Source organism: Mobula hypostoma, chromosome 14, assembly GCF_963921235.1.
Source record: "Mobula hypostoma chromosome 14, sMobHyp1.1, whole genome shotgun sequence".
NCBI classification, from domain to species: domain Eukaryota; kingdom Metazoa; phylum Chordata; class Chondrichthyes; order Myliobatiformes; family Myliobatidae; genus Mobula; species Mobula hypostoma.
In genome coordinates this window covers 13,732,245-13,876,423 of record NC_086110.1, presented here as the reverse complement: position 1 = coordinate 13,876,423, position 144,179 = coordinate 13,732,245, and the positions used below count along the sequence as shown (strand labels likewise).

Sequence of the window (144,179 nt, the reverse complement as noted above, 5' to 3'; positions counted from 1 at the left end):
GCTATGGAAGTATGCAAAAACACGGCGATATAGGGGAAGGTATGGGAGGTGCGTGAAAACACGGCGATATATGGGAGGGTATGAGATGTGCACGAAAGCACGGCGATATAGGGGAAGGTACGAGAGGTGCGCGAAAACACAGTGATACAGGGGAAGGTACGGGAGGTACACGAATACACAGCGATATAGGGTAGGCTATGGGAGGTGCGCGAAAGCACAGCTATATAGGGGAAGTTATAAGAGGTGCGTAAAAACACAACGATACGGTGGAAGCTATGGGAGGTGCAAGAAAACATAGTGATGTATGGGAAGGTATGCATGGTGCATGAAACGACGGAGATATAGGGGACGTTATGGGAGCTGCACGAAAACACAGCAATATAGCAGAACGTATGAGATGTGCGTGAAAACAAGCAATGTAGGGGATGCTAAGAGAGGTGTGCGAAAACCCAGCGATATAGGGGAAATTATAGGAGGTGTGAGGAAACACAGCGATATAGGGGAAGCTATGGGAGGTGCACGAAACCACAGCGATGTAGGGGAAGGTATCAGAATTGCGCGAAAACAGAGCGATATAGGGGAAGGTATGAGAGATGCGTGAAAACACAGCGATACAGGGGAAGATATGGGAGGTGCGCAAAAAGACAGCGATGTAGGGGAATGTATGCGTGGTGCGTGAAAAGATGGAGATATAGGGGAAAGAATGAGAGGTGCGCGAAAATACAGCAATATAGGGGAATATATCAGAAGTGCGCGAAAACACAGCGATATATGGGAAGCGATGGGAGGTGCACGAGAAAACAGCGATATAGGGGAAACTATGAGAGGTGCATAAAAACACAACGCTATATAGGGGATGTTATGGGAGCTGCGTGAAAACACAGCAATATAGCAGAAGATATGAGAGGTGCGCAAAAATACAGCAATGAACGGGAAGCTAAGAGAGGTGCATGAAAATGCAGCGATATTGAGGAAGCTATGTGAGGGGCACGAAAACACAGCAATATAGGGGAAGCTATGGGAGGTGTGCGAAAACAGAGCTATATAGGGGAAGGTATGAGAGGTGCGTGAAAGCAGGGCGATGTAGGGGAAGCTATGAGAGGCGTGCGAAAACACAGTGATATAGGGGAAAGTATGGGAGGTGTGTGAAAACACGGCAATGTAGGGGAAGGTTTGGGAGGTGTGCGAAAAGACGGACATACGGGGGAAGGAATGAGAGGTGCGCGAAAACACAGCGATATAGGGGACGTTATGGGAGCTGCGCGAAAACACAGCAATATAGTGGAAGGTATGAGAGGTGCGCGAAAACACAGCGATGAAGGGGAGCTAAGAGAGGTGTGCGAAAACATACCGAAGTAGGGGAAGCTGTCGGAGGTGTGCGAAAACATGGCGATATTGTGGAAGCTAGGAGAGGTGTGCGAAAATGCATTGATATAGGGGAAGGTATGAGAGGTGAGCGAAAACACGGCGATGTAGGGGAAGCTATGAGAGGTGCGCAAAAACGGCGATAGAGGAGTAGGTATAGGAGGTACACAAAAACACAGCGATATTGGGGAAGCTGTGGGAGGTGTGCGAAAAGAGAGCTATGTATGGGAATGTATGAGACGTGCAGAAAAACGCGGCGATATAGTAGAAGCTAAGGGAGTTGCGCGAAAACAGGGCGATATAGGGAAAGCTATGAGACGTGTTTGAAAACACAGCGATATAGTGGAAAGTATGGGAGGTTTGTGAAAACATGGCGATGTAGGGGAAACTATGAGAGGTGTGTGAAAAGACTGCGATATAGGGGAAGCTATGAGAGGTGCACGAAAACATGGCGATATAGGGGAAGCTAGTGGATGTGCGCGAAAACTCAGCCATGTAGGGGAAGCTTTGAGAGGTGCGCAAAAACACTGTGATATAGGAAAAGCTATGAGAGGTGTTCAAAAACACAGCGATATAGGGGAGGGTATGAGAGTTGCGCAAAAACACAGCGATGAAGCCGAAGGTATGTGAGGTGTGTGAAAACAAAGCGATATAGGGGAAGGTATGAGATGTGTGCAAAAGCAGAGCGATGTAGGGGAAGCAATGGGAGGTGTGCGAAAACACGGTGATATTGGGAAAACTATGAGAGGTGTGTGAATATACATTGATATAGGGGAAGGTATGAGATGTGTGCAAAAGCAGAGCGATGTAGGGGAAGCAATGGGAGGTGTGCGAAAACACGGTGATATTGGGAAAACTATGAGAGGTGTGCGAATATACATTGATATAGGGGAAGGTATGAGAGTTGCGCAAAAACACAGCGATATAGGGGAAGGTATGGTAGGTCTGCGAAAACACAGCAACATAGGGCAAGTTATGAAAGGTGTGCGAAAACACGGCGATGTAGGGGAAGCTATGAGAGGTGCGCATAAACATGGTGTTATAGGGTATGTATGAGAGTTGTCCGTAAAGACGGCGATATAGGGGGAGGTACGAGAGGTGCGCCAAAACACAGTGTTATAGGGGAAGGAATGAGAGGTGCGCGGAAACACAGCAATATAGGGGAAGCTATGGGAAGTGAGTGAAACACTGCGATATTGGGGAAGCTATGAGAGGTGCGCAAACAGACATCGATATAGGGGAAGGTATGAGAGGTGCGCGAAAACACGGCAATGTAACGGAAGTTATGAGAGGTGCGCGAAAGCAGCAATATTGGGGAAGCTATGAGAGATCCGCGAAAACACGGTGATATAGGGGATGGTATGAAAGGTGCCCGAAAAGACAGCGATATAGGGGAAGTGATGGGAGATGCGCGAAAACACAGCGTTATAGGGGAAGATATGAGATGTGCACGAAAACATGGCAATGTAGGGGAAGGTATTAGAGGTGTGCGAAAACATGGCGATATCGGGGAAGCTATGGGAGGTGCACGAATACACAACGATATATCGGACGGCATGAGAGGTGCCCGAAAACACAGCGATATAGGGGAAGTTATGGGAGGTGCGCGAAAACACAGCGATACAGGGGAAGCTATGAGAGGTGCACGAAAACACGGGGATATAAGGGAAGCTACTGGATGTGCGCGAAAATGCAGCGATGTAGGAGAAGCTATGAGGGGTACGCGAAAACACTATGATGTAGGGGAAGATATGAGAGATGCGCAAAAACACAGCGATGCAGGAGAATCTATGAGAGGTGCGCAAAAACATGGCGATATAGGGGAAGCTATCGGATGTGCGCAAAAACACAGCAATGTAGGGGAAGCTTTGAGAGGTGCGCAAAAAGACTGTGATATAGGGGAAGCTATGAGAGGTGCATGAAAACATGGCGATATAGGTAGCTATCGGATGTGTGCAAAAATTCAGCGATGGGGGAAGCTTTGAGAGGTGCGCGAAAACACTGCGATATAGGGGAAGCTATGAGAGGTACGTGAAAAGACAGCGATATAGGGGAAGCTATGAGAGGTACGTGAAAACACAGCGGTATAGTAAACTTTTAACGTCAACACATTGTATGCTTTGTGAAGTCAACTTTTTTTTCTGTAAGAGCACAAGATTAAAACTAGTTGCAGACAACTCAGGATCATATAGGAAGTTAGGTTAAAAGGTTTCCATCAAGTTTGAAGTCAGTACCTTTGAGTAAAATTGATACGTATAATTCTTTTACTGTCAACGCATTGTGTGCACTCTGAAATCAACTTTTTTACCTTAAGGTGCACAAGCTTAAAACTAGTTGCAGAGAACTCGACATCATGTGCAAAGTTATGTTAAGAGGATTCCATGAAGTTTGCAGTCAGAACATTAGAGTAAAACCGAAATGTATACTTCTTTTAATGTCAACGCATTTTGTGCACTGTGAAATCAAGTTTTTTATCTGAAAGAGCACAGCTTAAATCTAATTGCAGAATCTAACTCAGAATCTGGGAAGTTATGTTAGGAGATTTCCATCAAGTTTGAAGTCAGTACCTTTGAGTAAAATTGAAATGCATTCTTCTTTTAATGTGAATGCATTATGGGAAATGTGAAATCAACTTTTTTGTATCTGAAAGAGCACAAGCTTAAAACTAGTTGCAGAAAAATCTGAATCATATGTGAAGTTAATGTAACAGGTTTCCATCAAGTTTGCAGTCAGTATCTTTGTGTAAAATTGAAATGTACACTTATTTTAATGTCAAAGCATTGTGCGCACTGTGAAATTACCTTTTTTACCTGAAAGAGCACAAGCTTAAAACTCAGTGCAGACAAATCTGAGTCACATCCGAAGTTAAGTTAAGACGTTTCCATCAAGTTTGAAGTCAGTACTTTTGAGTAAAATTGAAATGTCTATTTATTTTAATGTCAACGCATTGTGTGCTCTGTGAAATCAACATCTTTATCTTAAAGAGCATAAGCTTAAAACTAGTTGCAGACAACTCAGAATCATATGTGAAGTGAAGTTAAGTTAAGAGGTTTCCATCAAGTCTGAAGTCAGTACCTTTGGGTAAAACAGAAATGTATACTTCTTTGAACGTCAACGCATTGTGTGTACTGGAAAATCAACTTTTTTTTTATCTTAAAGAGCACAAGCTTAAAAATAGCTGCAGACCAATCTGAATCATATGGGAATTTAAGTTAAGAGGTTTCCATCAAGTTGTAAGTCAGTACCTTTGAGTAAAATTGAAATGTATACTTCTGTTAATATCAATGCATTATGTTTACTGTGAAATCAACTTTTTTATCTGAAAGGGTACATGCTTAAAACTAGTTGCAGACAAATCTGAGTCATATCTGAAGTTAAGTTAAGACATTTCCATCAAGTTTGAAGTCAGTACTTTTGAGTAAAATTGAAATATATATGCATATTTTATTGTCAACGCATTGTGTGCTCTGTGAAATCAACATTTTTATCTTAAAGAGCATAAGCTTTAAACTAGTGGCAGACAACTCAGAATCATAGGAGGAGTTACGTTAAGAGGTTTCCAACAAGTTTGAAGCCGGTACCTTTGAGTGTAATTGAAACGTTTACTTCTTTTAATGTCAACGCATTGTGTGCACTATGAAATCAACTTCTCTTATCTTAAAGAGCACAAGCTTAAAACTAGTTGCAGACAACTCAGAATCATATGTGAAGTTAAGTTAAGAGGTTTCCATCAAGTTTGAAGTCAGTTCCTTTGAGTAAAATTCAAATGTATACTGCTTTTAATGTCAACGCATTTTGTGCACTGTGAAATCAACTTTTTTACCTGAAAGAGCAGCAGCTTAAATCTAGTTGCAGACAACTCAGAATGTGGGGTGTTATGTTAGGAGATTTCCATCAAGTTTGAAGTCAGTACCTTTGAGCAAAATTGAAATGCATTCTTCTTTTAATGTGAATGCATTATGGGAAATGTGAAATCAACTTTTTTGTATCTGAAAGAGCACAAGTTTAAAACTAGTTGCAGACAAATCTGAATCATATGTGAAGTTAACGAAACAGGTTTCCATCAAGTTTGCAGTCAGTATCTTTGTGTAAAATTGAAATGTATACTTCTTTTAATGTCAAGGCATTGTGTGCACTGAAAAATCACCTTTTTTATCTGAAAGAGCACAAGCTTAAAACTAGGTGCAGACAAATCTGAGTCATATAGAAAGTTAAGTTAAGAGGTTTCCATTAGGTTTGAAGTCAGTACTTTTGAGTAAAATTGATATGTATAGTTCTTTTAATGTCAATGCATTGTGTGCTCTGTGAAATCAAATTTTTTCTCTTAAAGTGCACAAGCTTAAAACTAGTTGCAGAGAACTCAGAATCATGTGGAAAGTTAGGTTAAGAAGATTCCATGAAATTTGCAGTTAGTACATGTCAGTAAATCCGAAATGTATACTACTTTTAATGTCAACGTATTCTGTGCACAGTGAAATAAACTTTATTTTTATCTTAAAGATCACAAGCTCAAAACTAGTTGCAGACAACTCAGAATCATATGGGAAGTTACGTTAAGAGGTTTCCATCAAGTTTCAAGTCAGTACCTTTAAGTAAAATTGATATGTCTACTTATTCTAATGTGAATGCTTTGTGTGAACTGTGAAATCAACTTTTTATCTGAAAGAGCACAAGTTTAAAACTAGTTGCAGACAAATCTAAGTCATATCGGAAGTTAAGTTAAGAGGTTTCCATCAAGTTTGAAGTCAGTACCATTGAGTAAAATTGAAATGTATACTTCTTTTAATGTCAGCACATTGTGTGCACTGTGAAATGAACTTTTATATCTGAAAGAGCACAAGCTTAAAACTAGTTGCAGACAAATCTGAATCATATGGGAAGTTAAGACGTTTCCATCAAGTTTGAAGTGATTACTTTTGAGCAGAATTGAAATGTATACTTCTTTTAATGTCAACACATTATGTGAACTGTGAAATCAACTTTTTCATCTGAAGAAGCGGAAGCTTAAAACTAGTTGCAGACAAATCTGAGTGATATTGGAAGTTAAGTTACGAGGTTTTCATCAAGTTTGAAGTCAGTACCTTTGAGTAAAACTGAAATGTATCCTTTTAATGTGAACGCATTGTGTGCACCGCGAAATCAACTTTTTTATCTTAAGGTGCACAAGCTTAAAAATAGTTGCAGACAAATCAGAATCATGTGGAAAGTTAATTAAGAGGATCCCATGAAGTTTGCACCAGTTCAATTGTGTAAAACTGAAATGTATGCTTCTTTTAATGTGAACGCATTGTGTGCACTGTGAAATCAACTTTTTTAGTTTCCCCCCGCCGTTATAAACCCACGATTCTTCCACAGTTGGCCGAAATCATGCACCACTCCAAAGCCGTACCTGGAATCGCTATATAGTAGCAGATTTGTCCGTGGCGTGCACACATGCACGGAGGAGGGCAAAGAGCTCGGCCTCTTGTGCTGTCGTACCATGAGGAAGGGCGTAAGCTTCTAATACAGCCTGGAGGGGGTGACAGCTTATCCGGCCAATAGCACTCCGTCAGCCGGGCGACTGGAGGATCCGTCAGTGAAGAGGACCAGATCGGCGCCCTGCAGGCGTTTGTGACTTAGATCTGGTCGGGGAGATGCATCGGCCTGTACTTCCAAAATACAGTCGTGAGCAAACGTCTCTGGGTGGGCGGCTGAAGTTCCCTAGGAAGGTGACAGGAAGGAGGCGGGGTTGAGAGAGGCTGAGCGACGAAAAGACAGATTGGGGCGGGACAGCAGGATGACCTCATAGCCAGTTCGCCGGGCTGCTGAGAAATGTTTGGTGGCACGTGGATGATCCATAAGAATCGTGGAAGCCTTCTCTACCAGTTCTGCAGTGGCTGCCACTGCCCTTAGACAAGAGGGCATCCCCAAGACCACAGGTGGCAGTAAAATGGAAGCTACTGGTCGCTGATCGGAGCCGTGCTCCTGAGTCAATACGGCTGTCCCCAAACCGTCCTTTTCATTCACGTAAAACGGAACGGCCTATCGTACCGTGGTAAACCCAAAGCGGGTGCAGTCGAGATGGCACGTTTGAGATGTTCGAAAGCGGCTCGTCGCTCAGCAGTGTCAATGGTTCCTCCGGCAGTATCCGGCTTGGCAGCTTTACGCAGTTTGGCATCATGCACTCTGTAATCTGGTATCCACTGACGGCAGTAGCCGACCATCTCTAAGAAGGCGAGGATCTCCCGTCGCGTTCTCGGGAGAGGCACACTGCCGACAAGGAGGGAAGGATCTGGTTAACATCAGGTATGATGGGCGAAATAGGTATCACGATGTCATTTATGGCTCGTAGATCTTGGACAAATGGCCACTCGTCGGGCCGATTGGGTTTCGGGATGGGGAGCATCGGTGCGTTGCAGGGGCTCTGAGTTTTCGTAAGCACCCCTTGTTCCAATAGCGACTTGATAACGGGCGCTATGCCCTGCTGGGCAGCTGCGGAGAGGGGATATTGTCGAACACAGGCAAAGCGTATTCCATCACGTAGGTACACTTGATGTGGTTGGGCAGCGATCGCTCGTCCCACTTAGATTTTGTGCTGGGCCCAGAGGGAGTTGGGCACCTCCTTTAATAGCAGCAGGTCTTGCTCTCGGGGATCTTCTGGGGGTTGCTTCCTTTGGAAGGTAGTTGGAGTGTGTATCGTGTTAAAGCAAATGAGACCCTCTTTTTGCTCCTTTGACACCCGCACAACCACCTCCTCCTGCATCATTGCGATATGATAGGTTTCAAAGTGCTCCTAGTCAATTTCCCCCACTCGGCTCACCAAATTGGTCATGCATTTTGCCCCGTACGGCGGCTTGACAGCCAGCGTCACATGTGGCACAGACTCCCGGAATAAGTTCTCCTGACGCCTGGAAAGTTGAGCTCGTACTCCCAGTCCTTCCGGTCCAAAACACACATGAGAACTCAAAAACCAAAGTGTCTGATTCGTTTAGACGTCCATGCACAGGAGCCGAATAGTCCGATTGCTCTACTGAGTCCGGCTTTAGGTACCGAGCGGTGCAATGAAGTCGGTCAAGTCGTCTACTAGTTCCCAACACCCAGCGCAAAGTGTCTAGTGCGGGGGTTCGGTCTGTTTCAAGCGCGTTCCACAGGCGGGGGTGAAAATCACGGTAGGGTTGATGGTGGAGAGACCAGCAATACAGAATTGGTCTCCGACCATCAATAGTGGTTTCGGAGGCCAGGATACGTGACAGCTGGTGAATCTGTGGGGTGGAAGTAGTGGCTCCTAGTTTACAAAGTGCTTGTCTGCCTAGCAGGGGGACCGGCGCTTTGGGGGAGATGATTAAAGTGTCTACTATTTCTCGGTCTCCTACTCTAACAGGCGTGGGAATAGACAGAGGTTCTCGAAGGGGAATCCCTGCGACTCCGATTGTCAACATTTGCGCTCCACTGGGTTGAATCCCCAGGGAGGGAGGGATTGAGGACATAGCCGGTCCCATGTCAATTAAGGCCGCCACTTTCACTCCCCCCAATTGGAGTGTGATCATGGGTGCCTCATCTCCTTTACAGGAGGCTCGAATTCGAGCGGCCTGCCACTCCTCCCTCCCGGGGCACCCCTAGTCCCTGTCCGGGGTGGGGCCGAAAGGCTGTGAGTAAGTGAAGGCAGAGGGACCGGGGTTATATGCTGCCGAAGTTTGCGCTGGGCTTCCGGCCACTCTACAGTCTCGGGCCCAATGTCTCTTTCTGCCGCATTTTCGGCACACAGCATTGGAGCGATCCCGCTGAATCCTAAAATTGGGGCCTCCCTTGGTTCTGTAGTCGGGATTCCGGCGAGGTTGGTCCCGATACAGTTGCTTCACCTTTGGGGCAGGAAAAAGGTCAGCCCTGTCCATATTGACTAGGGTTGTTATCACGTTAGTCCACTGTTTATTTTGCCAATCCAATACTTTCACTTTATAAGTCTGCGCGCACGCGGACTCTAGACAATTTAGCAGGGTCTGCACCGCTAATTGGTGGTTAGTATCTAGTGGGATCCCTGCCCACTCGTCCCAAGTCTCCCTTTTTTCTGGAGACACCTAGTGACTTCGGAAAAGTCCCCGTGTTGCTGAGCACTTTGCATTACCGCCTCTTTACCCCTCCCGCGTAACCAAGTGTTCCGGCTCTCGTTTCCCTCCCGGGTATCATCGGTCCTCCACATACCTCCCTCGCCCAGGGGGATAGCAAACCGATCTTTCACCGTCGCCCACGATGTTCCGTAGGCAGCTTGTGAAAGGAGTCTTACATCAGCAGGCAAAGGGTCGTAAATAATACAGGTTTGTTCAAGCCAATTTAGAAAGGCAGCCGGTTTAGAAACATAGAAACATAGAAAATAGGTGCAGGAGTAGGCCATTCGGCCCTTCGAGCCTGCACCGCCATTTATTATGATCATGGCTGATCATCCAACTCAGAACCCAGCCTTCCCTCCATACCCGATGACCCCTGTAGCCACAAGGGCCATATCTAACTCCCTCTTAAATATAGCCAATGAACTGGCCTCAACAGTTTGCCGTGGCAGAGAATTCCACAGATTCACCACTCTCTGTGTGAAGAAGTTTTTCCTAATCTCGGTCCTAAAAGGCTTCCCCTCTATCCTCAAACTGTGACCCCTCGTTCTGGACCTCCCCAACATCGGGAACAATCTTCCCGCATCTAGCCTGTCCAATCCCTTTAGGATCTTATACGTTTCAATCAGATCCCCCCTCAATCTTCTAAATTCCAACGAGTACAAGCCCAGTTCATCCAGTCTTTCTTCATATGAAAGACCTGCCATCCCAGGAATCAATCTGGTGAACCTTCTTTGTACTCCCTCTATGGCAAAGATGTCTTTCCTCAGATTAGGGGACCAAAACTGCACACAATACTCCAGGTGTGGTCTCACCAAGGCCTTGTACAACTGCAGTAGTACCTCCCTGCTCCTGTACTCGAATCCTCTCGCTATAAATGCCAGCATACTGTTTGCTCTTTTCACCGCCTGCTGTACCTGCATGCCCACTTTCAATGACTGGTGTATAATGACACCCAGGTCTCGTTGCACCTCCCCTTTTCCTAATCAGCCACCATTCAGATAATAATCTGTTTTCCTATTTTTGCCACCAAAGTGGATAACTTCACATTTATCCACATTAAATTGCATCTGCCATGAGTTTGCCCACTCACCCAACCTATCCAAGTGACCCTGCATCCTCTTAGCATCCTCCTCACTGCTAACACTGCCACCCAGCTTCCTGTCATCCGCAAACTTGGAGATGCTGCATTTAATTCCCTCATCCAAGTCATTAATATATATTGTAAACAACTGGGGTCCCAGCACTGAGCCTTGCGGTACCCCACTAGTTACCGCCTGCCATTCTGAAAAGGTCCCGTTTATTCCCACTCTTTGCTTCCTGTCTGCTAACCAATTCTCCACCCACACCAATACCTTACCCCCAATACCGTGTGCTTTAAGTTTGCACACTAATCTCCTGTGTGGGACCTTGTCAAAAGCCTTTTGAAAATCCAAATATACCACATCCACTGGTTCTCCCCTATCCACTCTACTAGTTACATCCTCAAAAAATTCTATGAGATTCGTCAGACATGATTTTCCTTTCACAAATCCATGCTGACTTTGTCCGATCATTTCACCGCTTTCCAAATGTGCTGTTATCACATCCTTGATAACTGACTCCAGCAGTTTCCCCACCACCGATGTTAGGCTAACCGGCCTATAATTCCCCGGTTTCTCTCTCCCTCCTTTTTTAAAAAGTGGGGTTACATTAGCCACCCTCCAATCCTCAGGAACTAGTCCAGAATCTAACGAGTTTTGAAAAATTATCACTAATGCATCCACTATTTCTTGGGCTACTTCCTTAAGCACTCTAGGATGCAGACCATCTGGCCCTGGGGATTTATCTGCCTTCAATCCCTTCAATTTACCTAACACCACTTCCCTACTAACATGTATTTCACTCAGTTCCTCCATCTCACTGGACCCTCTGTCCCTTACTATTTCTGGAAGATTATTTATGTCCTCCTTAGTGAAGACAGAACCAAAGTAATTATTCAATTGGTCTGCCATGTCCTTGCTCCCCATAATCAATTCACCTGTTTCTGTCTGCAGGGGACCTACATTTGTCTTTACCAGTCTTTTCCTTTTTACATATCTATAAAAGCGTTTGGCGTTAGAAAGCATGTCCCAAGCCTCTCCTGGGGGCCAAGGACGCAGAATTGGAGCGTTTCCGACCATGATGTGCGGAAATTGAGAGGCATTAGACTCCCATTATAGGGCCAGTTCCCTTCTTCTAGAGATTGATACCGGTACCACCCATACAGATTTGGACAGAAAGGGATCACGTAACTACCTACTTCAGTTTCTCGGAAAACTATGTCCGCTGGTGATCTAGGCTTTGGGTAGGGATCATTAGCTGCCAACATCCCCACTGACCTTGGATCACTAGCTCCTACCTCAATTGGGATCCCAAGAGTCCTGCGTGTTTCTCCTTTTCATCTACTGGGAGTGCCAATGTTTGGAACTCTACCAGTACTATTTTTCTGTTCCACGATTAATACCTGCTTTGGATAGAACTTATACGATTACCAACATCACAATAAGTCACACATAGCACTGGACACAAACAGACAGAGCGCTCACCAAGGTCTCGCTTTGATGTGAGCCCGTAGTCTCAATTAAAAATTTGCAAACATTTGTCTTCTTGTACCGTCTCCTGCCGTGCTCACCCGGACTCCACTGGAGCTGGATCCCGGGACACCGGGAATCCTTACCAACCCTGCAGACGTTACTCTGCCTAAATGTCCGAATCCCGTCAATGGGATCCTGCCGACTACGCCAAAACTGTTGCAGCAGAGTTAGTAATTTATTCCAAATAAAAGAGACGGAGACTCTTTGAGCTCACTTCATAGCAAAGTCCTTTTATTGTCGTGATGATCACGGACAGCCAACCCTCGCAATGGAGCGGCGGGCTCTAACTAGACGCATAAGCAAGTTGACCTTTTATACAGATAGATGTATATATATAGCTCTACGTGTAGAGAGATGATCACTTCTTAGAATATGTCTAGTCTGCGGTTGATGATGAAGCAGATAGCGCTACAATTCTTGTAAGAACATTGCTTTGACAGAAATAAATTGTTAACACCTTTGCAAACTCAAATGCATCAAAGGGAGCTTTTAGCAGCGAGCAAAGAAGAGCTTTTAATGCAGAATTTTCCACTACCACAGCAGTCAGTACTCCTGAGCAAAGTTGAAATGTATACATCTTTTAATTTCAATGCATTGTGTGCACTGTGAAATCAACTTTTTTGGTCTTAAAGAGAAGATGCTTAAAATTGGCTGCAGGCAACTCAGATTCATATGGGAAGTTACGTTAAGAGGTTTCCATGAAGTTTGCAGTCGGTACTTTTGAGTATAATTAAAATGTTTACTTCTTTTAACGTCAATGCTTTGTGTGAACTGTGATATCAACTGTTTTTTTTATCTTAAAGAGCACAAGATTAAAAGTAGATGCAGAGAACTCAAAATCATATGGGAAGTTAAGTCAAGAGGTTTCCATTGAGTCTGCAGTCAGAACTTTTGAGTAAAATTGGAATATATACTTCTTTTTATGTCAATGCTTTGTGTGAACTGTGAAATCAACTTTTTTTTATCAGAAAGAGCAGAAGCTTAAAACTGGTTGCTAACAACTCAGAATCATGTGGGAAGTTAAGTTAAGAGGATTCTATGAAGTTTGCAGTCAGTACTTTTGAGCAAAATTGAAATGTATACATCTCTTAATGTCAATGCATTGTGTGCACTGTGAAATCAACTTTTTTTTGCCCTTAAAGAGGACAAGCTTAAAACTGATTGCAGACAACTCAGAATCATATGGGGAGTTGCGTTAAGAGGTTTCCATCAAGTTTGAAGTCAGTACCTTTGAGTAAAATTGAAACGTATACTTCTTTTAATGTGAATGCATTGTGTGAATTGTGAAATAAACTTCTTTATCTTAAAGAGCACAAACTTAAAACTGGTTGCAGTCAACTCAGAACCATATGTGAAGTAAACTTTTAAGAGGTTTACGTCAAGTTTGAACTGAGTACTTTTGAGTAAAATTGAAATGTATACTTTTTATGTCAATTCTTTACGCTGTGAAATCAACTTTTTTATCTTAAAGAGCACAAGCTTAGAACTGGTTGCTAACAACTTAGAATCATATGCGAAGTTAAGTTAAGAGGATTCCATGAAGTTTGCCGTCAGTACTTTTGAGCAAAATTGAAATGAATACTTTTACTGTCAATGCATTGTGTGCACTGTGAAATCAACTTTTTTGGTCTTAAAGAGTACAAATTTAAAACGGATTTCAGATAACTCAGAATCATATGGGAAGTTAAGTTAAGAGGTTCCATGCAATTTGCAGTCAGTACTTTGGAGTAAAATTAAAATGTATACTTCTTTTAAAGTCAATGCTTTGTGTGCACTGTGAAATCAACTTTTTGATCTTTAAGAGCACAAGCTTAAAACTAGTTGCAGACAACTCAGAATCATATGGGATTAAGTTAAGTGGTTTTCATCAAGTCTGCGGTCAGTACTTTTGAGTAAAATTAAAATGTATACTTTTTATGTCAAAGCATTTTGCACCCTGTGAAATCACTTTTCTTATCTTAAAGAGCACAAGCTTAGATCTGGTTGCTAACAACTCAGAAACATATGGGAAGTTAAGTTAAGAGGATTCCATGAAGTTTGGAGTCAGAACTTTTGAGCGAAATGGAAGTGAATACTTCTTTTAATGTGAATGCATTGTGTACACTGTGATATCAACTTTTTTTTTAACTTAAAGAGCACAAGCTGAAATCTAGTTGCAGACAACTCTGAATCATATGGGAAGTTAAGGTAACAGGTTTCCATGAAGTACTTTTGTTTAAAATTGAAGTGTATACTTTTAATGTGAATGCTTTGTGTGCATTGTGAAATCAACTTTTTGATCTTTAAGAGCACAAGATTAAAACTAGTTGCAGACAACTCAGAATCATATGTGAAGTTACGTTAAGAGGATTCCATGAAGTTTGCAGTCAGTACTTTTGAGCAAAATTGAAATGTATACACTTTTAATTTCAAAGCATTTTGCGCACTGTGAAATCAACTTTTTTTTATCTTAAAGAGCACAAGCTTAAAATAGTTGCAAAGAACTCAGAATCATATGGGAAGTTAAGTTATGAGGTTACAATGGAATTTGCAGTCAGCACTTCCGAGTTAAATTCAAATGTATACTTCTTTTAAAGTCAATGCTTTGTGTACACTGTGAAATCATCTTTTTTTTTTAATCTTAAAGAGCACAAGCTTAAAACTGATTGCAGATAACTCAGAATCATATGGGAAGTTAAGTTAATAGGATTCCATGAAGTTTGTAGTCAGTACTTTTGAGCAAAATTGAAATGTATACTTCTTTTAATGTCAATGCATTTTGTGCACTGTGAAATCAACGTTTTTGGTCTTAAAGAGCAGACGCTTAAAATTAGTTGCAGACAACTCAGATTCATGTGGGAAGTTACGTTAAGAGGATTCCATGAAATTTGCAGTCAGTACTTTTGAGTATAATTAAAATGTTTACTTCTTTTAAAGTCAATGCTTTGTGTGAACTGTGATATCAACTGTTTTTTTTTATCTTAAAGAGCACAAGATTAAAAGTAGTTGCAGAGAACTCAGAATCATATGGGAAGTTAAGTCAAGAGGTTTCCATCGAGTCTGCAGTCAGTACTTTTGAGTAAAATTGGAATGTATACTTCTTTTTATGTCAATGCTTTGTGTGAACTGTGAAATCAACTCTTTTTAATCAGAAAGAGAAGAAGCTTAAAACTGGTTGCTAACAACTCAGAATCATGTGGGAAGTTAAGTTAAGAGGATTCTATGAAGTTTGCAGTCAGCACTTTTGAGCAAAATTGAAATGTATACATCTTCTAATGTCAATGCATTGTGTGCACTGTGAAATCAACTTTTTTTTATCTTAAAGAGCACAAGCTTAAAATAGTTGCAAAGAACTCAGAATCATATGCGAAGTTAAGTTATGAGGTTACAATGGAATTTGCAGTCAGCACTTCTGAGTTGAATTCAAATGTATACTTCTTTTAAAGTCAATGCTTTGTGTACACTGTGAAATCATCTTTTTTTTTTAATCTTAAAGAGCACAAGCTTAAAACTGATTGCAGATAACTCAGAATCATATTGGAAGTTACTTTAAGAGGTTTCGATCAAGTTTGCAGTCAGTATCTTTGAGTAAACTGAAATGTGTATATCTTTTAATGTGAAGGCTTTGTTTACACTGTGAAATCAATTTTTTTTTATATCCTATAGAGCACAAGGTTAAAACTGATTTCAGACAGCTCAGAATCATATGGGAAGTTAAGTTAAGAGGTTTCTTCAGGAGGACCAATTTTATCCTTTACTATCCTTTTTCTCTTAATATACCAAACGAAATGGGAGAGATCTTAAATGCTTTTTATGGCGTCTGTATTTACGAAGGAAACTGGTATGGAGTCAATGGAAATAACGCAACCAAGTAGCGAGGTCATGGAATCTATACAGTTTGAAGAGGAGGTGCTTGCTACCTTGAGGCAAATCAGAGTAGATAAATGCCCAGGAGCTGACAGGAGACTGGTGCTGAAATTGCAGGGGCCCTGGCAGATACATTTAAAATGTTTGTATGTACAGGTGATTGGAGGATTGGAGGATAGCTCATGTTGTTCCGTTATTTTAAAAAAAAGGCTCTAAAAGTAATCTGGGAAATCATAGGCTGGTAAGTTTGACATCGGTAGTAGGTAGTAGGTAACTGGAAGGAGTGATAAGAGATAGGATCTACAAGTAAATTGAATAGACAGGGAGAGTCAACATGGCTTTGTGCGTGGTAGGTCATCTTTAACCAATCCATTAGACTTTTTCGTGGAGGTTACCAGGAAAGTGGATGAAGGGATGTTGTCTACATGTAAGGTCTTTGACAAAGTCCCACATTGGATCTTCGTTAGAAAGATTCAGTCGCTAAGTATGCATGGAGAGGTAGTAAAGTAGATTAGACATTGGCTCAATGGAAGAAGCCAGAGAGTGGTAGCGGAGGATTCCTTCTCTGACTGGAGGCCTGTGACTACTGATGTGCCAGAGGAATCAGTGCTGGGTCCATTGTTATTTGTCATCTATATTAATGATCTGGATGATAATGTGGTAAATTAGATCAGCAAATTTGCTTATGATACAAAGATTGGAGGTGTTGTGGACAGTGAGGAAGGTTTTCAAAGCTTGCTGAGGGATTTGGATCAGCTGGAAAAATGAGCTGAAAAATGGCAGATGGAGTTCAATACAGACAAGTGTGAGATATTGCATTTTGGAAGATCAAACCAAGGTGGAATATACAAGGTAAATGGTAGGGCACTGATGAGTGCAGTAGAACAGAGGGATCTGGGAATACAGATACAAAATTCCCTAAAAGTGGAGTCACGGGTAGATAGGGTCATAAAGAGAGCTTTTGGTACATTGCCCTTTATAAATCAAGGTACTGAGTTTAAAAGTTGGAATGTTATGGTGAGGCTGTATAAGTCATTGGTGTGGTCGAATTTGGAGTATTGTGTTCAGGTTTGGTCACCAAATTACAGGAAGGATATAAATAAGGTTGAAGGAGTGCAGAGAAGGTTTACAAGGATGTTGCCAGGACTTGAGAAACTGAGTTACAGAGAAAGGTTGAATAGGTTAGGACTTTATTCCCTCGAGTATACAAGAATGAGGGGAAAAGTGGAGGTGCAACGAGACCTGGGTGTCATTATACACCAGTCATTGAAAGTGGGCATGCAGGTACAGCAGGCGGTGAAAAAGGCGAATGGTATGCTGGCATTTGTAGCGAGAGGATTCGAGTACAGGAGCAGGGAGGTACTACTGCAGTTGTACAAGGCCTTGGTGAGACCACATCTGGAGTACTGTGTGCAGTTTTGGTCCCCTAATCTGAGGAAAGACATCCTTGCCATAGAGGGAGTACAAAGAAGGTTCACCAGATTGATTCCTGGGATGGCAGGACTTTCATATGAAGAAAGACTGGATGAACTGGGCTTGTACTCGTTGGAATTTAGAAGATTGAGGGGGGATCTGATTGAAACGTATAAAATCCTAAAGGGATTGGACAGGCTAGATGCAGGAAGATTGTTCCCGATGTTGGGGAAGTCCAGAACAAGGGGTCACAGTTTGAGGACAAAGGGGAAGCGTTTTAGGACCAAGATTAGGAAAAACTTCTTCACACAGAGAGTGGTGAGTCTGTGGAATTCTCTGCCACAGGAAACAGTTGAGGCCAGTTCATTGGCTATATTTAAGAGAGAGTTAGATATGGCCCTTGTGGCTACGGGGATCAGTGGGCATGGAGGGAAGGCTGGGGCGGGGTTCTGAGTTGGATGATCAGCCATGATCATAATAAATGGCGGTGCAGGCTCGAAGGGCCGAATGGCCTACTCCTGCACCTATTTTCTATGTTTCTATGTATGTTTCTATGAGTGAATGCAAGCACGCGTTTTCCACTGAGGCTAGGAGAGAATAAAAGACAGAGGGCATGGGTTAAGGGTGAAGGGGGAAAAGTTTAAATGGAACATTGGTGGGGGGCTTCTTCATACAGAGAGTGGTAGGAGTGTGGAATGCGCTGCCAGATGAAGTGGTAAATGCGGGCTCAGTCTTAACATTGAAGATAAACTTGGACCGGTACATGGATGAGAGGTGATGGAGGGATATGGTCCAGGTGCAGTCAGTGGGACTAGGCAGAAAAATGGTTCGGCACAGCCAAGAAGGGCCAAAAGGCCTGTTTTTGTGTTGTAATTTTCTATGGGTCCATGGTTCAATGGCTTTCTGAAAACTGTATGTAGCAGACAGCTCGAGTTTTCACATTTGACGTTTAAGAGTAGGTCAATAAGTTTAATTTTGGTGACTTATTTGATATCCTGCTTCTGTCAGCTAGATGTTTCTCAGTTTGTGCTGCAACGTCTATATTTCCTGTTTCTGTGTTATGTTTATTATGGAAATAAATATAAAAAAACAGTTGTTAAAAACAGCTCAATAGCTAATATCTATGTGTGAGTCATTATCTGAGAGCATTGAATCTGGAACCAATTACTTTACAGATTAAACCGATTTCGTGGGAACGCATTTTCCTTTCTGATTAATTAAATGAGGGACCGCAGCTAGTTGACATTTAGTTCAATTTGACATCGTGTTCACGACAGACAGCTTCGCCGAAGGTGCTATTCCTGTGCTGCACTGGTCGGTTGTTATATTAAAAGCAGTGTTAAAGGACAGGTAACAGGCAGACAACGTTATATGAAGTAGAGATGTCGAGAGTTGTCTCTTGATCTAAAGGTTTCCACAATAATTTTGAAGACTTAAATGAATGGAGAAGTTAGGTCTTGTCGCTATGTGTCGGGCTCATATCAAGTTACATCATTAATTGGAGAGCAGGGTAATTAATGGCAAAGTGCATTGCAGTTGTTTGCAATCCAAAATTAACCAGAAAAAAATCGGGAACCTTCTATGAAAAGGGGAAAATACACGTAATTTCTCTTCATGACCTAGTAAAAAAATTATCAGCTGAAGGTCTTCACACTATTTCTCTCTGAAGACTCTGCCTGGCTGCTGAGTGTTTCCTATGACTTCCACACAGTAGTATCAAACGGTAGCTTTAATTTTGCAGTCAACTAACTCCAATTCAGCTCCCTATTATCTATTAAAGAATAATGAACATTCAGTTGAACATAATGAACATCCTAATGAATAATGAACATCCTAAAAGAATTGTTGAAAACGTTTCGCAATATGTTAGTATTGAAGACAGAAACATTTAAAGGCGCGATATTGTAAAGGATTACCTCGTCCAGTCGACAAAATTGTCTCACAAATTAGAAATCTAGATTTACAGTCAATCATTTGGCCTAACCAGAACTGTGCTTGACATTTAAAAAATGTCTTGATTTTTCTGAGATTGTCATGTATTCAGATATTTGAAATAAAAAAAAGCCAGTAAATTAAATACATAAAAAGAACAAAATGTCTTATACATTCCTATTGTTCCCCGCCCCAGCTAACGCTGAACAAATATATGCTGGTGAAAATAAAGAGATGTAGGGTTTATCTCTAAAGCATTTAAAACTAAAATTGTATCGGCAGTCTTGTTAAATTGTCACCCGAGAGCTACCCCGACAATTCCAACCGGGCTCAAACGAGGCAATTTTTATCAGCCAGCTTGTATTTAAGTGCTTATTAATCGGTCCAAGTTACTGCTCCATTCTTACACACCATGAAGAATGCACGAATGGAGAACAGAGAGTGGTTCACTGCGAACTAATCACAGTACTCTCATCTTTGGTATATCTGAAGGTCAAGGCAGAAATCTCAACAGAAAACTTACCTTCTGGAAATAGTGTTTTCTGGCGCAGACACATTTTTGTATTCGGCATCACAAATTACCTGTAACGTAAAACTAAGCTGTCTCTCATCAGAATTGTCTCTTTCTATTCATCCAGATCCACAGCAGGATAAGGTTCACAATGTCAAAATCCTCTCCTGGCTAAACAAACAGACCCCAATTACATCTCATGGGATCCAATAGACACAATGTGTGTTACCTATGACCAACTTTGCGCCCGAAGCAGCTACATAATTTCAGATCTGAGAGGACAGGAAATACAATTTAATCATGGTGACAAAGCTTCTATGAAAAAAGGCATAACATCCCCACCGCTTCGTGGAAATTCGGAAACATAACTACTCAAAATGTCGAGGCGTTTAACATGGTAATCAGAATCTTAACTCCGTTCGTAGGAAGCACATGGAAGCTCAGTATTGTTTCATTGCCAACCAAGATGGGCGTGAATATTCAGTGTTGTCATCTTATAAATGGATAACAATTTATGGCCTGCCAGGTTAGACACATGGGTGCATGTTAACCCTTTTCTTCTGTATCGAGTTAAAATTTTTGCTCGAAAGTCTGTCCTATTGTCTCCTGTTCACTTTGTGGAACTGTAGGAGATATTTGAAAGAGCAGCATTTCCGTTAATGGAACTGCTCGTGTTTATTGAATTTAAAATTCAGCTTCGGTATTGCCATCAATAATTTGGGGATTCCTCGATGCGCCCTTTACAGATTTTATCGCAGTACCTCTTGAATCTCCGTCATCATTAAAGTGAATAACTTGCTGTTTAAACTCTAAGCTCCCTCTTTATGTAATCAGCATCCTATACCCGGAATATATTTTTATCACAGACAGCCTTTGTTGTTGCTTTTCGCTGAGTTTTTCGCGCGAGCTGGTTACGGCAGCGAGTAAGGATCTTTGGGGCTACTTTGAAAGAAAAACACAACAGACTGAAATCTGTCACTGGAATAAATTTATGAAGGTTTCACATTACATGCTTTTGTTTCATGAAACGTAAGCATTTAAATTATATGGAAATTGCTGAAGTAATAGGTCGAATACGCAACCATATGTTGTTCTATTTGTCATCAATACTCAGAATCCAAAATCACACATTGTACCGGAGACACATGCATGACGACGTCCGAGGGAACGTACTTGTCGTTCAAACCAGTCTTGTTCATCATTTTACTTTCTGTTTTGAAATCCAGACATTAGGCAGTAGTTTATTAGTCAAACTTTTATAACCAAACCCTGAAGGAAATTATCAAGAGAAACAAATTTTTCATTGTAACACTGTCCGTACCCGACGCGGCATAAAACCCTTCCTGTCTTCCCCTATCATTTCGGATCACCCCTCCCCTTCCCACTTTCAAATCTCTTACTATCTATTCTTTCAATTAGTCCTGACGAAGAGTCCAGGCCCGGAACGTCGACTGTACCTCTGCCGATAGATGCTGCCTGGCCTCCTGCGTTCACCAGAATATTCTGTGTGTGTTGATGTAATGGTGAGACATTATAAAGCACTGGTGATGAGTCACGGGGTATTGTGAGCAATTTTAGGCCCCTTATCTTGGAAAGAACGTGTTGAATCTGGAAAGCGTTCAAAGGAGGTTCACGACAATGATTCCAGAATTCAATAACTAGTCATATGAAGAGCGTTTTACGGCTCTGGGCCTGTTTTCACTATAATTCAGAAAAAAAAATAGGGGCGACCATATTAAACCCTATTGAAAGTTGAAAGTACTTGATAGTGTGGATGTGGAGAGAATGTTTCCAATGGTGGGAGAGTCTAAGACCAGAGGACGCAGCCTCAGAATAGAGGGGAATCCTTTTAAAAAGGAGATGAAAAGGAATGCCTATAGCCGGAGAGTGTAGAACCAGTGGATTTTTTTTTGCCACAGGCATCTATGGAGAGCGAGTGCTTATGGATATTTAAAGAAGAGGTTAATAGATGTTTGATTGGTTAAAGCATGAAGAGCTACGGGGAGAAGGCAGGAGATTGGAGCTGAGCAGAAAGTATTATCTAGGATGAAATGGCAGAGCAGACTTGGTGGGTCATATGGCTTAATTCGGCTCCGATATCCCATTGTCATATGGTCATAAAACATTAGTTATACTCTTGTCCTCCGACACTTCACCCATGGGTAAGGACATTTTGAATTGCTCTATCGGAGCCCTTTCATTTTCTGCATTAGCTTCCAACAAGGTCCGATGGGACACCTTGCCATGTTCTGGGAACTTCTGCACCCTAATTTGTCTCAGGGCTGTAAACCGTATATGGGCCATGGCATTGCTTCTGTGTTGCCTTAATTGTATAGTTTCCGTGTACGTCTCCCGAACAAATACGAATGGAAATATATAAGATATGCCCCCCTCCCGTCTCTTTCCGCTCCGTGCATTGTTAAACCCGCTGATCTTGAAATGGATCAGTTTTGTCTGTCTCTGTCTCGTTATGCTTAGTGTATCTGCAGAAGTCCTTAGATTTTTTAACCCTAGAATTGTCCGTCACCTAGAATTTGAGAGGGCCAAGAACGTTGACGTCGGTATAGGCGTGGGACGTGGCGTCGGGCAGCTGTGAGTTCCGGATGATTACAGTAAGCAGAGCGAAATCCTAATTGCTGTGATAAACAGATAAAGCAATCTAACTATTGAATCAGCCCTGTTAGACACCGACCATTGCTGTAGTGGAAGCGGTCCACGTTCACAAATCCTTAAAACTGGGCTCACGTTTTAGTAAACTCTGTGCATGGTGAAATTGAGGTTGTTCAGTTTCTGTTTGACCCTCTGCAAGGCATCATTTCCACAAGCGATCCTATAGCAGTGCCAAGTCACTGTTAACCATTTTGCTGCAGGATTTCAGACTTTAGAAAGAATAGAACGAGAGAATCAATGCGATTAGTATCAATTTGCATTTGCGTTCCTGGCTGTTTCACGGAGAAAATGATTTGTCACATTCAGTATGGGGGAACTGTTCCAGGAATGGTTCAAATTCCGGGGAAAGTTCTATTACTGAACGTTTATGACTAGAAAACTGAACCCCAAGACCTGATACACTCCCTAAGCATTGAGCTGCCAGAATATTCAATTCCATGTGCATTCGTACTATAGAAATCTGTGATATTTTGGGTTTTGTAGCTCAGTCTTGATACGAAATGAAAAATCCATAAGTAGCCAGGTTTCCAAAGCCAACGCCCACCGCAAACCCAACTGTGCAATAATGCTGAACTACCATTCAAATGAGAATATCTTCCTCACTTCGGACCTCTTAGCTTCGCCGTCGAGGTGTATTCTCTGAACTCTTCTTATTATCATTCTCCCAAACGGACTGCATTTTATTTTGCTTATTTTGTGATTGTCAGTGCTGGATGGTAATTACAGGTGCTGTGTGTGACTATATATACTCTACTTTGCAACCTGGTCCGAGAAGAACAATGTTTCGCTTGGAGGTGTGTGTGTGACTGTTTAGCAACAATAAACAAAACATGAAATTGAAAGAATTTATTAAATATTGGTCAATACTGGCGGGTAACTAATTTTATTGTTAGCGTGTCATGCTAGATGGTCGGGAGTTAAAAGAATCCACCTGCACTGAAATGGATCTGAAATACCCAATATAATTTTGTTTTTACTCAAGCTCCTCCAACTCCTTTGGAAATTGTTCCTGATGGAGGATTTTCGTCTCCTCGAAACCTCCTTTGCAAAACGACTGCTTTCTACCCGGAGAAATTAGAAATCGTTTGGCAAAGAAATAACAAGCAAATTCTCACTGGAATAGAAAGTGTGACAAACCGAAGCGTGGATGGCTTGTACGAAACTTTTAGTTTATTGCGAACCACGCAGTCTACTTGGAGAAAACACCTGTTTGGTGTCACATGTCTCCCTCTCGGTGCCTGCCAGTTTCAGCTACATACAGGAGCAAGGTAAGATGGTGTTTTCATGAAGTCATGATGTTGGATCTCGGCCTTAAACGGCGACACTTTAGATCTGCCTGATCGACTGAGCTTTTCCAGGATTTTCTGTGTTTCTCTCGATTTCTGCACGTTCAGAATCTTTTGTGGTCAATATAAGGTGGAGGCGCTTATAAGTCATAGTGGTGGGGTCAATGTGACCTTGTTAAGGACAGTAACTGAACAGCTACCCAAACACGGAAGAATGACTAACTTTGAAGCATTGAAGCACACAGTCACGTGTTTTTCCGTTAGTTTAAATCGTGTAGGACGAATTCAGAAGTTAAATTCGTGCAGTATTTGTAAGGTAGCAAATTTCTGAACATTTGCCAATATTATAACAAAGCAAAACTTAACTCTATATCTCATCGTGATATAACAAAGGTGGGAATTTGCATTTCCTGTCTTATTATACATTTTCCGATATTGTGTAGTGAGATTTGAAAGGACCCTATAAAATATTTCACACTGTTGATTCTTAAGTGAGCATTTGTTGCTATATGTACAAGTGTTTCACAGTTTCTTGTTTTCCCCCTGTTGATCCAAAGGGCGTTAATACTAAATTGATTCCGGCATGTGCAGTGGGCGGATCGGCAATTTTAGCTCTGATAATAGCTTTGGTGAAAGTCAAGTTTAAAAGATTGCACGGTGAGGACCCTGATCGCTGAGAAATATCACCTCTATTCGCGCACAATAGACGCGCTAAAGAAATTTAACTTCAAAAAGAATAAATGTCATTACAGCATGATTAGACAGGGCTTGAGATGTTCGAACCGGATTACATAAATAATCATCAGGCACAATGGAAGCAATAATTTCACCAGTCCACTAGCTGTATTTACATGCTGTATCTTGTTCAGAAATGCCGTTATATCCCTTTGGAATACTTCAAATGTCGTTTTCAATAGAATGGCAGATCCAGATTTTGAAGCGTAAGCATCTTGGCATAGGTCTATGTTTACTGTGACTGTGTAAAGAACACTGACGAACTCGTGCATGTCTCATTGATGTTAATTTGCACTTTAGTAGCAGTATTTAAATGTAGTACAGCCACTCGTATGCTATTATCACTTTACGGTTTCTTTAGAAGTCGAAGACTGTTGAGCGTTATGCAATGATTTTGATGCACTGTATTAAGACAACTGATACCACAAAATGCTTTCTGAAAGATTCTTACATTCAGCAGTTCCTCTTACGCAATTAATTCGATTGGTATCAAACGAATAATGTCCAGTGTTTACAATGCAAATAATTTATTTTACTTTTCTTCAGGGATAACACAATTTCTTTGGACAGATGTCAGACTAAAGAGCCGATAGGTGATGTGGCTTGTCTTCTTTCAGAGAGGACTAAACATACAGCAGCGAAAATATAAATTTATTTTCTTCTAACATTTGGAACGCAGTAGGGAAGAATGAAACTTCCTGACAACTTTTTATTTTGAAGTATATATCCAATATGTATTTGAATATTCTTGTAGAATCTGCTTCCTATATTCTTCCAGGATTCCACACTCGTTCGTAACCGGTTGCATCAAGATGAACGGTAATACAGTGGCAAGCAAAAGCCTGGGCACCCCTGGTAAAAATTTTTGTTACTGTGAATAGCTAAGCGAGTAATAGCTAAGCTGTCGCTGTCTGCAGGCGAGGTGCCGGAGGATTGAAGAGTGGCTCATGTTGTTCCGCTGTTTAAAAAAGGATCGAAAAGTAATCCGGGAAATTATAGGCCTGTAAATTTAACGTCGGTAGTAGGTAAGTTATTGGAGGAAGTACTAAGAGACAAAATCTACAAGCATTTGGATAGACGGGGACTTATTAGGGAGAGTCAACATGACTTTGTGCGTGGTAGGTCATGTTTGACCAATCTATTGGAGTTTTTCCAGGAGGTTACCAGGAAAGTGGATGAAGGGAAGGCAGTGGATATTGTCTACATGGACTTCAGTAAGGTCTTTGACAAGGTCCCGCATGAGAGGATAGTTAGGAAAATTCAGTCGCAAGGTATACATGGAGAGGTAGTAAATTGGATTAGATATTGGCTCACTGGAAAAAGCCAAAGAGTGGCAGTAGAGAATTGCTTCTCCGAGTGGAGGCCTGTAACTAGTGGTGTGCCATGGGGATCAGTTCTGGGTCCATTGTTATTTGTCATCCATATCAATGATCTGGATGATAATGTAGTAAACCGGATCAGCAAATTTGCTCATGATACAAAGATTGGAGGTGTAGTAGACAGTGAGGAAGGTTTTCAGAGCCTTCAGAGGGACTTGGACCAGCTGGAAAAATGGGCTGAAAAATGGCAGATGGAGTTTAATAAGGTAAATGTGAGGTATTGCATGTTGGAAGGACAAACCAACGTAGAACATACAGGATCAATGGTAAGGCACTGAGGAGTGCAGTAGAACAGAGGGATCTGGGAATACAGATACAAAATTCCCTAAAAGTGTCGTCACAGGTAGATAGGGTCGTAAAGAGAGCTTTTAGTACATTGGCCTTTATTAATCAAAGTATTGAGTATAAGAGCTGGAATGTTATGATGAGGTTGTATAAGGCATTGGTGAGGCCGAATCTGGAGTATTGTGTTCAGTTTTGGTCACCAAATTACAGGAAGGATATAAATAAGGTTGAAATAGTGCAGAGAAGGTTTACAAGGATGCTGCCGGGACTTGAGAAACTGAGTTACAGAGAAAGGTTGAATAGGTTAGGACTTTATTCCCTGGAGCGTAGAAGAATGAGGGGAGATTTGATTGAGGTATATAAAATTATGATGGGTATAGATAGAGTGAATGCAAGCATGCTTTTTCCACTGAGGCAAGGGGAGAAAAAAACCAGAGGACATGGGTTAAGGGTGAGGGGGGAAAAGTTTAAAGGGAACATTGGGGGGCGGGGCTTCTTCACACAGAGAGTGGTGGAAGTATGGAATGAGCTGCCAGAGGAGGTGGTAAATGCGGGTTCTTTTGTAACATTTAAGAATAAATTGGACAGATACATGGATGGGAGGTGTATGGAGGGATATGGTCCGTGTGCAGGTCAGTGGGACTAGGCAGAAAATGGTTTGGCACAGCCAAGAAGGGTCAAAAGGCCTGTTTCTGTGCTGTAGTTTCTATGGTAGAAGATGACCTGACTTCCAAAAGACATAGAGATAAAGTTGACACATTTCTTTAATATTTTAAGCAAGATTACTTTTTTATTGCCATTTTTTACAGTTTCAAAATAACAAAAAAAAAAGAAAAAGGGCCCGAAGCAAACGTCTGGGCACCCTGCATGGTCGGTACTTAGTAACATCCAGTTTGGCAAGTATCACAGCTTGTAAACACTTTCTGTAGCTAGCAAGGAGCCTTTGAATTCTTGTTTGGTGGATTTTCGCCTATTCTTCCTTGCTAAAGGGTTCTAGTTCTGTGAGATTCTTGGGCCGTCTTGCATGCACTGCTCTTTTGAGTTCTATCCACAGATTTTCGATGATGTTTAGGTCCGGGGACTGTGAGGGCCATAGCAAAACCTTCAGCTTGCTGTGGATTTTGAGGTGTGTTTAGGATCATTATCCTGTTGTAGAAGCCATCCTCTCTTCATCTTCAGCTTTTTTTTTCTATAGACGGTGTGATATTTCCTTCCAGAATTTTGCTATCTTCGTATAACCTTGTCTTGCTTTGTGGGCATCATTTATTCTAATTTTCAGAGTGCGAGGCAGCTGCTTAGAGGAGCCTATGGCTGCTGATTGTTGGGACAAGGTTTGAGGAGTCAGGGTTTTTATAAAGCTTTGAAATTTGAATCACCTGGCTTTTCCTAACGATAAGTGTGAACAATCCATATCCCTAACAAGCTAATTAAGATCTGAGAACTTGGGAAAATTTATCAGAGAGCTCAAACCTCCTGTGATGCGCAAACTTTTGCATGGTGCTCCTTTTCTTTTTCTCCACTCTAAAATTGTACAAAACAATTATAATACACTAATCTTGATTAAAATGTTGAAAATAATGTTTCATCTTTAACTTAATGACTTCTGGAAATAGTTCAGTTTCTACTCACTTAACTATTCACAGTAACAGAAATTTTGACCGTGGTGCCCAAACTTTTGCATGCCTCTGTATATACCAATGTAAGTTAGGCTGTTAAGCATTTTTCGTGTGACGAATAATTAATTATAAATCTAAGACTGAGATGTTTTGGATGTCAAATATCGGCTTACGAGAATCACAGTGTTGTGGTCAATGGCGAAATACAGTACACGCACGAATCATTTCGCAATATATGTTACATTTTGATTTGAACGCACAGTAAGCAAAATTGAAAGTGCAACGAAATCTTGTTTTGGAAATTCATATGCAGTTTTTAATCCAGATTCCCAACAAAGATCCACACAGCAGTGCACAACCTGGAATGGAATCGAATATGCGTCCAATAAACCGTGTAGTATTTGGTGCATAATGATACCCACATGTTAACGAAACTCCGCAAGGCGCCCTCTACACCAAGCGGCTACGCTGAATGATTATCATCCTCAATTTTGAAAGAAATGCCTGAAACTTATAAATGTATTGTCGTGTCCCATTTTGGATTTAATCTAGAAATTAAAAATCTCTAACGACATCTTGGGAAAGAGAAATCTTTGTCCTTTCTGATTGAACACCCCTCCCCAGATAGTTACGTAAACGTTAACTGTTTCTCTTTGTTCTCGCGTTTCCTGACCTACTGTGTGTTTAATTTGTTTATTTCACTTCAGAGTTACAGCAATTCAGTGTTATTAAATTTGTCCCATCCGGATTCTGCTGATAGCATATATTAAACATTTATCGGTTGTATCCCGAGCAACACACGTAAAAGTTGCTGGTGAACGCAGCAGGCCAGGTAGCATCTCTAGGAAGAGGTACAGTCGACGTTTCGTATACGTCTTCTTGTGTTCCATTAATCACCTTCCCAATTTTAACGCATATTTCTACTTTTACGTAACGATATTTGCTGCAGCAACTTTTCACATCACCAAAACAAGGTTGTCATTTATCACTGTCTTCAATATAGTAGAACTCCGTTGAAACTTCGATCAGCGTTTTGTATCACGTCCCGAAATGAAGGATCGCTTCTGAGAGTAATATCTAGGATGAAGCTGGAACGTTGAAGATAAATAATTTACCGTTGGTTTATTGCTCTCGAATTCTCTGTGATTGTTTCAGCGAAAACAAATGCTATTTTAACGATATATTGTAACAGGCATTTCCAACAGCTCTACTTATTTCGATTTTATTTCAATTGATTCACCAGCAGAACCAATTAGCTCAACAGCGGGCAAGACACCCCGCTCATATTTGCTACCTCAGTTCAGCCAGGCTGGAACGGGGCTTGCCATTTGACCCAATATCCTTAACCTAGATGAGTTTGAACAATCACAGATACTAATTGCACCGTGGGTCCAAAATCTGATCATGCCAATAATTATAATAATTATTAATAAGAGAAACGCATCGGATAAGCCTATGCACCAAACTTGGAAGGGCGGGAGGGATATAACATAAGAGATGGCCAGACCTGAGAAACACATCTGATTGATAGCAGGGTTATAAGTGGTTGTTTGGAAATCCAAAGTAAACATAATGACTTCCATTTGAAGTGGGCTTGGTTTCCCACCTCCGGTATGACTGACTGTCTGACTGACTGACTGACTGACTGACTGACTGAATCCCGAGGGAAATTGTGGCTCGTTACAGCTGCACCAACCAAGAAGAGAGTACAAACACAGCAATACAAAACCACAAACAATCAAATAGTAACATGTAAACCATGCCAGACGAAAATAAGTGCAGGACCAACCCATTGGCCCAGGGTGTCCGACCCTCCAAGGGAGGAGCTGCAAAGTTTGATGGCCAGTGGCAGGAATGACTTCCCATGACGCTCAGTGCTGCACCCCGGTGGAATGAGTCTCTGGCTGAATGTACTCTTGTGTGCAACGATATAAATGATGTTACACGCCGACGTCGGTTTGGCAGAGGGAGGGATGTACACAACAACCACCATTGCATGTGAGATTTCCCTTGGCAAATAATATGGCCGGAGTCTAACAGCAAAAATTTTAATATCCAGGCTACAAACACGTTCCTTGATCGTAATTTGACCAGGATTGCACCATCTGTTGTTAATCATATACGCTTACTGATCTCAATGCACTTCCTGTCAGCCCGAACGGTCTGGAAACCCTTTATGGAAACGTTTTTGTCGGGTATGTCCTCGTGCAGCCACGTTTCAGTAAAACACCTAACACTACACTCCCGAAATGTTCTCTGACTCCTGGCTAGCGCCGTCAACTCGTCCACTTTATTAGCCAGCGATCTCACATTGCCCATTGATTCGAAGAAGGAGTCTGAGAGTCTAAGTGGGAGTGCCGAGAAAGATATTTTTGAAATTTTCGTTATTTTGTTTTCTCCATCGGCGTTCTGAGAGGCGGGACTGCGCAGGCGTGTGACGTCGGGCAGTGCAGCGCGGCAGATTTAAAAGGAACAGAGACTCATAGAGCGGGCAGCGTAGTTTGCGGGCTGCGGAGTGAGCCGGGAGCAGAGTGAAGGCTTAAGGGCTTCGGCTCAACGGGCTTAGGCGGAAACGGGCGAGGCGAGGAAGGTTTGGCATTCATTTTCTGTTGTTATTTGAGGAGAGGGGCAGTATGAGTGTGAGGGCAGTTTACTGTTCTCGGTGTCGGATGTGGGAGGCCCTGGAGTCTCCAAGCCTTCCGGACGTCTACATCTGCGCCAAGTGCATCGAGATGCAGCTCCTAAGGGACCGCATTACGGAACTGGAGCTGCAGCTCGATGACCTTCGTCTGGTCAGGGAGAGTGAGGAGTTGATAGAGAGGAGTTGCAGGCAGGTGGTCACGCCGGGGCCACGGTTAGGAGGGGGAAGGGGAAGAGTCAGGTAATAGGGAGTACCCCGGTGGCTGTGCCCCTTAACAATAGGTACTCCTGTTTGAGTAATGTTGGGGGGGACAGCTTACCCGGGGGAAGCGACAGTGGCCGTGCCTCCGGCACAGAGTCTGGCCCTGTAGCTCAGAAGGGTAGGGCAAGGAAGAGGAGGGCAGTTGTGATAGGGGACTCGATAGTAAGGGGGTCAAATAGGCGATTCTGTGGACGCAGTCCAGAGACCCGGATGGTAGTTTGCCTCCCTGGTGCCAGGGTCCGGGATATTTCTGATCGTGTCCAAGATATCCTGAAGTGGGAGGGTGAGGAGCCGGAGGTCGTGGTACATATAGGTACCAATGACATAGGTAGGAAAAGGGATGAGGTCCTGAAAAGAGAATATAGGGAGCTAGGAAAGGAGTTGAGAAAAAGGACCGCAAAGGTAGTAATCTCGAGATTACTGCCTGTGCCACGCGACAGTGAGAGTAGGAATGCGATGAGGTGGAGGATAAATGCGTGGCTGAGGGATTGGAGCAGGGGGCAGGGATTCAAGTTTTTGGATCATTGGGACCTCTTTTGGCGCAGGCGTGACCTGTACAAAAAGGACGGGTTACACTTGAATCCTAGGGGGACCAATATCCTGGCAGGGAGATTAGCGAGGGCTACTGAGGTGACTTTAAACTAGAATGGTTGGGGGGTGGGAATCAAATTAAGGAGGCTAGGCGTGAGGAAGTTAGTTCACAACAGGGGGATGGGAACCAGTGCAGAGAGACAGAGGGGTGTAAAGTGAGGGTAGAAGCAAAAAGTACTAAGGAGAAGAGTAAAAGTGGCAGGCCGAAAAATCCAGGGCAAGCATTAAAAAGGGCCACTTTTCAACATAATTGTATAAGGGCTAAGAGAGTTGTAAAAGAGTGCCTGAAGGCTTTGTGTGTCAATGCAAGGAGCATTCGTAATAAGGTGGATGAATTGAAAGTGCAGATTGTTATTAATGATTATGATATAGTTGGGATCACAGAGGCATGGCTCCAGGGTGACCAAGGATGGGAGCTCAACGTTCAGGGATATTCAATATTCAGGAGGGATAGACATGAAGGAAGGGGAGGTGGGGTGGCGTTGCTGGTTAAAGAAGAGATTAACGCAATAGAAAGGAAGGACATAAGCCGGGAAGATGTGGAATCGATATGGGTAGAGCTGCGTAACACTAGGGGGCAGAAGACGCTGGTGGGAGTTGTGTACAGGCCACCTAACAATAGTAGTGAGGTCGGAGATGGTATTAAACAGGAAATTAGAAATGTGTGCAATAAAGGAACAGCAGTTATAATGGGTGACTTCAATCTACATGTAGATTGGGTGAACCAAATTGGTAAAGGTGCTGAGGAAGAGGATTTCTTGGAATGCAGACGGGATGGTTTTTTGAACCAACATGTCGAGGAACCAACTAGAGAGCAGGCTATTCTGTACTGGGTTTTGAGCAATGAGGAAGGGTTAATTAGCAATCTTGTCGTGAGAGGCCCCTTGGGTAAGAGTGACCATAATATGGTGCAATTCTTTATTAAGATGGAGAGTGACATAGTTAATTCAGAAACAAAGGTTCTGAACTTAAAGAGGGGTAACTTTGAAGGTATGAGACGTGAATTAGCTAAGATAGACTGGCAAATGACACTTAAAGGATTGACGGTGGATATGCAATGGCAAGCATTTAAAGGTTGCATGGATGAACTACAACAATTGTTCATCCCAGTTTGGCAAAAGAATAAATCAAGGAAGGTAGTGCACCCGTGGCTGACAAGAGAATTTGGGATAGTATCAATTCCAAAGAAGAAGCATACAAATTAACCAGAGAAAGTGGCTCACCTGAGGACTGGGAGAAATTCAGAGTTCAGCAGAGGAGGACAAAGGGCTTAATTAGGAAAGGGAAAAAAGATTATGAGAGAAAACTGGCAGGGAACATAAAAACTGACTGTAAAAGCTTTTATAGATATGTAAAAAGGAAAAGACTGGTAAAGACAAATGTAGGTCCCCTACAGACAGAAACAGGTGAATTGATTATGGGGAGCAAGGACATGGCAGACCAATTGAATAATTACTTTGGTTCTGTCTTCACTAAGGAGGACATAAATAATCTTCCAGAAATAGTAGGGGACAGAGGGTCCAGTGAGATGGAGGAACTGAGCGAAATGCATGTTAGTAGGGAAGTGGTGTTAGGTAAATTGAAGGGATTGAAGGCAGATAAATCCCCAGGGCCAGATGGTCTGCATACTAGAGTGCTTAAGGAAGTAGCCCAAGAAATAGTGGATGCATTAGTGATAACTTTTCAAAACTCGTTAGATTCTGGACTAGTTCCTGAGGATTGGAGGGTGGCTAATGTAACCCCACTTTTTAAAAAAGGAGGGAGAGAGAAACCGGGGAATTATAGACCGGTTAGCCTAACATCGGTGGTGGGGAAACTGCTGGAGTCAGTGATCAAAGATGTGAAAACAGCACATTTGGAAAGCGGTGAAATCATCGGACAAAGTCAGCATGGATTTGTGAAAGGAAAATCATGTCTGACGAATCTCGTAGAATTTTTTGAGGATGTAACTAGTAGAATGGATAGGGGAGAACCAGTGGATGTGGTATATTTGGATTTTCAAAAGGCTTTTGACAAGGTCCCACACAGGAGATTAGTGTGCAAACTTAAAGCACACGGTATTGGGGGTAAGGTATTGATGTGGATGGAGAATTGGTTAGCAGACAGAAAGCAAAGAATGGGAATAAACGGGACCTTTTCAGAATGGCAGGCGGTGACTAGTGGGGTACCGCAAGGCTCAGTGCTGGGATCCCAGTTGTTTACAATCTATATTAATGACTTGGATGAGGGAATTAAATGCAGCATCTCCAAGTTTGCGGATGACACGAAGCTGGGTGGCAGTGTTAGCTGTGAGGAGGATGCTAAGAGGATGCAGAGTGACTTGGATAGGTTGGGTGTGTGGGCAAATTCATGGCAGTTGCAATTTAATGTGGATAAATGTGAAGTTATCCACTTTGGTGGCAAAAATAGGAAAACAGATTATTATCTGAATGCTGGCCGATTAGGGAAAGGGGAGTTGCAACGAGACCTGGGTGTCATTATACACCAGTCATTGAAAGTGGGCATGCAGGTACAGCAGGAGGTGAAAAAGGCGAATGGTATGCTGGCATTTGTAGCGAGGGGATTCGAGTACAGGAGCAGGGAGGTACTACTTCAGTTGTACAAGGCCTTGGTGAGACCACACCTGGAGTATTGTGTGCAGTTTTGGTCCCCTAATCTGAGGAAAGACATCTTTGCCATAGAGGGAGTACAAAGAAGGTTCACTAGATTGATTCCTGGGATGGCAGGACTTTCATATGAAGAAAGACTGGATGAACTGGGCTTGTACTCGTTGGAATTTAGAAGATTGAGGGGGGATCTGATTGAAACGTATAAAATCCTAAAGGGATTGGACAGGCAAGATGCAGGAAGATTGTTCCCGATGTTGGGGAAGTCCAGAACAAGGGGTCACAGTTTTAGGATAAAGGGGAAGCCTTTTAGGACCGAGATTAGGAAAAACTTCTTCACACAGAGAGTGGTGAATCTGTGGAATTCTCTGCCACAGGAAACAGTTGAGGCCAGTTCATTGGCTTAATTTAAGAGGGAGTTAGATATGGCCCTTGTGGCTACGGGGAGCAGGGGGTATGGAGGAGAGGCTGGGGCGGGGTTCTGAGTTGGATGATCAGCCATGATCATAATAAATGGCGGTGCAGGCTCGAAGGGCCGAATGGCCTACTCCTGCACCTATTTTCTACGTTTCTATGTTTCTATAATGAGAGAGGGGTGACACGGCTTATAGCTCCTCCTCTCCATAAGTCTCTGTTGTTTCGTTCCGGTCCTCTTCCCTCGTCTTTTGATCCCCCTTTGCATCCTCTGTGTGTTTTCCTCCAGATTTCAGCAGGGGTGTCCGCCGCTCTGTTCGCTAAACCGGCCGACATAAGCATAATCAGCTGGTCTCTGGAATAAACAATGCACCCATACTGCTGCCCCGCTAATGAGACGTGTCCAAATGTAACTATTCCCAGCGATAAAAACCCAAATAAAACTCTCTCCACCAGCATGTTAGAGAGGGTGCAGCTTCAACGTGCTATCGTGAAAAAATACAACAAATAACGTAAGTTGAAAAATATGATATACGGACAATATTATTATACGCGGACAAAACGATCTTCCAACCATTTTTTAAAATCCTTTTCTGTTATTCGCGAAGTTCGACAACAAGGAGAATGTATTATCTATTCCCAGGTAAAGCAGAGAGATTGCCATGAATGACATAAGAATTTGCTTTAGAGATATACCACTGTAACAGAGCCGTCCGCCCAACCAGTTCGTGCAGCTAAATTATACACGTGATTTATTAGCCGACTACACCCGTTCGTCTTTGAAATGTGGGAGAAAACCCGAGCGCCGAAAGAAAGTCATACAGTCATGGGAAAAATTAGAAACACACCATTTAGTCGGGCACGGGAATGAAACCTGGATCACTGCTGCTTTACTAGTGCTACGCTAGCCGATACGCCACCGAGCGACGCAAAACATAACTGTATGTATAAGACCATAAGGTATAGGAGCAGAAGTAGGCCATTCGGCCCATCGAGTGCGCTCCACCATTCAATCATGGGCTAATTCAATTCTTCCAGTGATCCCCACTCTCCTGCCTTCTCCTCATACTCTTTGACGCCCTGGCTAATCAAGAACCCATCTATTTCTGCCTTAAATGTACCCAATGACTTGACCTCCACAGCCCCTCATGGCAACAAATTCCACATATTTACCACTCTTTAACTAAAGTAATTTTTTCGCATCTCTGTCTAAATGGACGTTCTTCAATCCTGAAGTCGTGCCCTCTTGTCCTAGACTCCCCTGCCATGGGAAATAACTTTGTCATATCTAATCTGTTCAGGCCTTTTAACATTCGGAATGTTCCTAAGGGATTCCCCCCTCATTCTCCTGAACTCCAGGGAATACAGACGAAGACCTGCTAGACGTTCCTCAAAAGGTAACCCTTTCATTCCGGGAATCATTCTCGTGAATCTTCACTGAACGCCTTCCAATGTCAGTATATCCTTTCTAAATGAAGGAGTTCAAAACTACAAACCATGCTCCGTGTGGTCTCACAACTGTCTTACAGAGCCTCAAAATCACAACCCTGTTTTTATATTCTATACCTCTAGAAATAAATACCAACTTTGCATTTGTCTTCTTTATCACCGACTCAACCTGGAGGTTAACCTTTCGGGTATCCTGCACACGGTCTCCCAATTCCCATTGCATCACTGCATTTTGAATTCTTTTTCCGTCTAAATAATAGTCTGCACGTTTATTTCTCCCACCAAAGTGCATGAACATACACTTTCCAAAATTGTATTTAATTTTCTAATTTGTTGACCATTCCCCTAAACCAACTACGCTTGTCTGCAGGCTCTCTGTTTTCTTAACACTACCCGCCCCTCCACCAAACTTTGTATCATCGGCAAATTTAGCCAAAAACCATGAATCCCATGGGCCAAATCATTGACGCACATCAGAAAAAGCAGTGGTCCCAAAACCAACCCCTGTGGAATTCCACTGGTAACCGGCGGCAAGCCAGAATAGGATCCCTTTAATCCACTAACACACACAAAAATTGTTGGTGAACGCAGAAGGCCAGACAGCATCTATAAGAAGAGGCACAGTCGGCGTTTCGGGCAGACACCCTTCGTCAGGACTAACTGAAAGAAGAGATAGTAAGAGATTTGAAAGTGGGAGGGGGAGGGGCAGATCCGAAATGATAGTAGAAGACAGGAGGGGGAGGGTTGGAGCCAAGAGCTGGACAGTTGATCAGCAAAAGGGATGCCAGGCTGGAGAAAGGAGAGGATCATGGGACGGGAGGCCTGGGGAGAAAGAAGGAAAAGGGGAGGGGAGCCCATAGGATGGGCAAGGAGTTATAGTGGGGGGGGGGGAGGGAGAGAGAGAGAGAGAGAGAGAGAATATAAAAACAATAATAAAGAAAGATACGAAGGGGAAGTGGGACATTAATGGAAGTTAGAGAAGTCAATGTTCATGCCATCAGGTTGGAGGCTACCCAGACGGAATATAAGGTGTTGTTCCTCCAACCTGAGTGTGACACTAGAGGAGGGTGTGGATAGACATATCAGAACGGGAATGGGACATGGAATTAAAATGTGTGGCCACTGGGTGATCCTGCTCTCTCTGGCGGACAGAGCGTAGGTGTTCAGAGAAACAGTCTGCCAGCCTGCGTCGGGTGTCGACAATATATAGAAGGCTGCACCGGGAGCACCGGACGCAGTATATTACCCCAACCGACTCACAGGTGAAGTGTTGTCTCATCTGAAAGGACTGTCTGGGGCCCTGAATGGTGGTGAGGGAGGAAGTGTAAGGGCATGTACAAGGATACTCCTTACCGGCACTTATGCTTGTAAGTGGAACAAGTACTACACATGCCCTTCCAGGTGTAAAACGGTAGAAATCTTAAATTGATGACTTATGAATGCATCGCTAATTTCTTTTACAATTTTTGAATGGATTTTTTTTCAACTCAATGGATTATCGATTAAACGCTGATTTTGAAATATTTTCACTGACTTAAGGGAATGGAGCTGACAAACTGACATACGCTGCTGTGCAGCTTTCCGATTCCCAGAACATCTCAGCATCCGAACATCAAAACCAACAAACATTGTACGCAGATGTAATCCATCAAAGGAACTGTGAAGCTGAGAATTCAACTGCAGTTCGAAGCTGTTGACGATTAATGAGTGCAGGCCCGAGGCATTGCTTCTTTTCAATTCTTGCATCCAGGCAAAGATTATTAATCGATATCACATGTAGAAGTTAGGAAGATAAGGGATCAATTTCGTCTTCGATTCATTAGAGGCGATTGTCACTGTAAAAAAGATGAAAGTAAGAAATTTAAGAATAGGATTGGGAATAAGCCATTCCGCCTCCCTCTACAGCCATGTCGTTCAAGAGGGTAATGTCTGATATGCTCAAACATATTCTCCTCTGCTATATCATTGAACAGTCGACAGTCATTCTATCAAATAAACCTACTTTGCCTTAAGTACCGCCGAACCACCCCCCCCAAGATATTCTCTTCACAGTCTTCAGAGGATGAAAAAAAAATCAGAGATTCGTCATCACCAGCGACAGAAACTTTGTTTGCAGGGTAAAAAAACGCCAACTGTACATTTATCCTTGACCACTTATGTCAACGTTCAACCGAGAGAAATACAGATTTGGAGATGTGAAAAAAATCGCAACATGTTCTCGCGATAATATCTCCGTGTCTGAATATTGATCAGAAAATGTCGTATGATAAAATATTCAGTTTTCTTCTGTTTCATATACATGTTCAAAATGATCTGTAAAATATAACTGCACTATCACATGGTAGTAACAGAAATCCCAGGGCACCCAGAATGCAAGAGAAATGCATCGCAACCTGTGTACCTGTCCCAGCCCACATTAAAGCAAGGGAGATGCGCACATGGTCATATTAAAGGAAATCAGATTTAGCCTAATCAGAACATTTGCCTGAAAAACGTGGACGCTGGAAAGTAGATTTATATTGGAATCACGTGTCTAGATGTGTACCCTCGAAGAATATGGTGCTTTGGACAGAGCTCCTCGGCGATTAGTAACTGCCCAATTGCCCAATGGAACAAAATAAATCTGAATTATGCCCAGCATTTATTTGGCCAATGGTCGTAAATTGACTCATTAATTCCGGTCCAGGTAGATGTATGTGTGACAGAACAGGGTGAGCATCCTGGTAGAATAATACATTATTGTTGCTCATCAGGTCAGCCTGGTTGGTGGATAAGATACGGGACTAAGAATGGTGGGGAGTTGGTACAGAGAACATCGGCAGTGAAATAAATCACCTGTTTGATAATGCAATCAACCATCATTCCTGAAAGAGTTTCGGCAATCCAGAGAATTTCGCGAAAATAATAGAGAAACAAGAGTGGGCCGCTCAGACCTGTTCTGCTGGATATGCTGGCTGGGATAGATTTCCCTTTGATAATCATTTATTCTCTTTCTTTTCCTAGATCACATCATATCTCAAATATCGTCGATTTCTCCACCGTTAAATATTGTTTTTATATTTACTTTCAAGTAAAGACGCACAATTATATCGTCTTCGTAGTTGACAGGAACTTTGTACTCTTACATTTCCTTTTCATTTCTTCATCTACTCATTTAAAACACAAGTAGCCATTTGCCATTCCTCTGAAGAGCGAGGTCACAAGAGTGGACTACTTTCTCAAGCAAATATGAAGTGCTGGCAAATTGTGTCTCATGCGTTTTGGGCCCATCTCGGCGGTCAACAAATAGTCCCTCCAGATCCATATTTACCAGCGTGGTGACTATTTGCGCCCAAGGCATAACCTGCCAATTCAAAGTCCTCATTTAAAAAACCCGCACTTGCTGAGGCAGCATGCAATTGAGCAAAGTTTGAACTGCCAATGGTCCGTTTTCCTCTAATGGCCCGTTATGCCCACGTTTTCCGAAATAAGGCAATAAAATCAGGGGCGTACTCATCCTTCTTCTGCAAACATCTGGTCAACTCCCCTAAATCCCCATGTCTTTGTGCTGCCCTCATGATGGCGTTCTTACCCCTATTCTGCAACCAATGCTCTAGTGATTCATATCCCTGGGATACCTGCAAAGCATCTGCCCGCCAATCCCCATTCTCTCCAGGTAGGACCTGTAAGGTATCTTTTAGGGCCACTCAAGAGCTGCCATAAGCACATCTCAACAGAGTTCGTAAGTCTCCTGGTAGGGGTTTGTAGATCTCACACATTTGTTCCAGCCAACTGAGGAATGCAGCCGTCCTTTTTAATGGATTAGGGGCTTCTGCCACCATAGCCAGACCTCAGAGAGAGTCCAGGCTTTGAGTATGGGTACGTCTCTAATCATGATTTTTGGCGCCTGCTTTATCTGAGGGGTGGTAGAGTCCCGCACAGACTGATGTTCCTTGCCATGGCGCGTGCTTAATTTAGATCGAATAGCCCCATCCCTTCCATCCCCTGTCTCAACCTCTAACTCCCATCCCCCTACGGCTCCTCCTCCTTTTTCGGTTTGCGGATTTGGTGCTTCTTGGCCACCTCCATCAATTTTTCAAAACATCACGTCACGTACTCAAAATTCCAATTAGGGTCCCCATTCCCGTTCGCCACTTCTTCCTCCCAAGTCTGAATCAGGGGGATCTTAAACCTAACCCCTAGGGCCAGTCTCCTTGAGACCACCCATAGAGATCAATGCTAAAGTTTATAGTGTACCAGTCATCCCTGGTTTCTCTTACTACTGTGTCCGCTGGCGACCCTGGGAGCACCAGATGGTCCTCTGCCTTCTGCTAGGTCTTTTTTTTTTACAGTTTTCATTCGTTTTTTGTCTTCTTATTTACTTGCAAGTTCTTTCCTTGCGTTCCCGGCCGCCGAGGTTTCGCCGCAGGAGCAGCAGAAGCCGCTCGACTGCTGGCACTTCCCATTTTCTGCAAAAGAGAGTAACTATACCGCGCGCTCGTTATTATTTCACACAGAATCTTATCTATAGCGCTCACCGGTGTGTTTCTTCCGTCCTTCCACAGTTCTCTGAGTTCGGTTACGCAATAGATCGGTAGCTACCTTGGTACCCCTACGAGCACCCCCTGCTGTGCCCCTTTCAGCTAGGACGCAAGGCACCAGTCTTCCCCTTTCAGCGAGGAGACTGATTTTCCTTCCCAACTTGGAAGGTTCCTTTCTGTCTTGCCTCTCCTTTTCGGCCTAGGGTTCTTTTTGCTGGATCCTGCTCTTATAGCCTCCCCCTTTCAGCTCGGAGACTAAATTGAGGATCCCATCCTAGTGGCCAATCTGTTGCGGATAAACCTCAGGAGCAGCAGACAGAAGAAATCAGGCCGACTCGGAGAATTATTTCGGACAAAAGGACTTTAATTATACATGATATCACGGAGAGCTGTGTTGAGGGGCTCTGCTTAGCTTTCAGACACGGTTCATTATATAGACACAGCGTACGTAACTAAAAGCACTTAACAAGAATATTGCTTGACTTTGAACTTATAACTAGATTGCAACAAACAAGAACGTTACGTGACTTTAAAACTTGAACTAAATCACAACGTTTTGGTCGCAATCCAGCCAGCGCTGCAACCTTTAGTTGAATCTCAGCTAAATCTCAGGAACATTCACAAGCCATTAGGTTAACACGCTACATATCCAAAGAGTCTGAAATTCTTCTACAGAGAGGTAGTGGTCCCATGCTGGAAGCAGGTATAAAAACGGCTACGTAAATACTTCGCTCTGAATGGATGGAACGGTTGGAAGAGTCCTTTTCCGTGACGCACTCCAGGATTCAATGTTTTCTTTTAGCTAAAGATCTACAACAAACTCCACGTGCAGGTCAACAGGAAATTACAAATCGGAGAGAATAGAAATGCACTAACGAGCCCGCTGATGATACCATGGAAAGACTTCGTGGTTAAAATTTACGTGTCTCAAAAATCGATTTGCGGACTGTTGGCTTTTTTTTTGAAGCTCGACCTTTAGGTTACAGACAATGGATTTTTTTTTAAAAGGTGTCTTCAAAGCCTCTTCCTCGCAACTAAATGTTTCTAATTTTTTTTTCTGCAAAATCCGTGTTTCGATTCTACGACGTGTGCATTCTGGAAAGAGAAAAATGAGAGGCTTCATCACAATATGAAATAAAACAGAGTTTTAAGTTTTAATTTTTAACCATATCGATTACTGACAACCTTCCAAGCGTGAAAGGTTACATCACGAGCGACTATTGGAGAATGATGGCGGTTTATTTTCATTTAAGGCAGAGAATAATGAAATGTCGTCGGATATAGACGTCAGATCGCACACTGAAATAAAGAAGTGGCCGTTCTATGAATAAAAGGATTTTTATTTGTGTAATTAATTTCACAACCGAGCTAGATTGTAGAATGACATAAATGACTTTTAAGTGTCGTCAAAGTTGTATTAAAATGGATGAAGACATCAGTTTGTTTCGAATCAAAATATGTAAATCGAAATGGAATGAAAAATTGCCTGAGAGGCGAAGACAACTTGAAAATTATAGCTTCATCATCTCCATTCAGGGCCACGAACAGTGAGGCAACAAATCACTTGCGTGTCGGTTAGGTTCGTCTACTGCAGCCACAGCTACCGATGCGGCCTCATCTACTTTGTTGAGACTCAACGTAAACTAGGGGATCAACTTTTCGATCACCTTCAGTCCATCCCGAAATGTAGAATTTGCTAGTAGCCAATCGTTTTTATTCCTATCCATTCACGTTCCGACATGGCGATTCCTGTCCTCTTCTTACGCCTTCATGAGGCTACTCTCAGGGTGGGCGAGCAACACCTCGGATTCGGTTTCGGTAGCCTCCAACCTGACGACATGAACATCGACTTCTCCTTCAGGTATTTTTCCCTCCCACGTCTCTCTTCTGTTCCCACCTCTGCCCTCTTATCTTCTCAGCTCTGCTGCCTATAACCTCCACTTCTGACCCACTTCTTTCCCTTTCTCTCGTAGTCTACTCTCCTCTCCTATTAGATTCCTTATTTTTCAGCTCTTTGCATTTTCAACCTCTTACCTCCTATTTTCTTACTTCATCCCACCGCCGAACCGTACACGCTTCCCTCCACCCACCAAAGCACACTCAACTTGGCTTCAGCTATCACAATCTAACTTGTCCTCCTCCTCACCAACTTTTTATTCTGGCATCTTCCCTCCTGCTTTCCAGTCCTAATGAAGGGTCTTGGACAGAAATGTTGACCGTTCATTCATTTCCATAAATGCTGCCTGATCTGCTAGTGTGTTGCTCTAGATTTCCAGTATCTGCTGAATCTCTTGCACAAATGAACACTGTGAGCTAGAGACAATGTGGTGTGTCTCACGAGGAATTGCTTATATAGCTGCCGCTGAGAGAAGGGAAGAAGGAGCACACAGCATGCTGAAGTCCCTTTGGACTTGGACCCAATTTTCTCACCATGTTTTCAAAGACTAGACTGAAGTAATGCAGGACCATGGGGATTAACATTAGGTTGTATAGCGCAGTAATTTCTGGACAACAACCGCAAAATATTCCAAAGAAAAGCGCTGTTCGCAAAATTGGAGGAAACATGGAGATTAACAGCTGATCATAGAACGTCAGTGGAGAACGAAACAGATCTAAGATTTCTGTGTGATCGCCCGATGAACGGTGGCAAAGAAGGCATTGATTTTGTTTCTCACTCTTTTATTCTTCCACGTCTACCGAGAACCTTTCACGTTAAAGTGCAAGTGCAGTGGAATTTGTAATCCTTGCAAGATACCTGCAAGTATTTGTTTTTAACAATGACAACGTTCCAGACGGCTGGATGAGATTTTATGTGATAAACCCATGCACATGGTAATAGTCAGATAATGCACAATTCGTGGGGTTTCCCGAATAGTGTGACACGTCTCTTGAGAAAAATATTCCAGTAGTCTTCAGAGTTAACTGGGACTGTCAAATCGAAAACGCTTTAAACAACTGATTTTTTTTTTGGGGGCGGGGGGTAAATTTCAAAACTTCACAAATCCTCCAAAACGAAAACAAAAGTTAAACATTTAAAAATCTTTAATCTCCAAATAAATGTTTTTCTTGGTTAACAATACTTTCAAACAGATTAAACACCGTTTATAGCAGTGAATACATTTCAATTAACAGACATTTGACGATTTCAGTGGAGTCTGGCTAGTATTTGTAAGGTGTATTTTAAATTGTTAAGATATCGCTACATTGTTTTACCCTCGACTGTGATTCTTATTATTGCCTTCTATAAACCAGTCGGAGAATATTGCTCTCACCTCTAAAAGTCAGGTAGGTATATTTTTCACACAAATTAATTTCATATGAGTGGGACAATTGCATCCTATCCTTCTTTCTTCTATTGACCTTAACATGAGGCCGCAATTGGAGAATACACTGCTGGTTTACGGGAATAAGTTATACGTGCACGGAACACATTTTCGTGATTACGTCCATGTCTATAATCAAGGATCAATTAGATAAATCACGCATTAACCCTATGTTATTATCACATCGCCCTTCTATCCCCGGCATTCGAAGGAACACCCCCCCCCCCCCCCCCCGCTAGCCTAGAGGAATACATGAGATCATACAATTTCAACCCATTTGAAATCCTGGATCACCAGGATTTCAACCCATTTCGTCCAGGTAGACCCAGAAAACTATCCCAGCTAGACTGATTTTCTTGCGTTTGGACCTTATCACAATAAACCTTTTCTATCTGTGTACCAATCCAAATGTTCCCAGCACATTATAATCGTACCCGATTCTACAAATTGATCCTGTACTCTATTCCAGTTACCAAGTCCCTTCGCTTTGGAAAGCTTGCCTCACATCTATTTAAATGTATTGTTTCTCAACTTGAATCGATGCATTCTCATTTTCGATTAATCTGTTCTGGGTAAAAGACTGTAACCATACCACTGCTTACACCCCTCATGCTTTTATATACCTATATAAGCTCACCACTCAACCTCCTGTGCTCTAGGGAAGAATAACCCCTGACTCTGCCTACAACTAAAACATGCTGTCCCGCAAGTGTATTTGTGAATATTTTCTGCACTATTCCAAGCTTCATCGCGCATTTTCTATGGTCGGATGATTTGAAATGCACAGAATACTCTTATTATGCTTCAGCAACGACTTGTACAGTTGAATATTACGGCCCAGGTGCTGTACTCATTGCGACAACTGTTGAATAAATGTGTCGATTACCTTCCTCACCAGTCTATCCATCTTTTTTGTCAGCTTCAATGATCAATCTACGTCTACCCCTCAGTCACGTTGTTTTACTTCAACGCCCTGGACAATCTACTGTGCAATACCGGCCCTAGTTTAATTGACCAAAATACAATTTGTGCAAATGTCTGAGTTATATTCTATCTGCACTTGCTTGACCTGCTTTCGCAGTTTATCGTCGTAGTTATCTTTCACGGTCACCACCAATGTCGTTGCATCCCGAAAGATATCAACTAAGTTAAAATATTTTCATCTAAATATTTCGGAGATGACAAACAATACTAGAACTGGAACCTACCTGTTCAGTACACCACTAGTTGCAGGCGGTCATTCTTGATATCAAATTTCCACTGTCACCTTCTGAGTCCCTCTACCAAACCAACGTTGTGTTGCTGTGCTCAGGTGGCTGGTTCACCCTGGCTCCCATGTCACCTGGCTTTCCATGCAAGCTTGCCATACGGGACCTTGCAAATGTCTTTGAAGGTATAGTCCAATTACTGCCCTCAGCAATTTTCTTCATCACCTCTTCAAAACAACTCAATCAAATTTGTGAGATGAGATTCCAAATGACAAATCCATACTACGGTCACTATTTCAACTTTTGCCTTTCCAAATTGTGATAGATTCTCTCCCTCCGATACACTTTCTACGCACCGATGTTCGTCTCGCCACCTTCAAATCTCCACTTGTCCTTGCAGATCTTCTTAAATAAATGCACATTTGTTACTCTCCAATGCTGCGGTAACACTCATCCTTGTTATAAACGATGCTGATATCATTTCAATAGGCCTGACAATTTCTCCTCCAGCTTCTCAAAATATCAAAAGATACATTTGATCAGGTGCCGTATGTTCATCAAACGGACTGTGTTAATTAAACCGTGAGCACCCCATTCCCCCGACGCCTCTATTTTTCTCACGTGAATCTTTTAAAAAATAATGTTAATTCCCCTTAATCCCTTGGCTTCCCTGATTTTCACCACAGTGATGGGAAATAATAATTTACAGCTCAGGCATCACGATTTCTCGGTCTCAATTTCCTTATTTCCTCTTCCTTGTATACTGAAGTTTGTATCATGCTACATTTGTGCTCTTATGACTTCCCTCAGGTGTACTACAATATAGCTTAAATTTCGGTTGTGAATTGCTTGAACTCGTTTCCTATAGACGATGCAGGTCTCCTTTCTCCGAAACAGTGTCTAAATATCGTCGAGAACCGGGATTCTATAATCCTGTTGGCCGAGCCATTCTCTTCACTAGTATCACTCATGAACATTCGCGGCAGTTAATAGAGGGCATCGCCTTGAAGTAAGAGAGAAAAAAAAATGAGGATGGTGAAGCAGGTATGTTACGCAAAGAGTGTTAGGCGACTTGGCAGTGCCTAGGGGAGTACTGATATTATCACAACAGTTAAAAGACATTTAAACATGCCCATGAACATGCAAAAAAAAAGAGCGAGCAGATAGAATTCAATTTGCATTTTGACCGATACAGGCATCATTGGTCGAAAGACATTTTCCTGTGCTGTGCTAGAATTACTTAACGATAGGAATCAATAAAGGGCTGCAGCTTATATCACTTAGACGCAGTGAATCGGGAAGGACTAGAACATAGGAAACGCCTTGTGTGAATTCGGAATGCCCCGAAGGCTATATGTGGAAGTAGGAAAGAGCTGAATGAGAAGGAATCTGATAGGAGAGGTCATTGGGCTATTGGCGAAAGTAATGGAGGAGCAGCAGAAAAGCGAGATGAGGAGGAAAAAGAACGCAGAATGGAAAATGGAAAACGGTGAAGTGTGTACGGGAGAAATTACTGAAAGTTAGAGAAACCAATGTTCATATCAGCAGATTGGAGGCTACCGAGACGGAATATAAATCCACTTATCAAGTTCCATCTCTTTACGTCCCCTCCCTCCACTTATCACCTGCCAGCTTATACGCCTTTCCCTCCCCTATCTCCTTATTGTGGCTTCTTCCCCCTTCCTTTCCAGTACTGAAGAAGGACCTTACCCCGAAACATCGACTATTTCTCTTTCATCATTAATGCTGAGATCCGCTCGCGCGTTGTGTGTATTCCTCGCGATTTCCTGTATCTGCAGCATTTCTTCTACCCAAGGCAACATGGAACCTTGACCACATGACTTCATATATTACGAGCACTTGATTATTACATCCGATGAATTTCTATCTTTCAGGTGGACCACTCTCATTTGCAATGTCGGTGGATGCAAACGTTTGGCGCTTGGCGCTTCTCGCCGCGTTTTGGCCAGGTACGCTTAAATTTTTGTTCCCAATCTACGAAGCAGATATTTTATAATACTATACATTAATTACCCCCAGCAAATTTAGTCATAGTAAATATTCAATTCGCACACCATTGTTCTGCCTATTTTGTCAGTTGATTCTTCGTCCAATGAATAAAACTCTTTTCATCATTCTCCCTTATGCTTTGTCAGCCGCAAAAGCAACTTCGACCAATGTGGAACAATTCCCTCCAATCTTAAGAGTCCCAATCGGTGAAACTGATTCCATGTTCTGCAAATATCCAATATTACAAGATACTGCTGAAGTTTCGTGGTGGAAGGAGGGTCAGAAGGCATTTATAGAACCAAACAGCAGAAATAAGTTCAATGTAAAGAAAGGCAGGGGCACATTTACTCTCCTGAATGTGAGCTACTCAGACGTCGGTGTGTATTACTGTCAAGTGAAAAGTCAACAACAAATATTTGGAAATGGAAGTGGATCTCAGCTTATTGTGCTAAGTAAGTGGAACATTTTCATCTTTTTGCATTTTAGGAAAACCCGAGATTGCGGAAATGTTTTGAAATGGTATTGCTGTTTGAAAATTTGTGCCACTAATTCGCTTTACACCTGTTTTTTTGAAAAAAAGAAAATATCATTTTGGAGTTTTTCGGATTATTCTGTTTATTATTTCAATGTGAACCTGGCGATTGGCTTTTGCTCCACTTATTATTTGAACCGTTGATATTTCCAACCATGTATTTGTTATATTCCTACACAATGCTCCCCACCCTCTCCGTGCATTTACCTATTCTTCAACCAGCCCCAACAACTTCAAACAATCAAAAACATTAAACAGCGAATGAACAGAACCACCTCATTTTTAGTCAAAGGATTTGATTCAGGTTAGCTAAGTAGAGATTGGGAGCAGTAGACAAATTGTGTTGAGGGGCAAATCAGAAGCCATCTAATTCCAAGCGAAGCGTTGTTGAGGTAAAACGACGTCCGCCCGTTCCTCAGCCTGCTTTTATACTACCACATCTCGACGTATTTTACCGATTTCTATCCTGCATTTGTTTAAACGTATAGCCACAAATATTTATAAGTAATTAATTTACATCGTCCATACTGCCAAACTCTCGAAGAGCTTTTGGAACGGGGAACATCGAAACACTGTAATCAACAGTTCAGTAAATTCACAGAGGAATATTTTCAATTCCATCTAAAGCCCAAAGGCAAACAAAGCCACTTCATTAATGACAATTATGGGATATATGTGTAAAACCCCTACAGTGAGAAACACAGCTTGATCCGTGTGCTGCTCCACAACGCCGATCTCATTGAACCCAGCATAGTTTTGCAGATTCACTGACACTCACTTTGCGTTAATACAAAACTGACCTAGAAGTGCAGAGGCAGGAACGAAAATGGCCAGATTGGATAAGAATTAAAGTCAATCTTTATTTTTGGAGCGTAGAAGGTTGAGAGGGGACTGGATAGAGGTGTTTAAAATTATGAGTGGGATAAATAGAGTTGACGTGGATAGGCTTTTTCCATTGAGAGTGGAGGAGATTCAAACAAGAGGACATGAGTTCAGAGCTAAAGGGAAATAGTTTAGGGGTAACATGAGGGGGAACTTCTTTACTCAGAGAGTGATGGCTGTGTGCAACGAGCTTCCAGCAGGAATGGTTGAGGCAGGTTCGATGTTGTTGTTTAAAGTTAAATTGGACAGCTATATGGACAGGAAAGGAATGGAGGGTTATGGGCTGAGCGCAGGTCGGTGGGACTAGGTGAGAGTAAGAGTGCGGCACGGACTAGAAGGGCCGAGATGGCCTGTTTCCTTGCTGTAATTGTTATATGGTTATATGCTTAATCCTAACACCCACTAAATCTGCTACGTTTATTCCAAACAGGCGTGCGTTCCCCATCTGTCACCGACACACCTGGTTTGTCATGTTTATCCGCCCCCTGAAACAATTAATAAATGACAAATTCAGGCGATTTCAAACTACAGCAATGATAACAATAGAGAGTGGTAGCATGAGACGGAGAACGTATACGATCAGATAATAGCTAAAAAATCTACGTCGCGTTTTATTCCGTTGTAGCTCCCCCAACTCCGCTGAAAATCATTCGTGTTGAAGAAACTTCACCGAAAACCCGGAAGCTCATGTGTAAAACTGCAGCATTTTATCCGAAGAAATTAGACATCTTTTGGCGCAGAAATAATATGGAAATTCTACCCAAAATGGAACCGTCAATAACTGAGACTTCAGAAGGATTGTATGAGGCTTCCAGTACTTTGGAAGATGTGCAGCCTGCTCAGGGTAAAGTGGTTTACACCTGTCTGGTATCTCACGAAACGCTCAAAATTCCTACCAGTTTCAGCTATATTATCGAACAAGGTAAGACTGGAAGCATTTAAAGCAAGCTCCAACTTGAATGAGAATATGCCTAGAAAGCTATATAAACACAAGAAAGAAAATGTGAAATCTATTTCTTTTTTTTAAAAGGGAAAAGTTAACGTGTGTGCGGTTTTTACATTATTTACAGCCTTATACCTGCAAGGAAATGTGGGTGTCAACGACAAAGGTAGAAAGAGGAAAGAGGTCCTACAGAGGGAATTTGAGCATGCTAGGGACTAACTTAAAAAGCAGAACCAAAAAGTGGTAATTTCTGGATTACTACCTGAGCCAAGCGCAAATCGGCACAGGGTTAATAAGATTAGAGAGTTAAATGCTTAGCTCAACATTAGGTGTGGGAATCCTGGGGAACCGGCACCAGTACTGGGGAAGGAGTGAGCTGTTCCTTTGGGACAGGCTCCACCTGAACCGTGATGGAACCTGGATCCTGGTGAATCGCATAACTAGGTTTGTGGATAGGGCTTTTAAACCAAGTAGCATGGGGAAATTGGAGCAGATTGGAGGAATATGGATAAAGTAAAAGAGAAAAGTGTGGATCAAGATAAAGAAAAGCAAAGGTTACAAAAAAGTGAAAGTTAAGGGTGGAATGCAGAAAAGTCAAGTACATAAGAGACAAAGGTCACAAAACTTTAAAGGCACTTTTAAGGACAGTTTGCCTCAATATCCACAGTATCTGTAGCAAGGTCTGTGAACTTGTGGCACAAATCAGTATAAAGGCGTATGATTTAGTGGCCCATACAGAAACTTGGTTTCAGAATGGAGAGGATTGAAAAATAAATATCCAAGGATATCAGGTAATACGGAAGGATAGGCAGGAAGGTAAGGGAGGCGGGGAAGTGCTCTTAAATAAGGATGAGGTCAGGACGATAGTGAGAGATGATATAAGATCTGAGGTTCGGAATGTTGATTCCATCTGAGTAGAGATTAGGAATAGTAAAGGGGAAAATCCATGGTGGGAGTTGTCTTTATGCCACCGAATAATAACATTACAGTGGCACAGGCATTAAACCGAGAAATAACTGAAGCATTAAGTATGGAACAGCAGGTATCGTGGACTTTAACTTGCACATAGATTACGTCAATCAAGTTGGTCGAGGCAGTCTTGAGGAGGACTTCAAAGAATCTATACGTGATAGCTTTCTTCAACAGCATGCTACTGAACCTACAAAGGAAAATGTAATCTTGGATATGGCCCTGCGGAATGAGAGAAGTAAAATGACCAATCTTGTAGTGAGGGATCCTCTTAGAAAGACTGTTTTACTTCTACAAATGGAGGGCACAATATTTCGAACTAAAAACAGTGCCTTATGCCTGATCAAGGGAGAATACAAAACGATGAGGGAAGAGCTGGCTAGGGTAGACTGGGAGCACAGGCTACTTGGTGGGACGTTTGAAGAAGAGTAGAATACTTCAAGGAGTTTGTTCACGATGCTCAATAGCAGTATATTCCAGTTAAAAGCAAGGAGAGTACAGGTGGGGAGAGCCAGCGTCGGATAACTAAGGAAATAAAAAAAGATATCAAACTGAAAGCTCATACGTACAAAGTCACCACGAGTAGTGGGAATCTGGAAGATTGGGAAAACTTAAAAAAAACAACAAAGAATCACTAAGAGAACAATAAGGAAAGGAAGATAGCTTATGAAAATAAAGTAGTTTAAAATGTTAAAACGGATAGTAAAGTTTTTTGTAATTATATAAAGCGGTGTTCTTTGGGTGAAAGGATTTGAAAAATATGTTTTACTTTGATAGATTTTGTGTAAAGAACATAAAGTATGCTTGCACCAAATAAAATCTCAAGCGAGAAATAGAATATGTAATAAGAAGATCAGGAAGGATGTGAATGTTACCTTCTGTACGGTAATATCACCGTGACAATAAAAAAAACAAACAATTTTATGTAAGGTTATTCAAAAGGCTCTGTGAGTTGAGAGTACGATCTAATACGTAGATAAGATTCCGGTAGAGGATATGAATTGACAATTTCCTTCAGCCGGAGGTAGATTCCTTGTCCTGATAAGAGTCAGTACTGAGAGGTTTCCTCATTGAGAAGTTGGTAAATCTTTGTAATTTCTACCTTTCTAATATTGTGCATGTGTATTCATTGGAAATATCCGAGACTCATATATTTATATTTCATACCAGTTGAGAAACGAAGCATCTGAACCGTGCAGGAAAGTGAGACAGGATCGAGCACTAATTTGGAAGTTAGTCACGTTTATAAATAGTCAAATCATATTTATGTTTCAAATATTTATAAATAATATATAAATTCGTCTATTGTTCCGTATTCTGTTATTTTTTTTTAACTATGTGCGCATTTCTACGCCTTTGGCTACCTCCGCACATAAAGCTGGAAATCTCTCTGCCAGTGTATTTGTCTTATTACTTACTCTAAACCTTTTCGTTTTTCTCTCCAATTTTCACCAATTACCTAGACTCTTCTCCTCATATATCTTTCGGATTGTGCTTTTTAATATTCTATTAATGCATCTTGTGATGTTTTATGAAAGTAAAATGTCATTTTCTCTTGTTTTTTCAATGGAATCTATTGAGAAAATTTTCGAGTGACAGTTCAGAAATAGAAACGATGTAAGTTCAAATCTGCGATCAAACTATCTGCAAAGGCATCTTTATAAGAAAAAAATATCTTAACCCAAATAAAAAGTACTCACTGTGAAGAACCAAAACTCAAACGAGAGAATATCTGTAGATGCTGTAACTCCAAGCAACCCACACTAAATGCTGGAGGATCTCAACAGGCCAGGCAGCACCAGTCCTGCCAAAGGTTCTCGACCGAAAAGTTGCCCACTTTTCTTTACAGATGCTGCCTTGCCTGCTGAATTCCTGTAACATTTTTTTGTGTGTTGCGCTGTAAAGAACCATGATGTAAGATGATCTGTTCGCTCCATAAGTCCTATCATTACCTTAAAACTCGTGTCATATTGTGCCTCTTGCAATCTTTATTTGTTCAGGCCTGAATTACCAATTAGAATGTTCTACTTCCTTGTCTCACGGTCTCTATATATTTATGTATGTTTCACAGTTTCTTCTTTTATTACCAGATCTAGACAACATCAATAAGCCCCTGATTCTCGGAGGTGCGTTGGGCGGACTGGCAATTGTAATTCTGATTATAATTTTGATAAGAATCGGAGTAAAGGCAAAACGTGGTAAGAACATGAATGATTTGGCAAGCATTTCCATTTATTACCTCTACAGATTGAAAACAGAAATGTTAATGAGAGAATCAAGATTTCCAAGGCATTATCCGAGTCACATTCGACAATACTTATTATAAATTACAAAATACTTTTACATTCCCATTCAAGTTATCCAATCATTCCCTGTACCTATGTTTCTCAGACGCTTGGGGTTTTCAGTCTGACTTCGTGCGGCGATTTTACACAAGTACCGCCACTCTACTCTTTCAATCAAAATCTATATCCACCACATTCATGAAAGGTCATGCACAACACATTTCATGGCCACAGTGTGCACCATAGTATTTTGAATAGCTGTCAGGAGTTGCACCTTTAGGCAAGAAATTTGATTGCAATCCAACGCACAACTTCAACTTTTATAACACTAATAAAGGCATCCGATAGTCTTGCGAGATCATGGATCTGCGCCTGGAAAGTCTTCACTCTCCAGGGCGCAGGCCTGGGCAAGGTTGTACGGAAGACCGACAGTTGCCCATGCTGCAAGTCTCCCCTCTCCACGACACCGATGCTGTCCAAGGGAAGGCCATTAGGACCCATATAGCTTGGCACCAGTGTCGTCGCAGAGCACTGTGTGATTAAGTGCCTTGCTCAAGGACACAACACACTGACTCGGCTGGGGCTCGAACTGACGACCTTCAGATCGCTAGTCGAACGCCTTAACCACTTAGCCACGTGCCCGAACACTACAGCTATTATTTAAAGTGTTGTACTTTTGATTCCATTAGGTATTCAAAGAACCTCTGAGGAAGCAAGTCCGTGCGGAGAACCGGTAGGTGATACAGCTTTTCTTTTTGCTTCTGAGAGGGATATTTTGATAGAGGAATATTATGATAAGTTACGATCACAGAATGGACATGTCTGTCAGTGTATGAGAACCCAAGACAGCCACTGACCCGCACAACGCTGCTTCAATACTCCGTAGGGCCTGAAGAATACAAAGGTGACAGTTGTCCCTGCGTAAACTGTTAGGGAAAGGAGGAAAAGGGAAATAAATGCGGAAGGAAAAAGATGACGATAGATGAGAAACTCATCCTACTCGTAGAATAGACTGAAAATGGTGCTTGAAAATTAATTTCAATCTTGAAAGATCATAGAGAAGTTCAGCACTAGGGAAAACACATTTCGTACCGTTTCTGAAACAACAAACCTCGCAATATCATTTACTGATCCTGGAATGTTATTATTTCGCATTTAACTTATTTAAGTTTACGCTTTCATACTCATTTTTCTTAATGGAATTGGAACTGCATTAGACTTGCCACTAACAATGTTAACCACCTCTTTGTAACAGACCGGAATAGCGCCAGTTGAACATAACCTTGCCTATGCTACACTAAACCTGAGAGAAAACAAAAAAAAATCACCAGGTTAGACGCCAGGACGAACATGTTGTCTATGCCAAGGTAAAGCCAAGGGATTGGGGGCGGGGAGATACAAAAGAAACATTGTTTTTGGAAAGAATATTAAAATATAAAACTATAGTCTTAAACTATCTAGTTTTAAACTATAAAAACAGAAGGGTCTAATGTTGACTTTATGGTGGTTGGTGGTGGTCATCTCTTTGTCTCGAAGGACAATGGCCCTGATGGCTGTTGATGAATATCATCACAAGCCATGACAGAAGGTATGGCGATCCTAAGATTTCCATTCTTCAGAATCTCCCTCTTGGCCTCACCAGTGTCCTCCAAAGAAAAGCTTATGAAGCAGCACGCTTGGCAACAGTTTGGCTGCAGGAGCTTCCGGACGGATGCTCAATAACTTCCAGCCACATTCGGGGCTGCACTCCGGATTTGCTGCCCAGGTTTACTCCCGTAGCTTTCGACTCCCTCGAGGCTGCCCCCAAAGCAGTGTAGGTACTTACCCATAGCTGGGGATCTCGTAAAATAATACCTTATACAATAATGTAAAACATGGCAAAATGGCAGTGAAGAACAAAGAAACAGCGGTTTCTGTTTTCTCCCTTTCAGTAAAATGGCAGTATTCCGAAAATGAAAATGTTTAAATACATTACAATTGTATCTTAAAATCGATCGCTACGCTTTTTTGCTGGACAATTGACAAAGACTGGATATTGAATTATTTCCACAGACTCGACGTGGCAGTGATGAAAAGTTGACATATGCCGCCCTGCAGGTTCCAAACAAAGAAATATCGGCATTTAAGCACGGCAGCAAACATTCAGTGTACGCAGATGTGAAGCTTTCACAGGAAGCGAGAAGCTCAAAATCGAAATAGGCTTCGGTTCTGTGGACTGTGAACGAATGCATTCCCAACTGATTGTTTCCCTTTATCTTCTGTAGGGAGACTAAATAACGACGGCTGAAATAATACTGAAAGTTAAGAATAAGAGAAGTGGACATTGTGACAAATGGGCGAAATTTCTCTCTGAACCAATCAATAAACATGTTTTCAATTACAAAAGAAGAACAGCAATGTCAGTTTAAAGAGAATGAAAAATCTGCTCTAGTTCATATACGTCAGCTTGCAGAACAATTATATCGTTGGCGATATATCATCACAATTTCGTAATGTCCTTTCGCAATAAGGTCCAGTTCAAGTTAAACTTTTACTGTAGTGAAGCAACCACCTGTGAGCTCAGTAGATAAATCAGGCCGCGGAAATCAGACAGAAATAACACGAAAATGAGCTTGCATTGTGAGTTAGACAAGCATTTAGTAACATAGCTATCTCTACAACGTTTTCTCTACTCTCCCAATTAGATTTTGCTAAAATTCATTCTAAGTAAGGAAAAAAAAACGTTCATTCTTCTGTGGGACAAGACAAGCTTTTGCCGTTGAAATTCCATGTAAATTAAAAAGGGAGATCTTGAACGAACATTGACATAAACCTTGTGTATAGCGGTAGCAATCTAAAATTGATAACTGATGAGTACATCACTAATATATTTTGCAATCGTTTGATTCAATTAGTCACTGAATGCTAGATTTTGAATTATTTTCACAGAGTAAAGCAATTTTGCCGACAAACTGACTTGCGCAGCTCTGCAGCTTCACAGTTCAATGAGCACACCAGCATGCAAACTTCAACACAAACATTCTTTGAACGCAGATATACAGTAAACACATCAAAGAGACTTCGACATTTTTTCTGATTCATTGGAGCCAATTGCCACTGAAAAAAAAAATAGAAGTAGGGAACTGAAGGATAGGATCGGGAATAAGGCAGACTCCACCATTCCGTCTCTCTCTTCTGCGCGACCGGCCATTCAACGTGAGAATGGCTGATATCATCAGTCACAATCTCCTCTTCTGGTCCCCAATCATTTCAAGAAAAAGGAACAACTTCTACTAAATACATCCCAATGATTTTACCTCAACGTTCCTCAGACGGTAAAAAAAACGACATCCAGAGAGTCGTCGCCATTTGGCGAGACAAAGTTTGTGTAATTTCAGGTAGAATCCGCCAATTATATAAAAAAAAACTATTCTCGCTCCGCTTGCAACCACTCCACTACTCCAGCCCACAGTTTGGTTCCACCTATTACCTGACAGCTTCGGTCGCGCACCTCCTTCTTACGGTTATTATATTGAGTATCTTACCTCTACCCTCTAATCCCGAGTTGCGATCGGAGAACGTTGACCATTCTCTTGTCTTCACACACATTGTATTAGCATATTGAATTCGTCGAGCAGCTTCTTATTATTTCAGGCCAAATAATTCAGTCACTCGATTGTAATAGAAGAGGAAAACAGCAAATAAGTGATTGACATCTCGTAAATATTCACTGAATTGTGCTCCAACCCACAGGGAAACCAATAAATCAAAATTAAAATTAAAGTCTGTCCCGAGCCTTGTGGCCTATCAGGCCGGTGCTTATGCCGGTTTCTGTGGCGTGAAGCGACTGGGAGTACGAAACTCCCACCCGGATAGGACGCGGGGACGCCGGTCTATCTTTTGCTGGACGCCCCAGCATTTGCCGGTACTCATTTTCAGCTAGGTGGACTGGAGCATTTGGTGGTGTATTGACCGAGGATCGAACCCACGACCTTCAGATCGTGAACCCAACGCACTAACCACTTGGCCACGTACCACACGGATAAATAGGGGTATTGAAATCAGTTGTAAAGTTTTATGGTAATACAGTGTGTAGCTTATTTACAATAACAGCGAATAAAGTTAGTACCTGCTGAGGCAATATTTAATCGCGTTCGACTGTGAAGATAGAATTTGCCTATCGTGTTGGCTAAGATTTCCGGTAACTCTACGGCATATACAGAAACAGTGATATATTTACAAATTTGTATGCATAAGGCCATGCAGGAAGTAGGACAATGGGTCCACTCTGGCCCTCATTCAAATGTCATTAAAAGTTTCAGGTTTTATGGACATTGTCAAAGAAATGGTTGTAGCTTCATTAAACTTTGTGAATGGAACACAAAGTGGGCTGTTTTGTTTATTCATTGGGTACCTTTTTCTGCATGACCATTTTTTCATTCCAAGGAAAATATAACATCCGTCTCTGTACGAGTAATTTATTCACGTGTCCATATGAAAATGATCTTTTTTCGTAGACAGAGAATGTCGTCTGAAATGATCACAATGTGAAGGTTGTGTACATCAATATTCAATCTTAACACAATTCAAAGCTCTTTGTAGGTTTCAAGTCAATGCTAATACTCAAAATTTTGACAGCGGGAGACAGCCCTCGAGAGCAAGAAGAAAATTACAGAAGGTTGCGGACGCAGTTCAGTTCATTAGGAAACCAGCCTCCTCTCGATGTCGTCTGTATACACTTGCCACCACTGTTCCCATTAAGCTGTGCAAGCATGCAGTCGCGCAGTAACCGAATTCCACCCACGCATATAGCCTTTGCTGTCACGCAGCTGGAAGTTTCCTTTACATAATGTTAATCTACTTTTGCAATTATGCTAATATGATTATGAAATCTATGTTTATGCATATCTGAAACCCATATACTTATGTGCCAATGAATATAATCCGTAATTTTTCTGCATAATAAACGTACGATAACTTTAATGTAAAATACTTTAGACCATCAACGTACTTACATTGTCAGTGTTGCAAGTTACAACACTGGTACAAAGCGGTAGCACATTGTTAATAAACTGCCAGCCCGTGCATAATCCTCATAGAGGCGGTGTAAAAATTTCCTGCTCAGTGCAACGGTTGGTCTACGCTACTGCAAAATTAGAGGGAACGTTGCTTTCAACTCCGTAAGAAAAGCAATCAGGCTAATCAAGGATCTCGGCCCAAAAAAACAACTGTTAATTCCTCTGCACTGATGCTGTCAGACCTGCTATGTTCCTGGAGTATTTTGTGTTTATTACTCTGGATTTCAGCATCTGCAGAATCTCTTCTGTTTATAATTTACTGGACCATTGGCAAAGACATGAATTATACAGTATATGGAACCGTTGAGGTACAGAGGGACCTTAGGGATCACATTGATAGTCTCCTGAAAAGCCGACACATAAGGATATTAGACAAGAGGGCCATTAGACTAGTTGCTCTCTTCACAGTGTTTTGACGATTGATGGGACATTATATTGCATCTGCAACCATTGGCTAGGCCGCACTTGGAGCGTTACTTGTTCTTCTGGTCACCACAAGGTAGAATGCACGCGGTAGAATTAAAAGGATTGCAGTGGAGATACACCGGGACATTGCTTTGAAGGGGAGGCTGTAGTGGCATGAAAGGATTGTACAGAAATGGGCTATTCACTCTGGAATACAGCAGTATGGCTTATAACGTTATGAAAATCGGTAAATCATTGCTACGGACATGGTGATAGTCAATTTTCCAAGCTGGGGGACCTAAAGCGGGAGGATATCCTTCTGAATTGAGAGAAGAAATATTTAAAGGAGAACTCTGCATGTCAGGGTTTTCAGACAGAGTGTAGATGTATAGAACAAGTTTCCAGAGGCAGTGGTACCATGATAGAGGAAGGGAAAATAACGTTTCAAAAATATTTCGTTCCGAATGGTCGAGATGAGCCTCTTCCGTGCTATACACTACGATTCAATTTCTTCTTTCAGCTAAAGATCTGCAACAAAGTTTTCACGCAGGTCAACAGGAAGTTACAAATACCAGAAAATAGAAATGCACGAACGAGCCTAATGATATGATGGAAACCTTTTGTGGGTGAAGTTTGCATGCAGTTCAAAAATCGATTTTCAGACGTTTATTTTTAAGCTCGACGCTCATGTTACAGACAATGGCTCAAAGTTAAAATAAGCGACTTCGAGCTCTTTTCCTCTCAACTAAAAATTTGTCATGATGTTCTGCAAAATCCGTGTTTCAATTATACGGCTTGAGCATTCTGCAAAGAGAATAATGTGAAGCGTCACCACAACATCAAATAAAATACAATTCTAACGTTTTAATCTTTGACTATATCGATTGCGGTGCTCGTTGTACTTCACAGAACTACAGAGAAACTCATAACAATATCAACGTCAAGAGAAACATTTTATTTATACAGCGGTCCAAGCGTGAAGGTGGCATCGATGGAGAGGAATGAACAGTGGCCTTTTCGCACCGAGAACATTTATTAGCCTGTCATGAGCAAATACCTGGAGAAGAATTGAGAATTGTTTTCATTTGAATCAGAAAATAATGAAATCGATTCGGAATTTTGTCAAAGTTCTTCTACATTTCTGAACATACTCTTAAAACAGAAGTGGCCTTCCTATGAAGATAGGTTTTTTATTTGTGTGATAAATTACAACACTGAGGTAGATTCTAGACTGACTTTGCTTTGTAAATGACTATGAAGTGCTGTCAAACTTGTACTGAGATGAGCAGATCCCTGAGTGAAGACAGCATTTGGTTTCGAATCAAAAATGTAAATCTACATGGTAGAAAAATGTGCCCGTCAGGCCAAGACAACATGAAAATTATACTTGAGAGATATAATTAGTCACGACCAGTCAGGGCCCTAAACAGTCTGTCCTGGTGAGGGAAAATTTTTATCTTCAAATCTATTATGGTTGTCTACTCTCTCCGGTGCTTTCGATGCCGCCTCCACTCCGTTGGTGCAACCCAAAATAAATTAAAGGACCGCTTTTGCAAGCACCTCCACTGCATCCAAAAAAAAAAAGCAGAAATTCCGGTGGCCAGTCATTTTACTTCCTTTCTCCATTCTCATCGCGACGCTTTGGTCTTCAGCTTCTTTTTATGACACTATAAAGCCTCTCTTAGGGTGTAGGATCAACGCCTCATTTTCACTCCGGTAGCCTCCAGCCTGATGGCATGAACATTGATTTCTGCTTTCATTAATTTTTCTCTCTCCCTTCCCTCTTCTTCTGTTCTACATTCTGGCCTCCCACTTCTTCTTCTCACTTGCCTATATCCTCCCATTGATGCCCTTCCTCCTTCCCTTTCTTCCATGGTCTACTTTCCTATTCTATCAGATTCCGTCTTCTACAGTACTTTTTTTTTCCATCTATCACCTCCCAGATTCTTACTTCATCGCCTCCTCCCCACTCACCAGGCTTCACCCATGACCTTCTTATTAGTCCTCCATTCACTCCCCCACCTTTGTATTCTAGCATCTTCCCTCTTCCTTTCCAATGCCGATGAAGGGTCTTGGCCCGAAACATCGACTGTTTATTCATTTCTATAGATGTTTCTTCACCTACTAAGCTCCTCTGCAACTTCGTGTGTGTTGTTCTAGATTTCCAGCAACTCTGTAAAATCTCTTCTATTACTGATGTGAAAACTATTTTAAGAGAATTTCTTGAAAATGTTTGACATATGTGTAAAATGAGAACACTGGGAACTAAAGGTAACGTGTTGGATCGGACCGAGAATTGCTTTGATAGCTGGAGATAAGAGAAGGGAAGAAGAAGCCTACAGTAATAAGTCATGTTAGGTTCCCTTTGGTCTTGGACCCACTTTTCAAAGATTTAAATGAAGAAGTACAAGACCATAACCTCATTGCCACTTTGTGTCACTTCTGTGGACCCTGTGTCCGTCTCCCGAGTAAATATAGATGCAAATAATCTATTTAAGATCTCCCCGTTCTCTTTTGGATCCATGCATAGATTATCCTTCTGATCTCCTAGAGGACCATTTCTGTCCCTTGCAAACATTTTGCTCCCAACATTACCTAACATACCGATCCAATTTCATTTCACACATTTCTACCTAACCCACCTCTACCTTCTGGTACATTTTACATTTATCAAGCTCCTATCTGTTGAGAAACTTTCCCTAGACACATTAAATGTTTTCTATCACACCTTGAATTGATGTATTCTCATTTTCGACTAAACAATCCTGGGTGAAAGACCGTAAGCTAGGCATGCCTATGCCCCACGTCTATTCATATTCCTCTATCAGGTCATCCCTCAACCTGTTGTACACATGGAAGAATAACTCCAGCCACTCTCTACAGCTAACAGCTTGTTGTCCTGCAAACGTACTCGTGAGTCCATTCTTCACTGTGTTAAGGACTGCTGGGCGATCAGAAATGCATAGAATAGTCTAAGTGTTTCACTACCGATATCTACAGAATAACAGTACATTCCAGACAGTGCACTCATTGCCCCAACTGTTTTGTCAAGTGTGACAAACACCTTCTTTATCTTTGGTCCACCTCCATCGCCAATTGCAAAAAAACATTGTACGTGAGAACCTCAGTCACTGTGTTCTACTTCAACGCACAGGACAATTTATTGTGTAATTTCTGCTTTAGTTTATCTAACCAAAATGCACCTTTTCTCGATTGTCCAAGTTAAATTATATCTGCACTTGATGGACTACTAACCCAGTTCATTGTCCTGGTTAGTTTTCACTTTCTTCTACATCAGCAATTCCGTTGCCTCTCTGAAGTTATTAGTGATGTTACCAGTATTATCCCCTTAAGTGTTTCAGAACTAGATGACAAACAGTACCGAAACCTGAACCATCCGCTTCAGTACATCAGTAGTTAGGGGCCTTCATTCTTGAACAGCAAATTTAGACTATCACTTTCTGATGTTACACTAAACCAGTTCGATGCTCTCGTGGTCTGTCGGCTTGCTAACCCTGGGCCCCATGTCATCCAGCTTTCTAAATTAGTCTGCCATACGGGGCATTGCAAATCTCAGTGAAGGTATAGTCTACTGGCCTGCCCTCAGCAAATTTCTTCCTCACATCTCAAAAACAACTCAATTAAATTTGTGAGATAAGATTGCCCATGACAAATCCATGCTGACTGTTACCTTTTCAGTCCTCGCCTTTCCAAATTATGAGAGATTGTTTGACTCAGAATCCATCCCATTATCGTTCCCAGCACCGATGTCAGGTTTGACACCTGTAACTCTCGGTTTATCCTTGCAGGACTTTTAAATAAATGCACATTATCCACACTCTAGTGTTCTGGTACCACAATCCTGGTAAAAGACGGTGGTCATATCACTACAATTGTCCTCGCAATTCCTGTCCTACCATCCCACAATGTCGACCAATACACTTGATCAGGCTCATGAAACATACTGTATTCTCACTCAGCAAGTACCCACCCCTCATTCCGCCCATCCTCCGGCCCATCACCACTCCTCCTCTTTTCCCATATAGATTTTTGAAAATCATTGCTATGAATTCCCCTTAATTCCTTCGCTGCAATGATTTTCAGCACAGTTATACAGATGAGAAATAATAATCTGCAGCTCAGACATCGTCTGTGGCTCCACACAAAAATGATCACACTGTTCCTTCAGAGTCGCTATTTCCTCACTTCCTCGTAATATATTTTACAACCTATTTCATGCCATCTTTGAGCTGTCAAGATTGCCCTAAAGTGTACCAGAATATCTCTTATAGTTCTGAAGGGGCGCACTTGCGCCCGTTCCCTGTAGAAGATTCAGAACTCTTTTCTCCTGACCAGTGTCTTAATACGTTCGTCAAACGGGATTCCCTAATAATGTTAGCCTTGTCATTCTTTCTGTGAGTATAGCTCGGGAATATTAGTGTAAGTTACTGGAGGGCGTCGCCTTGAGATAAAAGAGGAAAAATTAAGTGAACTTTACGTGGCAAGTATTTTACACAGAGAATGGTTGTTGACTTGAACGCGCTACCAGAGAATGCTGATGTGATCACAACCGTTAAAGACATTCGAATATTCACATGAACAGGCACAAAATGGCACGAAGTAGACCATATCCAAGCAAGTAGAAATCGATTCAATTTGAATTATCTTTGATTCGGACATCACGGGTTTCTTATTTTTTTATTGCATTTCATCATCAAACATTACCACAAGATGTATTTCAGACACTGTACATATATGTCATATAATCATATTTGTCGCAATCTCCACATAATACTTATCTGAGGTATACACTTATAGAAAGGAGAGGAAAGAAAGAACAATCGAAAGAATAAAACTATGTACAGAGTAGCGAGTGATCTTTTTTTTACAACATATTCATTGACTTGTGAGAATAAAAACAGGCCTATGAGGTGTTATGTAGTTAAAGCATTTTTTCCAGTATGAATAAAATTGTTTCAACTTATGATTAACAGATGCTGTTATCTTCTCCACTTTGTAAATGTGCATTGTAATTTCCATCCACACATTTAAAGTTGGGCTGTCCTGTGGTAACCATTTCCTAGAGATGATCTTTTTACCATCCACCAGCAGTACACTCATTAAATATTTATCACTTTTCAACCATTCTTGAGGTTTAAACCCAAAATATATGGTCTTACTCTCTAAGGTTATTTCACATTTAAAGATGTCTTTTAAGGCAATATGTATCCCAGTCCAAAAGTCTTTGATAACGGGGCATTCCCAGAAAATATGATAATGGCTTGCATTTTGATTTCCACAATCTCTCCAGCAAGCAGGGGGGTTACTGTCATAATGGAATTTCTGAGAGGGTGTAATAAACTATCTTATCAAGTATTTCCACCCGAACTCCCTCCATTTCTGTGAACTGGTATACTTCCATTGATACCTCCATATTATTGTCCAGTCTTCCTCAGATATTATTATCCTCCCTCCTTCTCCCATTTTGTTTTAATGTATGAAGTTGAACGTGTTTTAAGATTTGACAAACCGTTATACACGCTTGAAATTATTCTACTACCGTTGTCTGAGTTATATGCTTTTCTAAATAGCTCTATCAGACATGTACTTGCCTTGGTTACATTTTTAAAAGTCCTATTAACATACTGTCGCATCTGTAAATACCGGTAAAAGTCTTGTTTTTCTAATAAGTGTTTCTCGTTGAACATTTCAAAACTGAACAGTGTTCCTTCTTTCATTATATTGCAAATAGCTGTTATTCCTTTAGCTGTCCAGTCCTTAAATCTAGTATCCAGTTAATTCGGCGTAAAATCCGAGTCATATGCACACCATTTAATATTTGTAATGTCTCTCTCTAGTTTATATTCTTTTATAATAGTTTCTTATATTTTAAGAGTCCATTTCACCCACGGGTTTCAATATTATTTATGTAACTTTGTAGGTTGTTATCAACCAAAATTGCTTGTATGGGGATCGAAAGTATCCTCTCTTCAATGTTTTCCATTCAGCGTCATAGGATAAGTTGAACCAACATATCACGGCTCTCAACTGTGGTGCAAAATAATAATCTCTAAGAGAAAGTAGGCCCCATCCCCCCTTTCCTTTGGCTAATTGCAAAGTTTTGAGACGAACCCTAGGCCGTTTACCTTGCTATATATATATATATATTGATATCATCTTGTTCGATTTTTGTTCATCTCTATTTGTAGCGTTTGAAAGAGATATAGTAGTCTGGGCGGTATATTCATTTTAATGGATTCAATCCTTGAACTGAGACCAGGAAAATGAATTAGGTTCAATCTTGTTATACCTTTCTTATTTTTATATATATAGCCTGATAATTGCATTCTGATGATTTTGCCAAATAACAAATCTCTGAGTGAGAGAATCTGAGAGGACAGGGAAGTTTTTAATTGGGGAAGGGCAAATTATGAGGATGTAAGGCTAGAATCGGTGGGTATGAATAGGGATGATGTTTTTGCAGGTAAAGGCACTATGGACATATGGTCGATGTTTAGAGATCTGTTCCAGAATGCTAGGGATAAATTTGTTCCAGTGAGGACGATAAAAAATAGTAGCGTGAACAATCCATGGGTGACAAGTGAAGTGGAAGATCTAGTCAGGTGGAAGAAGGCAGCATACATGAGGTTTAGGAAGCAAGGATCTGATGGGTCTATTGAGGAATATAGGGTAGAAAAAAAGGAGCTGAGGAGAATAAGAAGGGGGCATGAAAAGGCCTTGGCCAGTAGGGTAAAGGAAAACCCCAAGGCATTCTTCAATTATGTGAAGAACAAAGGATAACAGGAATGAAGGTAGGACCGATTGGAGATAAATGTGGGAAGATGTGCCTGGAGGCTGTGGAAGTGAGAGAGGTCCTCAATGAATACTTCTCTTCCGTATTCACCAATGAGAGGGAACTTGATGACGGTGAGGACAATATGAGTGAGGTTGATGTTTTGGAGCATGTTGATATTAAGGGAGAGGAGGTGTTGGAGTTATTAAAATACATTAGGACGGATAAATCCCCGGGGCCTGACGGAATATTCCCCAGGCCGCTCCACGAGTCGAGGGAAGAGATTGCTGAGCCTCTGGCTAGGATCTTTATGTCCTCGTTGTCTACGGGAATGACACCGGAGGACTGGAGGGAGGCGAATATTGTCCCCTTGTTCAAAAAAGGTAGTAGGGATATTCCGGGTAATTAAAGACCAGTGAGCCTTACACCTGTGCTGGGACAGCTATTGGAAAAATTCTTAGAGCTAGGATCTATGGGCATTTAGAGATTCATTGTCTGATCAGGGACAGTCAGCATGGCTTTGTGAAGGGAAAATCGTGTCTAACAAGCCTGATAGAGTTCTTTGAGGAGATGATCAGGCATATAGATCGGGGTAGTGTAGTGGATGTGATCTATATAGATTTTAGTAAGGCATTTGACAAGGTATTCCACATGGTAGGCATATTCACAAAGTCAGAAGGCATGGGATTCAGGGCAGATTGACCAGGTGGATTCAGAATTGTCTTGCTGCAGAAGTTAGAGTGTCGTGGTGAAGGGAGTACATTCAGATTGGAGGTTGTGACTAGCGCTGTCAAACAAGAATCGGTTCTGCGACCTCTACCTTTCATGATTTTCATTAATGACCTGGATGTGGGGTTTGAAGGGTGGGTTGGCAAGTTTGCAGACAACACAAAGGTTGGCGGTGTTGTAGATAGTTTAGAGGATTGTCGAAGATTACAGAGGAACATTGAAAGGATGCAGAAGTGGGCTGAGATGTGGCAGGTGGAGTTCAAGGCAGAGTACAAAGTAAATGACAGGATACTTGGCAATGTGCAAGAGCAGAGAGATCTTGGGGTAAATGTCCACAGATCTCTGAAAGTTACCTCACAGGTAGATAGGGCAGTAAAGAAAGCTTATGGGGTGTCAGCTTGCACATGTCGAGGGATAGTGTTTAAGAGTCGCGAGGTAATGATGCAGCTCTGTAAAACTCTGGTTAGGCCACACTTGGAGTACTGTGCCCATTTCTGTTCGCCTCACTGTAGGAAGGATGTGGAAACATTGGAACGGATACAGAGGAGATTTACCAGGATGCTGCCTGGTTCAGAGAGTATGCATTTTGATCAGAGATTAAGGGAGCTAGGGCTTTACTCTTTAGAGGGAAGGAAGATGGGAGGAGACATGGTAGAGGTATACAAGATATTGAGAGGAATAGACAGAGTGGACAGCCAGCAACTCTTCTCCAGGGACCACTGCTCAATACAAGAGGACATGGCTTTAAGGTAAGCGGTGGGAAGTTCAAGGGGGATATTCGAGGGCGTGTGTTTTACTCAGAGAGTGATTGGTGCGTGGAATACACTGCCTGAGGCAGTGGTGGAGGCAGATACGCTGGAGAAATTTAAGAGACTATTAGACAGTTATATGGAGGAATTTACGGTGGGGCGTTATATGGGGGGCAGGGTTTTATGGTCGGCCGAAGGGCATGTACTGTGCTGTACTATTTCATGTTTTGTCATAGTGATGCCCAAATATTTGACGGATTCCGTTTGCCATGCCCAAGGATATCTACTTTCAATTTCTCTTGGTGGGTAATAGTTAAATGAAAGTATTTGGGTTTTATCGATGTTGATCCTGATATTTTTCAAAGGATTGCATCAATTTAGATAAACAGTATGTTGATTGCCCTAGGTAGATCAAAATGTCATCCGCGCAACAGGCCAATTTATGTTCTGTTCCTTTAATTCCCTTGCTATCTTCATTTTATCTGACATGTTGAGCTAATATTTCCAGATATAATGCAAAGAGTAGCGGTGACCATGCACAACCCTGTCTCCTGCCCCTTTCTAGGGTAAAACTATTAGATAAATATCCATTGATTTTAATCCTGGCAGTAGGACTGTCATATAGTGTCTGTATAGTTATAATAATTGTATCCTGTTAACCAAATATATTTAAAGCTATGTAAAGAAAATTCCATTTAACCGAATCAAATGCCTTTTCAGCGTCCACGCTTATCACTATTACTTCAATTTCATTCCTTTATATGATCCATAATGTGAAGTGTCTTTCGTATATTGTCTTGTGTTTGGCGTTGTGTAAAACCTGTTGGATCTTTGTGTATCAGTGTGGGTAGAAAATCTTCTAATCGTTTGGCCATGATGGAGGTAAATATTGTATAATCCACATTAAGAACAAATATTGATCTAAATGACCTACATTCCATTTTTTTCTTGCCTTCTTTCGGTATAGCTGAGATTATTACATCCTTCCAGCTGGGGGGCATTTGCGCCTCTCTTTGGGCCCAGTTCAGTGTGGCTAGTGAAACAGGAATTAACTCAGTCCTGAACTCTTTATGCCACTCTGCTGTATATCATCAGGTCCTGTTGACTTGCTTAATGTAAGCCTACTAATTGCAGTTTGAAGTTCAGCTTCAGTTATGTCAGCAGTCATCGTTTTGTTTTGTTCTTTACTTAAAGTGGGTATTTCTAAAGAATCCAGGAAGATGCCAATTTGGGTTATGCTTCCACTGGAACTTTGGGATATAGAGGGAATATATAAGGCTGTCTTAAGAGGGAAAATTATCGCGATATCTTCATATAAGAAAAAAATAAAGAATAAAACATTAGAGGAATTACAAAATAAGCTGAAAGAACTGGAAAAAAAACACAAATTGAGTTTGGCACAGGATACATTGGAGACAACCTTGAAAAATTAGAATGAAATTAATAGTTTGGCTACACAAGAAATTTAAAACATTTCAAAAGCTTCTTGAATTTCAGTTCGCTTTTTTTTTAAATCACTTTTGTTCTCGGATCCCTAATTCTATGAATCGTATTTTCTGCTATTTTTTTTTTCAATTTTCACGCCAGTATATTCATAGATTTAGATCCAATTTTTCACGCCAGTATATTCATAGATTTAGATCCAATTTCATAGTGTCTCTGTTTTAGAAACATTATTTTTTCTAATTTCTTGTGTAGCCAAACTATTAATTTCATTCTGATTTTTCAAGATTGTCTCTAATGTATCCTGTGCCAAACTCAATTTGTTTTTTTTCTAGTTCTTTCAGCTTATTTTGTAATTCCTCTAATGTTTTATTCTTTTTTTTCCTTATATGAAGATATCGCGATAATTTTCCCTGTTAAGACAGCCTTCAGAGTATCCCATAGAATGGGAGGTGAAACCTCACCATTATCATCATTGAGTTCTAAGTAAAGACCAATTTCTTTTTTAATTTGTTCCTTGTAATAAAGATCATTGAGTAGACTTGAATTTAGTTTCCAAATAATATTCTTTGGTTGTAGGTCAAAATCAACAGATAAATATTTCGGTGAATGGTCACTTACATCTATTGTCCCAGTTCCACAGGTGATTATTTTGTCTCTATCTTTTCCAAATGTTATGAAATAGTCTATTCTTGTATATATGGAAATAGGGCAGAATAATGAGTGTAATCCTTTTGGTCAGGGAATGGTCCCTCCATATATCATTAGACCAATATCCTCAAAAAGTGTGTTAACTTTCTTATGTAAGGACTTTGTTGCATAGGTTTTTCTATTGGAAGAATTTAACTTTGTAATTCTAAATTTAAGTCTCCCCCACCCATCAAGAGACCTTCTGTTTCCGTTACCATAATATTAGTAATTTTCTTGAAGAAAGTAATATCACTTCCTGGGGTGCATATATATTCAATAAAGTAACTGGATTTCCATCTATATTCCCCCTTACCAGAATATATCTGTCCTCCTTATCTCCCATTTCGAATACTTCTTCCAGATTTAACTTGCTTGAGATGACAATGGCAGCCCCTCTTCTATGTAGTGATGTATATGAGGAGAAAACTAAATTAGTAAAGCCCATTCTCTTCAATTTTCCATGCTCATTATTTCTTAAGTGAGTTTCCTGTAAATATACAGAATGGAATTGTTCTATTTTCATCTTTGATAGAACTTTACTGCGCTTGACTGGATTCAACAGCTTATTAACATTAAAAGAAATGAATTTCACTTTGACCTCCGTGTCAAGGAGATCTTGTTATTTTCTTGTGAAAATGATGTAATGGTCTTTTGGAGGTCACCTGATTTAATTTTCCCGCCGATGTGAGGTCACGTGATGACATTTTCACCACGGGTATATAAGGGAAGACCTCAGATGACGCCGTTAGATTTTAGTTTTCAGTTTTCCAGTTAGAACGTCAATGAGATACTCCGCTCAGCTGTGTAATTGCAGTATGACGCAGTTTTGATTTAAAACGGAGTTTTAAATTCTCATGTAAGATACAGAAGTTTGAGCCAGCAGTTTGGCAATCGCTGCTAGGTTTGTTAATGTACCTTTTCAGTAACATTGGAGAGTGAAGACTGCATCGAAGTACAGGATATGAAGGATTAAGAGAATTCGGGAATGTTCGGCAGTTTAATAAAGGATCGACCTTTTTGTGTCTTCGTTGAAGAAGTATCGACCTGCATCGGAAATAACTCCTGCCGAAAGCGCAGGGTAGTTCATGCAGGATTTGCTCTAGAAATTAAGGTCACTTGTTTTAAGCCTTTTATTTCCTTCCTCGTGAATCCTTTGGACCGAACCAGCGGGAAAGTCGCGTCTATGAAGAAATCCTTCTCCAGAGAAGTCTCTCCCAATTGAACGTATAAATCTGTTGGACTTTCGAATTTACCATTTTAAGAACTGTGTTTGACTTTACCGCTTTAAGAACTGTTTTAGCATTTATCACTCTAAGAACCAGTGCCGAGTGACGATTTGTTGAATATTACATAGCGGTTAACTTCCGGATAAGGTTTTCGTTTGTGTTTTATTGTTTATCCGTGTTTAATAAATGTTTAGTTGTTTTTATATAACCTAACTCGATTCATATTCATTCTTGCCAGTTACGTAACACTTAGCCATGTGTATTTATCTGTTAGTATATCATTGAAATTTGCAGAATATAACTTAATCGATCTACTCCCTGAACAAATAAGAATCAATAAACGCGAGTAATTAAAAAAAAAAGTAACGAAGGTGTTATTCCAAGGCTGGGGTCTCTAGATGACCCTGGGCTGAGCTAGAAGAAATGTCTAGCCGTGGGGCATAGCTCCTCCTACCTATGAGTTCAGGGCTCCCGCTGTAGTATCTACTCTCACAGCTATCTGGACTGTGCCTCTTCTCACCCTGTTCTTGCAAAAATGCCATCCCCTTCTCGCAATTCCACCGTCTCCGCCGCATCTGCTCTCAGGATGAGGCTTTTCATTCCAGGACGAAGGAGCTGTCCTCCATTTTTAAAGAAAGAGGCTGCCCTTCCTCCACCATCAACTCTGTTCTCAACCGCATCTCTCCCATTTCACACACATCTGCTCCTACCCCATCGTCCCGCCATCCCACTAGGAATCGGTTCCCTTTGTCCTCACCTGCCACCCCACCAGCCTTCGGGTCCAACAAATAATTCTCCGTAACTTTTGCCACCTCCAACGGGATCCCACCACTAAGCACATCTTTCCCTCTCCCGTCTCTCGGCTTTCCGCAGGATCGCTCCCTACGCGACTCCCTTGACTATTCGATCCCCCCACCGATTTCCCTCTCGGCACTTATCCCTGTAAGCGGAACAACTGCTACACAGGCTTTTCCACTTCCTCCCTCACTACCATTCAGGGCCCCAGACAGTCCTTCCAGGTGAGGCGACACTTCACCCGTGAGTCGGCTAGGGTGATATACTGCGTCCGGTGCTCTCGATGCGGCCTTCTATATCTTGGCGACACCCGACGCATGCTGGGAGAGCGTTTCGCTGAATACCTACGCCCTGTCTGCCAGAGAAATCAATATCTCCCAGTGTCCACACATTTTAATTCCTCGGCCCATTCCCATTCTGATATGTCTATCCACGGCCTCCTCTACTGTAACGATGAAGCCACACTCAGGTTGGAGGAACAATTCCGTCTGGTAGCCTCCAAACTGATGGCATGAACATTGACTTCTCTAACTTCTGTTAATGCCCCACCTCCCCCTCGTACTACGTCCGTTATTTATTATATTCTTTTTTCTTTCTCCTTTTTCTCCCTCTGTCCATGTCACTATAAATAGATAAATAGACATCCGTTAGTCTCATCAGACAATGGATTTGCGCCTTAGAAGTTTTCCAGGGCGCAGGCCATGGACAAGGTTGTGTGGAAGACCGGCAGTGCCTATGCTGCAAGTACCGCTATCCACCCCACCGATGTCAAAGGGAAGGGCACTCGGGCCGATACAGCTTGGCACCGGTGTCGTCTCTCTGTCCCTCTCACTATACTCCTTCCCCATCCTCTGGGCTTCCCCCTCTCCTTTTCTTTCTCCCTAGGCCTCCCATCTCATGATGCTCTCCTATCCCTTTTGCCAATCAACTGTCCAGCTCTTGGCTCCAACCCTCCCCTTACTCTCTTCTCCTGTCATTTCGGATCTCCCCCTCTCCCTCCCACTTTCAAATCCCTTACTAGCTCTTTTTTCAGTTAGTCCTGACGAAGAATCTCGTCCTGAAACGTCGACTGCACCTCCTCCTAGAGATGCTGCCAGGTCTGCTGCATTCACCAGCAAACTTTGTTTGTTGCTAAAGCTATGTATGTCCATTACACAGAAATGATTTCCCTGTGTATTCCACCCATGTATATATTCTCATTTAGGTGGGGAGAAAGGACTGAATGAATGAATGAATTTTTAAAAAATTGAGTAATATAAAATCCACATTATAATACATATTTATCGAGATAGGTGTATCACCGTCTATTTTTGCTTCCGTTTAGTTTATCAGCACTTCTAAAGTTAACCAAACCTTATAGCTGTTCTGGAGGAGGTGACCGGTGTCCTCGGAGAACTGACAGTCTCTTCCTAATATCCTTCTCTCGTCTTGCTTCCGTCCCCTGCTTTCTAGGTTCTCTTACTATTTCCCAAGCAGATCGGGATAACCGCTCTGCCACACTTTCCTTGGTTTGAACACGCTAACGGACAGTCCTCTATTGTTCATGTCTGTAGTCGCCACTTCCTCCGTCTGGTATAGTCGTATCTCCTCTTAGTAAAATACCCTCAGTTTAGCAGGGTACGGGGTTTGGAGTTCAATCCTTTCTTGCTTTAATATTCGTTTTGCTTCGGAATATTCCTTCCGTTTCCGCAGGACCACCGGGAGGTAATCATGATCGAAGCATATTAACCTCCCGTTCCAAAAAACCCTCTTCTTATCCCAGGCCCTTCACAGAATCTCCGCCTTGCTCTTGAATGGAACGAATTTAAGTACTACTGAGCGCGGTTTACTTTCTCTGTCTCCGGAGGGCAGCGGGACGAGCGAACGATGCTCCATTTCAATCTCCATAGTCGGGGGAATATCCAGCAGCTTTTCATAACATTTTCATATTTTTCCATATAACAATTACGCACGGAAACAGGCCATATCGGCCCTTCTAGTCCGTGCTGAACTCCTACTCTCACCTAGTCCCACCGACCTGCACTCGGTCCAAAACCCTCCATTCCCTTCCTGTCCATATACCTATCCAATTTAACTTTAAACGTCAACATCGAACCTGCCTCAACCACTTCTGCTGGAACCTCGTTTCACACAGCTACCACGCCCTGCGTGAAAAAGTTCCCCCTCTTGTTACTCCTAAACTTTTGCCCTTTAACTCTCAACTCATGTCCTCTTGTTTGAATCTCCCCCTCTTTCAATGGAAAAAGCCTATCCACGTCAACTCTATCAATCCCCCTCATAATTTTAAACACCTCTATCAAGTCCCCTCTCGGCCTTCTACGCTCCAAAGAATAAAGACCTAACTTGTTGAACCTTTCTCTGTAACTTAGGAGATGAAACACAGGCAACATTTTAGTAAACCTCCTCTGTACTCTTTCATCAAAGTTGCTGGTGAACGCAGCAGGCCTGGCAGCATCTGTAGGAAGAGGTGCAGTCGACGTTTCAGGCCGAGACCCTTCGTCAGGACTAACTGAAAAAAGAGTGAGTGAGGGATTTGAAAGTTGGAGGGGGAGGGGGAGATCCAAAATGATAGGAGAAGACAGGAGGGGGAGGGATAGAGCCGAGAGCTGGACAGGTGATAGGCAAAAGGGGATACGAGAGGATCATGGGACAGGAGGTCCGGGAAGAAAGACAAGGGGGGGGGGTGACCCAGAGGATGGGCAAGAGGTATATTCAGAGGAACAGAGGGAGAAAAAGGAGAGTGAGAGAAAGAATGTGTGCATAAAAATGAGTAACAGATGGAGTACGAGGGGGAGGTGGGGCCTTAGCGGAAGTTAGAGAAGTCGATGTTCATGCCATCAGGTTGGAGGCTACCCAGACGGAATATAAGATGTTTTTCCTCCAACCTGAGTGTGGCTTCATCTTTACAGTAGAGGAGGCCGTGGATAGACATGTCAGAATGGGAATGGGATGTGGAATTAAAATGTGTGGCCACTGGGAGATCCTGCTTTCTCTGGCGGACAGAGCGTAGATGTTCAGCAAAGTGGTCTCCCAGTCTGCGTCGAGTCTCACCAATATATAAAAGGCCACATCGGGAGCACCGGACGCAGTATATCACCCCAGTCGACTCACAGGTGAAGTGATGCCTCATCTGGAAGGACTGTTTGGGGCCCTGAATGGTGGTAAGGGAGGAAGTGTAAGGGCATGTGTAGCACTTGTTCCGCTTACATGGATAAGTGCCAGGAGGGAGATCAGTGGGGAGGGATGGGGGGGACGAATGGACAAGGGAGTTGTGTAGGGGGCGATCCCTGTGGAATGCAGAGAGAGGCGGGGAGGGAAAGATGTGCTTAGTGGTGGGATCCCATTGGAGGTGGCGGAAGTTACGGAGAATAATATGTTGGACCCGGAGGCTGGTGGGGTGGTAGGTGAGGACCAGGGAAACGCTATTCCTGGTGGGGTGGTGGGAGGATGGAGTGAGAGCAGATGTACATGAAATGGGGGAGATGCGTTTAAGAGCAGAGTTGATAGTGGAGGAATGGAAGCCCCTTTCTTTAAAAAAGGAAGACATCTCCCTCGTCCTAGAATGAAAAGCCTCATCCTGAGAGCAGATGCGGCAGAGACGAAGGAATTGCGAGAAGGGGATGGCGTTTTTGCAAGAGACAGGGTGAGAAGAGGAATAGTCCAGATAGCTGTGAGAGTCAGTAGGCTTATAGTAGACATCAGTGGATAAGCTGCCTCCAGAGACAGAGACAGAAGGATCTAGAAAGGGGAAGGAGGTGTCAGAAATGGACCAGGTAAACTTGAGGGCAGGGTGAAAGTTGGAGGCAAAGTTAATAAAGTCAACGAGTTCTGCATGCGTGCAGGAAGCAGCGCCAATGCAGTCATCAGCGTTCACCAGCAACTTTGATGTATGTTGCTTGAATTTCCAGCATCTGCAGAATTCCTGTTGTTTGCGTTACATCAAGTTCTCTAACTTCCACTAAGGCCCCACCTCCCCCTCGTACCCCATCTGTTACTCACTTTTATGCACACATTCTTTCTCTCACTCTCCTTTTTCTCCCTCTGTCCCTCTGAATATACCTCTTGCCCATCCTCTGGGTCACCCCCCCCCCTTGTCTTTCTTCCCGGGCCTCCTGTCGCATGATCCTCTCGTATCCCCTTTTGCCTATCACCTGTCCAGCTCTCGGCTCTATCCCTCCCCCTCCTGTCTTCTCCTATCATTTTGGATCTCCCCCTCCCCCTCCAACTTTCAAATCCCTTACTCACTCTTCCTTCGGTTAGTCCTGACGAAGGGTCTCGGCCTGAAACGTCGACTGCACCTCTTCCTACAGATGCTGCCTGGCCTGCTGCGTTCACCAGCAACTTTGATGTATGTTGCTTGAATTTCCAGCATCTGCAGAATTCCTGTTGTTTCTGTACTCTTTCAATTTTATTGACATCTTTTCTGTAATTCGGTGACCAGAAGTGCACACAATACTCCAAATTTGGCCTTACCGATGCCTTATACTATTTCAACATTACATCCCAAATCCTATACTCAATGTTCTGATTAATAGAAGCCTGCATACCAAATGCTTTCTTTACCAACCTATCCACATGAGATTCCTCCTTCAGGGAACTATGCACCATTATTCCTAGATCCCTCTGTTCTACAGCATTCTTCAATGCACTACAATTTACCATGTATGTTCTATTTTGATTAGTCCTACCAAAATGTAGCACCTCACATTTTTCAGTATTAAACTCCAACTGCCATCTTTCAGCCCACTCTTCTAACTGTTATAAATATCTCTGCAAGCATTGAAAACCTACTTCATTATCCACAACTTCACCTATCTTAGTATCATGTGCATACTTACTAATCCATTTTTCCACCCCATCATCCAGATCATTAATATATATGACAAACAACATCGGACCCAGTACAGATCCCTGAGGCACACCACTGCACACCGTCCTCCAGTCTGACACACAGTTATCCACCACTACTCTCTGGTGTCTCCCATCCAGCCACTGCTGAATCCATTTTACTACTTCGATATTAATGCCTAATGATTGACTCTTCCTAACTAAACTTCCGTGTGGAACCTTGTCAAAGGCCTTACTGAAGTCCATATAGATAACATTCACCGCTTTACCCTCGTCAACTTTCATGGTAACCTCATCAAAAAAATCAATAAGATTTGTCAAACATGACCTTCCACGCACAAATCCATGTTGACTGTTCCTAATCAGACCCTGTCTATCCAGATAATTATATATACCAACTTTAGGAATACTTTCCATCAATTTACCCCCCACTGATGTCAAACTCAGCGGCCGATAATTGCTAGGTTTACTCTTAGAACCCTTTTTAAACAATGGAACCACATAAGCAATACGCCAATCCTCAGGCACCATCCCTGTTTCTAATGATATTTGAAATATTTCTGTCAGAGACCCTACTATTTTCACACTAACTTCCCTCAAGGTCGTAGGGAATATTTCGTCCGGACCCGGAGACTTATTCACTTCTATATTCCTTAAAAGCGCCAGTACTTCCTCTTCTATAATCGTCTTACTTTCCATAACTACCCTTATGAAAGGTTGTAAGTGGTGGTAAAAATCTTCTGAGGTGTATATATTTCAATGCCAGGAGTACTGTGGGGAAGGCGAATGAGTTGAGGGTGTGGATTGACACTTGGAATTATGACGTTATAGCAATTAGTGAAACTTGGCTACAGGAGGGGCAGGACTGTCAGCTTAATATTCCAGGGTTCCGATGTTTCAGATGTAATCGAGGCAGAGGAATGAAAGGTGGGGGAGTAGCATTGCTTGTTAGGGAAAATATTACAGCAGTGCTCAGGGAGGACAGATTAGAGAGCTTGTCTACTGAGTCCTTATGGGTGGAACTGGGAAACAGGAAAGATATGGCCACATTAGTGGGATTGTATTACAGACCACCCAATAGTCAACGAGACTTGGAAGAGCAAATCTGCAGAGAGATAGCAGGCAACTGCAGGAAACATAAAATTGTGGTGTTAGGGGATTTTAATTTTCCATACATTGATTGGGACTTCCATACTGTTAGGGGTCTAGATGGTTTAGAGTTTGTAAAATGTGTTCAGGAAAGTTTTCTAAATCAATATATAGAGGGACCAAGTAGAGGGGATGCAATATTGGATCTCCTGTTAGGAAACGAGTTAGGACAAGTGACGGAAGTCTGTGTAGGGAAGCACTTCGGTTCCAGTGATCATAACACCATTAGTTTCAATTTGATCATGGACAAGGATAGATCTGGTCCTAGGGTTGAGGTTCTGAACCGGAAGGCGGCCAAATTTGAAAAAATGAGAAAGGATCTAAAAAGCTTGGATTGGGACAGCTTGTTCTCTGGCAAAGATGTGATTGGTAGGTGGGAAGCCTTCAAAGGGGAAATTTTGAGAGTGCAGAGTTTGTATGTTCCTGTCAGGATTAAAGGCAAATTGAATAGGAATAAGGAACCTTGGTTCTCAAGGGTTATTGCAACTCTGATGAAGAAGAAGAGGGAGTTGTATAAAATGTATAGGAAACAGGGAGTAAATCAGGTGCTTGAGGAGTATAAGAAGTGCAAGAAAATACTTAAGAAAGTAATCAGGAGGGCTAAACGAAGACATGAGGTTGCCTTGGCAGGCGAAGTGAAGGATAATCCAAAGAGCTTTTACAGGCATATTAAGAGCAAAAGAATTGTAAGGAATAAAATTGGTCCTCTTGAAGATCAGAGTGGTCAGTTATGCGCAGAACCAAAGGAAATGGAGGAGATCTTAAATAGGTTTTTTGTGTCCGTATTTACTAAGGAAACTGGGATGAAGTCTATGGAATTGAGGGAATCAAGTAGTGAGATCATGGACTGTACAGATTGAAAAGGAGGAGGTGCTTGCTGTCTTGATGAAAATTAAAGTGGATAAATCCCCGGGACCTGTCAGAGTGTTCCCTCGGACCTTGAAGGAGACTAGTGTTGAAATTGCGGGGGCCCTGGCAGAAATATTTAAAATGACGCTGTCTACAGGTGAGGTGCCGGAGAATTGGAGAGTGGCTCATGTTGTTCCGTTGTTTAAAAAAGGATCGAGAAGTAATCCGGGAAATTATAGGCCGGTGAGTTTAACGTCGGTAGTAGGTAAGTTATTAGAGGGAGTACTAAGGGACAGAATCTACAAGCATTTGGATAGACAGACTTTTTAGGGAGAGTCAACATGGCTTTGTGCGTGGTAGGTCATGTTTGACTAGTCTATTGGACTTTTTCGAGGAGGTTACCAGGAAAGTGGATGAAAGGAAGGCACTGGATATTGTCTACATGGATTTCAGTAAGGCCTTTGACAAGGTCCCGCATGGAAGGTTAGTTAGGAAAATTCAGTCGCTAGGTATACATGGAGAGGTGGTATATTGGATTAGACATTGGCTCAATGGAAGAAGCCAAAGAGTGATGGTAGAGAATTGCTTCTGAGTGGAGGCCTGTGATTAGTGGTGTGCTACAGGGATCAGTGCTGGGTCCATTGTTGTTTGTCATCTATATCAATGATCTGGATGATAATGTGGTAAACTGGATCAGCAAATTTGCTGATGATACAAAGATTTGAGGTGTAGTACACAGTGAGGAAAGTTTTCAGAGCCTGCAGAGGGATTTGGACCAGCTGGGAAAATGGGCTGAAAAATGGCAGAATGAGTTTAATACAGACAAGTGTGAGGTATTGCACGTTGGAAGGACAAACCAAGGTAGAACATACAGGGTTAATGGTAAGGCACTAAGGAGTGCAGTGGAACAGAGGGATCTGGGAATACAGATACAAAATTCCCTAAAAGTGTCGTCACAGGTAGATAGGGTCGTAAAGAGAGCTTCTGGTACATTGGCCTTTATTAATCAAAGTATTGAGTATAATAGCTGGAATGTTATGATGAGGTTGTATAAGGCATTGTTGAGGCCGAATCTGGAGTATTGTGTTCAGTTTTGGTCACCAAATTACAGGAATGATATAAATAAGGTTGAAAGAGTGCAGAGAAGGTTTACAAGGATGTTGCCGTGACTTGAGAAACTCAGTTACAGAGAAAGGTTGAATAGATTAGGACTTTATTCCCTGGAGCGTAGAAGAATGAGGGGAGATTTGATAGAGGTATATAAAATTATGATGGGTATAGATAGAATGAATGCAAGCAGGCTTTTTCCACTGAGGCAAGAGGAGAAAAAAACCAGAGGATATGGGTTAAGGGTGAGGGGAGAAAAGTTCAAAAGGAACATTGAGGGGTGGGGGGCTTCTTCACACAGAGAGTGGTGGGAGTATGGAATGAGCTGCCAGATGAGATGGTAAATGCGGGTTCTTTTTTAACATTTAAGAATAAATTGGACAGATACATGGATGGGAGGTGTATGGAGGGATATGGTCCCTGTGTAGGTCAGTGGGACTAGGCAGAAAATGGTTCAGCACAGCCAAGAAGGGCCAAAAGGCCTGTTTCTGTGCTGTAGTTTCTATGGTTTCTATGGTTTCTTGTTTCCTTTAGCTTACACAATTCAATATCCTTCTCCTTAGTGAATACCGAAGAAAAGAAATCGTTCAAAATCTCCCCCATCTCTTTTGGCTCTGCCCATAACCGTCCACTCTGATTCTCTAAGGGACCAATTTTATCCCTCACTATCCTTTTGCTATTTCTATAACTGTAGAAACCCTTTGGATTTATTTTTACCTTACTTGCTAAAGCTGCTTTGTATCTTCTTTTAGCTTTTCTAATTTCTTTCTTAAGATTCTTTTTACATTCTTTATATTCCTCGAGCACCTCATTAACTCCAAGCTGCTTATATTTATTATAAATCCCCCTGTTTTTCCGAACCAAGTTTCCTATATCCCTTGAAAACCATGGCTCTCTCAAACTTTTAACCTTTCCTTTCAACCTAACAGGAACATAAAGATCCTGTACCCTCAAAATTTAACCTTTAAATTACCTCCATTTCTCTATTACATCCTTCCCATAAAATAAATTGTCCCAATCCACTCCTTCTAAATCCCTTCGCACCTCCTCAAAGTTAGCCTTTCTACAATCAAAAATCTCAACCCTGGATCCAGTCCGATCCATCTCCATAATTATATTGAAACTAATGATATTGTGATCACTGCTACCCGAAGTGCTCCCCAACACATAGCTCCGTCACCTGCCCTATCTCATTCCCTAACAGGAGATCCAACAGTGCCCCTTCTGTAGTTGGTGCCTCTATGTATAGCTGCAAAAAAAGACTATCTTCCACACATTTGACAAGTGCTTACTACAAATATTTGCTATCTCCTTACAAATTTGCTCCTCCAGTTCTTGGTCCCCATTAGGTGGTCTATAATACACCCCTATAAGCGTCAATATACATTTCCTATTCCTCAATTCCACCCAAATAGCCTCCCTGGACGAGTCCACTAATCTATCCTGCCAGAGGACCGCTATTATATTTTCTCTGACAAGCAATGCAACACCTCCCCCTCTTACCCCTCCAATTCTCTCACAGCTGAAGCAACGAAATCCTGGAATATTTAGTTGCCAATCACACACCTCCTGCAACCACGTTTCACTAATAGCTGCAACATCATATTTCCAGGTATCACTCCATGCTTTAAGCTCATCCACCTTTCTTAAAATGCTCCTAGCATTAAAATAGATGCATTTAAGAAACTCTCCACCTCTGACTCTCTTTTCACCCTTAATGCAGTAAACAACTTTGTTATCTTTTTCTTCCTTGCCCCCTACATCTTTGGTCTGAGTGCTCCTGATTTCTGTCCCCTGCCTATCCTCCCCCACACACTGTCTACTAGCTTTCTCTATTTGTGAACTAACCTCCTCTCTCCTGGTCTCTTTAATTTGATTCCCACCGCCCCACCCCATCCATTCTAGTTTAGAGTCACCTCAGTAGCCCTCGGAGATCTCCCCGCCAGGATATTGGTCCCCCGAAGATTCAAGTGTAACCCGTCCTTTTTGTAGACGTCACACCTGGACCAAAAGAGGTCCCAATAATCCAAAAACTTGAATCCCTGCCCCCTACTCCAATCCCTCAGCCACGCATTTATCCTCTGTTACGTACCCCGTAAATGGTTTGCCAAACCAGCAGAAATGGAACGCTCGTTGGAGTCTGTGATTACTAGGAATTAATAAAGTTTTATTAAAGAAATAAGTAATACTGTACACTAATAGCAAGGATATAAATGTAACAGGTTAGCAATGATACTACAAACATATGCTCAGAAATAGGTTGATAGGAATCAACCAAGCTCTATCGCAGTCTAGGGGTAAAATGATCAATCTTAAGTGAAGCAGAGTGTAGTTCAGTCTAGTGCCGTTCGAAGTAATCGCTGTTGTTGTACCGTTGGGGGGGGGGGGCGGGGAGAGAGAGAGAGAGAGAGATGCAGTTGGTTTCGGGCAGACCTTTTGCTGTCTTCTGATCCCACTGTGATCATCGACTGTGAGCCCTCTGTTCCGGATACGATCATTCTTCCGCGGTGAACCCGGCACCCAGGCAAGAGCGGACACACACTACAGGTTCCCACCGATTGTACCTTTACACCCTGTGAGCCTCTGACTGATATCCGCGAACCGGTCCTGCAAACTCCTACCAACTTGGGGGGGTGGGGGAGGGGCACACTGCTCTTTCCAGGGTCTCGTGTCGTGTCTTGTGCCTTAGCAAACCTGCTCTTTTTATCCCACTGCTGGGGTATCACCTGTCCATCAAACTTCAAACAGTTCAGGTTCAAAGCAAACGGTCTGTCAATATCTGAATTGTGTTTCTTTCTCGTTAATCTCTCTCTTCTCTCTTATTAGCATTTTGAATATTTCTCCATTGTCTTCCGTTATCTCTCTCATTAGCATCATCCATCCGGTAGCTGTGCATGGCGTCACACATGACACCTCGCTTTTCTACAAAGTCCATCATCGATAATTCCTCCGCTCGTTCGGGAATATTATAAATCCTGATATTTTTCTGACGCGATCTTTCCTCCTGGTCAAGCAATTTACTTTCCTGTTGATTTAATATTTTTATCATCTTACTTATTATCTGTTCCACTTTTTGCATGTGATTTTTCACCTTCTCAATTCGAGTCTCTGCCACCGCTATTTTCTGATTGACGTTGGCGAACACTGACTTTATTTCATTGAGTTGCTGTTTTATATCTTTTTGGACTTCCTTTATCTCTTCCAGAAGCCTTATCATATTTGTCCCTTCGGCTGTACAAGGCCCCGCGTCAGACTTGCCACCGCGCGCTGCACCTCTCTCTTCCATAGGCTCCGCAGTGATGCTTTTTTAATAACCATTAATTTTTCCCATTCTTGCTCCCCTTATCAATTCAGATATTTTCGAAAGAACTTATATTTGATGGACTCATGGGGCAAAATATGCGGGAGGAGCTGTTGATTTAAGCTACCATTCTGAACGATGACTTCACCGGAACCTCATTGGTGTTCTTCCCTACTGTCGGACCACTAAAAGATTAAAGACCAATAACGTGCTTCAACGTATCTTATTCGCTAAAACAGAGGAAACGCAACACACTCAAAATGCTGGAGGAACTCAACAGGCCAGGCAGCATCTAGAGAAAGAGCACAATCGACGTTTCGTGCCGACATCCTTCATCAGAATTGGGGAAATATGAGGAGTCAAGTAATAAGGTGAGAGGAGCGGAGGAAGAGCCACAAGGTGACAGGTGAACACTGGAGCTGGGGTGAGCTAAAGTGCTGGGGAGTTGATTATTGAAAGAGATACAAGGCTGGAGATGGGGTAATCTGGTAGGAGAGGATGGAAGGCCATGGAAAAAAAAAAGAAAAAGGGGAAGAACAGACGAGGAAGGTGATCGGCAGGTAAGAAGACAAGGCGAGAGAGGGAAGTGAGAATCGGGAATGGTGAAGAAAGGTAGCATTACCGGAAGTTCGAAAAATCGATGTTCATGTAATCAGGTTGCAGGTTACCCTGGCGGAACATAAGATATGTCTCGTCCAAACTGAATGTGACCTCATTCCGAAAGTAGACTCTTTGCGGGGGGATGGGGGTGGGGGGTTGCGTGTTGGGTTGGGGAGGCGCTGTGTCGGGTAACGTAATTACATTCGGGTTATCACGTAAAGAGTGTCAGTGCACTTTAGTGTGTAGGTTTTGGAGTTCAATTAAACATGTTACAATGTTTAACTTCTATTAAACATAAAGCGTCACTTTGTTTTATTTGCTAAAACTTACAGATGCAACAGCTCAGTGAGTGACTTTTTTCGCTGTATTTTGACAAGGTACGCTTCATTATTGTACGAATTTTTCCGAGCTAAGACAATTTATAAAATTATACACTAGTTAGATTATAGATTAATTACACTTTGACTTTTCTTCATTCTTCTTCCTACTTCGTCTACTGATTCTTTGTACAGTGTATGCAACTGTTTTCATTTTTCTCACTTATGATTTGTCAACCGTAAAAGCAACTTCAGTCAAAGTGGAGTAATCCCTCTGATCTTAAACGTCGCAATCGGTGGGACTGCATCCATGTTCTCCAAATTTCCAGTTCTACAGAATATTGCTGAAGTTCCGTTTGGGAGGGGGCATTTATAGAATCAGTTAGCAGAAAACAGTAGTTCAATGTAAAGAATAACAAGGGTACATTTACCCGGGAGGGGGCATTTATAGAATCAGTTAGCAGAAAACAGTAGTTCAATGTAAAGAATAACAAGGGTACATTTACCCTCCTGAATGTTAGTGTCGCAGTCTTTGGAGTGTTTTGTTGTCAAGTGAAAAGTCAGCAGCAAATTGTCGGAAATAAAAGTGGCTCTCGGCTGCTGTATTAATTAGTGCCTTTGATCCTGGAAGCAGAAGGTTTTCCTCTCTTTGCAATTTGACTAACGCGAGATTGCGGGAATTTTGTGAAAGGTTACTTTCGGTGTTACGCTCTCACTGATGCTCGTAACAAGCGAGGCTTGTTAGTGACCCTGGCTAACAACCACGTGACCCAGTTTTGCATGAGTAACTGTGCGAAGGCCACAGTCAATAAGCAACACATGTCGAGAGTCGGTATAATCCGAGGTCAACTAAAATGGAAAGGTGGATTGTTCTATTGGAACGAAAATTGCGGTGAATGCTGTATCATTACTGCCCCACGCACATTTATCTTTCACCAGGAATTGACAGAACTTATACCGGCATAAAATTAAAGCGGAAGCATATTTACAGGTATTTCAACTTAAAAAAAAAGTTAATAGAATAATAAAGGTAAAGGGCCCATTACAGTTAAACCAGTCAAAGTGTGCACATGAACGTCCAGCTCATTTTTTGGATAGTCGAGTGCTTCACTTTAAGTACTCGGTGATGAACCCATGTCCGCAGCCACAGTCTGGACTTCCCCGGAAGATGGTTATAAACGAACTGGCGAACTGAGAAATATTTACATTTCTTTCATGTGCCTATTCGTCTTCTCAAATCACATCTTACAGCAGGGTCTCCCCTTCTGGCGGATTCTGCGAGCGTCTTTATTTATTATTAGTATCACAATATTCTAATGAATTTCCTCTGAAATCACACTATTGTCAGTTTGTTGCATTTCTATTCTCCTTCTGCGCAGAGTTTTCTACTTGGTGTGGGCTCCATTTCAGACTCTGGGCTAACATGCAATTCCTGCCCTTGGAGTAAAAGATGGTTCTAATGAAGAATATTGACAAGACGATTGCCATGTTAGGGCTTCACCAGGAAATCTAGCAAATTTGACATCTGGCTTTCCACCAGGCAATGTCATAACGGGGGCGCTGGGAGCGGATCCAAATGCAAGACTCAGACACCGAAGTCCTTGGAACAGAACTGGGACTAGATTTAGGGACATGACAGGGCAGAGACTAGGAGCTGGGACAGGAACACAGACTTGGGCTAGAACTTTGGCTAGGAAAGCGCGACTTAGACAAGGAACTTGGAACGAGGAGCCTGGTCTTGGACACGGAGCCAGAGACTGGACAAGGACTGAGGACCTGGGTCTTCCCTCGGCTCGGACCCCGGAACTAGGCGAGGAGATAACGAAGCTTGAGTTCTTCGAGGCTTGGGTATGAACTCCGAGCTAGAGACTGGACAGGAACCCAAAACCTGAGTCTTGACTCGGGCTCAGACTCCAGAAAAAGGCCAGGACATGACGTGGCTACAGGACTGGATGAGACTTGAATTCTTCGAGGTTTTCCTGGGCAGGACGAGGTATCCTGGACTGGGCGAGGCACAAGGACAGGACGGGACCGCGAAACCTTGACTTGGTCCTCGGAGAACAGGAAACACAAGAGCCATTGTCTTGGGAGACAGGAACCTCGGAGCCTTGAACGAGGACTGGACGCTTGGAGCCAAGGTCGAGAGCACGGGAACACGGAGCCTTGGACTTGAGAGACAGGAACATGGAACACAGATCCGGGACCCCTCCTTGGGAACAGGACGTAGGGACGGGACTCATATGCAGAACACAGAGCCGGGACCCTGCTTGGGAACAGGCCATAGGGCCGGGACTCATAAACAGAATGCTGAACAGGAAGAGACGGTTCGCAACACAATGTAGTGGCAAATGGCCGGACCTACCTAGCGTAGACGTGGACACAGAGACGGTTCCCAACTCAAGGTAGCAGCAAACGGTCGGAACTACCTAGCGAAGGCCAGGACACAAACATACAGTTCCAAACAACGATAGAGAGTTCCTTATCAAGACACAGCAAGGCTTCGGTCTTACTCCGTCTGTAGAACTTGACAGTGATACAGGCGATGACGAGGGCAAGGCTTCAGGCAAAGTTGCAGGCAAAGGCTTCAGGCAAGGCTTCAGGAGGAAGAGGAAAGTGAAGGGAAGGGAAGGGAAAAGTCCAGCAAGTGAAGCGGAACCCAGGAGCTATTTACGTAGCCATCCGAAAATGAGAATAATATGTCTCAATTAAGGCACACAAAAGGACAAGGGAAACCGGAAAACCTTGCATACGGATCGATGAACTGGACCTTGAACCGGAAAACGGACTTCAAAGACCGGGCCATGACAGTACCACCTCTCCTCAATGGGAGGCTCTTGGCTACCGAAAAGGCTTCCTTAGACTATGGACGACACGGGCGGGCGGGGCGGGGCGGGGGGTCATGCGACAGGAGAGAACTCAGGATGGCGACAGTAACACGATAGTGCCTGTGTCGCTGGATATATGTATGACTGGGCTATTCCGTCATAACAGGACTAGGACTAGAGTTAGGGACATGACAGGACACAGACTAGGAGCTGGGACAAAAACATAGACTTGGGCTAGGACTTTGGCTAGGAAAGTGGGACCAGGACAAGGACTTTGGAACCTGGAGCCTGGGCTTGGACTCCGAGCCAGAGACTTGACAAGGACCCAGGACCTGGGTCTTGAATCGGCTCGGACCTCGGAACTAGGCGAGGACATGACGAGGCTTGGGTTCTTCGAGGCTTGGGTATGGACTCCGAGCCAGAGACAGGACAAGGACGCAAAACCTGGGTCCTAACTCGGGCTCGGACTCCAGAACTAGGCGAAGGCATGATGTGGCTACAGGACTGGACGAGACTTGGATTCTTAGAGGCTTTCCTGGACAGGGCGAGGTACTCCTGGGCTGGGCGAGGCACAAGGACAGGACGACACCCCGAAGCCCTGACTTGGGTTTGGAAGAACAGGAAGCACAGAACCGTGGTCTTGGGAGACAGGAACCCGAGAGCCTAGGACGAGGACTGGGCGCTCGTAGCCTTGGACGAGGACTAGAAGCTCGCAGCCTTGGTCTAGAGCATGGGAACATGGAGCCTTGAAATTGAGAGACAGGAACATGGAACATGAGCCAGGGCATCTCCTTGGGAACAGGACGTAGGGCCTGGACTCATACACAGAAGACAGAGCTGGGACCACTCCTTGGGAACAGCACCTAGCGCTCATACACAGAATGCTGAACACGACAAGAAGGTTCCCAACACAAGGTAGCGGCAAACGGCCGGACCTACCTAGCGAAGGCGTGCACACAGAGACGGTTCTCAACACAAGGTAGCGGCAAGCGGCCGGACCTACCTATTGAAGGCGTGGATACAGAGACAGTTCCAAACAACGATGGACAATTCCTTATGTAGACACAATAAAACTCCGGTCTAGCTCCGGCGGTAGAACTTGAAAGCGATACAGGCGAGGACGCTTGCAAGGCTTCAGGCAAAGTTTGCAGGCATGATTGCAAGAAAAGGCTTCAGACGAAGGTTGCAGTCAAGGCTTCAGGAGGAAGAGGAAAGTGAAGGGAACGGAAGGGAACAGTCCAGGAAATGAAGCTGAACCCAGGAGCTATTTATGTAGCCAGACCAAAATGAGAATCATGTGCCTCAATTAAGGGAAAACTGGAAACACAACAGGACAAGGGAATACCGGAAAACCTGGAATACGGATCGACGGACCGGACCCTGACACGCAAGACATAGAAACCGAGTGGTTGGCAAACATATGCTTCCGCTGTAGTACCAAGTTTATGATTAGAACTCTTTCTCGAGGCACCAACTGACAGAACATGAATCCTTGACCGTATCTCTTCTGGTTTCCGCGCTTTTGCTTGCTAACCAAAACTGCTGCTAGCTCACGTGATTTTTACATTTCTTTCCTCACGTTAGACACATACTTGAGATACATGTTCTGGAGAAAGTTCTTCCCCACCCCCCCAACCCGGAGGTTCCAGAGCAAATGTCTATAGGTAACCTCGTTTCTTGCCCGAATATCGAATAGTATGGGGAGTAGCCAGTTTTTTTTTTCATTTTGTGTCCAGTTGTAGCAGTGTATCAAATATCTAATTAGTTGGCTCCACTTTCTCTTTCTGCTGGCATCCAGAGTCCCAAGCATGTCTAGCAATGTTCTGTTGAATATTTCAGGCTGAGGATCACCTTGGGGGTGACATGCGTAGTCTTTGACTTCATAACTCGAAGCATACTGAGTAACTCATATATGGTCCGACTCTTAAAATCCCTTCCCTGGTCACTGTGCATCCATAATGAATAATAATTTATCCTATACACTTTGGCAACTATGGATATGCTCTGATCCTTAGTGGAGAATGTTTGAGCCATATCTGGTGTATTAGTCGGTGATGACCAAGACATTCGCAGTGTTACTGGAATTAAGCTCTATGGAAGGATTACATACACCCTAAATTAAGTCGTTCTGTTCTTTGTAAATGGGATAGTGGCAGCGTCTGATAGACACTCTAGTCGGCAGCTTCTTCCTCCGAATATATTGGATGCACGACATAAGGTACTTTTTAAATTCAGGCTTCACTCGTGTCCAACGGAAACGATCTTGGACCAATCCGTAGGTCTTCTCAAATTCCAAATTACCTGAATTGACCTCAATACAATCTTCGGATACTTCTTTCAGGGAAACTCAACTGGGAACACCGAGTTCTATCTGGCAGATATGGAACACTGTGTGAACCTTTGCTCCTCAACTCCAGTCACTGCCATTCATTTTGCTTCATTACAAAATGAACCTCTGAAAGGGCAGAGGAGTGGAAAAAATGGCCGGTTGCAAGGAGACATAAAGGGCTACTGTCAACATGCGCTAAATCTGCTTCGTCCATTCCAAATAGTCCCGCGTTCCTCGCCTATAGTCAGCACTAAGTTTTTCCTTGTTTGTGTTTTGCCTTGTGATTGGCTGGGTCATATTTACTTGCCCCGTGAAACAAAGTATTAAAGGACAATCTCAGTGGTTTTGAAACAGCAATAATAGCAACTAGACAACGGGGCGACCCATTGGGGCACCGCTTGAGAGAAGGGTAGTGCAATCTGATGTGACCAGAATAAACATTACATTTTCCTGAATGCTATTGATATCGCTTTGCTTTGGAAATTGAAGCAGAAAACCTCAGTTTATTAAAGAAGAACGACGCTTAGCAAGGCAAATATAGCTCCGCCTCTGTTAACGAAGGACGCTTTTGATGGCATTATTTCTGGTTGATCTGCCACCCTTGTGCCTCTCGTTGTCATTCTGTAGACGTGCAGTGCTTTCATCCCCCATCTCGTCATCTTTTCTGCTGTTTGTTCTTTGTCTCTGATCCTGGAGACGTGCATTTCTCAGCTTCTTTGTCTCTTCCTCTCTCCTCCTTCTATGCCAGTTGTTGTCATTTTGGAGACGACCATGCCTCTCCTCTTCTGTCTCTTATTCTCTCATCTTTTTTATCCTGACTCTTTGAAATTAAAGTCGTACTGCCCTGGCCTCATCCGATTCTCGTTCTGTTCCTCTCCTTGCCCCTTCCCGACGACGTTTGGCGTCATCTCTTAACCATAATGTCCCCCTTCTCTTTCCGCGCGGCATATTTTTTTTTACCCTAATGCTGAATAGAAGACACGAAGCAGTATCACCAAAGCCTCCAGGATGCAGATTTTTCTTGTGATGTGGTTGGCGCTCTCCTAATTGGACGTGTTATAGTCACCGCTGTCCTTTGACTGTAGCAAAGGGTTTGATGGGTGTCTCGAAGTACGTCATTACAATAAATTTAATTATCTCTTATTGATGTCATTCAGTTTGATCTGTCCCAATCCTGCCCATGCTGGTGGTGATTAGCAGAATGTGACCGCTGGAGATAGAGCTGCCTTGCCCTTTTGCTCCGGTTGGTGTCGCTGCTGTGAGCACCGTGAGTTGCTGCTAAGGCTGGCCATGCGCATCCGTCGTGGTGTCGCGTCGCGGTTTCCGTCATGGCTGACATCGGCTGTCGGGTGAAAGCGGGGCTGTTGATTTTGACAAGTGAGCAATTCTATACGAATATATAACCCTGAACTTTGCCTGCATTCCGTAAGATAGCGCATTTAAGTCGATTTAGCCAAAAATAGTGCCGATGTAATCTAACGTTTGCGCTAATTGGAGGTCACAAACAGACAAACAGAGCATGGGAGTTTTAGTAGTATATAGATTGGGAGTGGCAGCATACCACTGTTCGACAGAGAACACATGCGTTGAAATAATAGCTGAAAATTCAATCTGGCGTTTTATTACGTTGCAGTTCCTCAAACTCCGCTGAAAATCATTCGTGATAAAGGGACCTCACCAAATTCCCGGAAACTCAAATATAAAACGGTAGCCTTTTACCCAAATAAATCAGAAATCTTTTGGATACAAAATAATACAGAAATTCTAACCAGGATAAAAGCCGTAATAAACGGAACTTTTATGAGAAGGAGTTTATGAGGCTTCTAGCACATTGGAGATGCACAGCCTGTCAGGGAAAAGTTGTTTTCACTGGATATCTCACGAATCGTGAACGTTCCTGCCAGACTCATCTGTATTATCTAACAAGATTAGACTGGAAACATTGAAAGGAAGATCTGCACTGAATGAACCTGGACAACTGTACAAACACAAAACAAAATGTGAAATGCATTTTTCCCACGAACTCCTTCTACATTATTTACAGTCCATATGAACTTGTGTGTAGCGTATTTCATAGCAAAATTTCCAACAAGTTAAAAAAAAGCGCTAAATGAAAAAAAAAACTAATAATGCAGAGGGAGGTATTTGGATAGAAGTCGAAGTTCGGGGCGATGATGTAGATTTTAGCGTTGTGATGTAAATTGGCGATTTTAGTTAGCTGTCAGGAGTTACAATTTTAGGCAATCAATTTGATTGCAATCACATTTAAAACCTCAACTTCTCTAACATTAGTACTATTATTAGACCATACGACCATGAGAAGTAGGAGCAGAATTAGGCCATTTCGCCCATTGAATCTGTTCTGCTATTTCATCACGGGTGATCCAATTTTCCACTCATCCCCAATTTCCTGCCTTTCCTCGTATCCCTTCATGCTATGACCAATCAAGAATCTATCAACTTCTCTCTTAAACAGACATAAAGACGTCGTCTCCACAGCTGCCTGAGGCAACAAATTCCACAGATTCGCAATTCTCCGGCTAAAGACATTCCCAATCATCTCCTTTCAAAAATACGCCCATCATTTCTGAGGTTGTGTCCTCTGGTCTTAGACACTTCCACCATGGGAAACATTTTCTCCACATCTAGACTATCAAGGCCTTTCACCATCTGAAAGGTTTCAGTTGAACCCGCTCCAGTTTCAGCACATCCTTTTCAAGATTAGGGATCCAAAATTGATCACAATATGCGAAGTGAGGCCTCACCTGTGCTTGATAAATTCTTAACATTACATTCTTGCATTTATATTCTAGTCCTCTTGAAATGAATGCGAAAATCTCATTTGCCTTCTTCATCACAAAGTCAACCTGAAAATAACCATACACCTCCCGACATTGCTTTCCATCTACCACTACTTTGCCCATTCTCCAAATCTGACGAAGTCCTACTATAGCCTCGCTACTTCCTCAAAGCTACCTGCTCTCCACCATCTTCATATCGTCTGGAATATTTGCATCAAAGCTACCAATTGCATCATCCAAATCATTGACATATAATGTAAAAAGAATCAGCCCAACACAGACCTCTGTGAAGCACCCGCTGTCAAGCAGAAAATACTTCCTTTATTCCAAAAATTTACCTTCGACTAATCAGCCCCTGCCTTATCCATGCTCGTATTTTTTTCTTGTAAATCCATTGGTTCGTAGGCTGCAGCTTCATGTTTGCCACCATCTCAAAATCGAAGTACATTTCAACCAATACTCTTTAGTCTATCATGCTTGTTATTGTTTCAAAGAATTCCCCCCGATCCATCAGGAAAGATTTTCCTTTGAGGAAACCATGCTAACTACGGCCTATTTTATGATGTGTCTCCAAGTACACCGAAACCACATCCTTAACAATCGGGTTCAATAACTTCCCCACCACTTACGCCAGACTGACTAATCTATAATTTCTTTTCTTCTGCCTTTTAAACCTTCTTGAAGAGTGTAAAACATAGAAAAACATAGAATAAAGGTACAGGAGTAGGCGATTCAGCCCTTCGAGCCTGCACCGCCATTCAGTATGATCATGGCTGATCATCCAACTCAGAACCCTGTATCAACCTTCCCTCCATACCCCCGATCCCTTTAGCCTCAAGGGCCATATCTAACTCCCTCTTAAATATAGCCAATGAACTGGCCTCAACTGTTTCCTGTGGCAGAGAATTTCACAGATTTACCACTCCCTGTGTGAAGAAGTTTTTCCTAATCTCGGTCCTAAAAGTCTTCCCCTTTATCCGCAAACTGTGACCCCTCGTTCTGCACTTCCCCAACATCAGGAACAATCTTCTTGCATCTAGCCTGTCCAATCCTTTTAGGATTTTATACGTTTCAATAAGATCCCCCATAAATCTTCTAAATCCCAACGAGTATAAGCCTAGTTGATCCAGTCTTTTATCATATGAAAGTCCTGCCATCCCAGGAATCAATCTGGTGAACCTTCTTTGTACTCCCTCTATGGCAAGGATGTCTTTCCTCAGATTAGGGGACCAAAATTGCACACAATACTCCAAGTGTGGTCTCACCACGACCTTGTACAACTGTAGTAGTACCTCCCTGCTCCTGTACTTGAATCCTCTTGCTACGAATGCCAGCATACCATTCGCCTTTTTCACCGCCTGCTGTACCTGCATGCCCACTTTCAATGACTGGTGTATAATGACACCCAGGTCTCGTTGCACCTCTCCTTTTCCTAATCGGCCACCATTCAGATAATAATCTATTTTCTTGTTTTTGCCATCAAAGCGGATAACCTCACATTTATCCACATTAAATTGCATCTGACATGAATCTGCCCACTCACCTAACCTATCCAAGTCACCCTGCATCCTCTTAGCATCCTCCTCACAGCTAACACTGCCGCCCAGCTTCGTGTCATCCGCAAACTTGGAGATGCTGCATTTAATTCCCTCATCTAAGTCATTAATATATATTTTAAACAACTGGGGTCCCAGCACTGAGCCTTGCGGTACCCCACTAGTCACTGCCTGACATTCTGAAAAGGTCCCGTTTATTCCCACTCTTTGCTTCCTGCCTGCCAACCAATTCTCTATCCACATCAACAGCTTACCCCCAATACCATGTTCATTAAGTTTGCACACTAATCTCCTGTGTGGGACCTTGCCAAAAGCCTTTTGAAAATCCAAATATACCACATCCACTGGTTCTCCCCTATCCACTCTACTAGTTGCATCCTCATAAAATTCTATGAGATTCATCAGACATGATTTTCCTTTCACAAATCCATGCTGACTATGTCCGATGATTTCACCGCTTTCCAAATGTGCTGTTATCACATCTTTGATAACTGACTCTAACATTTTCCCCACCACCGATGTTAGGCTAACTGGTCTATAGTTCCCCGGTTTCTCTCTCCCTCCTTTTTTAAAAAGTGGGGTTACATTAGCCACCCTCCAATGCTCAGGAACTAGTCCACAACCTAAAGAGTTTTGAAAAATTATCACTAATGCATCCACTATTTCTTGGGCTACTTCGTTAAGCACTCTGGGATGCAGACCATCTGACCCTGGGGATTTATCTGCCTTTAATCCCTTCAATTTACCACTTCCCTTCTAACATGTATTTGCCCCAGTTCCTCCATCTCACTGGACCCTCTGTCCCCTACTATTTCCGGATGATTAGTTATGTCCTCCTTAGTGAAGACAGAACCAAAGTAGTTATTCAATTGGTCTGCCCATGCCCTTGCTCCCCATAATCAATTCACCTGTGCAGTGTAGTGACTGTATGAGATGACAGAACAGAATATCAGCCAGTTGAATGAAAAAGAAAATAATTGTTATTCCTTCTTTTGGAAGGAATAACCAGAGGAGTTATTTGCAACACTCTATGACTCCAATACAAAACTAGATCTGGATACTGTGTATAAGACCAAGGACAATATTTAATTTGACCTTGTGAGAGGAAGATGAATTGTCGTTCGACTGTCAAACTATTGTCCCATAGACATTGATATGTGGAAGAAGATGGTACTCGTGAACAAAGCAATTAGAATCGAATGCTTCAGGCGGTTCACAAGGCCACTTATTTCACCTCTTTCAAATATGACTCTGCTCCTATTGAAGCCTGTAATTTACATTTTTTCGATGTGATTTTCGGCGGATCGAGTGATCTGGTGCTGTGCTGTTTCCAATAGAATGGGTAAGGTTTTGAGGAAATGGTCCACGGCTTGGAGGCTTAGCAGCCTGGAGACGGTGCGAGCCCAGGATTAACCCTGTTTCTTGCCGATCTCACTGATTTAAAGTGCCGAGGAAGTATCAGGAGGATGAGAGCGGAAGGCAAGTAGGTGTTCATCTCTCGTTCACTGCTGCTGGAGGAATATATTGCTTTAGATCTCCCCATCTTCCTCACTACTCCGTCCACCCATTCCCCTCTCTCTCTTCACCGCTAAACCCTCCTTTCCTCACATGGTGCTATGTGCAAAGTTTAATTGACACAGTATGTGCACAGGACTCTGTAGTTCATGTAATGATGTGTTTTTGGTTACTCCTTTTACATTGCTATTTGTGGAATTCTGATCCCGATGGACGGTCTCAGCGGCCTGCAGTCAATGAAAGCTACAGCACTAAATGGAACTGAACTGAACTTTGCTGGTTAGCTTTGATGGCCTTATGGTTTGATGTTTTATATTCTGTGTTTTTCGTTCTTTCTTTGCTATTTGTGTGATCTGTTATTTTCGTTTACATTTTGGAGTTTGAATTTTTTTGAACAGTTTCCATGGCGTTTCTTTGTTTCGTTGCTGTCTGTGGGAAGACAAATCTCAGGGTTGCATCCTGCAACTTACTTTGATAATAAATGTACTTTGAACATCCTCTTCGTTCTAAATTCAGCAGTGTGCAACTGGGTGCTGAACTTACTAACCAATAGCCTTTGGATAGAAACGATATATAACCGCTCCTCCCCTCCATTGCCCGACGCCGTTTCCCTTGGCCTGAGGTGACGTAAGGATAGTAATAATCCTTTCCATTATCCTCAACATGGGTGACCCCCAGGGCCGCGTGCTGTGCCTACTCTGTACATTTTGCACGTATGTGACTGCATGTGAATACACATGAGTAATTACATTGTCAAGTCTGTGGCGAAGCTCATCACGATCAATGCCTCGAGAACGGAGTGGAAGAAGCTATGGCCTGGTTCCAGGAAAATAACTTCTTCCTGAATGTCCAAAAAGGGGATAGTGATGTGGAAAGCCTGAATGTGCAACTTGGAGACTAACAGGGAAATTAAGGGCACAAGCTCATAGTTTAAATGTAACTCTCGCTTCGGCTAGCGGCTTAATATAGGGGATGATAGCCCCCGGCCCGGCCAAACTTAAGAAATCTCGTTTGTGTGGATGCTGCGCGACGCGTCCCCTGTTACAAATCAGTACCACAAATATCAAACAGCACACAATATGCGTAAACGATTGAGCTTTATAATTCTTAATTTGACTATATGGTTAGTAAAGAAAACAACAACAACAAAAAAAAGAGCCTATTCCCATGAAACAGTCTAATGCGCAACGCTGGAGTTCACTGGTAAGGCCGATCGTCCAACAGCGACCTCCTCCGATCGTCGCTCTCCTTCGGACTCTCGCTCCAAGTCCACTCCGTCCGACATCTCCCAACTCTCTCCATTCGCATTTTCACTCCTCATCTCTCCCCGGCAAAAGTCCGCGAATTCCCGGCTCCCAGACACGCAGACAGAACAACATCCCACTCATTGGTAGTATGCGCCGTTATCTCTCATCATAACCCGGACATTGTTGCTACAGAGAAACCATTACCTCAGCAGTGGAACATTACAGAGAAGCCATTACATAAACAGTGAAACCCTACAGCATGTTACATTAAATTCTGGCAGTAGAGTGTCGGAAATCAATGCATGGCCTGTCGTCATTTTCTGTATAAGAGATATTTTTACCCTGACGGTTGATTGTTAATTCCTTTGCAAATTAACAACATATACACTGTTCATGGATGTCTTTTATTTTTCCAAAAGTATCTGCATTTCAATTTTCTCAAGGGAATATTTGAGAATACATTTAAAGATCCTCTTCAATGTTTTAATACACCAAATTGTATTTATAAAGTTTACAAAGACATGGAAGAAACAATACACATTGGATTTCAGAAATATGTCATTGGTAAAGTAATAAAGAAGAGATGCTTTTAAATTATTTGCTTTCTCCTTAGATGAAGTGGAATCTCTCTCACGGCCGGAAACTACTGTAGAAAAATGTCTCTTAGCGATGCTTTGCTTAATTTCAAAATACTTGTCAAGAAATTCAATTGTCATTCTGGAGGTAAGTCTTCTGTGCTCCTTAGTAAGTAATGTCTTCCAACTTCGTATCTGAAAGTGAGTTTTTCAGTGTTTATAATCTCAAAGAGGAGTGGACTCAGACAAATCCCCATGGAACGCCACTGGTCACCGCCCTCCATGCAGAATACGAAACATCTACAACAACCCTTTGACTCTGTTGGCAAGCTAATTCTGGATCCTCAAAGCAAGGTCTCCTTGGATCCCATGCCTCAATATTTTCTAAATGAGCCTCGCATGGGGACCTTATTAAATGCCTTACTGAAATACATACACACAACATCCACTACTCAACCTTCATCAATTTGTTTTGTTACATCTTCAAAGGATTCAATCACGCTCGTAGACAAAGCCATGCTGACAATCCTTAATCAGGTACGTCTTTCCAAATGCTCCTACATCCTGCCTCTCAGGATATTCTACAAGAACTTGCCCACTACTGAAGTAGGATTCACTTATCTATAGTTTCATTGGTTATCTCTACTCCCTTTCTTGAACAAGGGAACATTTGCAACCCTTCAAACTTCCGGTACTTCCCCTGCCCCTATTGATGATGCAAAGATCATCACGAGAGGCTCAGCAATCTCCTCCCTTACTTCCCACAGTAGCCTGACGTAAATCTCAGCTGATCCCGGTGTTTAATGCGTTCAGACAAATATGGGTGAAGTGTGCTTTTACATGGATCTGCAATCACGTCTGCTTAATAGCATCATATTAATTCCCAAAATATGCATAAAATAATGTAAGGAAATTGTTTCCTCTGAAACCTCTAAATCTTTGGGCGTATCATGTTGATAGTTAACCAGCAGTTCCATTGGAGAGCTACAGCTTAGAAGGTTGGAAGCTTCCATATATTGAGGCAAAGGGAAGCCAGTTACCCTTCGTAGCATATGGATATGTTTTATGTGAGCCACAACTGGGATAGCCATTGTTCCATTTACCTTAAGGTAATCTTCTTTGAGATTAGAATACTGAATAACTCACGTTCAGATACAAAGCTGGAAGAGATTACTTACTTAGGAGCACAGAGTGACAATTGAATTTCTTGGCAAGTATTTCGAAATTAAGAAAAGCATCGCCAAGAGACGCATTTTTGTCAAGGTAGGATTCCGGCGGTGAGAGACCCCACTTCATCTAAGGAGAAAGCAAATAATTTAAATACATCTCTCCTTTACTACTTTACCAAGAATATATTTCTGAAATCCAATGTGTATTGTTTCTTTCACGTCTTTGTAAACTTTATAAATATAATTCACTGTATTAAAACTTTAAGGGATCTTTAAAAGTATTCTGAAATATTTTATAGAGAAGGTAGAAGGGCGGCAGTGCGTGTACTTCAATGCGAGAAGCATCAGGAGCAAAGGTGATGAACTGAGAGCTTGGATACATACATGATTATAATGTGGTAGCCATTACAGAGACTTGGCTGGCACCAGGACAGGAATGGATTCTCAATATTCCTGGATTTTAGTGCTTTAAAAGGGAGAAAGAGGGGATAAAAGAGGAGGAAGGGTGGCATTACTGCTCAGGGATGCTATTACAGCTACAGAAAGTATGAGTAATGTAGCAAGATCCTCTTTTGAGTCAGTATAGATGGAAGTCAGGAACAGGAAGGGAGCTGTTACTCTATTGGGGGTATTCTATAGGGCCCCTGGTAGCAGCAGAGATACCGAAGAGCAGATTGGGAGGTAGATTTTGGAAAGGTGCAAAAATAACAGGGTTGTTATCATGGGTGACTTCAACATCCCTAATATTGATTGGCACCTGATTAGTTCCAACGGTTTAGACGGGGCAGAGTTTGTTAAGTATGTGCAGGACCGATTCCTGTCACAATATTTGACAGGCCAACAAGGGTGAATGTCATACTAGATCTCGTATTACATATCTAACCGAGTCAGTTCACAGATCTCTCAGTGGGTGAGCATCTGAGGGACAATGACCACGGCTCCCTGGCCTTTAGCATTGTCATGAAAAAGGACAGAATCAGAGGGGACAGGAACATTGTTAATTGGGGAAGGGAAAATTATGAGACTGTAAGGCTACAACTTGCGGGTGTGAATTGGGATGATGTTTTTGAAAGGAAATGTGCTATGGACATGTGGTCGATGTTCAAAGATCTCTTGCAGGATGTTAGGGATAAATTTGTCCCGGTGAGGAAGATAAAGAATGGTAGGGTGATGGAACCATGGGTGACAAGTGAGGTGGAATATCTAGTCAGGTAGAAGAAGACAACATACATGAGGGTTAGGAATCAAGGGTCAGAGGGGTCTATTGAGGAATATAGGGTAGCAAGAAAGGAGTTGAGGAGAGCAAGAAGGGGGCATGAAAAGGCCTTGGTGAGTAGGGTAAAGGAAAACCCCAAGGCAATCTTCAATTATGTGAAGAACAAAAGGATGACAGGAGTGAAGGTAGGACCGATTAGAGATAAAAATGGGAAGATGTTCCTGAAAGCTGTGGAAGTGAGCGAGCTCCTCAATGAATACTTCCCATCGGTATTTACCAATGAGAGGGAACTGGATGACGGTCAGGACAATATGAGTGTGGTTGGTGTTCTGGAGCATGTTGATATTAACGGAGGGGAAGTGTTGGGGTTGATAAAATACATAGGACGGATAAGTCCCCGGAACATGATGAAATACTCCCCTGGCTGCTCCACGAGGCGGGGGAACAGATTGCAGTGCCTGTGGCTATGATCTTTCCATCCTCGTTGTACACTGGAATGGTACCGGAGGATTGGAAGGAGGCGAAAGCTGTCTCTTTGTTCAACAAAGGTTATAGGGATAGTCCGGATAATTATAGGCCAGTGAGCCTTACTTCTGTGGTGGGAAAGTTCTTGGAAAGGATTCTTAGATATAGATCTATGGGCATTTCGGGAATCATTGCCTGATCAGGGACAGTTAGCATGGCTTTGTGAAGGGCAGATGGTGTCTAACAACCCTGATAGAGTTTTGAGGAAGTGACCAGGCATATAGATTAGGGTAGAGCAGTGGATGTGAATTACATGAATTTTAGTAAGGCTTTTGACAAGGTTCCACGCGGTAGGCTAATCAGATATTCAGCAGGCATGGTACCCAGAGAAGTTTGGCCAGGTGCACTCAGAATTGGCTTGCCTGCAGAAAGCAGAAGGTTGCGGTGGAGGGAGTACATATGGATTGGAGTGTTATGATTCGTGCATCGGTTCTGGGACCTCTACTTTTCGTGATTTTTATTAACGACCTGGATGTGGGGGTAGCAGGGTGGGTTGGCAAGTTTGCAGACGACACAAAGGTTGGTGCTGTTTTGGATACTGTCGGGGATTGTCGAAGATTCCAGAGAGATATTGATAGGATGCAGACGTGGGCTGAGAAGAGGCAGATGGAGTTCAACCCGGAGAAGTGTGAGGTGGTACACTCTGGAAGGCAGAGTACAAAGTAAATGGCAGGATACTTGGTAGTGTGGAGGAGCAGAGGGATCTGGAGGTACATGTCCACAGATCCCTGTAAGTTGCCTCACAGGTAGATAGTTTAGTTAAGAAAGCCTATGGGATTTAGCTTTCATATGTCAAGGGATAGACTTTAAGAGTGGCGAGGTAATAATACAGCTCTATAAAACTCTGGTTAGGCTACACTGGAGTACTGTGTGCAGTTCTGGTCGCCTCACTATAGGAAGAATGTGGAAGCATTGGAACGGGTACAGAGGAGATTTACCAGGATGCTGCCTGGTTTAGAGAGAATGCATTATGATCAGAGATTAAGGGAGCAAGGGCTTTACACTTTGGAGAGAAGGAGGAAGAGAGGAGACATGCTCGAGGTATACAAGATATTAACAGGAATAGATAGAGTGGACAGCCAGCGCCTCTTCCCCAGTGCACCACTGCTGAATACAAGAGTACATGGTTTTAAGGTAAGGGGTGGGAATTTGAAGCGGTATATCAGAGGAAGGTTGGTGCGTGGAATGCACTGCCTGAGACAGTGGTGGAGGCAGATAAACTAGTGAAATTTAAGAGACTGCTAGACTGGTATATGGAGGAATTTAAGGTGGGGAATTATATGGGAGGCAGGGTTTAAGGGTCGGCACGACATTGTAGGCCGAAGGGCCTGAAGTATGCTGTACTATTCTTTGTTTTATATTTCATGTTTTGTTTTCTGTGTTCCATATTCTATATTCTATATATCTTAATATTGTTGTCAATCTTTAGAGATAATAAATCTTTATTGGTATCTATTGATATGTTTTGTTGTGTTCTATATTTTTCTATTTGTGTTTGAAGGGAAGCCTCTCAGTTTTTATTATTTCTGTTTTTGAACTTTTATAATTTAGTCAATATACACACATACACACACCTACACACACACACACACACACACACACACACACACACACACACAGACACAGACACACACGTACAGTGTATATATGTACCCGAATTGATTTTTTTTGTATATTTGTCTGGTGTTGCTTCATACTGCTTCTCCTAAGTTAATTAATTTCACAGCAAATGCCGACGATATTAATCTTCATTCTGATTTACTATTTCTCAGTGTATGTGCCTTTCTTATGAAAGTTACTGAATTCACCTTTTTCCCCAGGATTTTGCCAAGCTGACATTGGCAGATGCAATGATCAGGTAGATACCAGGAATAAATCATGATCAGTGAGCCTACTGATTTTAATGGCAACGAACTGCTTTAAGAGGACCTTGCTGCGTTCACTTAAAAACCGTAAAATAATTTGTAGCATCTCTGCTGTTTTATTTCATTTTCTTGCATAATTTGAACCTTTTTGAGTTATTTTAATTCCCTCTATGACTCCTCAGAGTATTTTGAAATTTTTGCGATAGAACCATATAACAATTACAGCACGGAAACAGGCCATCTCGGCCCTTCTAGTCCGTGCCGAACGCTTACTCTCACCCCATCCCACCGAACTGCGCTCAGCCCATAACCCTCCGTTCCTTTCCTGTCCATATAGCTATCCAATTTAACTTTTAATGACAACATAGAACCTGCCTGAAGCCCTTCTGCTGGAAGCTCGTTCCACACAGCTGCCACTCTCTGAGTAAAGAAGTTCCCCGTCATGTTACCCTAAACTTTTGCCCTTTAACTCTCAACTCATGTCCTATTGTTTGAATCTCCCCTACTCTCAAAGGAAAAAACCTATCCACGTCAACTCTATCTATCCCCCTCATAATTTTAAGTACCTCTGTCAAGACCCCCGTGAACCTTCTACGCTACAAAGAATAAAGACCCAACTTGTCCAACCTTTCTCTGTAACTTAGGAGATGAAACCCAGGTAACATTCTAGTAAATCTTATAAACCTTATCTGTACTCTCTCAATTTTGTTGACATCTTTGCTATAATTCGGTGACCAGAACTGTACACAATACTCCAATTGTGGCCTTACCAATGCGTTGCACAATTTCAGCATTACATCCCAACTCCCGTAGACAATGCTCTGATTTATTAAGACCAGCATACCGAAAGCTTTCTTGACTACCTTAGCCACATGAGTTTCCATTTTCAGGAAACTGTGCGCCATGATTCCACCTTCAAGGAACATATCAGAAATATTCACCTGTGCTCAAAACCCTGAGAGAGAGCAAAGTTGATTAAGTTGATTACGTTTGTGGGCTTCATAGCCAACTGTTGTGTACCTTTTGGTTTCTTGATCTGACCTTGTTGTAACAGTTCTTACAATTAAAAACCGTTTTAATCTCCTGCTTCAGTCTATTCACGTGGATAGATTTGTTTCAGAATTTGTTATAGTTGATTCTAAAATGTTGACATTATTCTTGGTGAGAAATATGACAATTTAATATTACATTCAAAAGTTTCAGTTGTTCCATGAATGACTGTTTGTATTTTCTCCTTGTGTAGAGTTTGGAGTATTTGCAATCACTGGAAAAATTATGCTTGTACTTTTACAATGTGCCATCTTTGAAAGAAATCTCTAGCTTGCACCATTTGATCAATTTAACTGAGCTAGATTCACGACTAAATCCAATTACCAGGATTGAGGAGAATTATAGGCAGTATGTAAAACGCCTGTTACCAAATTTGATGAAACTGGTAACATCAAGTTGTCTAATAAAACATTTGAACTTGTAACACATTGTCCATTTTCTTCACTTATTACTGCCTAAAACTGAGGTTGCATTGATTGGTGTGTAACCAGCTGATCTGAGTTTAATTACATTAAAACTCCAATAATCTGACTTGTGAAAAGTCCTGATGATTTGACGTCTGCCTCACCGGGAAAATTTTCCTGGGTTCCCTTTGCTGTTGAGTGTCAAGTTCCTGTGTTTCTGTTCAATTCTTTCTGGTCCCACATTCTGTTGAAACTGCGTGGTTCAATTTCCTACGGTCCCTGGTTGCCTCGCTGACCAGGAAATTTATAATACAGTGTAATTTCTGAATGCAACAATTTTTAAAAAAAATGTAGCAATTAATGTAGACATCAAGTTTACTTTCACATACACAGATACTGTGAAGTACAAGTACAATGAAAAAATTTACAACAGCAGCTCAAATGCAGGTCATACACTTAGTGACCAATTTCTTAGGTACACTGATACATCTGCTCATTAATGTAAATACCTAATTAGCCAATCATGGTAGCAACTCAGTGAATGAAAGCGTAGAAGAGATGGTCAAGAGGTTTCATTGACTTTGACCATGGAGTGATTGTTAATGCCAGATGGCTGGCTTGAGTAGCTAAGAAACTGCTGATCTCCTGCGACTTTCATGCACAGCAGTCTCTCGAGTTGCACTCAGAAAATGCTGAGCGAACTCAGCAAATCTGGTAGCAAATGTGGGAATGAATCAACAGTGGATGTTTCCTGATGAAACCCTTCTTCAGGACTATAAAGGAAGGGGTAGACGCCACAATAAGAAGGTGCGGGAAGAGAAAAAGGCTAACACAAAGTGTTAGGAGAAACTAAATGCTTCAGAAAGGTAAAGGGCTGGATAAAATGGAATATAATAGGAGAGGAGAGTGACCCATAGGAGGAATGGGAGCAGGTGAATCGGGCTGTTGGGCGGAGGGTGAGTGATAGGCGGGTGAGAAGAGGTAAAAGGACAGAGTGGGGAATAGAAGCAGAGGAGAGGTGAGAGGGAGGTTTTATTTTTACTGCAAGGAGAAATCAATGTTTATACAATCATGTTGCAGACTAGGCAGACCGAATATTACATGTTAGTCTACTACCTTGAGATTGAACTCATCTTGGCACAAGAGAAGGCCATAATATACATCCTGAAATTTTGTTTTCTCTGCAGACATCGAGGAGAACTGAGGAGTGCCGCGAAGGATGAATGACAGTTAAAACGTTAGAACCCGGAAGCCCCCACAACTCATCCTCCTACACACAAGCAGCAGAAAACCAATGACCCTCCCTGAACTCCAACCATTAAAAATCGTGAGCACCCTCCACCAAGCACTCAAGTGTACAGCAAAGCATTAATAATAATACAGATTCGCAGTACCGCAAAACTACTCGTTCACCCGATAATTCGACATACCACAGGCTGTCTCTCTCTCTCCTCCCAATAAGGGAAAAAAGAGTAGTCACGTTTCACAGCGAGAGGGGAGACATTAAAAACAACTGGCTGATTTATGATGTTAAGAGTCCTTCGCGTCGCTCTTTCCGAGCTCTGCTCCAGGAGAGTCAGCACAAAAAAGGCGCAACTCTACGGGCACACAACCCCCGACAGCTAACCGCTGTTTCCGACGTTCCGTATTCTCCCGTGATGCTTTAGTCACGGGCGCCGGCCTAGAATCATCACATCCCCAGACCCTCAAAATCCTGGAACCCTGAAGGAACGCTCGTTTTCCAGGCAACGTCCTTGAGATATCAAAAAGCGGCCTGTCTTGAGGCACAGAGAACGGGTTCCATTTCCGGAAAGAACCAAAGTTAGAATGTAACTCCATATCTGGTTCTTGAAAAAAACCCGCACACTCAGAAAAGGGGTGGGGGGGGGGGTGGTGAAGAAAAAAGAGGTATCAAAGATAGAAATGGAGCAGTTTCAGAAGATGCAAGCAAAGGTCTCGACGTTTAGCGCCATCTTAACTTCGCCGTGCCTTCAGTACATACAGTACAGTAAGATGTCCAATAGAACAGCTAACATAGCGTGAATTAATCGGTCTGGTAGCCTAGTGGAAGTAGCTGTCCCAGAGCCTGTTGGTATTGGTTTTAATGTTGTGGTACTGCTTCCCGGAGGGTAGCAGCTAGAACAGCTTGTGATTGGGATGACGTGGGTTCCCAATGATACTTCGGGCCCTTTACGCGAAAAATGTCCTGAAGACTGGGAAGGTCACAGCCACAGATGCGTTGGACTGTTTGTACCACTCTTTGCAGAGCCCTGCGATTGAGGGAAGTACAGCTCCCGTGTTGTGCAGTGGTGCAGCCACCCAGGATGCTTTCAATTGTTCCCCTGTAGAAAGTCCTTAAGATTTGGGGACTCAGCCAAAGTTTTCAACCGTCTGAGGTGAAAGAGGTACTGTTGTGCTTCTTTTTAACAGCAGAGCCGGAATGTGCAGACCAAATGAAATCCTCGGTAATGTGTATACGGGGGAACTTGAAGCTGTTGCCTCTGGAGTTAAAAACAAAACTGTAATGATAGCACTGAGAATAAGCTAGAAATGGCAATTGAAATTAGACCCAGTGTCGGTGGAATCATTAAACGGGGCCGTCAGGATCATCAACCTGAATCACTAACACTTCCGTTCAGTTTACCAACCTGTTGTGTGCTTCCACAATTCTTCGCTTTAGGCTTCCAGCGCCTGAAGTATTTTAGAAAAGCATAAAAATACAGATGTTGGGATCGAAAATGTAATATTTTAGCTGGTTTGACAGCATCAGTAATTGCGAATCAGATTCGATTCCTACCACGTTCTCCCTGAGAATGTGTCGGTGTCCTTTGGGTGATACGGTTTCTGTCCATATTCCTGTCAGATGTATGGTGAGGGGCAGTAAATTGTGGCCATGCTATGTTGGGGCTGGAAGGATGCTGACACTTGTAGTCTGCAGCCACCAGAACGTTCGCTGAATTGATTTGACTCAAATGACACATTTTACTAATTTCAAAGAACATGTGACAAAGAAAGCTAATATTTAATCTTTTGGGGTTGAAGCACTGTAAAACAAATCAGTAAATTGGTGGAAGTATATAGCAGGGGTCAGGCAGTATCTACGGCAGAGAAACAGAGTTAATGCTCAGGTAGATCTATATTTTCATAAACATTATGATTGTTCTGAAACTAATCCATTTATTCTCTTTACGGGCAGTGCCTGACCCGCTGAATATTTTCACTATTTTCTGTTTTTGTGTCGGTAGTGTTGTTCAAGCTTTTATGTTGACTGTCTACTGGAAAAGATTAAGTGTTGATGATGTTCCCTTTGGTTTAAATAGTGCCAGTGCGCACTCAGGGAATGGAATGGAATGTGTTTCGATCATTATGCATTGTGTAATATATACATTTAATTTATGAATCTGTCTAGTCACAAAACATAGTGGCATATAACTAAAGATTTAAGTTAACATTCCTAATCACATTATCTTCATAGTATGAGTTATAATAGAGATGTCGAAATATGATGAAGGGTACTTTTACAATGGTGTTGGTGATGTCCAAGAGGATTCATTTTGGGACCATTAGTATACCCTCTATATATTGATGATTTAAACTGGAGTTTTACTGTTTGGAAACAGACACATAAATAATAATAGGATAATTGTTTTCTAACTTTTTGTGAACTAGATTGCATCGCCTGAGAGGTGGATGAAAGAAGGTTCACTCGTTTCTTTCGTAACCAGAACAAATGAAATATCAAGTGTTTCAATATTAAATATTTCAAGTTCTGTGCACATCCTTGCAATGTAAGTGCAATGTATACAAATGATCTTAATGATGATTTATTTAGATTGTCATGCTGGTGAAATTAAATTGTGCTATATTACGATATTTCACAAAATAGAAACGATTGCATAACATGTTTTGGGTTTGCATTTGGCTTTTGGTCTGTGTTGTGGTTACTGGTGCGGTATAATATCCTTGTAAAAAGTCCTTGTTACACAACAGCGTTGATATTGCTTCAAAATCAACATTTTACAAACTATTACTCTTTTCAATGCCACCTTCTGGAACTAACATTTTTGGATACTAATGTGCTATTGCTTACTGTGGTATTGCATGAATATTTATCTGTGAATAAACATAGAATCATTGAAAACCTACAGCACAGTATAAGCCCTTAGGTCCACAAAGTTGTGCCTAACTCAATATCAGACTACGACCATGTTCTCCACAGATTTTTGCAGAGCCCCGGATTGTAATTTTGGTGAAATTACAAATAGGTAAAATTACAACAACACATCAACAGAAACGCTTCCATGTAATTGTGAACAGTCTCGTTCACAGAACATTTGTTTTTACTAAATTCTGTATCAGAATGACATTGATGAAAGGTATATGAATAAAAGAACCTTCTTTATTATACAGATGATTACATAATCTGTTTTGTTTTACGGTATGTTAAATACAATAAAATGTGCTTGGTTTATCAGCTAAGAATAACTTATATGAATATTGCATCAACGTTTGTGATTACTTTATGTTTAACAATCAATATTATTCAACTTATTTTAACAAGGCTATAGTTGTATTTAGTTTGTAAATCACTATTTCCAAACTTCAAATCTTTATTTTTGCAGAAGCTATTTATTTGTCCTGGAAACCTGAATTACATTAAGTTCTGGAAAGTATACCAAAGAGAGAGAGAGAGAGGGAGAGAGAGAGAGAGAGATAGAGATAGATAGATAGATAGATAGAGAGAGAGAGAGAGAGAGAGAGAGAGAGAGACTGTGTTATGTCGAATACAGAATAAAGGAGTAGTATTTGTCTTTGCTTTTGTGTCTTTATTGATGATTTTCTGTATGCTTGGGTGCTTGATGTGGGGCGCCGATGCTTTTTGCTGTTTAGGGTGGAGAGGTGGTATTATCTTGCTGCTGTTCGTGTGTGGCAGGCGGGAGTTGCAGGAGGGTTTGTGGTTCTAACATTTAACTGTCATTCATTCTTTGGGGCACTGCTCTGTTTTCGTGGATGTTTGCGAAGAAAAGGAATTTCAGGATGTATATTGTATACTTTTCTGTGACATTATACGTACGTATTGAAACATATTGAATAACTTGCCTTCCTAAATGCTTGTTGTATTTGAAACTTTTTAGTAAACAGTGTAAAAGGTCAAATTGGTCTCAATGCACCTGCCCCTTTCTTAATCTATTATCATTCAGAATCTATCATTGCTTTTAGAAACAAATTGGATAACCTGTTAATAGTTGCCATACACATCCATATTGTCAAAATGTCATTGGAGCCTCTTTTCATCCTCATGACAATTCACGAACTGCCCTGACCTCACCCCTCAACTATGTGTACAACACAAATTTGGAAATGTTACATTTAATTCCCTCCTCCATATCAGCAACATACGCTGTGAAAAAATGGGACACCATCTGTAATCTCTGCAAAACTCCACAGATCTCTTACAATCACGAAGAAAAAGATGTGTTTGTTCCTTTTTTTTCTTTCTGTAAGCATGTCTGTACGTTATCCTCATTCCCACTGCTTTATTCCCGCTCATAAACTCTTATGCAACATCTATAAAAACAGCATTTCGGGAGTGCAAAACCATTGTATCCACTGATTCTCATTTGTTCAACAGGCTCTCTTCCACTGCACGTATCTCCACCGTACTACTACTGCCACCACGTCGACGCAGGCCTAAGGGGCCGGCATCGGTCACGATGACAGACTCTCCACTTCTCCCTTTCCCTCATCGGTGTGCTCAGTTCACCTACATTAGCCGCGCCGCTGTCTTCTGGCAGCGTGTTGGCCATAGTCTTGGGAGAGCACCCAGGGTTAATCCACGCAATGCGTGTGCTCCCATATGATGACTAGGCTGGCAGATAGATCAAGGGGGCAAAGACAGTGCCCCGCTAGTTCCAGTCTTCCCGCCTCGACTTTAGTGGTGAGCATCGGTAGGTCGTCATAGAGCTCGATGTTCGACATATGCTGTTGCCAACTCCGGAGCATTCAGGTAGATCAACCAACTGGAGACTTTCGCATAGTCTTGGTGAGTGTCCACGTGTCGCATCCGTACATGAGAATGAACTTTATGTCTGCGATTAAGATCCTCTTTGTAAGCCCTCTGCTCTGGTTCGACTCCCAGATTTCCTTAATGTCGTTCGTAGCCCTCCACGTCAGCGCCTTACATATCTTTATGTTCTTCTCCGAACTTAAGTCAAGTCAAGTCAAGTCAAGTCACTTTTTATTGTTATTTTGACCACACCTGCTGGTACAGTGCACAGTAAAAACGAGACAACGTTTTTAAGGACCATGGTGCTACATAAAACGATACAAAAACTACACTGAGCTACGTAAAAAAAAAACACAAATACTACACTAGACTACAGACCTACGCAGGACTGCATAAAGTGCACAAAACAGTGCAGGCATTACAATAAATAATAAACAAGTAGAAGGCAGTAGGTTGGTGTCAGTCCAGGCTCTGGGTATTGAGGAGTCTGATGACTTGGGGTTTAGAAACTGTTACGTAGTCTTGTTGTGAGACCCCGAATGCTTCAGTGCCTTTTGCCAGGTGGCAGGAGGGAGAAGAGTTTGTATGAGGGGTGCGTGGGGTCCTTCATAATACTGTTTGTTTTACAGATGCAGCGTGCGGTGTAAATATCTGTAATGGCGTGAGAAGAGACTCCGATGATCTTCTCAGCTGACCTCACTATCCGCTGCAGGGTCTTGCGATCCGAGATGGTGCAATTTCCGAACCAGGCAGTGATGCAGCTGCTCAGGATGCTCTCAATACAACCTCTGTAGAATGTAGTGAGGATGGGGGGTGGGAGATGGTCTTTTCTCAACCTACACAGAAAGCGGAAACGCTGCTGGGCTTTCTTTGCTATGGAGCTCGTATTGAGGGACCAAGTGAGATTCTCTGCCACATGAACACCAAGAACTTTGACGCTCTTAACAATCTCCATGGAGGAGTCGCCGATGTTCAGCGGAGAGTGGTCGCTTCGTGTCCTCCTTAAGTCAACAACCATCTCATTTGTTTTTTTTTCATATTCCAGAGACAGGCTGTTGGCTCTGCACCAGTCCGTTAGCGGATGCACCTCCTATCTGTATGCTGACTCATCGTTCTTTCTGATGAGACCCACCACGGTCGTATCGTCGGCAAACTTGATGATGTGTTTCGGGCTGTGTGTTGCAGCACAGTCGTGGGTCAGCATAGTGAACAGCAGTGGACTGAGCACACAGCCCTGGAAGGCCCCCGTGCTCAGTGTGATGGTGTCGGAGGTGCTGCTTCCAAACCGGACTGACTGAGTCTCCCAGTCAGGAAGTCTAGGATCCAATTGTAGAGAGCAGAATTCAGGCCCAGTAGGCTCAGCTTTCCAATCAGTTTCTGAGGAATGATTGTGTTGAATGCTGAACTGAAGTCTATGAACAGCATTTGAACGTACTTGTCTTTCTTGTCCAGGTGGGTGAGGGTCAGGTGTCGTCTGTTGAACTGTTGGGGCGGTACGCGAACTGCAGGGGGTCCAGTGAGGGGGGCAGCAGGGTCTTGCTATGCCTCATGACGAGCCTCTCGAAACACTTCATGATGATGGATGTGAGTGCAACGGAACGGTAGTCGTTGCGGCAGGACACTGATGACTTCTGCACGGGGACGATGGTGGCTACCCTGAAGCACGGAGGAACGACGGCGCTGCTCAGGGAGAAGTTGAAGATGTCAGAGAGAATTCTGCTAGCTGGTCTGCGCATCCCCTAAGCACTCTGCCAGGAATATTGTCTGGTCCAGCAGCCATCCGTGGGTTGACCCTGCACAGGGTTCTCCTCACATCAGCCACAGTAAGACACAGCACCTTGTCAATTGGAGGAATGGTGGTCTTCCTTACCGCCACGTTATTTTCCGCCTCAAAACGGGCGTAGAAGTTGTTCAACGCACCTGGGAGGGAGGCATCACCAGCACAGGCAGGTGGTGTTGTCTTGTAGTTAGTGATGTCCTGAATGCCCTTCCACATGCGCCGCGTGTCGCTGCTGTCCTGGAAGTGGCTGTGGATTCGCTAGGAGTATGCACGCTTTGCCTCTCTGATGGCCCGGACCAGTATGGCCCTCAATGTTGTTAGCGCGGCCTTGCCCCTGCTCTAAAGGCGGAGTCACGTGTCCTCAGCAGCACACGCACCTCCGCGGTCATCCATGGCTTCTGCATAGCGCGTGTAGTGATGGTTTTGGCCACAGTGACGTTATCGATGCAATTGCTAATGTAGCTAGTCACTGATGCCGTGTACTCCTCTAAGCTGGTAGAGTCGCCATCGGTTGCCGCCTCCCTGAACATGTGCCAGTCAGTGTACTCAAAGCAGTCTTGAAGAGCAGAGAATGCTCCTGCTGGCCAGGTTTTCACCTGCTTCTGGGCTGGTCTGGAGCGCCTAACGTGCGGTATGTATGCTGGGGCTGGCTTCACAGAGATGTGCTCTGAGTAACCGAAGTGGGAGCGGGGTTCCGCCGGGCACGCGTCGGGAATGTTTGCGTAAACAAGGTCCAACGCGTTCTCCCCTCTCGTCGCAAAGCCCAAGTTCTGATGGAATTTGGGGAATACTGACTTAAAGTTTGCGTGGTTAAGACTCATTCTTGACCCGAGGTACTTGACGTCAAAGACTTCCCTAATAGTATCATTCTTTACGGTCTTGACAGTATCTTCGTCGCAGTTGAACGCCATGTACTCTGTCTTTTTTAGCGTTTAGGTGAACTCCAACTTTATTGCACTCAATTTCCACGTTTATCAGTAGCTGCTGTGCTTCATCCTTCCGGTCAGAGAGCAGGACTATGTCATCTGCAAAATCCAGACCTGTGAGCGTAACTAGTCTGACCCTTTTGGCTCTTCCTGGTTTTATGGTAAAACCAAGCTTGTCATGATCTTCGGTAGCTTGACGTAAAGCGTAGTCAAGGACGATTATAATGATGTAGGGTGCCATATTGTCTCCTTGCAGCACACCACCTAGGAGCTGAAACACTGCTGTTTTTCCGTCTGGTGATACAACTTTCGCCATGGTTTTGTTATAGCTGGACTCTATTGCTCTCAGTAGATGGTCTGGCACTCGGTAAGCTTTCAGGATCTTCATCATTTTACCTCTGTAAATTGGAGTCAAAGGCTATGCGAAAATCGATGTAAGCAAGCACCACTGTCGATGGTACCCGAGAGCCTAGTCAAGTACCTAAGAGCCAGCCAAGCCCAGTCCAAGTACCCAAGAGCCCAGCCAAGCACTGTCCAAGGGCCGAGTCCAGCTAAGTATCCAAGAGCCGAGCCCAGCCCAGTACCCAAGAGCCTAGCCAAGCCCAATCCAAGGGCCGAGTCCAGCCAAGTACCCAAGAGCCGAGCCAAGCCGGGTCCTGGAGCCACGTCCCGCCAGGCGTACCTCGTCCAGTCCAAGGGTCAAGAGCCAAGCCCAGCGGAACCCGGAGTTCCACGCCCAGCCCAGTGCTGGAGTACCTCGCCCTGACTGGGAATTGCTCGTCCAGTCCTAGAGTCTCTCGTCAAGCTCAAGAACCTCTCCTTGTCCAAGCCTCGTCCTGGAGCCTCCTCCAGTCCATGTCAAGGTTTCATATTCCCTGTACTATTTTTGTGTCTCGTCTGTTCCTCGTCCCGAGACCTCGCCTGGATCCTGATTCCGAGCCGGAGTCAAGACCCATGTTCTGGGTCCCTGTCCAGTCTCTGGCTCGGAGACCTAGTCCAGGCTCCTTGTTCCAAGTTCCTCGCCCAAGTCCTACGCTCCCAGTCCAAGTGCTAGCCCAGGTCCGGTGTCCTTGTCTCGTCCATGGTCTGTGTCCATGTCCAGCATCGTTTCATTCCGACTTCCCTTGCCTTCTTGACACTCCAAGTCTGGTTCCCAGGACGTCATTGTCTGTGCCTTGCAATTAGGTCCGCTACCAGCGCCCCCTTATGACAATTTACTTCTTATTATGTCTTTCCTTTTGCATTTGCTCAGTTTGTAGACTTTCAAACTGGTTGTACGTCCACTTTGGTGCAGTGGTTCATTGATCATGTTAATTTTATTATTCCATGGATTTATTGAGTATGCCTGCCAGTCAATGAATGTCAGGGTTTTATACGGTGACATATACGTACTTTGAAAGTAAATTTTCTTTGAACTTTGAATTTCTGTAGTATGCTTCGCAGAAGAGTCGGCTATCTTCCTGGAAATCATTGGATCAGATGAATCTGAAGTTGCTTGAGGAAAACTAATAAAATATTATAGAACATAGAACAGTACAGCAGAGTACAGGCCCTTCGGCCCACAAAATTGTGCCGACCCTTAAACCCTGCCTCCCATGTAACCCCCCACATTAAATTCCTCCATATACCTGTCTAGTAGTCTCTTAAATTTCACTAGTGTATCTGCCTCTACCACTGACTCAGGCAGTGCATTCCACGCACCAACAACTCTCTAAGTAAAAACCTTCCTCTAATATTCCCCTTGAACTTTCCACCCCTTATCTTAAAGCCACTTCCTCTTGTATTGAGCAGTGGTGCCCTGGGGAAGAGGCGCTGGACTTCCACTCTATCAATTCCTCTTAATATCTTGTATACCTCCATCACGTCTCCTCTCATCCTTCTTTAATCTGGAGAGTAAAGCACTAGCTCTTTTATCTCTGATCATAATGCATACTCTATAAACCACACGGTATCCTGGTAAATCTCCTCTGTACCCTTTCCAATGCTTCAACATCCTTCCTGCAGTAGGGCGACCAGAATTGGACACAGTACTCCAAGACTGGCCTAATGGAGTACTCAAACGTGGCCTGCATCATTACCCCGCGACTCTTAAACTTTATCCCTCGACTTATGAAAGCTAACACTCCATAAGATTTCTTAACTACGCTCTATAGCTGTGAGACAATTTTCAGAGATCTGTGGACATGTACCGCCAGATCCTTCTGCTCCTCCACACTTCCAAGTTTCTTGCCATGTACTTAGTACTCTGCCTTGGAGTATGTCCTTGCAAAGTGTACCACCTCACACTTCTCCGGGTTGAACTCCATCTGCCATTTCGCAGTCCACTTTTTAATTCTCTCATTGTCTCTCTGTAATCTTGGATAGTCCTCTGCACTGTAAACTTGACAACCCACACTTCTACCCCCACATCCAGGTCGTTAATAAAAACCACGAAAAGTAGGTGTCGCAGAATCGATCCTATGACACCACTAATCATAACCTTCCAATCCGAATGCACTCCCTCCAACACGACCCTCTGCCTTCTACAGCTAAGCCAATTCAGAATACAACTGGACAAACTTCCCTGGATCCCATGCCTTCTGACTCTCTGACTAAGCCTAACCGTGTGGAACCTAGTCAAATGCCTTACTAAAATCCATGTAGATCACATCCACTGCACTACCCTCATCTATATGCCTGTTGAAATACTCAAAGAACACTATCGGGCTTGTTGTACACGACCTGCCCTTCACATAGCCATGCTGACTGTCCCTGATCAGACCATGATTCTCTAAATGCCATAGATCCTGTCTCTAAGAATCTTTTCTAACAGCTTTCCCACTACAGACGTCAGGCTTACTGGTCTTTAATTATCTGGACTATCCGTACTACCTTTTTAGATCAAGGGGACGACATTCGCCTCCCTCCAATTCCCTGGTACCGTTCCTGTCGACAACGAGGACATAAGGATCCTAGCCAGAGGCTCAGAAATCTTTTCCCTCGCATCGTGGAGCAGGCTGAGGAATATTCCGTCAGGCCCCGGGGACTTATCAGTCCTAATGTATTTTAACAACTCCAACACCTCCTCTCCCTTAATATCGATATGCTCCTGAACATCAACCTCAGTCGTATTGTCCTCACCGTCATCAAGTTCCCTCTCATTGATAAATACCTGAGAGAAGTATTCATTGAGGACCTCGCTCACTTCCAGAGCCTCTAGGCATATCGTGCCACCTTTATCGCTAATCGGACATAGAAACATAGAAAATAGGTGCAGGAGTAGGCCATTCAGCCCTTTGAGCCTGCACCGCCATTCAGTATGATCATGGCTGCTCATCCAACTCAGAACCCTGTACCTGCCTTCTCTCCATACCCCCTGATCCTTTTAGCCACAAGGGCCCTATCTAACTCCCTCTTAAATATACCCAATGAACTGGCCTCAACTGTTTCCTGTGGCGGAGAATTCCACAGATTCACCACTCTCTGTATGAAGAAGTTTTTCCTAATCTGGGTCCTAAAAGGCTTCCCCTTTATCCTCAAACTGTGACCTCTCGTTATGGACTTCCCCAACATCAGGAACAATCTTCCTGCATCTGGCTTGTCAATTCCTTTAGGATTTTATACGTTTCAAAAAGATCCCCCCTCAATCTCCTAAATTACAACGAGTATAAGCCTAGCCGATCCAGTCTTTCATCATATGAAAGTCCTGCCCTTTTGTTCTTCACATAATTGAAGAATACCTTGGGGTTTTCCTTTACCCTCATCGCCAAAGCCTTCCTATTGTCCCCTTCTCGCTCTCCTCAGCCCCTTCTTAAGGTCGTTTTTGTTACCCTATATTCCTCAATGGACCGATCTGATTCTTGCTTCCTAAACCTCACGTATGCTGCCGTCTTCCGCCTGACTGGATCCTCCACCTCACTTGTCACCCATGGTTCCTTCACCTTACCATTCTTTATCTTCCTCATCGGGACAAATTTATCCCTAACATCCTGCAGGAGATCCCTAGACATCGACCTCATTTCCATAGTACATTTCCTTGCAAAAACATAATTCCAATTCTCAACCATAAGTTCTAGCCTTATAGTCTTATAATTTCCCTTTCCCCAATTCAAAATATTCCTGACTTCTCTGATTCTGCGCTTTTCCATGATAATGCTAAAGGCCAGGGAGCGGTGGTCATTGTCCCCCCAGATGCTAACCCATTGAGATATCTGTGACCTGACCCGGTTCGTTACCTTATACTAGCTCTAGTATGGCATTCCCACTAGTCGGCTGTCAACATACTGTGACAGGAATCCGTCCTGGACGCACTTAACAAACTCTGTCCCGTCTAGACCATTGGAACTAATTAGGTGCCAATCAATATTAGGGAATTTAAAGTCACCCATGATAACAACCCTATTATTTTTGCACCTTTTCAAAATCTGCCTCTCAATCTGCTCCTCGGTATCTCTGCTGCTATCAGGGAGGCCCATAAGATACTCCCAATAGAGCAACTGCTCATTTCCTGTTCCTGACTTCTACCCATACTGACTCAAAATAGTCAGTCAATCATCCTAAATGTGCGTAAGATATGAAGATGTAAATCTACAGCACGTTATGGAAATGTTTTTACTGTGCTTAGAACTACTCTCATATTCAAGACAAAAAGGATTGAGAAATGGGGTGAAATTGCATTTCTTGGGGGTAATCCCATATTATAGAACATGACAAATCAGACAACGTTACAATTTTGAGATTTGTAGATTTTGAACAACCACAAGTACTCTAATCCGTGTACCTTTAAAATAGTCCATCTATTGTTTCACATTTTGTTTTCTCCTATGAATTTGATGTTATCATGCTCAACTCTTTAAGCACAGCATATTAGCAGCCACCTACAGTACCCCATACGTTAGACTGTAGATTATCGTACGATTATGCTTATACTCGTTTGTACTCAGGGTGATTTGGCAATTTTAGGTCAGTTGATAATTTTTGCAGAACGAATATGCAAGGTACTCAATGGAAGGAACGCTCTCTGTTTTTAAAAAATCTCATATATAAAAAAAAGTAAGTGTGGACTAAAGGGGCTTGACGACAGAAAATTAACCTCATTAAGAAATATATGACATTTTGATAGCATAATGTGATTAACAATTGTCTAGGAAAGTGTAAACCCTGACTTAAAATACAAATGTTTCACCTGACTAATGGAAGTATTTTAATATTTTCCACATTCCGACATTATAAATTTATCTGCAATTGTCCATCTTTTTACTTCATATTCTGTATGTCATTTTACGTTCAGACCATGAAGCATAAAAAAGAATGAGACATTGAATTCTTTAGTGATTTGTAGCAGTTGATAGTATATTGACATTTTTCGCTATAATTCCGAGAGAACACGAATGCATAATTTCTATTACTATTGTAACATATGGAGCGTGATTGGTAAATTCGTGGCCTAGGGCAGACGGTGGTGATTTATACAGCTCTCGTTGCATGCACATGCAGTAAACGATTATGCAGAACATTTGAAGTTACTAACTCATCTCCTTCTACCTTAGGCCACGAATTTATCAATAACCCCTCGTATAATTCAAATTCGAGATCCACTGAATTGTGGGCAGTATGATTAAAACATGAAAAGGTGATGCACAAAGCAAGACATTGAAACAGCTGGGATTTCTGAATACCTACATATCAGATTAGATTAGATTAGATTATGAGGACACGCAGTCCTCTTTTATTGTCATTTAGTAATGCATGCATTATGAAATGATACAATGTTGTACCAGAATGATATCACAGAAACACATGACAAACCAAGACTGAAAAACTGAGAAAAAACACAGAATTATAACATATTGTTCCAACAGTGCAAAGCAATACCGTAATTTGATAAGAACAGACGATGGGCACGGTAAAATCTCAAAGTCTCTCGAAGGTCCCATCATCTCACGCAGGCGGTAAACCTCCAGTGCTGCAAACTTGCCATAGAAACCATAGAAACCATTGAAACTACAGCACAGAAACAGGCCTTTTGGCCCTTCTTGGCTGTGCCAAACCATTTTCTGCCTAGTCCCACTGACCTGCACACGGACCATATCCCTCCATACACCTCCCATCCATGTATCTGTCCAATTTATTCTTAAATATTAAAAAAGAACCCGCATTTACCACCTCATCTGGCAGCTCATTCCATACTCCCACCACTCTCTGTGTGAAGAAGCTCCCGCTAAGGTTCGGTTTCAGTCGAAGCAAGCAGCTGAGAAGAAGGGAGTGAAGAGATCGGGTAGAAAAAGTTGTTTTTTTTTTAACACTGCTCGGGGAGAAGGGTCTGCACAGCGCAGGCGCGTGACGTAGCGCACCAAGGTTTAAAAGCAGACCAACATATACAGCGGCCATCGTCGGAGTGGACTGAGTCAGAGTGGGACGGCTTTGGCTCAAACAGGCTTCGGCGAGAGCAGGCAGAGGCCAGGGTAGGTTCCGGTAAGTTTCTTTGTTCAAATTGTTTAGTGCAGTGAGAATGCCAGGCAGGATTTTGGAATGCTCCTCTTGCAGGATGTGGGGAGTCAGGGAGCCCTCTGGTGTCCCTGACAACGACACCTGCAAGAAGTGCATCCAGCTGCAGCTCCTGACAGACCGCGTTAGGGAACTGGAGCAGGAGCTGGATGACCTGCGGATCATTCGGGAGGATGAGCAGATTATAGATAGTAGCTACAGGGAGGTAGTTACGCCAAAGGAGCAGAGGACAGGAAATTGGGTTACTGTCAGGCGAGGGAAGAGGAAAGGGCAGGCAGAGCAGGGTTCCCCTGTGGCCATTCCCCTCAACAACGTGTATACTGCATTGGATACTATTTGGGGGGGGATGACTTACCTGGGACAAGGTGCAGTAGCCGGATCTCTGGCACTGGGTCTGGCTCTGCAGTGCAGAAGGGAGGGTGGAAATAGAGGAGAGCGGTAGTGATAGGGGATTCGATAGTCAGAGGTGCAGATAGGAGGTTCTGTGGTCGTGACAGAGAATCCAGGATGGTTTGTTGCCTCCCGGGTGACAGGTTCAAGGATGTCTCTGATCGATTGCATGACATTCTGAAGTGGGAGGGATACCAGCCAGATGTCGTGGTGCACATCGGTACCAATGACATAGCAAGGAAGAGTGAGGAGGTCCTGGAGAGTGAGTATAGAGAGCTTGGTAGGAAGTTGAAAAGCAGGACCTCAAGGGTGGTAATCTTAGGATTGCTACCTGTGCTAGGTGCCAGTGAGGGTAGGAATAGGATGCTCTGGAGGATGAACAAGTGGCTGAGGAACTGGTGCAGGGGGCAGGGGTTCAGATTTCAAGACCATTGGGACCTCTTCTGGGGCAGGTGGGACCTGTACAAGAGAGACGTGTTACACTTGAACTACAGGGGGGCCAATATCCTTGCAGGGAGGTTTGTTAATGCTATTGGGGAGGCTTTAAACTAGATTTGCAGGGGGATGGGAACCAGAGTGGCAGAGCTGACGGTGTGGCTGGGGTGAAAATAAATGATGTAAAGAGTTCAAGCAAATCCGCTGATAGAAAGGTGTGAGTGGTGGTAAGTATCTTCTGAGGTGTATATATTTCAATGCTAAGAGTATTGCGGGGAAGGTGGATGAGTTGAAGGCGTGGATTGACACGTGGAATTATGACGTTATAGAAACATAGAAACATAGAAACATAGAAAATAGGTGCAGGAGTAGGCCATTCGGCCCTTCGAGCCTGCACCGCCATTTATTATGATCATGGCTGATCATCCAACTCAGAACCCAGCCTTCCCTCCATACCCCCTGACCCCTGTAGCCACAAGGGCCATATCTAACTTCCTTTTAAACATAGCTAATGAACTGGCCTCAACAGTTTGCTGTGGCAGAGAATTCCACAGATTCACCACTCTCTGTGTGAAGAAGTTTTTCCTAATCTCGGTCCTAAAAGGCTTCCCCTCTATCCTCAAACTGTGACCCCTCGTTCTGGACCTCCCCAACATCGGGAACAATCTTCCCGCATCTAGCCTGTCCAATCCCTTTAGGATCTTATACGTTTCAATCAGATCCCCCCTCAATCTTCTAAATTCCAACGAGTACAAGCCCAGTTCATCCAGTCTTTCTTCATATGAAAGACCTGCCATCCCAGGAATCAATCTGGTGAACCTTCTTTGTACTCCCTCTATGGCAAAGAAGTCTTTCCTCAGATTAGGGGACCAAAACTGCACACAATACTCCAGGTGTGGTCTCACCAAGGCCTTGTACAACTGCAGTAGTACCTCCCTGCTCCTGTACTCGAATCCTCTCGCTATAAATGCCAGCATACCGTTCGCCTTTTTCACCGCCTGCTGTACCTGCATGCCCACTTTCAATGACTGGTGTATAATGACACCCAGGTCTCGTTGCACCTCCCCTTTTCCTAATCGGCCACCATTCAGATAATAATCTGTTTTCCTATTTTTGCCACCAAAGTGGATAACTTCACATTTATCCACATTAAATTGCATCTGCCACGAGTTTGCCCACTCACCCAACCTATCCAAGTCACCCTGCATCCTCTTAGCATCCTCCTCACTGCTAACACTGCCACCCAGCTTCGTGTCATCCGCAAACTTGGAGATGCTGCATTTAATTCCCTCATCCAAGTCATTAATATATATTGTAAACAACTGGGGTCCCAGCACTGAGCCTTGCGGTACCCCACTAGTCACCGCCTGCCATTCTGAAAAGGTCCCGTTTATTCCCACTCTTTGCTTCCTGTCTGCTAAGCAATTCACCACCCACACCAATACCTTACCCCCAATACCGTGTGCTTTAAGTTTGCACACTAATCTCCTGTGTGGGACCTTGTCAAAAGCCTTTTGAAAATCCAAACATACCACATCCACTGGTTCTCCCCTATCCACTCTACTAGTTACATCCTCAAAAAATTCTATGAGATTCGTCAGACATGATTTTCCTTTCACAAATCCATGCTGACTTTGTCCGATCATTTCACCATGATAGCATTATAGCAATTAGTGAAACTTGGCTGCAGAAGGGGCAGGACTGGCAGCTTAATATTCCAGGGTTCCGATGTTTCAGATGTGATCGAGGCAGAGGAATGAAAGGTGGGGGAGTAGCATTGCTTGTTAGGGAAACTATTACAGCAGTACTCAGGCAGGACAAATTAGAGGGCTTGTCTACCGAGTCCTTATGGGTGGAGCTAAGAAACAGGAAAGGTATGGCCACATTAGTGGGATTGGATTACAGACCACCCAATAGTCAACTAGACTTGGAAGAGCAAATCCGCAGAGAGATAGCAGGCAACTGCAGGAAACATAAAGTTGTGGTGGTAGGGGATTTTAATTTTGCATACATTGATTGGGACTCCCATACTGTTAGGGGTCTAGATGGTTTAGAGCTTGTAAAATGTGTTCAGGAAAGTTTTCTAAATCAATATATAGAGGGACCAACTAGAGGGGATGCCATATTGGATGTCCTGTTAGGAAACGAGTTAGGACAAGTGACTGAAGTCTGTGTAGGGGAGCACTTTGGTTACAGTGATCATAACACCATTAGTTTCAATTTGGTCATGGACAAGGATAGATCTGGTCCTAGGGTTGAGGTTCTGAACTGGAAGAAGGCCAACTTTGAAGAAATGAGAAAGGATCTAGAAAGCGATTGGGACAGGTTGTTCTCTGGCAAAGATGTGATTGGTAGGTGGGAAGCCTTCAAAGGGGAAATTTTGAGAGTGCAGAGTTTGTATGTTCCTGTCAGGATTAAAGGCAAATTGAATAGGAATAAGGAACCTTAGTTCTCAAGGGATATTGCAACTCTGATAAAGAAGAAGAAGGAGTTGTATGAAATGTATAGGAAACAGGGAGTAAATCAGGTGCTTGAGGAGTATAAGAAGTGCAAGAAATACTTAAGAAAGTAATCAGGAGGGCTAAAAGAAGACATGAGGTTGCCTTGGCAGTCAAAGTGAAGGATAATCCAAAGAGCTGTTACAGGTATATTAAGAGCAAAAGGATTGTAAGGGATAAAATTGGTCCTCTTGAAGATCAGAGTGGTCGGCTATGTGCGGAACCAAAGGAAATGGGAGAGATATTAAATAGTTTTTTTGCGTCTGTATTTACTAAGGAAACTGGCATGAAGTCTATGGAATTGAGGGAATCAAGTAGTCAGATCCTGGAAACTGTACAGATTGAATAGGAGGAGATGCTTGCTGTCCTGAGGAAAATTAAAGTGGATAAATCCCCGGGACCTGACAGAGTGTTCCCTCGGACCTTGAAGGAGACTTGTGTTGAAATTGCGGGGGCCCTGGCAGAAATATTTAAAATGTCGTTGTCTACTGGTGAGGTGCTGGAGGATTGGAGAGTGGCTCATGTTGCCCCGTTGTTTAAAAAAGGATCGAAGCGTAATCCGGGAAATTATAGGCCGGTGTGTTTAACGTCGGTAGTGGGTAAATTATTGGAGGGAGTACTAAGAGACAGAATCTACAAGCATTTGGATAGACAGGGACGTATTGGGGAGAGTCAACATGGCTTTGTGCGTGGTAGGTCATGTTTGACCAATCTATTGGAGTTTTTCGAGGAGGTTACCAGGAAAGTGGATGAAGGGAAGGCAGTGGATATTGTCTACATAGATTTCAGTAAGGCCTTTGACAAGGTCCCGCATGGGAGGTTAGTTAGGAAAATTCAGTCGCTAGGTATACATGGAGAGGTGGTAAATTGGATTAGACATTGGCTCAATGGAAGAAGCCAAAGAGTGGTGGTAGAGAATTGCTTCTCTGAGTGGAAGCCTGTGACTAGTGGTGTGCTGCAGGGATCAGTGCTGGTCCATTGTTATTTGTCATATATATCAATGATCTGGATGATAATGTGGTAAATTGGATTAGCAAATTTGATGATGATACAAAGATTGGAGGTGTAGTAGACAGTGAGGAAGGTTTTCAGAGCCTGCAGACAGACTTGGACCAGCTGGAAAAATGAGCTGAAAACTGGCAGAATGAGTTTAATACAGACACGTGTGAGGTATTGCACGTTGGAAGGACAAACCAAGGTAGAACATACACGGTTAATGGTCAGGCACTGAGGAGTGCAGTTGAACAGAGGGATCTGGGAATACAGATGCAAAATTCCCTAAAAGTGGCGTCACAAGTTGACAGGTTTGTAAAGAGAGCTTTTGGTACATTGGCCTTTATTAATCAAAGTACTGAGTGTAAGAGCTGGAATGTTATGATGAGGTTGTATAAGGGATTGGTGAGGCCGAATCTGGAGTATTGTGTTCAGTTTTGGTCACCAAATTACAGGAAGGATATAAATAAGGTTGAAAGAGTGCAGAGAAGGTTTACAAGGATGTTGCCAGGACTTGAGAAACTGAGTTACAGAGAAAGGTTGAATAGTTTAGGACTTTATTCCCTGGAGCGTAGAAGAATGAGGGGAGATTTGATAGAGGTATATAAAATTATGATGGGTATAGATAGAGTGAATGTAAGCAGGCTTTTTCCACTGAGGCAAGGGGAGAAAAAAACCAGAGGACATGGGTGAAGGGTAAGGGGGGAAAAGTTTAAAGGGAACATTTGGGGGGGGGGCTTCTTCACACAGAGAGTGGTGGGAGTATGGAATGAGCTGCCAGATGAGGTGGTAAATGCAGGTTCTTTTTTAACATTTAAGAATAAATTGGACAGATAAATGTATGGGAGGTGTATGGAGGGATATGGTCCGTGTGCAGGTCAGTGGGACTAGGCAGAAAATGGTTCAGCACAGCCAAGAAGGGCCAAAAGGCCTGTTTCTGTGCTGTAGTTTCTATGGTTTCTATGGTAAACTTTTCCCCCCTCACCCTTATCCCATGTCCTCTGTTTTTTTTCTCCCCTTGCCTCAATGGAAAAAGCCTGCTTGCATTCACTCTATCTATTTTCATCATAATTTTATATACCTCTATCAAATCTCCCCTCATTCTTCTACGCTCCAGGGGTCGAAGCAGCATTCCAGAAGCATCCGACCACAGTCCGACTGCGAGTCCATCCGAAAACTCCGAACCTCCGACCAGCTCTCCGACACCAATGCACCGAGCACCAGCTCTGCCGAGCGCTTCCACCCCGGCCCCAGTAACAGAAAATAGGCAAGGCCAAGGATTTGGGGCCTTTCCTTTGGAGATTCTCGATCGCACAGTAGCAGATATAGATCCATAGCTTCAGCCTGTTTAACTTTAGAAAAGACGTTCAAATGCATGATCATCATTTTGTCTACTTATCGTTTTATAAAATAATTTGTGTTGTTTTTAATTGTCCGAAAAGCATCAAAGGAAATACTGTGAAAGCATGCCAAGAGGAAAATGGATAGGCAGAAAATATCGTTTGCATTCAAAAAGGTGCAGATACATTACATTTAATAAAGAAAAATATTCATTTTCGCAGAATTTTAAGGTCCTCTATGGAACGAAGCTGTTTAAATATGCATTAGAAAGTCATCTTAAATTTTCTTTTGTATATAATTGCAGAATACACTGAAAAATGTATTCCATGTCATAAGAGTTAAGGGAATGTTTTAGATGTTAGAGGCAGGCAGATGGGCGATGCTGTGGAGACATCTACGATTTTTCATTCTTTTAGAAAGAATAAAAAAAGAATATAGTGAGGATCTAATAAATATATGGGAGTGGTCATAATGAGGAATGAATAAGAAAGTAATTAGATATAATGGGGTTCAATCCCAGAGTGAAAATGTTATAAAAGTACATAGCGAGGTGATGTAGGGCTCTCATGAATATATTAATTTCTAAGCCTTGTGCAGTGTTACCCTCGTACGAAGAGAAAGTGCGCAGCAGAGCCTCATTTCCAACTGTATCGGATGTGATAGCCATTAAACCAAGATCACACACCGTTAGGGCTGCATGATGACTGGTGTACCACGGTCACGTTGTGTTTAAAGAATTCACGCAGTATATTTATATGATTTACGTGCTCCATAGCTGACAGGGGAATTTTTCCTCTGTATCAATTTTGATAACTCGCAAAGAAGTTAACTATTTAAATTATTCTATTTGCTATAGAAGAACGACTGCAGATACTTTAGGCAGGTCAATTATATACGGGCCTTCATAAATCATAGTTACAATCTCATCCAGTGCGTATCTTCCTGTACCGCGTCCTAGGGATGCTGCCTTGGCTGCTGCGTTCACCAACAACTTTGATTTGTGTTGCTTGGAACACTGAGTCCAGTTCTGGTCGCCTCACTGTAGGAAGGATGTGGTAACATTGGAAGGGGTACAGAGGAGATTTACCAGGATGCTGCCTGGTTTCGAGTGCATGGATTATGATCAGAGATTAAAGGAGCTAGGGCTTTACTCTTTGGAGAGAAGGAGGACGAGAAGAGACATGACAGAGGTGTACAAGATATTAAGAGGAATAGATGGTGTAGATAGCCAGCGCCTCTTCCACGGGGTATCACTGCTCAATAGAAGAGGACGTGGCTTTAAGGTAAGGGGTAGGAAGTTCAAGGGGGATATTAGAGGAAGATATTTACTCAGAGAGAGGTTGGTTCGTGGAATGCACTGCCTGAGTCAGTGGTGGAGGCAGAAACGCTCGTGACGTTTAAGAGACTACTAGACAGGTCTATAGAGGAATTTAAGTTGGGGGGTTATATGGGAGGCAGGGCTTGTGGGTCGGCACAACAATGTGGGCCGAAGGGCCTTTAATGTGCTCTACTATTCTATGTTCTATGTTCTAAAACATTTAAAATTATTAACCGATTCCAACCTGCTATAATTTTTTTACAAGAAACCCATGTCTGGTTATGTGATAAAAACGATTTTTTAAATTTTGGAAGGCTTGGGTTCGCACTCTAAGCCAGACCTGGGACTTGATTCGGGCTCGGACTCCAGGACTAGGCGAAGACATGACGTAATCTTGGGAGACAGGACAGGAACACAAAGCCTTGGTCAGGAGCACGGAAACAGGAAGCCTTGGACTTGAGAGACAGGAACAGAGGGACATGGAACACAGAGCCAGGACCCTTCCTTGGGAACAGGACTTAGGCCCGGGACTCGGACATGGCACACAGAGCCGGGACCCCTCCTGGGTAACGGGATTTGGGCCGGGTCTCTACACAGAATGCTGAACACGACTAACAAAAGGTAACGGCAAATGGCCGGATCTACTTGGCGATGGCGTGGACACAGATACAGTTTGAAGACTAGGTAGCGGCAAACGTCCCGACCTACCTAGGGAATGTGAGGACACAAAGAGACAGTTCCAAACAACGAAACGGAGTTCTTTATCTAGACACAGCAAGGTTCCAGTCTTGCTCCGGCAGTGGAACTTGACAGCGATACAGGCGAGGACGCAGGCGAGGTTGCAGACAAGGCTTCAGGCAGAGTATGCAGTTAAGGGCTCAGGCAGAGGTTGCAGGCAAGGCCTCAGGCACAGTTTTCAGGCAAGTCCTCAGGCAGAGACTTCAGGCAAAGGCTTCAGACAAGGCTTCAGGAAGAAGGTGAAGGGAAGGGGAGGGAACAGTCCAGCCTTAGAGTAACGGCAAACACGTCCTGACGTACCCCACGGAGGCGAGGATGTTCACGGCCACGTAAGCATTGAATCCTCTATCCCCGCCCTTCCAGGCAACTGTTAATTAACACGCTTTTGTTAATGCTACATACGTGACGGTGTACTGCACTTGGGTCCGCTTCCACCACCCTTGTAACATGATCTCCTTTTAAACTCTTCCTGCTTGTCTAAATCGCTGACGCCCCTGTGCAGTCGTCCCTCGATCAAACCTGGATCGAGGTTGTGGTGATAATGGAGCTTGTGAGTTTGGTGAGGTTTAGAAATTCGCAGTCGAATCCGTAGTCGAATAAACTCACTTGCGGTGGTACATGTGTTTAACAGAAACGTTGTGCAGAACTTACAGGGAGAGCAGGGTAACGAAACCAATTCCAAGATATCCACAGGCTGGCAGTTCCTAACATCGACTAACAGTCCCGAGTCCAAATCCAGGCTCCGTGTCCGGGTCGAAGTTCAGGTTCCGAACCAATTCCAGTTTCCGTGTCCGAGTCCAATTGGCTAGCTATGTGTAGACTACCAGCAATTTTAGCAAGCTCGCTATGGTCCTTCACGGGTGTATTAGCCAGTGCTACTCGAAATTGATCAGGAATTTGCTGCATAAAGAATTCTTTAAAAAATGAAACAAGATTGCTAATTTCCTAGGAGAGACAGCAAGTGGTCCATGAGCTCAAAGAGCTTAGCATCCCAGAGAACGGGCATGGAGAACAATTGTTTGGCGTGCCCAGATTCAGATGGTCCAAAAGTGTGTAAAAGCTGAGTTTTCAGAGGTCGATATTTATCGTGTTCTGGCATTTGTATTGGTAGATCCCCTCTCCCAGCCGTGGTGTTGCTAAGTAACTCAAACGCATAGTAGAACTTGTTGTCGTCGGTGAATATTTCTCATAATGCGAATTGGGCCTCGACTTGTGCAAACCAAGCAATGGCATTTTGCCAGAACTCCGGCAGTTTCAAAGCGCTGTCTTAGCCTACATGTTCAATAACCCTGGAATCGTCCCAGAACTTCGGCGTCACCTATATAGATTTTCGCAAATAAATATGGTTGAGACGTTTTATATTTAAGAAAAGCCGTAATAACTAATTTATGGAACTCAGACATTGAACAGAAAAGCGCGGTAAAAACAACTTCGTTTAACTACGTTGTCACAGACTTGCCTCTTAAAGTGAACCCTACTCAATATCGGTGGTTGTGAAATTTGTGCGTTTCCACCAATTACATTGCCCGACAGACACTCATTTTCTTTGCAGAACCACATCGTTTCATGTTTTCTCCTTCACATGTATATATTCTAATCGGTTGACTGTTCATCTTACAGTGCTTGGAGGCTGTTGTTGATGAACATACAGATCCGAAATGATTATTCCCTATTGATGAAGAAGCGCGGTTCTATGAGTCCCGGTGAACAGATGCTCTGCGAATTCTCTCTGCGAATCGTCTAATTCTGTTGCATTCGTGTGTTTGGTGACTGGATAAATACTACATTAATTTCTACTGTGAATTTGCGACCTAGATTTTGGACCTGGATCGTGATATTCTTCTCCGTTGGTAAAGGAACAAAGCATAGTTATATGAAGCCTGAGAGGCAATATATATTTTTTTGATTCGGAGGATGAAGGCTGCGAGTGGACGGCTGATTTTCGGAGCCAAGGCAATTTTTACCATCCGTGGTAAAAGAGAGGCAAGACTGCGCAGGCGCGTGATGTCAGCCAGTAGAGCGCAAAAGGTTTCATAAAAAGACCGCCATAACCAGCGGGCAGCGGAGTGAGAGGAGGCAGAATGATAGGTCTTTGGCTCAACTGACTTAGGCGGTAACGGGACGAGGCGAGGTAGGTTTACTGGTTTTATTTGCCGAAAGGAGGAAGGATATATGTGAGTCTTCTTTTCTGTGCTCGGTGTCAGATGTGGGAGGTGCTGGAGTTTCCCAGCCTCCCGGATGGCCATATCTGCAGCAGGTGTGTCGAGCTGCAGCCCCTACGGGACCCAGATGGGAAGCTGGAGATGCAGCTCCATGACGTTCGTCTGGTCAGGGAGAGCGGGGAGATGATTGAAAGGAGTCATAAGCAGATAGTCACACCGGGGCCACGGGAGACAGACAGGTGGGTCACAGTCAGGACGGGGAAGGGGAAGAGTCGGGTACTAGAGAATACCCCTGTGGCTGTACCCCTTAACAGAAAGTACTCCTGTTTGAGTACTGTTGGGGGAGATAGCCTCCCTGGGGGAAGCGACAGTGGCCGTACCTCTCCACAGAGTCTGTCCCTGTGGCTGAGAAGGGTAGGGACAGGAAGAGGAAGGCAGCAGTGATAGGGGTCTCTATAGTTTGGGAGTCAGACAGGCGATTCTGCGGACGCAGGAAACAAACTCGGATAGTAGTTTACCTCCCAGGTGCCAGGGTCCGGGATATTTCAGATAGGTTACAGGATATCCTGCAGTGGGAAGGAGAACAACCAGAGGTCGTGGTACATATTGGTACCAATGAAAATGGAAGAGGTTCAGATAAAAGTGTACAGGGAGTTAGGAAGGAAGTTGAGAAGCAGGACCGCAAAAGTAGTAATCTCGGGATTACTGACTGAGCCAGGCGACAGTGAGTATAGGAATAGAATGAGATGAAGAATAAATGCACGGCTGAGGGATTGGAGCAGGGGCCAGGGATTCAGATTTCTGGGTCATTGGGAACTCTTTTGGGGCAGGTGTGCCCTGTATAAAAGATTTGCTAAGGCTACTGGGGAGAGTTTAAACTAGAATTGTTAGGGGGTGGGAACAGAACTGAAGGAACTGAGGAAGAGGAATTTGGCTCCCAAATAGTGGAAGCCTATATACAGTGCGAGAAGGAGGATAGGCAAATGATAGAGAAGGGACTCGCTCAGACCGAAGGTTTGAGATGCGTCTATTTTAACGCAAGGAGTGTTGTGAACAAAGCGGATGAGCTTAGAGAGTGGATCAGTACTTGGAGATATGATGCGGTGGCCATTACAGAGACTTGGATGTCGCAGGGACAGGAATGGTTACTTCAAGTGCAGGCTTTTAGATGTTTCAGAAAGGACAGGAGGGAGGCTAAAGAGGTGGGGGGCCTGGCACGTTTATTCAGAGGTAGTATTGTCGATGCAGAAATGGCGGACGCCATGGAGGGATTGTCTACGAAGCCTCTGTGTGTGGAGGTTAGGAACAGGAAGAGTTAAATAATTTTACTGTGTGTTTTTTATAGGTCGCCCAACTGTAACAGGGATATCGAGGAGCAGATAGGAAAACAGATCCTGGAAAGGTGTAATAATAAGAGTTGTCGTGATGGGAGATTTTAATTTCCCAAATATCGATTGGTATCTCCCTAGAGCAAGGAGTTTAGATGGGGTGGATTTGTTACATGAGTTCAGGAAGGACTCTTGACACAATATATAGATAAGCCTACAAGAGGAGAGGCTGTACTTGATTTGGTATTGGGAAATGTATCTGGTCCGGTGTCAGATCTCTCAGTAGGAGAGCATTTTGGAGACAGTGATCATAATTTTGTCACCCTTACAATGGCATTTGAGAGAGATAGGAACAGACAAGTTAGAAACGCGTTTAATTGGAGTATGCGGAATTTTGAGGCCATCAGGCAGGAAATTGGAAGTTTAAATTGGGAACAGACGTTCTCAAGGGAAAGCACAGATGAAATGTGTCAAATGTTCAGGGGATATTTATGTGCACAGGCACGTTCTAATGAGACAGGGAAGTTATGGTAGGGCACAGGAACCGTGGTGTTCAAAGGCTGTGACAAATCTAGTCAAGTAGAAAACCTTACAAAAGTTTCAGAGAGCTAGGTAATGTTAGAGATCTAGAAGATTATAAAGCTAATTGGAAGTAGCTTAAGAAGGAAATTAGGAGAGCCAGACGGGGCCATGAGAAGTTCTGGCGGGCAGGATTAAGGAAAATCCTAAGGCATTCTACAAGTATGTGAAGAGCAACAGGATAAGACATGAAAGAATATGACCTATCAAGTGTGACAATGGGAAAGTATGTATGGAACCGGCGGAAATAGTTAAGGTACTTTATGAATAATTTACTTCAGTATTCATTATGGAAAAGGATCTTGGTGATTGTGTGATGCCTTGCAGCAGACTGAGAATTTTGAGCATGTAGATATTAATAGAGAGGATGTGCTGGAGTTTTTGGAAAGCATCAAGTTGGATACTCGCCGGCACCGGATAAGATGTACCCCAGTTTACTATGGGAGGCGAGGGAGGAGATTGCTGAGACTCTAGCGATGATCTTCGCATCATGAATGGGGACTGGAAAGGTTCCGGGGGATTGAAGGGTTGCGGGTGTTGTCCCTTTATTCAAGAAAGGGAGTAGAGATAGCGCAGAAATTATAGACCAATGACTGTTACCTCAGTGGTTGGTAAGTTGAAGGAAAAGATCCTGAGAGGCAGGATTTTTGAACATTTGGATAGGTATGATATGATTAGGAATAGTCAGCATCTCTTTGTCAAGGGCAGACAATAGACAATAGACAATAGGTACAGGAGTAGGCCATTCGGCCCTTCGACCCAGCACCGCCATTCACTGTGATCATCCACTATCAGTATCCGGTTCCTGCCTCATCCCCATAACCTTTGGTTCCACTATCTTTCAGAGCTCTATCCATCTCTTTTTTGAAAGCATCCAGAGACTTGGCCTCCGCAGCCCTGCGGCAGAGCATTCCATATATCCACCACTCTCTGGGTGAAAATATTTTTCCTCAACTCTGTTCTAAGTGGCCTACCGATAATTCTTAAACTGTGGCCTCTGGTTCTGGACTCACCCATCAGTGGGAACATGCTTCCTGCCTGCAGCGTGTCCAATCCCTTAATAATCTTATATGTTTCAATAAGATCCCCTCTCAGCCTTCTAAATTCCAGAGTATACAAGCCCAGTCGCTCCAATCCTTTGACATATGACAGTCCCGCCATCCCGGGAACTATCCTTGTGAACCTACGCTGCACTCCCTCAATAGCAAGAATGTCCTTCCTCAAATTTGGAGACCAAAACTGCACACAGTATTCCAGGTGTGGTCTCACCAGGGCCCTGTAGAGCTGCAGAAGGACCTCTTTGCTCTTATACTCAATTCCCCTTGTTATGAAGGCCAGCATGCCATTAGCTTTCTTCACTGCCTGCTGTACTTGCATGCATGCTTTCAGTGACTGATGTACAAGAACACTTAGATCTCGTTGTGCTTCCCCTTTTCCTAACTTGACTCCATTTAGATAATAACCTGCCTTCCCGTTCTTACCACCAAAGTGGATAACCTCACATTTGACCACATTAAACTGCATCTGCCATGCATCTACCCACTTACCCAGCCTGACCAAGTCACCCTGCATTCTCATAACATCCTCCTTACATTTCACACTGCCTCCCAGCTTTATGTCATCAGCAAATTTGCTAATGTTACTTTTAATTCCCTCATCTAAATCATTAATATATATTATAAACAGCTGCAGCCCCAGCACCGAACCCTGCGGTACCCCACTGGTCACCACCTGCCATTCCGAAAGGGACCCGTTAATCGCTACACTTTGTTTTCTGTCAGCCAGCCAATTTTCAATCCATGTCAGTACTCTGCCCCCAATACCTTGTGCCCTAATTTTGTCCACTAATCTCCTATGTGGGACTTTATCAAAGGGTTTCTGAAAGTCCAGGTACACTTACATCCACTGGCTCTCCCTTGTCCATTTTCATAGTTACATCCTCAAAAAATTCCAGAAGATTAGTCAAGCACGATTTCCCCTTCGTAAGTCCATGCTGACTCGGACCGATCCTGTTACTACTATCCAGATGTGTCGTAATTCCATCTTTTATAATTGACTCCAGCATGTTTCCCACCACTGACGTCAGGCTAAGTGGTCTTTAATTCCCTGTTTTCTCTCTTCCTCCCTTCTTGAAGTGAGGGACAACATTAGCCACCCTCCAATCCACAGGAACTGATCCTGAATCTGTAGAACATTGGAAAATGATTACCAATGCGTCCACGATTTCTAAAGCCACCTCCTTAAGTACCCTGGGATGCAGACCATCAGGTACCGGGGATTTATCAGCCTTCAGACCCAACAGCTTATCCAACACCAATTCCTGCCTAATATTAATTTCCTTCAATTCATCCATTACCCTAGGTATTTTGGCCACGATTACATCTGGGAGATTGTTTGTGAATTCCCTAGTGAAGACAGATCCAAAGTACCTGTTCAACTCGTCTGCCATTTCCTTGTTCCCCGTAATAAATTCACCTGCTTTTGTCTTCAAGGGCCGAATTTTGGTCTTCACTATTTTTTTCCTTTTCACATACCTAAAGAAGCTTTTACTATCCTCCTTTACATTCTTGGCTAGTTTACCCTCGTACCTCATTTTTTCTCCGCGTATTGCCTTTTTAGTTACCTTCTGTTGCTCTCTAAAAGTTTCCCAATCCTCTAGCTTCCCACTCGTCTTTGCTATGTTATACTTCTTCTCTTTTATTTTTATGCTGTCCATTACTTCCCTTGTAAGCCACTGCCTTCCCTTACTCCCCTTAGGATCTTCCTTCCTCTGTGGAACGAACTGAACCTGCACCTTCCGCATTATTTCCAGAAACACTTGCCGTTGCTGTTCCACTGTCATCTCTGCTAGGGTATTGTTCCATTGAACTTTGGCCAGCTCCTCCCTCATAGCACCATAGTTCCCTTTGTTCAACTGTAATATTGGCACTTCTGAGTTTCCCTTGTCCCTCTCAAATTGTAGATTAAAACTTACCATATTATGGTCACTACCTCCTAATGGCTCCTTTACCTCGAGGTCCCTGATCAAATCCGGTTCTTTGCAGGTCGTGCCTTAAGAGCCTGATTGAATTTTTTGAGGTTGTGACTAGTCATATTGATGAAGGAACAGGTGTAAATGTAGTGTATATGGATTTCAGCAAGGCATTTGATAAGGCACCCCATACAATGTTTATTCAGAAAGTAAGGAGGCATGGGACCCAAGGGGACATTGCTTTATGGAGCGAGAACTGGCTTGCCCAGAGAAGGCAAAGAGCGGTTGTAGACTGGTCATATTCTGCATGGAGGCCGGTCACCAGTGCAGTGCCTCAAGGATCTGTTCTGGGACCCTTACTCTTCATGATTTTTATAATGACCTGGTTGAGGAAGCAGGCGTATGGTTTAGTAAGTTTGCTGATGATACAAACGTTGGAGGTGTTGTGGATAGTGCGGAGGGCTGTCAGAGGTTTCTGCGGGACATTGATAGGATGAAAAACTGGGCTGAGAAGTAGCAGATGGAGTTAATCCCAGAAAAGTCTGAAGTGGTTCATTTTGGTAGGTCAAATATGATGGCAGAATATAGTACTAATGGTAAGACTCTTGGCAGTGTGGAGGATCAGAGGGATGTTGGGGTCCGAGTCCATAGGACGCTCAAAGCAGCTGCGAAAGTTGACTCTGTGGTAAAAAAGGCATACGGTGTATTGGCCTTCATCAATCGTGGAATTGAATTTAGAAGCCGAGAGGTAATGTTGCAGCCTGATCAGACCCCATTTTGAGCATTGTGCTCAGTTCTGGTCGCCTCACTAAAAGAAAGATGTGGAATCCATAGAAAGGGTGCAGAGGAGATTTACAAGGATGTAGCCTGCATTGGGGAGCATGCCTTATGAGAATAGGTTGAGTGAACACGGCCCTTTCTCCTTGGAGCGACGGAGGATGAGAGGTGACCTGATAGAGGTGCATAAAGTGAGGAGAGGCGTGGATCGTCAGAGCCTTTTCCCCAGGGCTGAAATGGTTGCCACAAGAGGACACAGGTTTAAAGTGCTGGGGAGTAGGTACAGAGGAGATGCCAGAGGTATGTGTTTTAATCAGAGAATGGTCAGTGCGCAGAATGGTTTACCGCCAACAGTGGTTGAGGCGGATACGATAGGATCTTTTAAGATACTTTTGCAGAGGTACATGGAGTTTAGAAAAATAGAGGGCTCCAGGTAAGCCTAGTAATATCTAAGGTAAGGACATATTCGGCACAAATTTGTGGGCCGAAGTGCCTGTACTGTTCTGTAGGTTTTCTATGTTTCTTTGTTTCTATGCTGCTCTGGGCAGATTATTCTTTTACCCTTCCAGTATTACATATTTACCACCATCGATGCTGTTCCTCTCCAGCTTCTCTCTGTTAATCTTCTGGCAGACCTCCCTGTTAACTACCAGCCGCCCCAACCACCGAATGCTCCCTTCGACACTTCTTGTAAATGTTTTATTCTCATTCCTTTACCCTAGCCACTGAAAATAGGGCACTCATCACAATCACCTGTTTCGTCCCACTGTGTGCTCCACTATTTATGGATTATACTGTATATTCTACCCTGTTCGAAACCTTCGGTCTCGTTTGCAATGGAATATGCCCAACTTGGAAATATTATATCGATTAAGGCTAACATTCCAACTTGTTACTTAGCTCGGATTGCAGATTAATCGTCTAGTGAAATTGATTCTTGCCAAGACTCACCGTATATTTTGTAAATACAACCTGATTATATCGTACAACAAGTTGTATTGAGCCATGTAAGTATGGACAGCTGGACCAGTACTGACCATTTCTCTCATCTAACACGGTGGTGATACTGCCTGTCTCAGAGGAAGTCCTCGGTCATTGGTGCTACCTCTCAATTTACTTCATCTACTCACAATTCTCAGGTACAGTATATTCGGAAGCGATGGTTGAGCTGGATGCACCTTATGAATTCTTTCAAAGTTTCTTTTGCGGCGACACATTAGCTCAGTGATTACCACAATGCTTTAAAGCACCATCTGTAAGATGAAGGGTCGATTGCCGACGCTGTCTGTTAGGAGGTTGTATGTTCTCCCTTGGACTCCTGGGTTTCCTCCAGGTGCTCCGGTTTCCACCCACATTCCAGAGATCTACTTTTAAGGTAGATGAATTGTGGGCATGCTATCTTGGCGCCAGATGCTTAGCAACACTTGTAGTCTCCCCAACATATCATCGGTGATTTGATTTTGACACTTCCTTTCTGGACATTTCGAAGCATATAAGACAAGTAAAGCTAATCCTGAAACTTTATCTTTTTCAACTGCGCTGGTTGACTCTGTGGTTAAGAAGGCATACGATGCATTGGCCTTCATCAACCGTGCTCTTGAGTTGAAGAGCCGAGAGGTAATGCTACAGCTATATAGGATCCTGGTCAGATCCCACTTGGAAGACTGTTCTCAATTCTGGTCATCTCACTGCAGGAATGATGTGGAAACTATAGAATGGGGGCAGAGGGGATTTACAAGCATGTTCCCTGGATTGGGGAGCATGCCTGTTTTCTTTGGAGCGACGGAAGATGAAAGCTGACTTGATAGAGGTGTAGAAGATGATGATAGGCATTCATCGTGTGGGTAGTCAGATGGTCAGATAGTCAGTGAAGAGTTTTATGGTGCTTGGAAGCTGGTACAGAGGAGACTGCATGGGTAAGCTTTTTACGGAGTGCTGAGGGCGTGGAATAGGTTGGCGGTGACGGAGGTGGGGGAGGATACAATAGGGGCTTTTAAGAGATTCCTGGATAGGTACATGGAGCTTAAAAAAACAGAGGGCTATGGGTAACCCTAGTTAATTTCTAAAGTAAGTACATGTTCGGCACAGCATTGTGGGCCGAAGGACATGTATTGTGCTCTGGGTTTTCTATGTTTCTACGTAAATCTAATTCAGGCAGCGGCTGAGTTTTGCATTCAACCAATAAAATTACGTATCGTATAATTAGTGGCTTCCAGTGTTGAAATAAAACACTGTCAACACTAGAATAGATCCAACAGCTCATAGCTGTAATCCAAATTAATTTAAGAAAACCATGTTCCCTCCAGCTTTCGTTTAGTCTAACCGAGGAGTCCATCTGCTTCAGTAATAACAGCTTTCTTTTCACGACCTGGCAAGTTGGTCGGTGCCATACACCATTCTGACAAAATATCTTAAAAATCGAACAGGAGGAACGCAAAGTTTGAAACATAAAAACTATACAGCACAATACAGGCCCATCAGCGCACAATGTTGTGCCGAACATGTATTTATCATAGAAATTACTTAAGGTTACCCTGAGTCCTCTATTTTTCTAAGATCCCATCTAAGATTTACCCATCTGCTAAAGGAGGCTGTTAAAGGACACTATTGTATCCGCCTCCACCACTATCGCCAGCAGTCTAATCCATGCACTCATCACTCTCTGTGTAAGAAAAAAACTCACCCCTGACATCTCCTCTGTACCTGCTTCCAAGCACCGTAAAACTGTTCCCTCTCGTGTTAGCTATTTCAAACCTGGGAATAAGCCTCTGACTATCCAGATCTGAGCACAGTACTCCAAGTGAGATCTGACCAGGGTGCTATATAGCTGGAACATTACTACTCAGCTCTTAAACTCAATCCCAAGGTTGATGAAGGCCAATGCACTGTATGCCTTCTTAACAACAGAGTCAACCTGCGCAGCAGCTTTTAGTGTCAAATGGGCTTGGACACAAGAATCCCTCTGATTCTTTACAATGCCAAGAGTCTTACCATTAATACTATATTCTGCTATCATAGTGACCTACCAAGGTGAACCGCCTCACACTTATCAGTGTTCAGCTCCATCTGCCATTTCTCAGCTCAGTTTTGCAACGTATTAAAGTCCCGCTGTAACCTCTGATTGCCCTGCACACTATCGACAACACCCCAAGACTTTTTTTTTGCCATCAGCAAATTTATTAACCCATCCCTCCACTTCCTCATGCAGGTCATTTATAAAAATCATTAAGAGTAATGGTCCCGGCGTCTATGCGGAATATGACCTGTCGACAACCACACTTTGCCTTCTCTGGGCAAGTCAGTTCTGGATCCACAAATCAAGGGCCCCTTGGATCCCGTGCCTCCTTACTTTCTCAATAAGCCTTGCATGGGATACCTTGTCAAATGCCTTGCTGAAATCCATGTACACTACATTTACTGCTCTACCTTCATCAATGTGTTTAGTCACATCCTCAAAAAATTCAGCCAGCCTCATAAAGCACGACCTTACTTTGACAAAGCCACAGTGACTATTCCTTATCATATCATACATCTCGAAATGTTCATAAATCCTGCCTCTCAGGATCTTTTCCATCAACTTACCAACCACTGAAGTAAGACTCACTGGTTTGCAATTTCCTGGGCTATCTCTACTCCATTTCTTGAGTACGGGACCAACATCTGCAACCCATCACTCCTCTGGAACGACCCTGTCTCGTCCGGTCTCGGAGACTTACGCAACTTGATGTTTTCAAAAAGCTCCAGCACATCCTCTTCCTTAATGTCTACATCGTCAAGCTTTTTAATCTGCTGAAAGTCATCCCTACAATGGCCAAGATGCTTTTTGGTAGTGAATACTGAAGTAAAGTGTTCATTACGTACCTCTGCTATCTCCTCCGGTTCCATACACACTTAAATATAACCATATAACAATTACAGCAAGGAAACAGGCCATCTCGGCCCTTCTAGTCTGTGTCGAACTCTTACCCTCACCTAGTCCCACCGACCTGCACTCAGCCCACCACCTTCCATTCCTTTCCTGTCCATATAGCTATCCAATTTAACCTTAAATGACAACATCGAACCTGCCTCAAACACTTCTGCTGGAAGCTCGTTCTACACAGCTACCACTCTCTGAATAAAGAGGTTCCCCCTCATGTTACCCCTAAACTTTTGCCCTTTAACTCTCAACTGATGTCCTCTTGTTTCAATCTCCCCCACTCTCAATGGAAAACACCTATCCACGTCAACTCTATCTATCGCCCTCATAATTTTAAATACCTCTATCAAGTCCTCCCTCAACCATTTCCACATTTCCACTTTTCCACTGTCACACATGATTGGTCGTATTCTCTCACGTCTTATCCTCTTGCACTTCACATACTTGCAGAATGCCTTGGGATTTTCTTTAAATCTGCTCGCCAAGGACTTCTCGTGGCCCCTTCTGGTTCTCCTAATTACATTCTTAAGCTCCTTTCTGCTGGACTCATAATCTTCTAGATCGCTATCGCTACTTAGTTTTTTGAACCTTTGTTAAGTGATAACTTGAAATAATGATTTTCTTCATTGATCCAGACTTTTAACTTACAAGACCAAACTCACAATATTAATTCGCTGGAGAATTTTAGAAAGCAACTGAACTGTGACATTGCAAAGCTGACTAATACGGATATGAGCAAGAGAAAATTTCCAGATGCAGGAAATCCAAGCAACACACCCAAAATGATAGAAACATAGAAACATAGAAAATAGGTGCAGGAGTAGGCCATTCGGCCCTTCGAGCCTGCACCGCCATTTATTATGATCATGGCTGATCATCCAACTCAGAACCCAGCCTTCCCTCCATACCCCCTGACCCCTGTAGCCACAAGGGCCATATCTAACTTCCTTTTAAACATAGCTAATGAACTGGCCTCAACAGTTTGCTGTGGCAGAGGATTCCACAGATTCACCACTCTCTGTGTGAAGAAGTTTTTCCTAACCTCGGTCCTAAAAGGCTTCTCCTCTATCCTCAAACTGTGACCCCTCGTTCTAGACCTCCCCAACATCGGAAACAATCTTCCCGCATCTAGCCTGTCCAATCCCTTTAGGATTTTATACGTTTCAATCAGATCCCCCCCTCAATCTTCTAAATTCCAACGAGTACAAGCCCAGTTCATCCAGTCTTTCTTCATATGAAAGACCTGCCATCCCAGGAATCAATCTGGTGAACCTTCTTTGTACTCCCTCTATGGCAAAGATGTCTTTCCTCAGATTAGGGGACCAAAACTGCACACAATACTCCAGGTGTGGTCTCACCAAGGCCTTGTACAACTGCAGTAGTACCTCCCTGCTCCTGTACTCGAATCCTCTCGCTATAAATGCCAGCATACCGTTCGCCTTTTTCACCGCCTGCTGTACCTGCATGCCCACTTTCAATGACTGGTGTATAATGACACCCAGGTCTCGTTGCACCTCCCATTTTCCTAATCGGCCACCATTCAGATAATAATCTGTTTTCCTATTTTTGCCACCAAAGTGGATAACTTCACATTTATCCACATTAAATTGCATCTGCCATGAGTTTGCCCACTCACCCAACCTATCCAAGTCACCCTGCATCCTCTTAGCATCCTCCTCACAGCTAACACTGCCACCCAGCTTCGTGTCATCCGCATACTTGGAGATGCTGCATTTAATTCCCTCATCCAAGTCATTAATATATATTGTAAACAACTGGGGTCCCAGCACTGAGCCTTGCGGTACCCCACTAGTCACCGCCTGCCATTCTGAAAAGGTCCCGTTTATTCCCACTCTTTGCTTCCTGTCTGCTAACCAATTCTCCACCCACACCAATACCTTACCCCCAATACCGTGTGCTTTAAGTTTGCACACTAATCTCCTATGTGGGACCTTGTCAAAAGCCTTTTGAAAATCCAAATATACCACATCCACTGGTTCTCCCCTATCCACTCTACTAGTTACATCCTCAAAAAATTCTATGAGATTCGTCAGACATGATTTTCCTTTCACAAATCCATGCTGACTTTGTCCGATCATTTCACCGCTTTCCAAATGTGCTGTTATCACATCCTTGATAACTGACTCCAGCAGTTTCCCCACCACCGACGTTAGGCTAACCGGCCTATAATTCCCCGGTTTCTCTCTCCCTCCTTTTTTAAAAAGTGGGGTTACATTAGCCACCCTCCAATCCTCAGGAACTAGTCCAGAATCTAACGAGTTTTCAAAAATTATCACTAATGCATCCACTATTTCTTGGGCCACTTCCTTAAGCACTCTGGGATGCAGACCATCTGGCCCTGGGGATTTATCTGCCTTCAATCCCTTCAATTATTCAGGATACCGATATGAGCTGCGGAGGAAAAAGAAAACGTGGCCTGAGAATATGATTGGATCAGCCATGATCGAGGGGAAGGATCCTAGACCCTTTAAGCTTCCTTGTTATTTGTAAGCATGCAGAGTGACGAATGAAGAACAGAAAATGACGATCATAGCGATTAAGGAGAAAGCTGAAAAAAACCGAAGTATTATGATAATGTCTAAACTGCTTTGAGTGGTCAATATTGTGCACTCTACCATTCGAAACTCGTGATCATGGAGTATTCGTAGAATTAACATTCTAAATACTTATAAGTGGACGACGGACGCGGGAGGTATCTTGTGAAATGCTGGCTGTACCTGTGATACGTCACATGACCGAGAATTCCCCACGGTTGAAATCGTCTGACTTCTTCCGTCTTTTTGCTTCTGTCGTACTGGACCGAACGATGCAAAGACAAAGTACCACAAAAACACTAACTCACGTAATTCTTTTTCAAACCTTTACTCTTTACTCATAGCATGCTATGGGGGAAGTTACAGACTGATCTCCTAAAAGAGCCAGTCCAGACATTGCCCCCGAATTACACAATTCTCCACAATTTATAACATTGATCAGGAAGCAGGAAATACTACGATTACAAGTTTAAATAACATTAGAATTATTTCAATCACATGTTAACAAACAATTATATGTCAAATAATCATAGGTCAGTAAGTTATAATTATTTTAAGCCAAAGCTAGCCCATCAGTTCCTCATTCGGACCCTTCCCCTTTTCTCCAGAACACTCTAGCCCCTACAGCATACTTCCCATATTTAGCTATACCTTGAGCTGTTTCTGCAAGATCAGGTAGTTCCTTATTTGAGCCTTTGCCTGTCTTTAGAGAACAATGACTAGTACGTCACCGGTTACTGGGTAAAGCTTCTTTCTGACTGTCCAAAACAGTAAGCTAAGTTGCCCACAAGGTGATTGATCATTAATTAATCATTGTCCCTATTTACCTACCCCTTCACCCCTTAATTCTCCCTTTTTATCATACCATGATAACCAATCAAATGGGGGTAGAGCAGAGTGCCATCAGTCTTTCCGTGAGAAGTCAGCAGCCAGCATTTAGGCAGGTTATTACCACACAGCAAGCAATAATTATAACAATGAGAATAATCAGTCCATGCAGTAAATAAGACCCTCATGATCCTCCCTGCAACCATCCTAACCAGCCATCCCCCTTCCCCGAACCTTACCTGAAATCATCCAACTGTTTCTTAATGGACTGAATGGCATGGGTCACGTCGTATGATTCGTCAGTAACATGGTGATACATTTGTCTCCCACTATGGTGCATACCCCTCCCTGTTGGGCCAACGGATAATCCATAGTATACCTGGTCTGCTGTGCGTAGAGTCGCAACGCCACCAGTTCTCTGTTAACAGCCTCCAGACCTTCCATCGTACTGTTTCCCAATGCGCCAGCCCACAAATGAGCAAGTTGTGGTTCTTTACCCCTGAACCCCCTAGAGAGAGAGTGCTTGCAAACCCATAGCCCAGAGAAGAGCAACAGGATTCCTCCAGTCAGTACAGAATTCCTTACTCACGGCTCAAGCTGTCAGTCGCCGTTGAACGTGGGCAACCTGAGGGCAGGGAACAGGAAGTGGTCCAATCGTTCCTACTGCGAGAAGGTTAGGCATAGTGGTGGTAGCTGTAGTATAGGTACCGTTGAACAATAGCACATATCCTGTCCTGGCCCGGTCACAGGTATTTTTGTAAGTCACTATTTCGTCATACCACAAGTGCTCCTGTGGATACAGGGAAGAATAGTCAAAAGTCTCTGAACCTGCCGACACATGAGTCCCATTGCAATATCCACATACATACTGAATTCCCTTAAACAGGGGCACGCATTGTTCGTGGATACATTTGCAAGAGAATATTCCCTGGTCTATCCTACATCGGCGGTCTGGACAATGTTTCTTCAGGCAAGGTAACTCCGAGAGAACCCTGACAAGGACGCATCCCTCTCCCTCCCCTGCAAAACAGAAGGGATAATCCCCAATGCCCTCGCCAGTAGTTTCACCACCCACTCTCTTGAGGCACTTTCCCACAGCCCCCCTTTTAAGCTTTCCTTATTTAGCCCTGATGGGTTAGCAACAAACAATGCTTCTACAGATATTACCAAAGGATAACACGCAGTACGGTTACCATCCAGACGCATATGAGTCTTATAAAATAAATTGTACTCCAGGCTTAATACCGCGGAGGTAGTTATGATAGTGAAAAGTCCAGTAATAGTCTTAGTCCACCTGCGGAGCCCATCGTTTGCAATCACTTAGGTGGATCCAGCGGCTGTTCCCTCGAACCTTAACGGCCGTTGGGGTTTGCAGTAGTATCTGGAATGGCCCTTTCCACCGGGGTCTAAGATTGGAGCGCTCCCAATCCCTGATCAGTACCGAATCTCCAATTTTCAACTCCGGCCACTCCGTTCCCTGACCTCTAGGCTCCTTAAGGGCATTCTGTACCTGGGAGTGAAGAAACTTTAGAGAGGATGTTAGTTGGCTAAAGTACTTTTGCATTTCGTCCCCCATGACATTTTGATCAATTTGGGTGGGAGGCTGCATGTCAGCGTCCCATGAGGTCCTTCCCGGACGCCCATAAACAACTTCAGCTGCAGACACCCCTGTAGTGGAGTGCGGGGTTATTCTCATATGGTATGAAGCCAGCGGAAGGACCTTCAGCCAACTCAGTCCGGTTTCGGACATTAACTTAGACAGCTTGTGTATCAGGGTGCCCTTGGCCCGTTTCACTATTCCTGCAGCTTTCGGGTGGTAAGCACAATAAAACTGCTGTTCGATGCTCAGCACCTTATATAGTTCTTTATTTATATTTCCTACAAAGTGAGGGCCATTATCCGAACTTATTTGTCTGGGCAATCTGAATCTCGGTATAATCTCTGTAAGCACCAACCTTACCACCGTAGAAGCTTTATTATTGGTGGTCGGAAAGGCTTCAATCCATTTACTGAACACATATACAATCACTAAGCAATGCTTATAACAGTACACGCGTGGTAGTTCAATAAAATCAAGCTGAATACATTCAAAAGGGCCACTTGGCAAGGAGGTTTTCCCTGGGGCACACGTTACTCCCTTTTCTGCGTTTTTCTTTTGGCAAATCAAACAGGCTTGTAATTTTGCTGCAGCAGTTTCCTCCAACCTGGGATGGCACCATGTGCGGAGCAAAATATTACTCATTCCCCCCTTGCCAAGGTGGGTGTCCGTATGCAGGCAATCGGGCAACATAGGCAGCAATGTATTAGGAATACAACCGGGCCAACTGGCGTGTGCCAGAGGCCTGTGGACACCGAATGCGCACATCCGTGTGTCTTCCAAAGTTGTTTTTGTGAATCAGGGGCGTCCCCCTGGAGTTTTTGAACTGTAGCCCCGTCTGGATTGCCCGGCGCTCGTGGTGTTTTAGTCAAGGTGAAGGCCAAATGTTCTGCATTTAAGACTATAGCAGTCGCCTCCTGTGCAGCCTGCTTGGCAGACAAATCTGCTCTGTTAATTCCTTCAGTCACTGCAGATTCGTCTTTTAGATGAGCCGAACATTTAATAATGGCTAATTTATTTCGGGGAGGAGTATGACCTGAAGGAGGCTCCTTACACACATGTCATTCTGGACGGGGGTTCCGGAGGAGGTGAGGAAGCGGTTCCTAAGCAGGCAGTCATGAGGAGGCTCAGTCAACTCAACAGGTGCCGTCTCTAAAAATGTAGCACGGGTTGATGGTATCACCGTATGCAAAGGTGAGGAGTGGGTTATTAAGTAATGCTATTTCATAACGGCTTAGTCTGGCCTGCGTCAGATGTTGGGTTTGGTGGGTGGTCAGCTGCGCTGCAATGGTGTGGGACGAATACACTGTAACTGGCTGTTGGAGAGTGATGTTGGAAACAGCCGTAATTAGGGAGTAAATGGCCGGGAGCATCTGCGAACAGGGGGTAATCCCTGGGCTACGGGGTCTAACTTAATGGAATAATAGGCAATAGGCTTCCGTCTATCCCCATGAATCTCAGTGAGCACTGCAGTGGCGCAATCATCTAAAACATTCACAAAAGGTTGGAACGGACGGTCATAGAGCGGGCGGCCGAGAGCAGGTGACCTCGAGAGGGATTTCTTCAATTCCTCAAAAGCCTCTCTCTATTGCTCAGTTAGCTTTAGCGGCCCCGCAAGCGAACCGGAAGCCAGAGAGCTCAAATGTTTTGTATACATAGCCAAATTGGGAATCCACTGTCTGCCAAAGTTTACCAGCGCAAGGACGCTCTATGACCGTCCGTTCCAAATTTTTGTGAATGTTTTAGATGATTGCGCCACTGCAGTGCTCACTCAGATTCATGGGGATAGACGGAAGCCTATTGCCTATTATTCCATTAAGTTAGACCCCGAAGCGCATGGCTTTCGGCGTAGATGGCAGGGGCTCGCAAGGATTCTGGTTACCCTTTCTGGGATGAGCTGCCTTTCGGTTGCAATCAAAAGGGTTCCCAGTAATCTCACTTGCCGTTGGGTTTTCTTTACTTTTCGGGGCGGGATCACGTATTCCCATGAAAGCAAAGCGTTCAGAAGCGTATTGGTGTCCTGCACGTTTGAGGTTTCTGATGGGCGTGCCAGTAGGAGGTCATCAACGTACTGTATTACCGTAGAGCCCCCGGGAAATTTTAAATCTCTAAGCTGCCTATGTAATATCTGCGAGAAAATGGTGGGAGAGTGCACAAACCCTTGGGGTAACCTAGTCCAAGTGTACTGCTGGCCTTGAAAGGTAAATGCAAAAAGGTACTGTGACTCAGGAGCAAGGGGTACTGCAAAAAAACGCATGCTGCAGATCTACTATAGTAAAAACTTGGGAGTCCGATGGAATGTTGCTTAAAATCGTAGGGACCACCGGATGTATAGGCTGCACAATTTCATGCTCTACTCTGGTTGGCTTGGAATCCCCGCATGACTCAAAAAATGCTCAACTGCCCTTTTCACGGCCTGCTTATTCCTATCGGGCCAGTCCATATAATTCTAATAGCCTTGGGCACATCCTCCGGAGGGCACTGTAATATCATCGAATTAAACTGGGGCGAAGTATTGCCGGCATTACAGGCGGCATCTCCAGAGTAGGTTGCACAAAGGGAGCAGAAGCGTTCCCAAAAATCGCAACCGTCTTCTCCCGCCTTTGGCGGCACTCAAGGACCATAACGATGTCTACGGGGCGCTGCAAAGCCTTCTTTAGTGCCTTCGTTATTTTGTCCATCCGTTCTGTGGGCAGGGTTGCGGTGGAAAAGGCCTCCCAATTGTCATGATCCCCTATAGCTTATTTTCATTTTTTCCGTTCACTGGTCGTAACAGCCATGCAGCACAAGCTGAAAAGATCCTGGGGAGTCACCTGAAACATTTGGGTTGTACCAATCGATAGATCCCTCGGGATCATTTTCCCTGTTCGGGACCTGATTCATGATCATACACATTTCTTGGGGCTTCCAAGGTCTTTAAACCTGAATAGTATCCGCCTGGTTCGGCTGTCCTACCCTAGGGTTGGGAACGGTTCTGTTGGGAAATTGCCCAGGGATCCCTCTCCCTCTGGGTCTCGAGTCTTCCGAGTCATCATTTTCAATACTAGC

At 43.1% G+C, this 144,179-nt stretch overlaps 1 protein-coding gene across 1 annotated transcript; it reads left to right on the top strand.

Annotated features, from left to right (window-relative positions):
* The first annotated feature begins 41,955 nt into the window (after positions 1–41,955).
* LOC134356590 (natural cytotoxicity triggering receptor 3 ligand 1-like) lies at positions 41,956–107,221 on the top strand. The gene is made up of 8 exons (XM_063067550.1): positions 41,956–42,077; positions 43,779–43,858; positions 44,852–44,932; positions 46,643–46,717; positions 46,904–47,209; positions 48,797–49,093; positions 52,174–52,281; positions 107,136–107,221. Exons 1-8 carry the CDS (start codon positions 41,956–41,958, stop codon positions 107,219–107,221), a joined length of 1,155 nt encoding a protein of 384 aa, XP_062923620.1.
* Positions 107,222–144,179: the final 36,958 nt, after the last annotated feature.

Coding starts and splice junctions, on each gene's coding strand:
- LOC134356590 (XM_063067550.1), top strand. CDS start 41,956: ATGGCGATTCCTGTCCTCTTCTTACGCCTTCATGAGGCTACTCTCAGG. Junction 42,078..43,778: donor AACATCGACTTCTCCTTCAG/GTATTTTTCCCT, acceptor CCCCCCCGCTAG/CCTAGAGGAATACATGAGAT. Junction 44,933..46,642: donor CCTTGCAAATGTCTTTGAAG/GTATAGTCCAAT, acceptor TCTATCTTTCAG/GTGGACCACTCTCATTTGCA.